This window comes from Phaeoacremonium minimum (assembly GCF_000392275.1).
Source record: "Phaeoacremonium minimum UCRPA7 unplaced genomic scaffold PA7_03_scaffold_538, whole genome shotgun sequence".
Classification (NCBI taxonomy): Eukaryota; Fungi; Ascomycota; class Sordariomycetes; order Togniniales; family Togniniaceae; genus Phaeoacremonium; species Phaeoacremonium minimum.
In genome coordinates, this window is record NW_006921440.1 from 10,082 (window position 1) to 148,677 (window position 138,596).

The window sequence follows — 138,596 nt, forward strand, 5'->3', positions numbered from 1 at the left end:
GGCCGTCTGTCAATCAATCTTGATTAGTATCAAGATACTATAAAAAGCCTATTAGAGGATGGCCAAACAATTACTAAAGTATATGAATATATTCAGACTTTTATACTAGTAAACTTCCAAAAATATACCTTGATATGCCAAATTCAGTAATAGAGGCTTAGGCGTCAGAAGTATATAGAGCTATCTTCTGAATTATAAGATAAGATAATATTAATATTCTATGAATTTGGTTTATCAAATTAACAACTACTTATATACCTTTGTAACAAAGGGTATACAATATCTCTTCATAGTATTTTCCAGATCTGAAAATAAGTAGGTATATTCTGTCGATATAATGATTTAAAAGCTTTTTAATCGATAATCACTAAAGTACGACGCTATTTTGAGACTAAATTAACTTAAGATAACTTGGTATATAATATAGGAAGAACTTATCTCTATATATATGTTCGACAATAACTATTTAATATTCTATAAGATTCCTTATAGACGATTTATTGCAAATTCTATCTAAGTGAGATTGAATAATGTTGATAGAGGGCTTATCAACGTTGTATAGGTTGGATTTATGATGGATTAAACTATATTTGGTTAATTGATAGGTATTGTAAATTATAATAATAGGGAATTAAGATTTATGCTAGAATTAATGTATATTCTTAATATATTGTATGGTTTTATATAGAAGTATCTGCTTTGACTGTACGATCTGTTTTAGCTTAGTATATTAATGTTATTGGTTGGTATAGCTTTATACTTGCTTAAATTTAAGCAGATTAAGGAAAAGAAACATTACTTATAGTAGGAGCTTATTACTAGCTTATATCTGCTGAACTAAGGCTAATCTGATTTTAATAGCCTTAACCATCTTCTTTCAATAATATATAATTGTCTATAGAAGAGTACTTAACTGAATCTTCTTTAATTAAGTCTCTAGATGATGACTCAGACTCTTTATCTTTATCTACAGTCTCTTTTAAAGATTGTTAAATATATAGAAAGAGTATACAAAATATTAAGATTGAAAGCTGGTAGGGCTGATTATATGAAGGGTATACACTCTTTTGGCATATAAGTACTGTCTTTTATAAAGTTGTAAGATAGTATACTAATAAGTAAAAAGAAATACTTTCTTTAACTATCAGAAAATAATCTCTTCTTTACTAATAACTTAGCTGATTAAGTTATCTTACTATATATTTATATACTATAGCTTCGTTCAGACTTTGCTAGGTTTATATAGCTTTAGAATGCTTATCTTATCTACAAACAAACTTATAAAGAGTATATTGTTTCTAAGATTTTTTATATACTTTATCATATGCTTAATCTTGTTAAAGTAAAAGACTATAGAGTCTTATTAAACCTTAAGTGATGGAAATCTCTTAAGAATATTGTTGACTAAGATAATATTGACCTTGATTAGTATCTTTTATCTAGTATAAAGTAAATCTACGACTATATCTTTAAGACTTTTGATAGAATTCTACTGCAGATTCCTGAAAATTAATAGGATAATCTATACTTTCCTTAGTATAATATTCTATAGTATAAATTACGATAGTATATTGACTAAAAAGCTTAGCTAAAGCTTATACTTCTCCTATCAACGTCAGAAGGCAAACAATATATTCGGCAATTTTTTAAATAAAATGAAATAAAGTTAACTAGCCTTAATGTTGAATCAGAGGCTGAAGAAGAGACTATCTTAAACTATATCTAAAGAAATAGCTAGTAACTTGGTTGTTTTTATCTAATCATACTTAATCTATATTGGTTATATTTAATACGTTAAAATTCTCTTTTATTTAATTATCTTTAAACCCTAATATATCCTAATGACTTTGCTTCCTCTTAAGACTATAATTAGTCTAGCATATACTTATCTTAAATATAATCGATTCCTTTTTAATAGTACTTTACTATATTATTGGTTCGTCTTCTTTGAATATTAGGATAATTCCAATTTTAGCCTTGATCTTTTTAGCTATAATCTTCTTTTTACTATCATCTCTTTAGATAGTTTCCTTCTTTATATAAGGGTTTGACTTTGATCCTACTTTCTCAGCCTTAACTTTTGCTTTATTGATATTTATAGATATTATATTTGCTGTTAACCTACTTTACCTTTTATATTTAGCTTTATTCATACTTTTTTATAAGCTATTATCATTGATCTCTAATATAGAATCCTATATATTATCGTCTAGTTTCTCTAAGCTTTTAGCCTTAGGTCTTCTATATTGTAGGATCAGAATTTCCTTCTTTATAATAAATTGTAGAAAATAAGGAGGCTATTTACGATTTTTATAAGCTAAATCAAGTATCTTTCGAAGCGATTTAAGCTTAGTTACTTCTATACCAAAGTATATGACACTTAGACTGTCTCCAACAGTCACTTTTGCTACTAAAGTCTATTATTCTTTTAAAACCTTCTCTTCAATATTGAATGATCAGAACAGTATAAAGTAGAATTGCTTAAAGCTGTTATATATATAGTCGAGTACAATTGTATAAGCTTTGAATTTCTTATATATTTATATAAGATGGTATTTCTTATATGAAAATCCTTAACCTAACTAATAGAAATCTACTAAGTATAAATAAAGTCTGACTTATGCTATAAACGACTATATAGTCTTCTTTATCTCTTATATACTCTATAGACAGTCCTTATTAGCTATTCTAAGCGATTCTTCAATGGTCAAAGGTATAGAAGATACAAAAGTTGTCAACCCAGGATAGTTTGTTCGTATATAACGTATTTCACAGATAGGTTGAAGAGGTATAGTTTGTTCAGGCGACAAAGTAAGGTCATATACGATAGATAACGGAAGTACACACCAAGGGCAGGTAGAAAAACTTAGATTTTCGCTTACAATAGTAGAATAAGACTTATTTACTCCTATATGAGGATATTTATCCCTATAAGCTAGGATATCTTTATTATCATTCATTATATAGATGCTTAAGAATCTGTACGATTCTATACAACTTTGAAAAATCATGTATATTCGTATATAATTCAAAATCCAACCTATATAATATAGTTCTAAGGCTAATCACTATAGTAATATCATCCTCTAAATCAATTGTGTCTATTTTTTATTGAACAACTGAATACTATTGGCTTAAAGTACGTACACCCTGGTACTGTGGGGTGAATGCATTGACAAAAAATGATTTTGGCACAGTTCGCCTTATCGCCTTCCGTAAATCGTCATAATGCGGCGAGGAGAGTAGATGAGCGGCCTTTAGTAGATATTTGGTAAGCTGTCAGCCCTTTTTAGAAATGTCCAATCTGACGAGAGGCGGTGCAAATCCATTTGTTGGTGATCCATATACGGGTCTTATTGTGGATCAATGGATCATACCCGGCTCGCCGTTGTCAGTCAGCCACGCCTTAGCTGACACGACGTAGGCCTGTGGCACATGAATGGCAAACAAAACATACCCATTTTGTTTGCTTCGTCTCAATTTTTCTCCTTCTAGATTTCTTTGCCAGGATTGGTAAAAGACTTCAACGAGACCACAGCACCCTTGGGCAGTTCAAAGCCATGATCTGAACTTTCGTCAGAGTTGTAATAACAAGATGCCGGAAACAGACGAAGTCAGCCCAATAACTCCGGCTGATCGCCGTGGCGCGCCGGCTGTATGGACTGCATCCAGCCAGGAAAAGCCAGATTTGGAAAACGGAACTTTGATTCACCAAGATCAAGATAATGTTTCGCATGAGGAATCCGCCATAAAAAGAAAGCCGATACCAATGCTGCAGTCAGAGAGCAAAGATATACCAGAAGAAAAGCTAGTAGAGGCTCTCCTAAAACGCAAGGAAATGCCACCGTCGAGATGGAGGGGTATGATTGTTGTGATATTAATCCTGGCTATGATTAATGGTGAGAGACTAGAGCAAGCTCAACAACACCCCCTGGCTGACAATATAATAGGTTATGATCTAAGCAATACTGCCAACATCCAAGCGACCATCTATGAGGCAATGGGTCACATAGAAATATTCAGCTGGATCACCCTTGGATATTGCGTTGGCATTGCCGCCGTGGTTCCGCTCGCTAGGCGACTTTCTGAGATTTTCGACATCCGGGCCATGATGATCGCCTCTATTGTCGTCTTTATGGTTGGCGTAGCTGTGACTGGCTCAGCTTCTAACATCGGTGCAGTCATTGCTGGCCGAGCTCTTAATGGAGTAGGCGCCGCTGGGGTAACTCATATGTGAGACATTACGTTTTTCAATACCTTGCGTAATCTCTTCCTAATGATTATCAGAGTATTTTGTTATATCACGCTCTTCAGCAAGCCAACTCATGTCCCGTTAGCCCAGGGAATGACGGGCATCGCTTTGGCTTTAGGACTCTTCATCGGCCCTCTCGTGGGATCTGGCTTCGCTGATAATAAACACACCACTTGGCGATGGGTGAGTCTGCTAAGTGTCTGCTTTTTAGAGAAATATGCTCATCATTGTAGGCGTACTACATCATGCTTCCCTTTTTGGGCGTGCTATTACCCCTTTCTGTATTCGTTTTCCCCTCGTTCAGAGCGAGAAGACTTACCGACTCGTCCATCCTGAAGAGCCTGGCCGAGATTGATTGGGTGGGTGCTGTACTTCACGCTGGAACATTTACCCTCCTGCCAGTGGCACTCACCCTATCTGGTTCCGTCTTCGCTTGGAAATCAGCGGGAGCGATAACGCTGTGGGTGTTTGCAGGACTGTTCCTCATCGCCTATGTCTTGCAGCAGGCTTTCTGCCTCTTCACAACACGGGCCAGGCGTATATTTCCCGGTCATGTCGTCCTTAATCGTACAGTCGGGCTTGCAAATTTGGGAACATGTTGCGCCGCCCTTGCATACTCTGTCGGCCTGTACTATTTCCCTGTCTTCTTCGCATTCACTCGTGGACACGGCCCGATTGGCACTGCCGTTCGGTTTCTACCATTCATTGGAGTCTTCATTGCTTCAATACTACTGTCTAGCGTCTTGTTGACGGTCATTCGAAGATACAAGATCCTCTACATGATTGCTGGCCCTCTCATTCTTACGAGTGGTGCACTCATCACAACACAAATGAAGCCGACGGCCTCGGAAAGGGAAATCATGGGGTTCGAGGCACTGCTTGGTTTTGGAGTTGGACTAATCTACAGCCACGCTATGAGCATCTCGAGCGTCAGCCTACCTACAGAAGAAGTCTTTGCCGCATCATGCCTGGCGAACCTGTCGATGTTGGGTACGATTGCCATTGCAGTCGGTCTAGAAGGATCGGTGTTTCAAAACGAGGGCATGAGATCGCTCAAGCAGGCCGTTGGAGACTTGGGGTTTAGCGACAAGGATCTCAGGGAAGCACTGGGTGGAGTGGCATCGCCGCTATTCGCCGAGCTTGACCCTGCAGTTCGCGAGCTCGTCTATGCCTCGGTCACCAGCACAATTAAGACGCCGTTCCATCTGGTTGTGGCGGCTGGTACGACGTGTACGCTGCTATCTTGGGCGATGAAATGGGAGAAATTGAATTTCCGGAAGAACAAGGAGGAGGAAAAGCCTAATCGAAATATCGAGAGAGACAGTCTCGATATGGGACAAGAGACTTGAGCACCAAAGAAATTGGTTGGTCACGCAAGTGAGGCCGAAGAGACACGAGGAGAGGTGTGACTTGATAGCGAGGTAGACTTGGGTAGATGACAAATGTATGGGCCCGAGAGGGCTAGAGTTATTCCAAGGAGGCCCGTCTACTTGTAGGAGTTCTCAAGTGCACATTGATGAGTAAGGTAAGTTTGCGGAGGTTGCGCTCCTATTCGAGTTAGTGAAAACCAGAATCTTGAGTGAGCATTATTTTTTTCCCGGGTTGCTTGACCGCCTGAATGGCAATGCCAATGATTGAGCAAAACTCCGGAGCTGTATTTGGTATGACAAGCTTTGGTTTGCTGTGTTTATCTGTCTGCCTAACTGCTTGATGTGAGAGACCTTTGAACGCCAGGAACATGTCTGCCTAGTGATGAACATTATGGAAATCTATTGATGTTGATGTTGTTTATCAGCCCGAACCAGCACTCGGCGATAAGACCTGTCTTACTCGAGTAGTAGGGGTGGTGCCTTCCCTCGCTTCCCCACACGAACGGTATGGCGCAGCCATTGTTGACGAGGGAGAGCTGCTTACCTAACGCTAACTGCAGTAACAGGCTAATAGTGGTCTCTCTTCCTCTGTGGAGGGAGTGATAGGTAAGTGGCATAACGCGCTACAAGGGGGAGGGAAAGAGCGACGCGGTTTAGTCCAAAGGGGGCAACCGTCATATCAACAAAAGCGACGCCCGTGCAGCGCAGCGCAGGGACGCTTCGCCTGATACGGACGTGTGTGCCCCTTCTGCCCCTTCTGCCCCTGTCCAGCACAAATTTCCCCCCACCTCACCACAAAGTGCACCCTGCAGTCCCAGGCTGCAGTAATTTCTCCTTCAACCCTCATCATCACCAAATCCCCCAATAAACACTCGGGCTGTCTTGTATCGACCTGCTTCGACTGTATCTCTAATTCCTTTCCCCGAAGCTACTTGCAGGATTCTCCCCGACAGCTGCAAACATGCGTGAGATTATCAGCATCAACGGTGAGCACTATCGCCCTCTTCCCGACCGTGGCGCGTCCCTCACCGCATAATGGCCACACCACCAACATCGAGCTGCCGAGGGACCCGTATACTGACTTTTCTGCCTCACAGTCGGCCAGGCTGGTTGCCAGATCGCCAACTCTTGCTGGGAGGTAAGGTTCACACTGTTTGGCCGTTGTTGCTGGGCACTTTTGGCCAGTTCAACAATGCACACCCGCCGCCCCACTAGGATTGGCCAATTTGATAGACCCTCGAATCACTGACCTCGATCTCATTGTAGCTTTACTGCCTCGAGCACGGTATCCAGGTATGTCTTGATGCGCTCCGTTATCAATATGTGTGATATGTACTGACGCGTTCACGCTGTGTAGCCCGATGGTTACCTGACCGAGGAGCGCAAGGCCGCTGACCCTGATCATGGTTTCAGCACCTTCTTCTCCGAGACTGGTAGGCATCAACTCGACATCAATCATTGTAATTCCTGTCAACCGCTAACAAACTGTTTCATCTTACAGGCCAGGGCAAATTCGTCCCCCGAACCATCTACTGTGATCTTGAGCCCAATGTCGTCGACGAGGTCCGCACCGGCCCCTACCGCAGCCTGTTCCACCCCGAGTACATGGTCACCGGCAAGGAGGATGCTTCCAACAACTACGCCCGAGGTCACTACACCGTCGGCAAGGAGCTTATCGACCAGGTTTTGGACAAGATCCGCCGTGTTGCCGACAGCTGTGCCGGTCTCCAGGGCTTCCTGGTCTTCCACTCCTTCGGTGGTGGTACCGGTTCTGGTTTCGGTGCTCTGCTGATGGAGCGTCTCTCCGTTGATTACGGCAAGAAGAGCAAGCTGGAGTTCTGTGTCTACCCTGCTCCTCAAACCGCGACATCCGTTGTTGAGCCCTACAACTCCATCCTGACCACCCACACCACTCTCGAGCACGCCGACTGCTCTTTCATGGTTGACAACGAGGCTATCTACGACATCTGCCGCCGAAATCTCGGTCTCGAGCGTCCTAACTACGTTAACCTGAACCGTTTGATTGCTCAGGGTATGGTATCATGATCCGCTGTTTGCCTGAAAAAATATTTAACTCTTTTCATAGTGGTCTCTTCCATCACTGCCTCTCTCCGTTTCGATGGCTCCCTCAACGTCGATCTGAACGAATTCCAGACCAACCTTGTCCCGTACCCCCGCATCCACTTCCCTCTGGTTGCTTACGCACCAGTCATCTCTGCTGCCAAGGCTGCCCACGAGGCCAACTCCGTCCAGGAGATGACCATGTCTTGCTTCGAGCCCAACAACCAGATGGTCAAGTGCGACCCCCGGCACGGAAAGTACATGGCAACTTGCTTGCTGTACCGCGGTGACGTTGTCCCCAAGGATGCTCACGCCGCTGTTGCTACTCTTAAGACCAAGCGCACCATCCAGTTTGTCGACTGGTGCCCGACTGGCTTCAAGCTCGGTATCTGCTTCGAGCCCCCACGCATGGTCCCCAACGGCGACCTGGCCAAGGTCAACCGTGCTGTGTAAGTTTATCTCAATCCTCTCTGCTAGATGAATGACGAAGACTAATTTGGCATTAGCTGCATGCTTTCCAACACCACTGCCATTGCTGAGGCTTGGTCTGCTCTGTCCTCCAAGTTCGATCTCATGTACTCCAAGCGTGCCTTCGTCCACTGGTACGTTGGTGAGGGTATGGAGGAAGGCGAGTTCTCCGAGGCTCGTGAGGATCTGGCTGCTCTGGAGCGTGATTACGAGGAGGTTGCGACCGACTCGCTGGGTGACGAGGGTGATATCGAGGCTGAGTACTAAAGTTGGAGCCGTGTTGCGAATGCGTAGTTCTCTCTTGAAGGACATACCCCGCCCTGTGACGCTCGCCGAGTCTCTCAAGGCCACTATCTTTCTCTTGACAAGTTACTTGTTGTCCGTCATCTGGGCATGGTGGACATTGAAACGTGGGAGAGTAGATGATGGTCTTCTTTTCTTTGTTGGAGTCAGAATGGAGATAGCCAGATTTTAATCATGACATAAAATGATATTGATGGATCAAAGAGGTTCCCTCCTGCTGTAGTCTTTCTGGGAGTAAAACATGCCATAGCTGAAACTGGCCTCCGTACGACAATGTCTTGATTGACTGGGTAATACAATGTGGCTTCACTGTCAACTTCATACGTAGTCATGTGGTGGAAGGTAGATGATGTACAAGCTTGATCTATACAGATACAGCATCTTCGGGTTGAGTTCAATCAAGCTGGGATAGGGGCGTATGGAGCGACTACATCTTAGGTGTCTTTTGAGAACCCCTACCAGTTAGGGAGCTGGGTAGCAACACCTGGACGCACTCCGCATATGTGGATATGCAGCTCTGGCATGCCGTACATGTGCCTGCGCCAATCGTTATATTGCAACGGGCAGACGAGTACCGGTAGGTTTGCAGTATGCTGCATGCTGCGGCCTGACTGGTGCCAGTGTTCATCAGGAGGCGCCGCCGTCCCGCGTGACTGAGACAGGACGCACTGTCCACTCCAGGTAGGGAAGGTTTAACTAACTAACAAGACCTACAGTTAACGTTAGCTGAGTTGCAGTAAATCTGGTAGCAGCTTGCTTCCCGCTCGTCGGCTTGTTCCGCCCATGGCGTCTGTGCAGAAGCCAGCATTGCCAGCATCGAACCCGGAGCTTACTAGACCGGGGAGGTGGATAATATTGGTTAACTAACAGCGAGAGAGCTGGACGACCACCAATCTGCACCACGACCTTACCTCAACTCAGTTAGCGACTTGGTTCCCCAGCCTTCGAACTTCAACGCCGAGAAACACAACACATCGTCATCAACGTCCACCAGCTCGACTGCCTGCATCCTCCGAGTTGTATTGCGTCGACTGCTGCCCTTTTAGAACCTGCTGGTTAGACAATCCCGGCCTCATCTGAGGGATCGCACAGGCACCCAATTGACTGCTGCATTACGCAAGCTAGTGTAGGCTCCGACCGAAGCTTCCATTGCCGCTGCTACCAGCACATTGACAGCTTGCGACATCCAGCTTGGCTGCTAGGCCTCCATCATAACGATGGCGGAAGCCAGCACTGTCGACGCAGGTGTGTATATTCAATAACAGCTGCTCTGGGCTTTCTCTGCGCCCGCGAGTAGTCCAAGCCAGCAGGCCTCGAGGCGCTAACAACATGCTCGTATTTCTAGGGGCGCCGAACCTCAATCTCACGCCTGAAGAGAAGCGAGTCTACGGCCAGCTCTTTCGGCAAGCAGACACGGATAATGTCGGTGTCGTGACGGGAGAGATTGCCGTCAAGTTCTTTGAGAAGACAAGGTTGGACTCGAGGGTACTGGGCGAGGTCAGTTTACAGCGGCATACGCGCTCAACTTGGGAAATGCTCTCGGGAGGCACGGGCTGACACAAATCGACACGACAGATATGGCAGATTGCAGACAAAGAGAACCGCGGTTTCCTTACCCCCGCTGGCTTTGGCATCGTCCTGCGCCTGATCGGCCACGCCCAGGCTGGCCGCGAGCCCACTCCCGAGATAGCTCTTCAACAGGGTCCGATCCCGCGGTTCGATGGCTTCACGCCCGCTCCCCCACCACTCGCCCCAGTCCCTACCGGTCCTATTGCGCAGCCGATCTCTGCACAGGGCACAGGAAACGGTCCTATTCGGATTCCGCCCCTGACCCCGGAGAAAGTCGCGCAATACGCCGGCCTGTTTGAGCGGCAGCCGCTCCAGGCTGGCAGCCTGCTCCCAGGGGACCAAGCGAAGCAGATCTTTGAGAAGTCCGGACTGCCGAACGAGGTCTTGGGACGCATCTGGCAGCTGGCCGATACGGAGCAGAGGGGTGCACTAGTGCTCACGGAGTTTGTGATTGCTATGCACTTGCTGACAAGCATGAAGACTGGGACACTAAGGGGCCTGCCTACTATACTGCCTGCAGCTCTCTACGAAGCGGCGACCCGACGAGGCCCGGTTGCTGGTGCGAGGCCACAAAGCCCTCAAACTACGGGTACGGCACCGTTGTCAGCTATTCCCCGGCAACTCAGTGGACAGGCTGGTCATCAGGTGCAGATGCGGACCGGTTCCCCTCTCGGTGCACATGTTCGATCACCTCTAGCTTCGCAGTCAACTGGCGATGCGTGGTTGATTACTCCTGCTGACAAGACTCGATTTGATGCCCTGTACGACGATCTAGACAAGACAAGAAAGGGATTTATCACTGGCGAGGAGGCCGTCCCATTTCTTAGCCAAAGCAATCTTCCCGAGGACACATTAGCTCAGATTTGGGATCTTGCGGATATCCGCTGCGAGGGCCGCCTGAACAAGGATGAGTTTGCCGTTGCTATGTATCTGATCCGGCAACAGCGGAGCAGGAGGGACGGCCAGAACACACTCCCGGCGACCCTGCCGGCAAATCTCATGCCCCCTAGCCTTCGGGGCCTGGCACGGCCTCCACCAGCAACAGCACCAGGGCCCTTCGATGCCCCGGCTCCTCAGCCAGCACCGGTGCAACCACCGCCGCCGCCGAAGCCTGTATCTGCTCTGGATGATCTGTTTGGACTGGATTCCTCTCCTACACCGCCAGCTCCAGTACAGAGTGCTATGGCGACGGGAAGCTCAAATCCTCCGAACGACCACTTTGCAGGTGCTGCCAGCCCAGTCGCCCCTGGATCGCCTGTTCGGCCGTCGCCAACAGCCAATAACACCTTCAAGCCATTCATTCCATCGTCATCTTTTGGCCGTAGTATCATTCCCCAAGCCACCGGAGACTCGCAAGGTTCCGCAGGTGCATTCCCGAGACCGTCACCTGCCCAACCATCTGCTTCTGATGATCTGCTAGGAGACGCTGATCCGGAGATTAGTAAGAAGTTGACCAACGACACTGCCGAGCTGGCCAATCTGTCAAACCAGATTGGATCTTTGTCTAAACAAATGCAAGATGTGCAGGGTCAACGGTCTGCAAGCCAGAACGAACTCAACCAGGCTAGCGCTCAAAAGAAGAATTTTGAGCAACGTCTAGCGCAGCTACGTGCCCTCTATGAGAAAGAAGCCAAAGATGTGCGGTCTCTGCAGGAACAACTAACCAATGCACGAAATGACACCAAGAAGATATCAAGCGAAATGATGGTGCTCGATGGAACATACCAGGACCTGCAGAACCAACACCGCACCGTCCTTGCTGCTTTGCAAGCTGATCAGCAAGAGAACGCAAACCTCAAGGAGCGCATTCGTGCTGTCAATGCAGAGGTTGCTGCATTGAAACCTCAAATCGAGAAATTGAGGTCAGAAGCCCGGCAGCAAAAGGGCCTAGTTGCGATCAACAAGAAGCAACTTGCTACAAATGAGGCAGAGAGGGAGAAACTGAAGACTGAGGCTGAAGAGCTAACAAAGGAGAACGAAGAGCTTGCTCGTCAACTTAGTCAAAGCCCTCCACCGCCCGCCGCCGTTCCTCCGCCGCAAGTCGCGAGTCCTGCGCCTAGCAGCGCAAGCGCCAACAACCCCTTCTTCCGGAGGACGGGAAGCACGGATATCATGGGGGCATTTGCCAGCCCTGGCGCGAAGACGTTCAATGACAAGTCTTTTGACGATGTCTTTGGGCCATCCTTCCCGTCCAGCACTCCGCCTCCTGCTACAAGCTTCAAGCCGCAGAACACAGGGACTTCGGTTACGAGTACTGGTTCGTTTGCCACTCCGGCTACGTCTACCACGCCTAATGTGAGTCGGCAGCCCACCTTGACGGTTGAGCAACCCCCAGCTCCGCCAGAGTCGAGACAGATGAGCCCGAGCTTCTTGCCCTTTGGCGATCCCACCGAGTCCCTGACCAGCTCGACACAGGTGTCACCACCTATGAGTAGGCTAGGTCCTGAGACCCCTGCTCTCGAGACCCCCTCGGCCGCGCCCCTCGAGGCGACAGCTACAGGTCAAAGCTTCGCGTCAGCATCGTCTCCGAGCGAAGTGAAGGCCTCTGAAGCTACGTCCGCCAGCAACGGTGTCGCACCGGAGCCTGCATTTGGCGCGCCAACCATCACAAATGATATCAAGGCCGAAGATGCTGCTCCAACGGCAACATCTGATGCCTTCTCTGCTGTAGACCAGGCAAAGGCCAAGGAGGACTTTGAGTCGGCATTTGCTAGCTTCAAAGCCTCAAACCCGGCAAAGAATGCAGAAAAGTCTAGTGCAGAACCTGTGAAAGGCTTTTCTGCTTTCAACACCGAGTTTCCGCCCATCTCGGAGCTGGAGAGGGATGACGAGGAGTCTGATTCTGACGACGACAAGGGTGGATTCGAGGACGACTTTGCCCCAGCAAGCCCGCCTACTGGAAAGGGATCTGCGCAAGCTAGCTCTCCTACTTTAACCAAGGCTGCTATTGACCAGGGGACACCCGTGCCTGCGACCAGCTCTCCTGAAATAACTAGGTATGTTTTGTCTGGTGGAATTAATGCTTCTTTGTGTCGGACGGAAGGTCCAGGAATTTTATCTAACGGTTTCTAGTGCCAAACCTCTCTCTCCTCCGCCGAATACCGATGCAGATGATATCTTTGGGGCAGCGGCACCACCAGGTGCATTCCCTGAGCCGTCACCTGTTCCCTTGAGCACCACTACCAACACTGCACCCACTGCAGCCAGCCAGCCTGCGCCACCTCCGGCGTCCAAGCAGCCCTCTGCCTTTGACGATCTTGACGATGAATTCGCAGACCTAGAGGATGCTAAGGAAGGTTCTGAGGCCGATGACTTCCAGACTATCTCTCGATCTGGACTCGATGACTTCAATCCGGTGTTTGATAGCTCTCCTCCCGCTAGTCAGTCTACCATCAAGAGTGAATCTACAACAGGTCCGTCTGGGGCTACGGGGCCAAATGCACCATTTGGAACAGACAGCAGTTATGATTTCGCTAGTCTGGGTAGCAATTCTGCGGCTACTTCGAATCTGGGCGCCTCTACCGCTAGCACAGCCCAACCTGCCGGCGTAGCAGGCAAGGGGCCGAACCCTCCAGAGAGCCATGACTGGGACGCCATCTTCGCTAGCCTTGACGATGCGCCGGCTGCTTCTCCCACCACAGCAAACGCTCCCCCCGCGCAAGAAAGCGCCCAGCGGCCAGAAATTGGTAGGGCGCTGACTCAGGAGGGCGAACATGACGATCCAATTCTCAAGAACCTCACAAGTATGGGCTACAGCCGGACAGATGCGCTGAGTGCGCTCGAGAAGTACGATTATAATTTGGAAAGAGTGAGTTAACCCCTGAATTGACGATCTGTCCTTCACTTAGCTAAACCCTCGTAGGCGGCGAACTACTTGGCAAGCCAGTCCTAATCTGCATATGCATGTGTGGCAAGCAAGCTAGATAGGATGGGATAGAAGGAGGGCCGTCCGTTGGAAGGATGTTTTTCTATACCACTACACCGTGTCTTCTTACTCACACCCCGTCCCCTTTTCTCTGCATTGGTTGGCAAATTGAATTTTTCTTATTCATTCCTCTTGAGGGGAGATGGGGCTCATTTTCTAGCGTGCATACAGTACCTAATGTATAGTATGTTTGTGTCTCTTCATATATGTCTATGAAGCTGCCGTTGAAACCCAAGTTGCATGTGATTACGTGCTTCCTTGAACTCCGCTGTGAGGAGTGTATAGCCGATGCATCATGCCGTAGATTCAGACGTGAAAGAAAGCTTCTCGTCCAAGTTATTTTGCCAACAGGCTGTATCAGCGATATCTTCAAGAAACTCCCGCGACCATAGTAGACCTTGCCATTAGAATACAATCCACGGACCGGCTTCCGTGGTGCAATAAAACGCCAATCCCTCGTCTTGAAAAATCGGAGTGTGCACTTCCGAATTGAAAATTTTCCGAGAAACTTGTCCACTCTCCGTCATTCACTCGCCGTAGTTGGGCTGGGGCATGCTAAGGTCCACCGCCAGCTCCTCGAGGAAGAGGTCGTTGAGCGTGCTGCCGTCGCGCAGGTAGATCCAGTCGCCGGCGGCGGTGCCGCCCTTCTGGTCCTGGCCCTCGCCGACGACGGCCCAGTCGTAGCGCTTGGGGCCGGACTTGGGCGAGGACAGCCAGATCTGCTTGTTGGGTGGCTGCTTGTTGATCACGTAGGTGCCGATGGAGGAGAAGGAGACGGTGAGGACGCCGGCCTTGGTAGGCATGGATGTTAGTGGTTGGCTTTGTTCCAAGGGAAATTTGGGGGCTTTGGGGAGGGACGGAGAAGGAGAGGGATGGAAGGGAAGGGAAGGGAAGGGAAGAACATACGGCGAACTCGACGTCGACGTCTTCCCGCTCGTCGGCGAGCTCTTCGAACTTGGAGAGGATCGTCTCGAGGTATTCGTCCGCTAGCTCGTGGTACTGGCCTTCGCTGATCTCGGCAGCGTGTGCCTCGGCCTTGCTTTCGGGAACGGACTGTGGTGGCGGTGGGTCGTCGGACTCGGGCATTAGACCCTTATGGAGTGACGAGGCGGTTGATAGGAAGCGGGCGTGGTTTTGTGAGGCCATTGACCGGGATAGGAGGACGATCGAGGGCCGGAGTGAGGCTGTCCGGCGGGAGGTCAGGCCGGAGAGGCTCTGCTGTCGCACATTCACATTGCGAGTGATGAGACGTGAAACGCGGGGGACAGACGCTCGTGACATTCTGAGGAGGTAGAATGGCCTGAATTGAACGATCGGGAGGTTGATTTCGTCTTTGTCGAACGAGAGAGTTTGGAATTGGAGAGGTTCAGGGAATGATGTGATGCAGGATACTACCGTATACGACAGTCCAGTCAGAGCTGTTAAGGTATAATTACAGGGAGCTGCAGGTCTAGAGCCCCACATCAGAGCTTCCAGAGCTCTTTCAAGGTTCTCAAGGTTCCAACGGCCCTCCAATGGTCTGTGCACAAACGTAATCCGGGCTGTCCGACCCCACTACAGCCCGCCCGGCCTGGTGTGTGTGACTACAACAGCGGGCAGTTCAATTGCTCGTTGCCTTCCTCTACAACAAGTCGGGGTGCTCCTCTACGACTTGCTCGGTGCTCTTCAGGGCGCTCTTTTCTCGCTCTTCAGTTCTCCGTCTAGACTATGTACGGTTGAAGAAGGTCCCTCATAATGATCAATGCTTTCCTGGTCTTCAACGGCCAGGGCCAGCCGCGGCTGACCAAGTTTTACACTCAACTGGTTCGTCTCCATACCCATCTCTCTTGACTTCGCCGGCGCAATGCTTATACTGAAACCATCTTGCTACAGGACACCAGCATCCAGCAGCGCCTCATCTCCGAGATCTTCACCCTCGTCTCCAACCGGCCCTCCGGGTCTTGCAACTTCCTGCCGCTGCCACCGCTGCTCGCCGCCTCGGGGACGTCCCACTCCTCCTCGGAGCCGCACAACGATGTGCCCTCGCTCGTGACGTACCGCCACTACGCGACGCTCTTCTTCATCATCATCTCCACCTCGACCGAGTCGCCGCTCGCGCTGATCGACCTGATCCAGGTCTATGTCGAGGCGCTCGACAAGCTGTTTGAGAACGTGTGCGAGCTGGACCTGATCTTCAACTTTGAGACGCTGCATGCCACGCTGGGGGAGATGATTGTGGGGGGCGTGGTGATTGAGACGAATCTGGATAGGATAGTCTCTGGGGTGAGGGCGCAGGGCGCGGTTGCGAAGAGGCCTGTCAATGAGAGTCGAGGGTCTGGGCTTGGTGCGGGCTTGGGTAACATGGGCGCCAACTTCGTCTGGACCACCAGATGACAGGGTTTCGAGTTGTGAGATGTTAGAAAAACCTAAATCATGTTGGGGACACGTCATCATCGAAATTTGGCCGGCAAGTCAACACACAGGCGACTCTTCAACCCGATGCAAGATGGATAGGAAGACGCGTCAAACGAGGAGGGAGAGTGTAACTCGATTCAAAGAGAACTACGCTATAATATGCCCTGGGTATGCCTCCCAACCGAGACGCCGCTTTGATGCGCAATGTAGATATACAAGACAGGATAGATATACAGAGGTCCATTGAGAGCATCAATGGACCTATGGAGTGCGCGTGATGGGATCGAACCTCTTCGCGCGGCCCTCAGGGGGCTTCTGCGAGACGTATTTGAATCCCAATGACTCCCAAAACCACTTCCGGAACTAGGCATTGTCAGTGAACCATCTCTGTTGTCATTGGAGACTGCGCTTACACCGTCAAATGGCTGACCCTCGGTGCTCAAGTCCATAAACAGAACAGTATAGACGATAACAACTGTGACGGTGGATTAGAAGATTAGTAACATATCTTTCATGCACATCCTCATGCATGAGCAACACGAAGCTCTCCTGACTCACATGTGATCGCGAACAACTGAGCCAGCTTGGTGTACTTGATGAATCTGGGCCGAGCCGTGGCCAGCAGAACCCTACGCTTGTACTTCTTTTCGTACCGGAGCTGTTCCTGGTGTGTGAGCTTGGAGAAGTCGGGCGGCCAGACTTTCTTGGGCGGGTGAAGAGCCGCCAGGATTTTCCACTGCGGCGTCTTGGAGCTGGCGGCTGCCGTGCGCCGGATGAGAGTGGGAAGCATGACGATTGAGATGCTGTCCGGGACCGGGATAACTGCTAACTCTGGCTCAATGGCCGTTGTGGGTGCATGGACGGTGGTGAGAAGGGAGCCTGAGATGAAGATTTGATATGAGAGGCCCGAGGCGTGAGAATTGTTAGTCTCGCTAGATGGACGCCTCTGAACTTTGAGATGCGTGCGCCACAGTGACAAGGTCAGACCAGCTTGGGGGTGTGTGGTGTGTCTGTGCTCTCACCGCCCTGCTGCATTTTGCCGTGTGTCCCTGCCCCTCTGTCCCGTAATTGAGGAAGAACCCCGCGTGCCCCGCCACGCATTGCCCAAACCTCCCCGTCACAGAAATTTTGACGGCTTGGTTCGGGTGACTCAAAATAACACCTTCAAACACCACCTGCTATTTCGAGGACCACACACCCCAACCCTCCGCTCCCTCGAGGTTGCGAAAGTAAGACGGGCCAAACATCGAGCCACGATAACTGACAACGGCCTTGTGACTCAATTGTCCAGGAGACAGTCGAGCATAAAGATTCAGCCTTCCCAGCCTTCCATCTAGAGACTCGCGAGAAACCACATACAAGAAGCACTCACTTAGAGACGAACATGGCGACAAGCGCTGCTGCCAAGGCCATCGAGGCCCTGGCAATTTCCAAGACAAAGGAGCTGAAAGGCGTACGTTCACCCAATGCTGCTTCTTCTTATTCTAATAACTTATTGACTCACCCTTTTCCTCTCCAGACCGAAAAGCGCGACACCCTTATTGCGATCGAGAAGAAGTACCAACTCAAATGGGAGGAGGACCGCGTCTTTCAGTCTGACGCCCCCACGATCGAGGAGGTTGCCCTCAATGAGCTCAGTGCCGCCCAGCTGAGGGAGAAATACCCCAAATTCTTCGGAACTATTGCGTATCCCTACATGTTAGTTCACTTTCCGACCTGCTTGGAGTCACAGGGGATACTAGGGGGGTTTCACGGGCACGAACAGGAATTGACAAGAGCTATAGGAACGGCACCCTCCACGTCGGCCACGCCTTCAGCGTTAGTAAGATCGAGTTCACCACCGGGTTCTCGCGAATGCAGGGCAAGCGGGCCCTGTGGCCCCTGGGCTACCACTGCACCGGCATGCCCATCAAGGCCAGCGCCGACAAGATCACAGACGAGGTGGCCAAGTTCGGCCGCGACTTTGAGAACTACACGGAAGAGGAGGAGGTCGTCGTTGAGGAGCCTGCCGCTGCCGCCCCGAAGCAGACCAAGGAGGACCCGACAAAGTTCTCAGCCAAGAAGGGTAAGGCGGCCGCAAAGACCGTCAAGCTCAAGTATCAGTGGCAAATCATGGAGGCGATTGGCATTCCGAAGCAGGAGATCCACCTCTTTGCGGACCCCCAGGTATGATGAGTATCAAGCTGGAGACGTTGCGAAAGAAGCTGACGAGTGGTGGTAGTACTGGCTGGAATTTTTCCCTCCCTTGTGCAAGCGAGACCTGACCAACTTTGGTGCGAGAGTCGACTGGCGAAGGCAATTCGTCACCACCGATGCGAATCCATACTACGATGCCTTTGTTAGGTGGCAGATGATCCGCCTGAAGGAGCTGAACAAGGTTAAGTTCGGCAAGAGATATACTATTTACAGCATCAAGGATGGCCAGCCGTAAGAGTAGTTGAGTACGGAATCGCAACACAGCAGGCTGACTTTTTCGTTAGATGCATGGACCACGACAGATCAGAAGGCGAGGGAGTTGGTCCTCAAGGTACGAGTCTTTGTTCAAGATCTTAGCACTATTATGCTCACTGATGGAATAGAATACACTGCCTTGAAGCTCAAGGTCCTTGAATGGTCGCCAAAGGCCGCGGAGTCAATCCAAGGCAAACTGCCTGCTGACTCTTCAGTCTTCCTGGTTGCTGCTACTCTGCGACCTGAAACGTAAGCATTGAATGGCAGTAAGGTTGAATGCAAGTATAGCTCACATTGTATAGCATGTACGGTCAAACGTGCGCCTTCGTCGGTCCTAAACTGTCATATGGTGTGTACAAGGCATCTGGAAATCAGTACTATGTTATCACAGAGCGCGCGGCAAGGAATATGGCTTTCCAAGGCATTTTGGACAAGGACTTTGTCGTGCCACAGAAGGTCGCTGATCTGGTAAGTGGAAATTTCTTGCATCTGTACTCAGGGCTACATTGGACACTAGGAGTTCGTGGTGCTGACGTGCTCTTAATAGCACGGGTCAGATATAATAGGAACTCAAGTGAACGCGCCTCTCGCTATCCACCAGAAGGTCCATATCCTGCCCATGGAGACCGTCTTGGAAACCAAGGGTACCGGTGTCGTTACTTCAGTTCCATCAGACAGCCCTGATGACTACGCTACCGTTACGGATCTGGCAAAGAAGGCAGACTACTATGGTATCAAGAAGGAGTGGGCCGAGCTTTCGATTCCAGAAATCATTGCTACTCCAAGTTACGGCAACCTGTGCGCCCCGTTCCTGGTGAAGAAGCTGAAGATTGCATCTCCCAAGGATACCAAGCCCCTGGCCGAGGCCAAGGAGTTGGCATACAAGGAGGGCTACTACAGTGGCAAGCTCCTGGTGGGCGACTTCAAGGGCGAGTCCGTTGAGTCTGCGAAGCCGAAGGTCCGACAGCAGCTGATCGATGCCAATGAGGCATTCGCATATGCCGAGCCAGAGAACAAAGTGTACGTGGTCCTAATACATAGGCGGTATCCATACTAATGCGTCTGCAGAGTGAGTCGATCAGCAGATGTATGCATCGTCGCTTTGATGGACCAGTGGTATCTGGATTACGGCGAGCCTTCTTGGAGAGACACCGCTCTGGAGTGGGTTGAGAACAAAGATGGCAAGGGCCTGAACACCTTCACTTCGGAGACCAAGCATGCTGTAAGTGGCTGCACTGATCGCACAGCCCAACGATGGCAAATGACTAATATTGATATGATAGTTTACCGGCGTGCTTAACTGGCTGAACAAGTGGGCATGCGCCAGGACATACGGACTGGGATCCAAGCTGCCATGGGATCCGCAGTTCCTTGTCGAGTCCCTGTCAGACAGCACCAGTAGGATTTCAAAGTCCCGAAATGTGTCATCTGTAATATGCTAACCCATGAAAGTCTATATGTCATACTATACCATCGCCCACTTCCTCCACAAGGATCTGTTCGGTCGCGAGAAGGGCCTTGCAGACGTTGGGCCGGAGCAGATGATCGATGAGGTCTGGGATTACATCTTCTGCCGAAGAGAGCTCAGCGACGATATTCTGTCTAAGTCTAAAATTCCGAAGGCGCAGCTGGAGCAGATGAGGAGAAGCTTTGAGTACTGGTACCCCCTGGATCTCAGAGTGTCCGGAAAGGATTTGATTCCCAACCATTTGACGTGAGTATCATAAAACTATGCTGCAGGTGCGAATTTTGCTGACTTATTCCAGATTTTTCATCTACAACCACATCGCTCTCTTCCCTCAGGAGTACTGGCCTCGTGGTGTGCGAGCAAACGGACATTTGCTGCTGAATGGAAGCAAGATGTCAAAGTCAACTGGCAATTTCATGACGCTGGCCGATGCTGTTAAGAAATATGGTGCTGATGCTGCTCGTATTGCCCTTGCGTGAGTGAACATTCAGATCCTAGTACTAGACTATATGCTAATATGGATGGTTGTAGTGATGCTGGTGACGGTATCAGCGATGCCAATTTTGAGGAAGATGTTGCGGATAACTCGGTCCTGAGACTGTACGTGATTCGAGCTTTGCTGTCAAGATACATGCTAATTGTGTTTCATAGGTACAACAATAAGGAATGGATCGAAGATATCGTCAAAGATCCTGAACTGCGAACTGGAGAGCTGAACTCATTCCAAGATAAGCTGTTCAACAACGAGCTTAACACCCTGGTTCATGAGTCAAGAAAAAATTACGAAGATGTGAGTTACGAAAACACCGTTCAAGTTCCAAGTCTGTTAAATCGGCGCTAATCAACTTCTCAGACCAACTACAAGCTGGCCCTGAAGGCATCATACTACGATTTTACCAGTGCGAGAGACTTCTACCGTGAGGCGTGCACCGCAGCCGGTATCAAGCCCCACAAGGATCTCATCTATAGATATATTGAGCTCCAGGCTCTGGTCATGGCCGTCATTGCACCACATTGGTGCGAGTACATTTGGCTGGAGATCCTGAACAAGCCACGATCGATCCAGTACGAGCTGTTCCCCACTGTGCCGGCTCCGGAAGCTGCCCTGACTGCCGAGCGTGAGTACGTTCGCGCAACGGCAAGCAGCATCAACTCAGCCGAGGCTGCGCAGCTGAAGAGGAAGGCCAAGGGCAAGGCCACCGCCTACGACCCGCGCCAGCCCAAGAAGCTGACCATCTTCACGACCGAGAAGTTCCCCGCGTGGCAGGAGAAGTACATCGAGCTGGTGGGCGAGGTGTGGAAGGGCGCGGGCTCCATCGACGACAAGGAGCTCAACGGCCGCATCGCCAAGATGGGCGAGATGAAGAAGGCCATGCCTTTCGTGCAGGCCCTGAAGAAGCGCCTGCAGGCGGGCGAGGACCCTGCGGTCGTCCTGGCGCGCAAGCTGGCATTTAACGAGCAGAGCACCCTCTTGGATATGGCGCCTGGTCTGAAGCGCTCGGCGGGCTTCTTGACGGTCGAGGTCATCTTAGTGGAGGAGGGCAGCAAGAAGGGCAAGGACCTGACGAATGGCGGCAAGGAGGTCGACGTGGATTCCCCGGCCGAAGGAGCGACTCCCGGCTCGCCAACTTTCTCGTTCAGCAATGTCGCGGCATGATTGGGTGGCTGTTTGGTTATTTATTTGTTGATGTACTGCTGTAGAAGGGGTAAATGCTCCGAAAAGCTTGATTCTATGGATTCTGTCAAATGCCGGGCCATTTCCTCTCGTATGATAGATAGATTTGGGACAGCTTCATTCTTCCTAAATGAGACTTTTGTGCAGTAAAGTAGAGCTCCGGCTCTGTCTCTGTGCCTGCTTCACATATGCTATCAGAAAATTGAGATCATCATGGAACACACTGCTGTATCATTTTGAAGTGGATGGATTAACGATGATTGTGTCAGATGGAGATTGTCTACTAGGTGCAAACAATCGCCGTATAAGGAGGACCAAGGATGATCGGATCTCTCTGCGTAGTTAACTAAGCACTGTCCTGGCTTGGCGAGTTTCGGCGCGGAAGACGCTAACATCTAAGCCACTACGCGTCTATGTTCAGCTTCAATCATCGATCCGCTAAAGACATCCAAAATTCTCACATTAACATGTCAGTCGAGGATTGGGGATAAGAGAGACAGTGAAGAGCTTTGTCAATTGTGCAGACCGTTGTTGGAAATGTTCCGTGGCCTGCAGTTCATGAGACGCGTCTCAAGACTGAGACCATGGACGTCGTCGCCATGCCCTCGCCTTAGGCCATCCATCCGCCCAGACTTTCCTCCAAACCGGGCCAATCTCTTGACTGCAGGCTACTTTCCAAGTCATTGGCCTGACACGGACAAAATAAAGGTTCTTCGTTTCCCTTGCCCCGTTTATAGCCACTTGGACTTACAAATTTCTCGTAGAACTCGCTCACCGGCGACCTCATGCGAGCCGCGACCGATGAGACGGGTGAATCTGGCCGGGTACGGCTCCCGGGCTTCGGTCTGTGCATGAGCTACATGCCCGAGATCAGATTTCCTACAGCTCTTATCGACTGGCAGGACCAGTTCCAGACCATTCGGGAGAGGTGCATGCTTGCTTTCATTAATAGTATTACAGATAAGCCTGACTGGCATGAGAAAGTCTTCGACGATGCCATTGTTGCAAAGTGGCGGCAGGAAGCGTCGACGGCGAAATGGGAGGCGCTTGGTATAGAGAACGGTGATTTCACGGATAGCATGTTTGACTATGTAAGCCTCCTCACCCTTGACTTCTTGGGAAACGCTCGAGTTGCTTACTCAGTTGATACAGTGTCTGGATGAGCTACGTGATAAGGCAAAGTTCTTTGCAGATACGGGTATCACTGTTGTCTTGGAAAACAGAGCTTGTGTTGCCAAATCTGACGAGATCGTGTCGCCTGCTCTCAGGGACAGGCTCAGAGAAGCAGTTTCGATGCTTGAAGACATTCCAGACAGTGAAAAGGACTGGCATCCCGGAAGTGATGGCAAGGTTCTTGACCTCGTCCATCCATCATTATGGCCATTGCTTTACGGCAGGTCTCGAGTGCTGCCTGACAGGACTATTGACCTGAAGAATTGCCTTGATAGTTGTGGTGAGGGGGAAGTTACTGCTGTGCCTTCTGAAGAGGATGCATTACAGCCAGACCCCGAGGACTACACATGGCGGTCTGGCCATGATGCTGAGGTGTGGTCTCGTCGTTTCCAATGGCTTCCCTGTAATGTCGAGTTCCGCGACGGTGCAAACGCCCAAATCGTCAGCTACATCAACAACCTGCACCCGACTCAACATTCTAGCCTGTATACGGTCATCGAGGAGATGATCTCGAAAGCGGTACCTTTGTGGCATATCATCTGGAAATGGACTAATGGCCCATGTGAAGTGAAACGAATACACTGCGACGAAGTTAAGAGGAATTGCACCGTCCCCGAAATATGTACAGAGTACTGCGACCCGTACAATCGCCCAAAGCAAGACGCTGAGAACTTCACCGATGAGGACCTTGATGATGATTATGGGTGGTATTACAAGACACATCCCATTGCTCGGCCGGAACCTGGAGCATACGGTGCTCAGCCCCTGGCGTTCACTCCGGAAGACATCAAACGTGAAGGTGGGCTTCTCTACGAAGCCAAAGACAAGCTGCAGGTTATTGTAAAGCTTGCAAACATTCACCTCACTCCTGACAAGCCAACATATGACGGAGGCTCATGGCATATCGAAGGCCAATTAAACGAGCATATCTGTGCAACGGCCCTGTACTACTATGACAACGAAAATATTACAGACAGCCACCTTGCATTTCGTACTCGCGTCGAAGCTGACAACACCTTTGATCTCACTTACGAGCAGTCCGATTATGAGGGCATTGAAGAGATATTTGGCGCCAAAAACGACGAGGCGACTATTCAGGAGCGCGGGAAGGTTCTTACCAAAGAAGGGAGGCTGCTTGCTTTCCCAAACGTATTCCAGCACGCCGTCATGCCTTTCAAGCTAGTCGACAAGACAAAGCCGGGCCACCGGAAGATCCTCGCCCTGTTTCTCGTGGATCCGGCGGCTCGCGTGCTTTCAACGGCAAATGTGCCGCCACAGCAGAAGCATTGGTGGACTGAGAGGTCAAACAAAGAGAGTAAAGCCCCAGATGGCCACAATGGTCTCCAAGATGCGGTTCTCAACGAGACAGGTGGACTTCCGATTAGCCTCGAGGAGGCGAAGAAGTTACGCGAAGAGCTTATGGCCGAGCGGACTAATCTATCGACAAGAGTGGACAGTCGGATAGCTCGCGAGTCGTGGAATTTCTGCGAGCACTAATATGACTCTTAAGGCAACGAGGATCTTCATCCCCACTAGTCGAAGGCCATCAGAAGACCAAGCGACGTCTAAGCCAATTTTACCTATATCGGATTATTCGGACTTAGTATGGTCATATCAACGGTGTATTCACAAGGTGCAGCGAATACGTGAACGTTCAGTCATGAGAAGCCATGATTGAAAGGCAATCTCAAATGTCATTGTAAAATAGTGTCAAGTACTCAACTAGCAATGTATCTTGCTAGTATTTTGTGTTTCTAATAGGATGTAAAAGTCTTCGCGTGAAACCGTGCAGAGGGGATCGAGGAGGAAAGCATAACCTTATATCATCCTGCAGCTCAAACCAGCATCTCAACGATAGCTATGACCGAACAGAGCAGAGTTGAATCTAGGCAACGCAGTGCTCGGACTATTGGGAGTATCAGTCAACCAGTCGTCCTAATGAGCCGAACAAGACTTACCCCAATACAGATAGCATATCGTAAGAGGGCGTCAGAAAAGTCACCCTCTGCGTTTGGCCATTGAAGATGAAAACAGGCATATTCTCTTTCCGGATCGCCGGGCTTGGCATGATGTCCAAAATTAGCTACAAAGACTGGGAGCGCGCATATATTTCATCAAATTGGCTATGGAGATCCTCTTTGGGTGCCTCAGGACATGGAGTGAAGCAACACTCACATAGCTGCATGCTTCCTTCAAACATTCACACGCGCATGGCGGGCGGTTGAAGGGGTCGATGATGTACGGCTCATGGGTCTCATCGTCAAGTACCAGCACGCATACACCGGAGTTGGATGTCCCAGTGCGCGGGACAGAGAAGGATGCTACACTGATTGTGAGGACTTGAATGGTGAAGAACGACAAGGAATGCATCCTAAAGTGGGTTATGTGGGCACTTAAGTGGGCGATTCTTGTTTGATAAATAACGGTACCTTAAATTTCAACAGAGACATCTCAGTCACGACAACTACAGATCGAAACGAGAACTCGTCTATCCATTTTATATTCCTATCACTGGAAATATGTCAAGGCAGAAGCACAACATCGCAGCATAGAAAATCGGTGCCTGTTGACTCTATATTGAATTTGAAATGTTGGTGTTTTGTGCCGTGGAGATGTTTTAGGCACAATTAAGATCATCGATATGTGTCGCTGTTAGTCGGGTCGGAGTGGCCCTAGCCAATGGCGGCTCTCGCCGTATTCACTCTCTGGAGACAATCTCTTGTGTCACTCAGACGCTGGGATCATCAAGGGATCTTGACCTGTACTGTACATGTACCGTGATTTCGGGAGGCTGTTGGGCTGCTGTCGCGGATGCCTCGGCCTTCGCAAGTAGTTTCCTTGCTTTGTCACAGTCGTCTCGACGTTGCTGTGATGCATGTGCGAATCAAGTCAATCCAAGCGAATACGGCACAATCCCACACAGTAGACACGGGTAGGGCACCGAGGGTACGACCGCCCTCGGCGAGCGACCCAGGGATGATGGAGCCGCAGCGCGCGCTATCCCTGAATGACCTGCAGCCCTCCAAGGATATGGAAGGATTACAGGCCCACCAAGTGACCGATCATTACCTTGCTGGTCTCTTCAACCCAAACACAGACCAGGAACCCGGGATTAAAACTTTCTTGGCTGTCAGTATCACGAATTGACTCCATATTCTTAGGGGCTGCTGTAGTCTGATTAGTACGGGCTGAGGGCAGGCATGGGGCTGTTATCACGTTGCCCTTTGGGCAATATAATGCGCGCGCCCGCTCTGGCTGCGGTCGCGAAGAATTCCAACTTTGAAAGAACATCACGGTGTCTCGTCCATTCTTTATTTTCAGTCATTCATTTGGTGGTTTCCCTACATTTTCTCGTCACTCATTTTAGATATCGCACTTTGGGGATTGCGCATTTTTACTTTAAGAACTTGTGGGGAAATTCGAGACTTGTACGACCGCGGTAGCATGACTTTCTCCGCGAAATTATTGGCTGCGGCCCTGTCATATACTGCCAGTGTTGCTTCTGTGAACTCGTACCACCTCGCAGAATCTTATGACTATACAAACTTTTTCGAGAAGTTTAACTTTTGGGAGGTACATAGCAGGGAAAAGTCGCAACTTGTCCATCGAAGCTAATACTTGCTTCAGAGCAAATTCGATACGGGCAATTACAACGACGTTGATCCAACCAGCGGCTTTGTCAACTACAGAAATGAGTTAGACGCGGCGGCACTGGGGCTGATTGCAACCCAGGGCACCGAGATGTTTCTGGGGGTTAATCATCGGGACATATTCAACGCCAGCGATAAGGGACGAGACAGCGTCCGATTGGAAAGCAAAAACTCGTACAACCATGGCCTCTTCATTGCAGACTTCACACATTTCCCTAAACCAACTTGTGGAGTCTGGCCTGCCTTGTAAGTTCACCATGGCTCATCTTTAGATTGCATATGTCTCACTCGCTGCAGTTGGGCGTATGGAGATGTTTGGCCAAATGTTGGAGAAATTGATATCTACGAAGAGTGGAACACAGCTGAGTCGAATGCGATCACGCTCCATACCGGCAACTCGACCTTGAACGGAACCTGTACCATCAACCAAGCCGACATGCTTGACAATGTCACCACCTTCAACTGCGACGTTTACTACTCTGACGAGAACCAAGGCGAAAACCAAGGCTGTAGCACAGTCGAGGATTTAGGTCAATGGGGCGCTGCTGCGGGTGGTATTTGTATGCAACTGTCATCTCTTATCGATTTCAGGCTAATTACTAACTGTCGTCCTCATCATAGATGCCATGGAATGGACCAGCAAGGCCGTCAAAATCTGGAGCTGGAGCCATGTCGAGGCACCAATGGACATCTTTGCTGGAGAGCCGAACCCAGACACATGGGGACTGCCGCACTTCTCTGCCGGTGGTTCCTCCTGCAAGCTTGATGACCACCTTGCCAACCAGAGACTTGTGCTGAACATTGACTTCTGCGGCGTTACAGCTGGCAACCCCGATATCTGGGGCCCACAATGTGCAGCTGCTACCGGATATGAGACTTGCATCGACTATGTAGCACACAACCCAGACGTCTTCGCCGATGCATTCTGGAGGATTAAGGATATCAAGGTTTACGAACGCCCAGACCTTCCGTCGAACTCGACCAACACCACCGCCATTTACAATAGACGAGCCGGTTATGCTCGCCTGTAGAGGTTAGATGAAGTTAGGGTATGTTCTCTTCTTGGTGGGTACCTAGGGTATTAGACATTGGATCATTCCTTTCTACAAGTCTTGGATAGATTTTAGACATACGTAATGAGAGACCAACTATGACCATATAAGCCTGTAAAACTTCTGGGCTTTCATGTCAATAAACAGGAGCATCTGGTCCTGAAAAGCAAATAGGATCTGGTTATTGAATCGTCTTTTATTTTCTCTACTTTGTGTAACTATTTGGTTGTGTAGGCAGATGATTCTCTGTCCCTTTATCATTTCTCGATTTCTTCAGAATTTTCACAGTTCAAGAAGTTTAAGCTTCTCCGCTGTCCATTCGCTGCCTTTTCCGTGGTTGATGCTCTGTCTCACCATCTCATGGAATGCCCCCTTTAGTTGGTATAGCTGCGCGGGGGATCCCGTCTCTCGTACTTGACCAGCTTCCATCACGATGACCCGATCGTAATCCATTATTGTAGATAGTCTGTGCACGATGGCGAGGATCGTCCTGCCTTTGAAAGCTGATCGTAGTACTTCTTGGATGGCAGCATCTGACCGATAATCGATCGAGGCCGTGGCCTCATCCAGAATCACCACCTGCGAACGCCGCACTGTTGCTCGAGCGAGACTCAACACTTGCCTTTGGCCTACAGAGAAGTTTGAACCCCGAGGTGCGACAATTGTATCGAGATCGAGAGCCGAAATAGGGGTCTGAGTTAGATCCCGTGTCGGAAGGTCTTCACCAAGGATATCGCTAACATCGTTATTCCTAGAACCAGAAAGCGACTCCATAACACTGCAGGCACCAATCGCCTCCGTGAGCTGACTTCCAGTTGAAGTCTGTGCTGGGTCAAGGTTAAATCTCACGTCACCGCCAAACAACACAGGCTCCTGTGGAATGATGGTCAATCTATGACGCAGAACCCGAAGCGGTATTCTTGCTATGTCAATCCCATCTATGAGGATTGATCCTTTTGTGACGTTAGTGAAGCCAAGGAGTGATAGGGCCAACGTCGATTTGCCACTGCCTGTCCGGCCCACCACTGCAATGCGTTCACCCGGCGACACTGTGAGGGAAATATCGTGTAGAATATCCGGTCCATCAAGGGCATACTTCGCTGTGACGTTCTGAAACTCGACTTTTCCTTCTGATGGCCATGAATCTGGTAATAGCATAAGTGTGTCCTTGTCATCAACACGCTCCTCATGAGGTAGAGACGCGTATTCGCGTACACGATAAAAGCAGTTCAGCTCTGCTTCTAGCTCATTCATATTACGAACCATGGTTAAAATGGTTTGCCCTAGACCAATTGCGCTTGTCAGGGAGAAGCCCAGGCGGCCCGCGGGAACCTCCGAACCATATGACACGGCAATGATGCCGGTAGCTAAAGCAATGATGGCGGCGCAGCCGTCAGCTCGAACACAGATCCAACGATTCAGATTGTATTGCGTTTCCGCTGCTCTGGCATAGAGGCGAAGTCGTTTTGCGAGATTATCAGCAAAGGCGTCTTGCAGTCCCCGCCGAGATCGAATAACTGCCCTACCCGCGAGACTCTCGACGAAAAAGGAGAATATCGGAGACTGAGACGCTGATGTCAACGCCTTTGTTGAGAGTTGAGTTCTAGTGTACATCTCTGCACAGATTAGACCAACAATACAGATGAGTGTAGCTGGAACACCGAAAATAGGCATGATGGATCCGATTGCAGTTAGTCGGAGTAGGAATCGAAAGGCGTTGTCGACAGCGATTCGCAGATAGTCGACCAAAATGCAGTCCAGTGAGAAAATGTCGCTTGAAAAGCGGTTGATGAATCTTCCTGGAGGGTTCTTATCGTACCAATGGACTGACACCCACATCGCCGCTGACACAAGCTTCTCATGCATCGTGTGTGCGGCTTTCCACGCACCCCATTGCAGACACGCCTGGCTAAGGGCTTGCATCAATGAGAAAGAGCCTAGCCATGCGCCGTAGATAGCAACGTAAAACCCTACAGCCTTTGCGTCTTCCTGTGAGGACGCACCAACCCAGACAGACAACCAGAGAGGGATTGCAAAGAATGCTAGTTGGGAAAGAAGGCAAAGAATGATTGCCAAGAGGGCACGGCTGTGGCCGCCGAAAAGAAGCATGTACTGATAGAAGAGAGTTCTTGGATTTCGTCCTTGGCCAGCGATCTCCTGGTTAACTTTTTCTTCAATGTCCTCAGGGTAAAGAGAATTCACGCCATCTACTTCCACGACTGGCGTGCGGGTGGGAACCTTTCTCCTGGATGGGACCTGGGAAGGTAATTGTAGGATCGCAGGGCCGTGCCCCTGGTTAGATCTATTCCGCCTCTGGGAGGACACTATTTGGCCTTGAGAAAGCTCCCAAAGCAAATCTGCCTCATCCTTGGCTGCTTGCATTTGAGTGACTAAAACGACTGTTCGACCTCGCAGAATGTCTTGATGGAAGCAACGATCCCATATGTGCTTCTGCGTCGCCGAGTCAAGGGCTGAGAAAACATCATCAAGTAGTAATAGACTTGATTTGCCATAGACCGCACGTGCAAGACATACTCGTTGCCGCTGACCGCCTGAGAGATTTGACCCATTGACGCCGACTTCAGTTAGATCATTGAGTTCAAACTTTTCTAAATCTGGTAACAGTCCGCATGCTTCAGTGATTTGCTCATACCGTTCCTGGTCGAACTCTTCGTGAAGGAGAATATTGGCTCTCACGGTGCTATTCAAAAGCCAAGGAATTTGAGAGGCGTATGAAACATCTCGAGGGCACGTTGCGCTTCCTCCTTCCAGAATAGTCTCTCCTAATAATGACAATAAGAGGCTCGACTTGCCGCCGCCAGAGGCACCAGTGACTACGTTGAGACCCCCGGCAACAAAATCACCGTGCAAGTACAGCCGGAAGCTTTCTTTTGGAAGAGCTCGACGAAACGTGGCGTGATGGAAGCCCGGATGGCCTTCTGCATGGTGGCTTGTCTCTTCCTCTCCATTCATGAATTCATCGATACGACCAAATGCAACTAGAGCTTGCGAGACGAATCGAGTAACGTTTGCGATCCACACAAATTGCAACCGTAGGGTTTCAATGATTGACAACGACGTGAATGCCTTGGCAGCAGTAAGAGGCTGGCCCAGAACGAGAGTGTACGTGGCAAACATGCTGAACAAGGCGAATAATGGAACAAAATCGCCCATCACAGCCACCGCAACAGACGAGAGGTTACGTCTCCAAGTCATCCGCTCTTCACCTCTGCGATCTTGATTGATTCTGTCGGCCATTATGGGCTCCCAGCCCAGGTACTTGATTGTTCGGATAGACGATAGGTATTCTGAGATGGCGGAGACCCGGCTGTCAGTTCTTCTCATGACTTGTCGTTGGAAGTGAGACATCATTCGAGAAAGAAGCGCGGCGATAGGAAAGGAGAACAGCATGATGACCAGAGCCACGAGCGAACATTTTCCAAAGAGGTTGTAAAGAAAGACCAACCCAATGGTGATTTCAATTGGGCTGGCCGTACACACTAGGATGAAATCCCTTGAGTTGCAGATTGCATCTACATCATAGGCCATAAGGGTCGTAACGTTCTGAGACTTACTACCCTGGACACTTTTTTTCATCTCCTCGTCAATGACATCGGGTTTGAGTGTCTCGCCACCCTTTTTTTGTATACTCGCAGCAGTATCGGCATCAAAACACCGTCCAGCTTTGGCATACAGTTCCTGGATCAGACAAAGCTTTGTCCTCACCACAAGCCGTGTGCTAGAGAAGATGTATTGCTGATATACCACTGAACGGAGGACTGGCCCAGCAAATAGTAATGCAACCCACAGCCAAGGTCTGATAGTAGCTATAGTAGGGTTTTGGAGATAGTTTAGAAGTTGATAAAGCGCCAATGGGGCAATGAACTCAACCACTGCCGTGAGGGCGGCAAACAAGACCATTGTTCCGACATTATGACGGAGAGTGTAGCCAAGGGTCTTCAATGTTGTTTTAAATTTTCGCCGAGCTTTGAGTATACAATCCCTCCATATGAGTGGCTCATCATAATCAGGCAATGGGAGAAGGTCTCCGAGAACAAGACGCCTTTTGGAACCCAACAAGATGATATTGGTCATCCATCCGTAGGACATGTAGTAAGAGAAGTAAGAACATGTCTGTTCAGGACTTGGCAGTACATTGTCTCGTTGTGCTAGTTCGAATGATAGGGTCGGAGGTATCCATTGTCGTGGGGTGGTAAATGCAACGACTAGACCGAGAAGTGCCACTGAGAACTTCAAGGAGAGCCAAAGGCTAGCTTTTACGTAGCCTCCAAAAAATAGAAGTTCTGGTGAAAGTTGAATGAAGGCAACTGTTGCCTCAATACACATGAGAGAGTTGATATGATGAAGCAATGTCGATCTGGCTCTAATGCTTCTCACATATACTCGAAAAATGTCCAGGCATAGAATGTATGCAAGTGTGATAATCTCCACATTGCTGGAAGACCTATCTCGAACATATCCTAGGATTACTAACGACAACAATACTGCTCTGATGAACTGTTGCAGCAAGTTGTAGGAAACAGGTGTCCGAATTTGGCTTTTGCTAGAGGCTCCATCTTCAATTGCATCCGGATTGGAGACCCTTGAACCCCTTGAGCCGTACGCATAGCAGAGTACAAGGTAAGTCACCGAAAATGCCACAGAAACTGAGGAAATAATCGCGACAGCCTTGACCAAAGTTCTCGGATCCACGACTCTTTCAATTTGGGTGCCCGAAGCAGTCATTTGTGATACTGGCCTCCAAGCATGTCAGCACTTTTCAAAATCGATGATTAAATTGTATGAAAAGACTATTCACCATTGAGAAGCTTCGTTTCTCGTTGTCTCAAAGACATCGATAGGTGGCACGAGTAAAGGATAGAAATCCGCCATTTTGACCTAATGACTGTGTGGTTTGTTCCATATACCTCAGCGAGCACTATTTTGAGCTAACGTGAGATTGATGTAGATAACATGGTGTATATTCTAGAGCATTGAATAGATAATTACCAGTGTGTGGCAATCTAAGGGCGTACCTAATCTGTGATTGAAATTGACCACTGTGATAAGATTCGCTGGGGTGACACCTTCGGCGAAGCACATCCTCACATGGCTTGATCGGTTCGACGAAGCCAAAATTTATGCCAAGACAGAGATCAGAACATGATCTATCAGGGCTTATCCTGTATGTCGGTCCGATGTTGCTTTCGAACGCCCAACCCAGCAACTTCACGAAACCGGCTCGGCAACAATGACTTACCGCATTGGGCAACTAGACAGACCCGATATCATCATGCTTGCATCATGCGCATTCCCAAGTCTTTGAAACTAACGGCGTGGCAATACGCACATGTCGCACATGGTCAACCAAGTGAGGTTCGCCTAAATTTCGAAATGACAAACGCATGCCTCTCGAGTTCTACACCTAGACTCATGCGGCGGGCTTTGAAAAAAGTTATTGCAACAAGGTCAAGGCTCTATTATGGGACATACTGTAGCGTTGACTAAGTCATGACTATAGCTATGAAAGTTGAGAAGGCTAGTCTGTATTGAGAATTGAGTCAAGTCTCTAATTCTTGTATTGAAAAGTGTGGCTACGGGTCCTCGTTGGCCATCAAGGTTTAACAGGCCAACAAGGTGGCATAAAGGGCTCGGAGTTGATCTGGCTTGACTCTCTAGAACGAATACCGCTCTAATGATTCTATAATAAGAACCTTTCCCTCATATAGAAGATATAGCATTGGGGTCTCTAAAAGCTTTATCAACATAATACGTTTCGTGTTTCTCACGAAGCACGACGCGCGAAGACTATCAGGCTTTACGGACGAGTCGTCCACTTCCAATGTTCAATAGTAAGCGAATCCGGCGCAATGGCAGAAGATCCAGCGAGTCATGCCAGAAGCTGCCGTGCCTGGCTACGCCCAAGCCTCGGCACCGGCGTAATCAAGTGTCTGAACCACATTTCATGGCCTGAAATGCGGCGATCGAGGATTGCACTGTCCCACACTGTATGGAGTGTTTACCCAGCGGATTCAGAGCCCTGTAATCTAGCGCGGTCCATCCCCGCACGCTGTGATCAACATTTCAAACACACTCTTGACCACCTGATGACGAGCCTACAGTCTAGGAGGACGACTGTTGGTCTCATGGAGAACGCCAAGGTCCGAAGATCCAGAACAGGTAAGATTTGACAGCTTCATTCAAACGCAGCATCGAGACATGTATCATCTTAGAGCCTCTCGCTGACAATGAAAGAAAGGATGCGCAACTTGTCGTGGTCGCAAGGTTCGCTGTGACGAACAGCATCCAGTCTGTGGCGCCTGCACCAGATTGCATCTCTCCTGTGCCTACGCTGAGCCTGATAAGCCAGCGAGGACAAGCCGCAAGACAGATCGGACACGCCACCCAAGATTTCGGGTACGCTTCGTAGACGCAGATAGGTTCAAGCCCCAGGGAGCTCAGAGTGCCGTGAGAAGCCGCGAAGGAGATTCTGCGCTTCGACAAGAAGCCGAGACGGCATCGCCAGCTTCCCCTGATCAAAACGAGGCTCAGCTCACCGAATCACCTGTTGAGCGGTCATTTCAGCCGTTCACTAACTCTCCACCTTTGTCAGTACTCTGGTCAACAGGGAGCGGCTCTGACTCACCGCCTAACGACGCATTCATGTCGATTTGCGCTCAATCGATGCAACTTGCCGGCCATGGCGGAGGACCAGAAGGAAGTATGACTGTTACAAGAAGCACGTCAGATCTAGTAGATACCTTCAGCATGCAGACAGACATGGCAATGCTGTGGGACAGCATGCCGGCATTCGATGACTTTGGTGCTGGATTTGGCAGTGGTCTTGGAAATACAGATCTGAATACAGCTGATGAGTCCATCGTTGACGTCACTCCTCCTGCGGCCACTCCTCCGCCAGAGCCAGAGATATCTCATCGGTCTGCCTTACCGAAGCCCATGGTATCCATACGGCCCGAGGACACGGAACCTCTCCAACACTTCCTAAGTACTATGGTTCAATTCGTGAAACTGCGAAGTTCTCCTTCCGACAATATCTACTGTCACATCTTCACAAACATGGGTCTCACACATGCGCCGTTGTACGAGGCAATACTAGCTTGGGCAGCTTTACACCTAAGTCACGTCAAGTCAACATCCACAAGAGACGCAGAGTCGAGATATCAGCGAGCGTCGGCCCTCCTCTTCGAGGATTCTGAGGCTGCTGAACATGTGGATCTGACATTGGTGACAGTCTGGTTTTTGTTACAATATGAGCTGTTCAGTGCTCGAGGTGTTGAGAGATTTATGCGCCTGTTGAGCTACGTCGCCGATATCGTCGAAGTTGTCTTTGAAAACTATCATGTTTCCGCGATCAAGGACAGGCTCGGTCCCGTTGTTGTGCGCGTACTCATTTGGCTAAGTGCTTACGATGGAAGAGCTGCTATGTTTGGAAACACATGTCGACTCCTTCGTTGTCTGAAGATGCACCCCTCAATCTATGAAATCATTGATACCCACGAAAGAGGGCCATCAGTAGATCACTTTGGAGCGCCGAACGAGCTTGGCAGCAGGGAACTGAAGGCTTGTCTAAGACTGGCTTTACGCCTGAATATTGTTCGAGGCTCATGTGGGCTTCTTGGCCGTTGGCAGGAGGACAGCATCGAACGAGAGGCGACCTGGACGGCACTCTTTTCAAGCCTTGAAGCCGTACAGAGAGAGGTTGAGCAAGATTCTTTGCCAGCTGCGAAACTGGCCCTGAGAGTTGCGAATGGAGATATGGATGTCTCCATTGCGATCAGCACTCTCGAATACAACTGGATGCAATTGCTGGCAACATATTACGCCGGGGTAATCACGTATCTCCGCCACCAACCAACATCAACTCCGAATTCCATAGACGCTAGCGCAAATTCAACGCTCTTCCCTGACTCTAAGGATTGCGCCGCTAAGATCATTCGATTATCCAGGCATGTCACTCTGTCTCGATCAAACTCACCACAAGCTATATGGCCTCATATATTGTTTCAAGCTGGGATAGAGACGAGTGATCCGATTTATCAATCATGGGTTCTGGGTGCTTTTGCGCAGGCAGAGGCTTGGGGCCCCAATATGCGCAAGACAAGACTGCTCTTGGAGCGGGTGATCAAGTTTCGCAAAGACGTAAAGGGCTCATACGACATCACAGCGCTCATGGATAGTATGGGCGGGCCCTTCATCGTGTGATAGCATTCAAAAACTTGATTGGCATACTGATATCTCCATCTTCCATGAGGAATTGCATTAAAGGGCTATACACTATTTGTTCATGGACTATCTAGCCTGAACTTCTCAAATATGCCTTGGCAAGGCGGGCCTTTACAAACCGTGACGACCTTGTGGGTCACGTCATAGACTACACACACGACTGTCATGCTCTTTTTGAATGGATATCCCGGAATACCGGAACCCCCGGAGTTGTCGACGTGCTGGCAGAGACTCTGCGGGTAACCCAAATGGTCCGCAAATGCCTTGGTGAGGACATTATCATCAACACTACCGTCCAAAAACGGCTGAATGCCTTTCGCAAGGCGCACATGACGGAACCAGCTACTGCCGCCAGCATATGAATCCCGAATGTCTGTACGGGCGTGAATAGCGGGACTGAGGAAGTGATTCGAGTGAATCAGGTGGTTGTCGGTTTCTGATGGTGTGAGAACAAAGGCTTCATTTGGCGTCAATTCCATGCATAGTGCGTACCCTTCTGCAGTCGAAAGCGTCAAGTTGTTGGAGACATGTCGAGGTGCGTTATATACTGCCTGGAGGCCTTTCGGGAACGACTTTTCCTGTAGAAACATACGCCTGAGGACAGAAACAGGCAAGCAAGGTGTTTCATCTTCAGGAAAGTAGTCCGCCGTGGAGTTGAGTGAGTTCGACGTCAAACCAAGACCTGCCGAGTTCATGCCTGAGCGACCCAACTGGCCGGCTTCGGTGACCAAAAACATGCTGGGAATACCTTCTGAGGGATCTGGATGGATCTCTAGCAGTATGACGAGATCATCAAAGTATAAGTGAGAAGAGATGTCCCAGTTTTGGGCGGTATATACTGCACCATCCTTGGTGGCTCCTTGCCAGAAAGCACAGCTCGTGCACTCGTTATCAAAGTCATCCCAATCGCAGAAATTGTTGGTGTTACTAGAGAGTACAGACGGTAGTGTTACTGAATTCCGGACAGGAATTGACATGAAGCCCTGTTTCTCGGGTGGCGGGCGATATCGCGAACCACCTGGGGCCCGGGAAAGATCATACCTCGCGTTGAGCATTATGATCTCCTCCACTGAGACGCCCGCCCCCTCGGCAATCCCTTGCATTTCTGCCAAAGCCGAAGGGAAATGCTTCTTGAGCCCGGGGACATAGATATTGTTGATATACCCGACTGTCCGCTCCCATGGTGGCAACTGGCCTGGTCGGAGATAATGTTTGATGTTCCGTCGAATCTTGTCCGCCGCCTGTTTCCCATATTGCCTTCCGCGCTCTCGCGGCAAGCCGCTCACGCGGATGTGCTCGTAGTACACATTCGTTCTGGAAGTCGGGGTTGGGCTGTCACTCGACCCACTACGCTCGGGGACAATTCGCATAGTTTGGTTATGCATGTCGATATGGCTTGGCGGCACAGGAGATAGTTGCGTTAGTTCTTTCTCCAAGCATACGTACACTTAGAGAGAAGATAAATCCTTGGCTTTTCTATCTTAATGGTTTGCATCCACTCAGATCCAAAACCAGTAACTGGCTCTGCTACCTTACCGAACCCATAGCTAAGTGCATCTCTTAAATATGGGTCACTGGTCGTTTTCCATCGCTCGGGGTTGCCCATAAGATCAACCAACCAGGTCTCACTGTCGTTTATGACAACGCAGTCCGACGAAAGACATTTAATATCGAACCCGTTGTCGGCACGACTAGTCACATCTCTTTTCGTCCTTGTAGTGCGGGGCTAGCGAGTGATCGCGTCGGAAGCAAGGTTTACTTGCCGAATTCGGTAAGAATTAATAGCCGACAAGCGTCTAAGTTGGTGTAAGATAACTTGATAACCTAGTTGTGAACTGACTCCACCCTTAGCCGCAACATCACCTCAGAACGGTGTATCACCGCACCAACTATCGACAGATCATATCAGCCCCAGGTGAAGATAACCAAACCCTGGGCATGGTTGTGGGGTGTCGCGTGATAAGAGACCGGAAATCCGGACATCGTCTGCCACCAGCCTTCACTTGGCGGCGGGGGTAGCACTCCTCATCAACTGGATAAGTTCAATGCGATCTCTCTAAGGATGCCATCAAGTCTTTTGTTTGTCTTCACGCATTCATTTTGAGTTTTGCTGTTTTCACCTGGTCAACTTAGAAGGATGGGTGTTTCCCCAGTCACGTCTCAGGACGCTGCAGTGGCGAGTGAGAACAAGATTGCCGTAGCTCAAGATGTTCTGGTTGATGAGCAGCAAGTTGAAAAGACATATCACCACAAACTCGATGCCGATGATGCTTTGGCTTTTGTCCAAGCGCACGGTATCACTGCCATCACACCGGAGGAAGATAAGCGCATTCTTCGAAAGATAGACCGTTTCTTGATGCCTTTGGTATGCTCCTTGTGCTTGACTATCAGACATGTTGATCGCTAATACCTTCCTAAGATGCTAATCACATACACCTTGAATTTCATGGATAAAAATGCATTGTCTAACTCGGCCAATTATGACTTGCGCGAGGATAATGTAAGCCACAAGCCCAAGAGGACGAGCCTCACATCTTGCCGGAAGCTAATGTCTCTCATAGCGTCTGGTCGGCAATCAGTACAGTTGGGCGAGTGGATCTGTGTTCTATCTAAGTACGTCCTACATGCAGATTAATTGATATCAACGGAAGGACTAATCTCAGCCCGCAGCATACTTGGTATCGCAACCTCTTGTGTCCCGTTGCCTGCAATGGTTTCCCATTGGCCGCTTCATCTCTGTCAGCGTGATTCTCTGGGGAGCGGTTCTGATGACAACTGCAGCTTGTCGCTCATTCGCCTCAATCATGACTGTGCGAGCCATTCTTGGTGTCTTTGAATCGGTCATAAACCCATCTTTCATGCTCATGACCTCACAATGGTACAAGAGATCCGAACAACCAGCACGAGTAGGCTATTGGTTTATGGGAAACGCCGTCGGCCAAGTTCTTGGCGGCATCATTGGATATGGTGTTGGACATATTAATTCAAGTCTGGAAGTGGGTAACTGGATCTGGGTAAGTAATTTATGACTTTCATTTTCCCGACACACACGTCTTTATTCCCTTTCACAATGAGAGGTTTGCATTTCCATGATCCAAGCTGCTTCTTTGTTCTTTTACGAAGAAATTTACTGATTATAATTCCCAGTACTTCATCATATTCGGTTCCGTTACGATTGTTTACGGCATTGTGCTCTTCTTCGTAATTCCTGATAACCCCATGTCAGCCCGCTGGCTCTCGGAACGTGACCGTGCCTTGGCCCTAGAGCGCGTCCGTGAGAACAGGACTGGTATCATGAATCACCACTGGAAGTGGTATCAGTTCCGAGAGTGTCTGCTGGATCCCCAAGTCTGGTTTCTTGTGATTATCCAATTCTTGACAAATGTGCCATCCGGTGGTGTTGCAAGCTTTGGTAACATTGTTATAAAAGGGTTTGGGTACTCTGCAATCAACACGACCCTTCTTCAGATGCCGCTGGGAGTCATCCAAGGAATCACAATTCTTGTTGGTGGTGCTGTATGTTCTCGTTTCAACAACTCTCGTTGGATCGTCATGGCCGTTACGCAGATCCCTTCCCTCATTGGTGCAGTACTTCTATACACCCTCCCATCAAGCAATAAGGGGGGGCGGCTTGGATCCTACTACATCATTCAGACGCACAGTATTATCAGCATCATGTCCTGGTCTATGGCGACTGCGAACTTGTCTGGAACAACGAAGAAGGCCACAGCTTCCGCCATGCTGTTCATTGCCTTCTGTACTGGTCAGGTCGCTGCTCCGCAGCTGTTTGTTAGTAGTGAGGCTCCGCGATACGCTACCGCATTCAAGGCTGCATTCTCTTGCTTTGCGCTTCTGATCGTCCTTCCACCCCTTCTGGTTTTGTATCTGAGATGGGAGAACCAAAAGCGGGACAGAACCTATGGTCATGTTGACCCGAATGCTGCCCAACCAGTTGAAACTATCGTGGCGACTGGGGATCCGGCTGCTCAGCCAGATGAGTTCTTTGACTTAACTGACCGTGAACAGAAGGCCAAGTTCCGATATGTTTGGTAAGAAAAGGATCTAGTGTAACGTGCCAGTCTCTATAAGATGTTGGATATCTTGGCTAGTTCTGGGCTGGTTTGGATTGATCGTGGTCTCTTCATAACCCATTTTGTTTCGAGGCTGGACTAGGGGAGTTTGCAGTTTAGTTTCATAGAGTTTGGAGGAAGTGATCGAACCAGCTCTTTGTGCGCAAAGGCGCAAAGAGTTTTTCCATTCAACACGACAAACTTATGGTGTGATCTATATGTCTTGCCCAGATATGAAGTTCCAGTGCCATAAGTGTCCGACATTTGACGTTCCCATCTCACTCCCAGTTATCTGAGACGCCTGACACTTTAGAGATATACTTTTCAGTTTTCGTATATGTGCAGTTCACAGATAGTTCTAACAGCTTATCGAATCTCAGAAATCTGTCCGTTGACTGACTATTCTCGATACGCCTTATCCATTATACTGCTCAATGATATCATTCTACATCTGGCCAGCATCTCTGCACTTCGCCTTCCTCTACAATGAGCGCAACGCTAGCACCATACTCTAGTGGGTCGCCCTCATATACCACAAATTCTGCTTCATCGCGTATGGGCAGTTGAAACATTTCTCTCATGTTTTTGGTGACAATTTCCACTGCCACCTCTCTTGCCTTCTCCTGAGACAATTCTGTTCGTCCGTGCACAAGCCAACCAGCTTCCCACAAGGTGTTCGGAACCCAGCGATCACGGTGATCCCAGCTCCCGATACCAAGCTTCACACCTGCATCGAGAAGAATGTCTGGACCTGCAGCGTCAGTGATTGGTGATCCTGGAAGGCAGTTGCGAATTTCCCATGTGAGTTGACTACACCGGAATGGAGCAAGAATGACAGATATGTCAGCGGCAGCAAGCTCAGGAGCAACTAAATGCGCCTCGCCACCTCCAAAGATGATGATATTGAGCGCAGGAAGCTCACGCTTGAGAGCGATCATCTTCGCAATGACATCCTTGTTATCCGTTCGAATGGTAATTGGAATTGAGCCATTGGCGGCAAGTACGTATGCTTCATGTGGTGGACTAGACAAGGTGAGAAGTGACCGGAGCTGGCTGATTTGAGATGAGATCGTCGGGAATGATGGGGCTATTCAAGTTAATACAGTCTTCTTACGGAAGATAAGTGATGACAGGGGATGCCATACTTTTAGCTTCATCGCCGATGGAAAATTGGAGTGCAGCTGCTTTCTTGATAATGGCTCCTGAATCCAGGGCTGAATGGGAATCGGTTGTTAGCTGTAGTCTCACATACTATCTACACACTTGGTTGTACCTACCATGCGCTGCTCCGGGGCGGAATGCTGTGCTGAGTCCGTGCAAGAAGCCCTTGCTCCCAGGTGCAGTGATGATGCAGGTGAGCCCCCGTCTATGGTCGAAAGCTACGTGGTGATCACCAAACTGCAGCCCGTCTGCAGCAGTGATCACATGGGCAAGATCACTACCCGAAACAGCGCCATCTTGGGTGTCGGGTTCCTCGACCATCTCGGTGAGGCCGTGACTTTTCGTCATGGAAACAACGCCCTTATCACGTCAGCAAAGGTTCACCAGATACTGCTACCAAATCTTACAGGAAGAATATAACCATCCTTGAGATCCATCACAGGAAAACCCTGTCCAATGGCCCTCTCGGCCATGATTTCGCACTCGTTTCCTCCAACGCATTGAATGACTCCATCATGGACGATTGCTGTGGCATTGGAGAGTACTGATGTTCGCAAACCACTGAGAAAACTCTTTGTAATTCCTCTAAGAACCAGATTCTTTTTACCCTTCGAGCATGTCCTCTCGTCATTGCTGACTTGAGTGCGACTCTCTGGCGCGGAGGCTAATGCATTCTTCTGCTTCAAGTTGCTTTCCCAGAGTTTGTCTGATGCACGCACAATAGTCTCGCCTTCAATCAGGACCTGGAGAGGGGTTGCACCCAAACGTAAGGGATGAGAATCCCAAAATACAAGATCGGCATCATAGCCTGGACGCACCCAGCCGATTCTATATCCTTCTATCAGCCTCAAAGACCTTAGCTGTGTAGGCATGATTGCAAGAGCTCACCTGTTGTCAAGACCCAAGGCCTTGGCGGGTACTGACATGAGAGAAGCTAATGCTAGCTTCTCATCAAGCTGAAAGTGATGAGCTACTTGGGCTTCATACGCAAGGAATTGTCCATGCTTGGCGGGATGGTCCGTCGTGAGAGCAATGGGGATTCCAGCTGCTGCCGCCTGTTTCAGCATATACCAGCTATAGTGATAGTTTTCATTTTTGAAACCTCCCTCATCGGAAAATGTAGCCAGCATCGAGCCGCGTTTTTTAATCTCGTCGAGCATTTCGTGGGCCTGAGTGATATGGTGGAGGGCTGTGATATTGTAACCAAACTCGTCACCGTGATCCCATTCGGAAAAGACATCCTGCGGCTGATAGCAGTGTAGATGCACACTAACATCTCCGCGCAAGACGTCGATCAATGTTTGCACTCTGATCGATGTCGGGTACGGGGTGGTCAAGCTTGCCGCGTTGGAGGCAGCACGTCCACACCACGAGTCTTGGCTACGCAGAAGCTCCCGCGCCTCCTCGAAAGCAAACCGCACAAAGCCGGACTCACCCTGTCTACTAATAGGTCCCGTGAGAGTACCTTGGAACTGGCCTTTAATGTTCTCTCCACATGCCATCTTCAGATATCGCTGAGGTTTCGGACTTCTGCCATTACTAGTCGAATCGATTTGAATTTCCCATACGGACTTTGTTTCCTTATGCTTGATTACCATTCCTTCTCCAGAAATCAAATTCTTAGCTCCAGTCAGGACCAGAGAAGTGGTTGTGCCTCCGCTAGCGAGGATCTTGATACCCTGATCGGTCGGTTTGAAACCATCGATTGCCCTGGCCCATGAAGTCACGGGGAATGTACTTTCTGTCACGTCTTCATTTCCCCATATTTGAGGCTCTTGTCTTAGTCCGACATGAGAATGCATGTCTATCAAGCCAGGTGACACATATCGGCCAGCAACGTCAACGATTGTCGCCGTTGATGGCGACGTTTCACGAGCTTCATCGACATACGTGATGATTCCGTCTTGAATCTCTAATTGGACATCATGTTGAATACTCCCATCTCCGTTAATGAGAGTGATGTTCTTAAAGATTTGGAGAGGTGCTTGTGGGTCTCGTGTAGTGAGGCGATGAGCGGCAAACGAGTAGTCAACGAATGGGTGTTGGTTATGTTTAGCGCAAAGCTGGAGTCCAGCAGAGAGTTCGGCCTGAGTAATGGCCCCTTTCGCATGAAAAGGCTCTCTTGCTGGCAGTGTGAAGAAAACCAGGCCAGCCAAGGCAAGTCCAGAAAGTAAGGCCTTCCAAGATGCTCCGTTCGCTGGGCGGGACAAGATTTGCCTCCCTTGAGCCTGTAAATTTCCAAGCTTCTCCATGATCTTAGTCGCTGTATGAGATGCAGATTTTGGGTCTGCCCGATGGTCTCAAAGGCAGGATACACTGAACCCAGTAGCACATAATGCGTAAACACTGTTAACTTATTTCTTGGCCGGTAATAGCACACATCGATCACATTACCGCCGGCACCTTCGTTATCGGTCAGTAGCAAGCGCTGGGCTGTGAGTTCTCGGCCCCACCTCCATCCATCATCGGCTCCATTGGCCTACTGGATTAGGAAATCCGGAGCAGCCGACATAATTGAGGAAACGGGAACAAAGCATCTTCTCTCCGCTTTTCTAAGAGGTCATCAATCAGTTCTCATGGGCTATTTGGGGCTTTGGGCAAGCAACATTATTTCACCATCTGTACCATTACATCACCTGCAAATACCCTCCTCCACTAGCTTCGTCGTCTTGACAGAACAGCCAGATGCAGGGGCTTTCAAGATTGAGGAAATCACCCATGTTCCACGTCGTGAAACATTGCGTATGGCTTGATACGAGAATTCTTGGCTTAGATGCATTTGGAGAGACACTTTTGGTGGAGAGCTGCTGCAATGTCTTTGTGTCCAGCTGAAATGCTTTGATACATTGGCCCATTGACGAGCGGTGCTCAGTCCTATTTCATAAAGGCAGCACAACATGTAAATAGCAGGAAGCGGATATATAGATCGCAAGCATTCAAGCAGCCACCAAAATGGTGGATGTGAATACAATTGGAGTGCTCTCGAAGCATATAATCAGATCGGCCGCTACCAAGCGAAAGTTCGACGAGTTATTACGCAAGGGTATATAGACCCCGAGGACACTATAGATGAGTTGGAGTGGAAAGTTCTTGGGGATTATGTTGGTATCGCGAATACTTCGAAGAGCAACCCGAAAACAGCAAACAACAAAATAGACAAGGAGATACCGAAGCTTAAAACGAAACCATCACAACCTGGAACTCCATATGGAAAGCGTTTAAGTGAACAGCAAGAGCATATGGAAGATAGACACTTGCATTATAGGAAGGCTAGAGTGGATACAATTGTTATGTTGATCTGGTAGATACATTATCGTGTCGACTGAAATAGTGGTGAATTTATTTCTCTGCAGCCATTGAGCTGTCTTCGATGCGATGTAAGACCGTTGACTTATTATGACCCGCACGAGGAGGACCACTGGCCTTCACGGTCCTTCTTATATTCGTTTCCAGTTCTTTATTTAGAAAATAGCAGGATATCTATTGCGTGTTTCCTTACAAACAGAAGATTGAACTGGGGACGTGGTGAAATTCAAAGCTGACTGGTTCCATGTACCTTAGTGCCGGAGTTCCGGAGTTGACCCAAAAGAGAAACTCCGGCAACGAGAGTCCCTACCAATAGATTCATCTGATCTCTCATCCGAACTCCAGGTAGGCAACTCCGCCCAACATTCGCAATGTTATGAAGCCACAATCGAGGCAGTAATGGGTGTGCGCTCCACTCGACTCACCGGATCATTACTTCGACTTAAACTTATGTATTATCACGTTAGTACAGAGAGCCATCTCCACCCATATGCACCTGCAGAGTATACCCGAAGTACCTGTATGTCTAACTATCGGAGGTCATGTTGGGCCGCCTTTGATCTGGTCTTCAGTCAACTCTTATTCCAGGCCCAAAGCGAGACATTAAGTTCTGGGTCAATCACGGACACGTTAAGTATGAGAATGAACTTGGGACGTGACAATGTTGACCAGGCTTCAACCCTTGTGAAACGGCGGAGAAGCAAGAGATCTCCCCGCCGAATGGAAGGTAGGATTACATCTAAGCATTGGGCAGTGAATAGAAGATCTGTTGAAAGAACTTGTTTGAAGTTTCTTTAGGTTCGGAGAAAGTATGCATCTGGCTTATAGAGCGCGCTTAATTTCTCTACACATATGAAAATGACGGAGATTATCTAAGGATTTTGGCCTGTCTATCCACTGTCCGAAAAAAACAAAAGGCTCAACATTAAACGCTAGTAAATCATGATACCTCTCTAGTCGGAGTCCATACCGACGACAGTCGAACCGCCTAGTCTTTCAATGAATTCCAAATGTCGTTACGACCTAAAAGCCACAAAGCACAAATTGGCTGCCGTTGATCGCTGAGAAGAAAATACCACTAAGTCGCAATTCCACGGCTTCAGTCCTTCCATTTACGCTTGTGCCAGTCCGGTGCTAACTGCTGGCTTCTTTCTAATATCGCGCCATCCTAGAAACCACCCAAACACAATGGCAGGGGCGGCAACCCCGGTACTGAAGTAGAAGATGCGGTCGAGGCTCGTAGCGTAAGCCCTCAAAACTCCATGAATCATATCAGCCGGTACAACGCTTCTGACCGCCGTAGAACCTGCGGATATGACCGTGACCGGGTCAACAGATGGCGCGTATTTCGGAACGAGGTCGACAAGACTGTTGGTGAAGATGGTCTGCGAGATGACGATCATCACTGCGGCAGCAAAATTCGACGTAAATACGAGCACAGTCATAGCTGATGGCATCTGCTCTTTGGGCAGATCATTCTGAACAGCAAGAAATGGCTAGAAATAGATTATGTTACTAGAATATTCTCAGTATTTAGGGTGAATACACAGAACTTACAACGGACATCGCTAGGCCTCGTCCAGCACCAAATAGGATCTGATAGCCCACCCATTGGCCTGTAGGAGTGGATGTAGAGAGCATACCAGTGAGTCCACAGCCAATTGTGTTTAATACTGCTCCGATAATCATGAATGGTGTGTAATATCCTATTTTTTGGACTGCGAGAAGTTAGATCGCTTGTCAAAAGTCACTAGCGAGGAGTAACTGACTTATGCCTCCAGCAATGATCCCAAATATCATCTGAGCAAGGATATTCGGAAGAACATCGACGCCGCTCATAAATGGTGAATATGCAAGGACCGCTTGGAAATACATCGGAAGATAGTAGGCGGTTACAAACATCGTTCCGGTCATTAGCAAGGCTGTTACACAACTTGCCCAGACTGTCCTTTTGCGCATCATTGAGAACGGAATCATTGCATTGTCTCCTTGATAGCCGTCCCACACCAGCCACAAGATGAATGTAACGCCTGCGCCGCAAAAAAGACCAATGACTTGGCTGCTATTCCAAGCGAACTGGTTCCCGCCATACTGTAAAGCCAAAAAGAATTGAATTGCTGCAGGAGCGAACAATGCAAAACCCGGAAGGTCAAATTCGGTAACCGCATTTCTGAGTACTGACCTCCATTCTGGCTTAGGTATATCATCTGGAATATGTATAAAGGCTGTAGCTGCAACTACGACACCACCTATCGGGAGATTGATGTAAAAGCCTAGAGATATGTGAGACGAATTGCCAAAAAGTAACTGTGAGAGCACAGTGATAGCTTACACCATCTCCAGGTGACATATTCTGTGAATGCACCACCAAGGAGTGGTCCAAATGCAATTCCCAGTTGGCCGACTGCGAGAAAACTTAGTTACTGAGGAACCTCTTATGTATAGATTTACTTACTTCCCATTAAAATCCCCAAAAGCGCTGAAGTATTGGCTCGTCAGTATTTTGCTGTGTATCTTGGTATAATCTCCTCGACATACCTGGTTGGCGATGCGGAGCAACGCTGGCATTGAGTATAATCAGTGCTCCATTCAGCAAACCAGAGCCACCAATACCGGCAACAGCTCTTCCGACAATAAGCATGACGGAAGACTTGGCTGCTCCACAAAGAACAGAACCAACTTCAAAAATCGCCAGACATATGATAAAAGGCCACTGTGCGTTCAGTGTGAGCGTTGCAAGAAGAAAAATTCTCATGTTAGTTAAGGTATACCTTTGATCCCAATCGTGCGTAAATCTTCCCACTCAATGGTTGTAATGCCGCCCTGCAATATCGTATCAGTATTCCACGGATTTCGTGCTTCTATGGAGGCAACCAGAACGTACGCGGAGAGCTGGTAAGCGCTGCCGTACCAACCAACATCGAGGAGGGAGTGGAAGTCATCGGTAATATAGGGAACAGCCTAACATTTTCCCGCCGGTTAGATCGAGGAGTTCAACGGAGGATAGGGCACGCTCACCGTCGCTAAAATAGTATTGTCAAGCATCACGAGGAAGTAAACTATCGTCAGTGCGCTGAGCACGAGAACTAGTTTTACACCAGTAATATATTCATGTTGGATCTCGTGAGGTTGACTCTCCGGAGTTCCTATGCCTTTCTCTTGACCTCCAGGGAGTGTCGACGATGTTGCATCGGTCGATGTTCGGCTCTCTTCTGATTCCATACCGCCTATTATCTGTAACCGATAAAACAGCTGATTTGAGGTAGCGTATGGTTTGTGAAGCGATTACTGCTTTTGAAGTCCAAATTGTGGTCTTCGCAAAATATTATGGACAATAATCGAGTTGAGCAAGAAAGGCGACTTGATCGAAGAAGTAAAAATATCGACGAACGAGGCTCTTAAGTATTCTAACCAAAGTCCATCCAGAGGGAAATTCATATAGGCAAGTTCTTCTCGTCGTTAAGTTGACCCATGTGAGAAATCTTGCTAAAAACAGATTATAGCGTTCAATGTACTTACTTAGGTACATGTCGTTGAAACTCCGAGGCGTGAAACTCCGAGACGGGTCCACTAATACGCCAGGCTAGTTCTAGAACCGACAAATGTACTGCATACATACAGTACAAAGGCCCCCACTGCTCCCGTCTCGCATCCTTCTGACTCCAGCAAACTTCAAGAGCATCTCATTTATTCAGCACGGCGCAATCAATTGAAATCTTAAACTTGCATCTCTAGTCCTTCACTATTAAGGACTGTAGCGGCAAATCGATAGAGAGCAACGCCGCGAAAATGTCCGGCCGACCTGAGACTCGTCAACAACCAGGCTATGCGTGTGAAGGTATGTGGCTCCTTTCAAACAGGCATCCTGGTTACGAACCTATTCCACAAAGAGTAGAGTCCTGGACTTCGGAGTCTAATGCCCTTCCCCTTCGAGTTTGAAAAACTGCTATTGACCAACTCCAAGAATGCCGTAGAAAGAAACTCCGCTGCGACAGGCAACGACCCCAGTGTGGATATTGCATTAATAATTGTATCCCATGCAAAGTTCATGACCATCGAGTTTCACGAAATACTAAAAAAGGAGCCACTCAAACTCCCCGGAGAAGCGTTGGTAGGTCTGGATACATTGCAAATGAGACATAAATGTTAACAGCTCTGTCAGTCGTGTTTGAGCAGAACCTCTCTCCTGCGTACTCAGTATCCCAGACCAGCAAGGCTGGCTTTGCCAGTAACTCATCAGAGGGACCAGCAACAAGTAAGGCAGTCAATCCTGCTGCCTCTTTGACCCTATTTCACTGTGGCGATCCCTCCCATTCCTAGATTTTTCAGAGATCATATCACGAGAATGCGGCAGCTTCCAGCAAAACCTCTCCTTGCTAATACGCTGTGAGATCCAGATTCAGAATGGGATCCCTTGGGTTTCGACGACGAGAGAACCTCCCCATCCTCTATCTCTACCAATTATCCAGTTCTAGAGGATAATCGCCCGCCACCTGTCCTACATGATACACCTAATCTACCTTTGTCACCAGAGTCGCTACAGGCTTCCCAGCACCATCAATTCACTGCAGAGCCAGATGGAGAGCTTTCAGAGTTCGTCAAGGCTGAGCTGTAAGTTTAGAAGCTCAGTGAGTTTTGGCTTCTTTCTGATCTTGGATATAGGACACAGGTATACTTTGATCGGGTTCAACCCAATATTCCGATACTTTGCCAGTCAAGCACATACGCGTGGATGTGTGAGAAATCCGCGATGGACGATTACCGCCAATGCTTGCAATTTGCGATCTGGACTTCAGCTTCGGCATTCTCAGGGCAATTTGACAGTGTTCGGGAGAAGCTCTACACCACTACACGGTCGATTCTTGATGGGCTTGATTTGAAGGATGGCGACATGGCTGCATGCCGTATCGAACATATCCAGTCCTGGATTTTGATCACCTTCTTCGAATTCGCCAAGACACATTATCGCCGCGGTTGGCTCAGTGCAGGCCGTGTCTTTCGCCTCGTACAACTACTGAGACTCTACGATGTGGACAATCCCAAATTCAACAAGCCTTCTGAATTGAGTGACCTCGAAAAAGAAGAGCGGAGGCGAGCATTCTGGGTCGCATACTGCCTTGATCGACTGATCAGTGTCAGTAATGCCACGCCAGTCACGCTCAGCGAAGAAGTGGTCAGTTTTCCAGCCCCTCGCTCATGAATTTATATAGTCGACAACAGCATCAACCGGAATGTCTAACATATTACAAACAGGTTGGCACCCGTCTTCCTTGTCTCGATGCTGATTTCCAGGCCGGACACATTAATAGAGAACATTTCTTATCAGAAGCTATCTCATCTGTTGACCTTCGGCTCTATTCACCACTCGCGGAATGCGTGATACTAGTCACCATTTCCAGTCGGGCACTAACTCACAAGCAAGTATCAGACGTAGAAATCATGTACGGCAGCGCAGCACCCCGCGACTTTTGTGCCAGGCACGAGTGGCTTTCAAGCATGCTCATGCGGCGGCTTGACAGTTTCAGGAAGAATTATCCTTCGCTTTCCCTGGCATCCGATCCCATGATCATGTTTGCATACATGGTTGCGCACACCACCGTCATGTACCTTTACTGCATCATGGAGCCCTTCTCTAAAGACGAAAATTACGACTGCTTGCCGTGGGACTTTTCGGAAAGGGGCCTATCGGCAGCTCAGGAGGTTGCGTGCCTAGCCAAAAAGCAGCAGCCTGTTGGGTATTTCAGGATGCACACTTTTATGCCGCTCCCGATTTATCTTAGTGTCGTAAAGTTAAGAGTATATCTGGAGCAACGAAGAACAGCAGGGTATAGACTGGAGGAGATAGGGCAGATCGAGACGTCTCTTCAGGCTTCATTGGATGCATTGCAGAGGCTTCAGCCAGTGAATCAACTAGCTACTTATTACCTAGGGCTACTGGATGGTAACAAAGATTTGGTGGGGCTTACGATTAATGAAGGTTGGGTTTGGGGTTAGTTACATACTGTCTATGGATCAATCAGATACAAAACAAGAATCTCATCCTTGAGACTGTCTTTGTTCATGCCCTAGACGCATATTGCTACAACTTGCAAATATTTGTTTCCAGTATTTATGTACGGTATATTATGGCACCTTCCTATGTACAGAAACAGCCCGCGAGAAATGAAAGCTCATCATTTGTCCTCCAATGCCTTCATGACCTAAATGCTGATAAACGTGAAGCTGACGGGATAGACTGTGGATGGGTAGCGGAGGTAAAATTGGCTCGGGCTGGACCCAGCATACAAAACCTGACCCTGAATCCAGGCCTGGAAGGTCGGGGCTGGACTTCCGCTTGGGTTCACCCATGCAGGGGTAAGAGCACCCGTGGTGAAGTCGATATCCCAGATGGAGGACTCGCTAGTGCGGCTTGTGCCAGTGTAAGTGGTGTAGGAATTGCCAGGAACCTGCGGTACGCTGCCAGCCTCGGTATGGCCAGTGCCTGTGATGTAGACATATCTGTTCACGGCCGTTAGAAGACATGATTGGGTGCTAGGAGAGCATCATTACACATACTGAAACGAGCCTGTTTCTAGATCCGAGGTAGTGTCGTCGCGACCTTGCACGAGGCCTAGGAAAGGGTAGGAACCGGCATTTGCCGCGTTGGTCATGATGATCTCGGCCTGGGACACAGACGTGGAGCCTGGGGCCACAACCACCTGGACAGTCAGGGCATTTGACTGGACATCATACTTGGCGTAAGCCGTGTTAACGAACGTCTTGCCAATGTAACCGAGCACGGAGTTGTCAGAGATCTTGTTGACTCGGATGATGCCTAGCGGGTTAGCAAGAGTCAGTATGACTCAGTCTTAAAGAGAGGTTTCTCGGAGGGATGGAAACCCAGCTTACCAGTCAGAGTCTGTGAGGCAGTAGCGTGGACCGTTGAAGTGACGGTAGTGGTCACAGTCACCTGAGTTGGGACGGTCTGGGTAATCTCAGCCGTATTATAATCAGTGGCCGTGAGCGAGGCGGTGTTAGTCAAAGTCACGGTTGTCGTGGTGGTCGACTGGGGAATGGTGTATGTGGATTGGGTGAAGCCCCAGCAGGAACAGGCGCTTGAGTACTTGACGGCACCGGAGCAAGCACTAGCATAAGTAGGGACGCTGGAAGGTGAGTAGGTAGTAGCAGCCGTCACTACCTGCACGTCTCGTCTCTCAGGAATGATGACATCAGTCGCAGTAGTTGTCGCTGTCGCCGTATCAACCTGCGTGGAGGTGGAGGTGGCTAGAACTGTCACCGTTACGGTGTTTGTGATCGTCCCAGTGACAGACACGCTGGCCGTTGCAGTAGCAGTAATAATGCTGACCAATCGAGTGTGTCAGCTACTTCTACGTGAAAATTCGACGAACGTGGAGCACTTGATTACCTGGTCGGGAGAGAAACCGTCGCGATCAAGAAGCTGGCACAATCTGACTGTCTTTGGGTCAGGGCAGGCTTGGCAGCTGTACCGGTAACGGCACGAGCACAGTTCTGTCCAGTAGTTAGTCAACAACGCCCGTGTGCATGCTTCATCATTCGGCTAATTCGAGCCGCCATCTGTTATGTCTCACATTGGCATTACAGCTGTCAGCACGGAGGCCGAGAACGCTGCCCATGACAGCGCCTGGTAATAGTCCCAGGGCGCCGATATAACTGGTGAACCGCATCGTGGTGTTTCTGGTAGAGTAGACGACGATACCCAAGGTTGGCTTAAGGGCTCCGCAGAAAGATTACCCATTCGTGTCTTTTGGAAAATTATGGCGGCGCTGTCTCGCCTCTTTATATTGACATATGTGCGCCTAACTAGGCCAGATCACGATGGAACACGACCTTCGAGAAGCATGAATTAGCCATTATTACCCCATCTAACTGTCGCGACCCCAGTGTCTGGCCTTGCATCTAGACTAGGCTTTGGGGCTACTGTACCTGACTACTGGATTTGCCAATGGTCTCAGCTCGCTCAGGTCTGGCAGAAGGATAGAAAGCGGTTCTAGCGTGCCGAGCTAACGGAGCTGGATGCCAATAGACGCTTTTGCTAACCCAAAAGTGTTGTGGGTCAATGGAATACTGCCATCACGCGAGAGCAGCAGGGGTTTTTCTTTTTTTTCCATATTTTTTTTCCTTAGGAGATAATAAGTTGGCCCGTATATTAAAATCTGGTACAACAGATTGCAGTCTGTTGATGCACCGCAATTTTTGCTGGATCCCAAATAAGCAACGAAAAAGATGCTCTATAAGGTGTGTTTATGAATTCCGCCTACAACATCGGCAATGCTACTACTATAGGCTTCCTCGCAAGGGCAGGCGTGAGTTTGGCCGAGTGGAAAGTGAGCTGCAAGGGCACAGTAAGACTTTACCCCCTAGGGCTGAAGAACAATACAAGCAGCTAGATGACTAGCTGGACTGGGCTAGTTTTAGTAGGGAGGGAGGTGCTATGTCTTGTTGACTTCTGATGCTTCGATGGACTATTCTCCTACTACTAACTATCACTAGCATGCTGGCTCTCGTGGGATGATGTCATACATGTGCGATTGTTCTGGCTTTTTGGGTTCTGTAATTGGCGTCTTGACATTATGTGCGTCTCTCTAGGAAGCTGAAGCCACAAACGGTCACAAGTATTCAGTCCGAACTCTGCCACCATAGGGTAAAGAGGTTTGTCCCCTTACAGAGGGATGACAGAGGTGTTACCAGCTAGAAATATCGGGTCAGCGTGATAGCTTCACCTTCATAAGTTTGATTTAGATTCTCTCCAGGACTCAGTTGCGTGTCTCCTGAAGAATGGGGTCGCAATATATGCTCCCTCGGTTGCACCTGAAGCAATTCACATCTCATTTAGGCATAACTAGTCAGTACCAGTACGTATGCTCAAGGCCACGAGTTGTCGTCTGGTGTACGTTGTTGCGGCTACCACACCGCTTACCTTCCGCAATTCCAGGGGTCATGACTCCACGACGTTCATGGGTAATTAGCGCAGTCAAATGTAGGGCCCTTGCGCTTGTCAAGATGAGATTGTGAGCGTTCGAGTTATACTGGACGATAGCCACTGGTCCAATGGATGAGGACAAGTCCGTCTTAGTCGTGTACGAGCTGTGAAGCGTCGCCAAAGCTCTTCATCTAACCACCACAATGAAGTATGGCCATCTTCGCTTGAACGACGGACAATTGAGGTCATTTGTCTACATAGATCCATCTATAACTCTTTGTCTCCATATCCCTCTGGCTTTCGCATAGGACTTATGATCCGACTATTGCCGTCATAGAATTTACAAACATGTCCTAGAAGTGTGAGATCAGCCTTGGGCTCTGCGCAAAACTACTAAGATGTTAAGGATTAGGTGTTGCTCTGCGCTGAACACTAACGTCGCGGTACGCTTGTCCCCAAACTCCGGCACTGGGATTTAGCGGCGCGGGAGTACGCGGGACGAAAGTGTTGCGTGCTGGGTTAGGTGAGAACTAATAATAAAGTAGTAAGGCACAATGCACCTACCTTCGCGTTCTGTGATGGGAATATGGACTACTTAAAGAGAAACCTCACTGCATGGTACTTCGTGAGCGCGTGTCTTGATAGCTAGCTGAGTAGCTGAAAGATCAAAGCGAAGAGAGTAAAATCCGGGGAGTGGACACATTGACGACACTGCAATTGCGGTCTTAATAGAACATCCTGCCTCCTCCTCAGGAAGGGATCGCATGTCATTGGCTGGGGCTATCCAAGAGGAGGCTCTCCTTGTGGGCAGTCGTACATTAGAGAGGCTAGCGAATACGCCAAAGGCAGGAGAGACGGGAATTATGCACTCGGATTTGCAGAGTGTCGGAATTGTAGCTCGCGAGTTGGATAATCCCGTGTGGGCCCCTATTACGTTGTTGGAGTACCCATCAGCGGCACAGCACAGACAGCTCGCCTCAAGGCTAACCTCTAACGCCGGAAAAGGCGAGTCAGAACGCGCCAAGAGAGAGCACAGGAAGAGATGCAGGCGGAATTTAAGTTAGGAACGCCGTGCGTCATGATCCAGGTACTCCTGCACGCAATTCTGCCCTGTAGATACTTCGGGCTTGCCTCAGTGCGAGCAACGCATTAGTTTCTGGTCTTGCTGATTAAGGTACCCTCCACATACTTCTGCAGTGAAACCATGATGAATGCTTGCCAATCCGCATGGATGAGCTAATGCTATGTCCGAACGTTTCGTTGGTGGGGAGAAAGGGGAGGCAGCGCGATCAAGCTCTGCGAAGCGAAGAAAGCAGCTTAACTCCACACCCCTGCCCTTCTCTGCATCTCGGCATCACAGCATCGTCTGTAAGTCCATTTACGGCCAAACCTCTTGCTCTGCGCTTTGCGTGAAGTAGTTATAAATAAGTCGTCCTCAAACTTCTCATCGCTGGACGAAAAGAAGGGAGAAATCATCAGCATCTACCAGAACACCTCAGTCCTCCATTTACATACACCAATCGAGGACAAGCAGTCAAATACATCATAGCAACCCCGCATCCCTTTCTTCACTTGAGCACATTCACCTCATAACCACCACAAAACACAAACCTCAGACACAATGCCTCAAATCAACGGTTTGGAAGTTGGACCCACAGGCTATGGCCTTATGGGTGAGTCAATAGCTAGCTAGCCGGCCTTTCTGGCTTCAAATCCCAAGAGCACTCAGAACTGACAAGTCGGACTCAGGCTTCACATGGCGCCCCAACCCTGCCCCCCAGGAGCAGGCTTTTGAGGCTATGCGCGCGGCTCTGAAGAACGGCTGCAACTTCTGGAACGGCGGCGAATTCTACGGCACGCCAGAGTACAACAGCATGACGTTGCTAGAGCGCTACTTCACCAAGTATCCCGAGGACGCTGAGAAGGTTGTCCTCAGCATCAAGGGAGCCTCTGGGCCCAACGGCGCCCAGCCCGATGGCAGCCCCGAGGAGATTCGCTGCTGCCTTGACAATGTCCTCAAGCAGCTGAACGGCCGCAAGAAGCTAGACATCTTCGAGTGTGCCCGCCGCGACCCGAATACTCCCATGGAAGTGACATTCGGCGTCCTGCAGAAAGAGTACATCGACACTGGCAAGCTCGGCGGTATCTCCCTCAGCGAAGTCAGGGCCGACACAATTCACGAAGCTGTCAAGGTTGCCAAGATCGTTGCCGTAGAAGTCGAGCTTAGCCTTTTCTCGACTGATAATCTGACCAATGGCGTTGCTGCCGCGTGCGCCCAGTACGGCATTCCTTTGATCGCCTACTCACCAATGAGCAGAGGTGTAAGTCTCACCGATGGCAAGGATTATTGCTTCCTATACTGACAAGACCTCTAGTTCCTGACAGGTCAAATTCGCAAGATCGACGACCTGGACCAGGGTGATTTTCGCCGCTTTTTCCCTCGCTTCCAGCCCGGCAACTTCGAGCTCAACGTGCAATTAGCAGACCATGTCATTGAGCTGGCGAAGAAGAAGGGCTGCACCGCCGCTCAGCTCGCAATCAACTGGGTCAAGGCCCAGTCCAAGCGCCCGGGAATGCCCGTCATCATCCCCATCCCCGGCGCCACGACGGCTGAGAAGGTCACTGAGAACTCGGTCGAGATAGAGCTATCCGACGCGGAACTGAAGGAGATCGATGAGATGCTGTCCAAGTTCGACGTCCAGGGTGGCCGTTACCCCGCCCAGATCCCCCACAACACCTAAATCAGGGGATCTCCGGCTTGAGTCTTGAGCTTTTTGTGGAATTAAGGAGTTTAGTAGCCAATATAGTGTATTAATTGAACGAATGAAGATTTTACGATATTTTACTGTCCCCTGGATTCAACATCGCGTATTAGTGATGTGCACAGCTCTCTTAGTTTTCGATTGTCTAATTAGAATATACTGTCTCCTATCCACGGTCGCCTAGACTTTCTATCCAGTCACTGATATATTGTGAATGGGCCCGACAGGAAAGAATGCACTATACTACAATGAAGGAGCTTTTGTGGCTATTGCTCTCGCCCTCATTTGCAGGGGTTTGCGGTAAACCCTCCTTGGAAACCTCATGAACGCACGACCCTTCCAGAGCCGTTAGATGCTGCGGATCTTCGTCCGGCCGGGTGTAATTGCCTGGCTCGTGCCACTCACTCAGCGGCATATGGTGTGCCGGCGGCCAGATGAGATTACAGATCCAGAAGATGCCGAAAGACATGGTGATGCCCACGGGGTACGCGAAGTAGTAAAACCGCTTGATACCTATCGGTACGTGAACGCCCATGTTCCCCAGAAAGCCGGCAAAGTTCACCGCTACCGTGATCAGGTATGCAACATAGGCACGAATATTCCACCCCTTCGTGAAGTAGTAGACCCCGGACTTGTCGCCTGTATACAAGTCGGGTACTTGCAAGTATCCTCTTGAGATGACATAATAATTGCAGATCAAGATGCCCGTGATAGCTGCAAGGAAAATCTGGTAGGAGCCCAGGAAGGTGATGAAGATGGAAGCTGAGCCTAGCAGAAACCAGGGGTTTATGGCGAATGAGATAAATTGGCATATAAGCATACCTCTTCGAATAGAGATGTACCTCGGCAGCAGAGCAGCGATATCATTTCCGGCTATGAAGAAGTGTTAGATCCAGATTAGCTTGGGGGTCGCAGAACGGCTCACCAGGAATACTATTCTCGAACACCGACGAGAACAAAGCCGAGTAAGAGAACATCAGAGCAATGAAAAAGCATCCTGCTCGATTTGCTGGTGTATAGTTTTCGGTTTGGATACGGTCCAAAAGAGTCACCGGGTTCCACACCAGCTCGCCAAAGATCACGGTCGAGGTTGATGCGACCACATTTCCGACAATAGCCACAGACATGTCGGCCAACGGAAAACCAATGAGGTTTCCCAAGATGACATCGTTTGGTCTGCTAGCATATCTCTGGAAATCTGCAGCATTGCTCGCAAAGGTGGCACAGTTCGCGGCAAAGAGCCAGATGAATTTGACCAACAACCACGACTTTTCCGATCCATGGACTTTGGACCCTTGCCTCAGAACCGGTCCTGCTCCGCCTGCTAATGTCAAAGTCCATGCTAACATGGCCACGGCCGAAATAAGGTAGACGACGAGCTTTATATCTGTTGAGTGTCAGGAGTTGCCCAATGTGATCAGGTCAAGCCAACTCACAGACGAGGATTCGCATCTTCGGAATTCTGATCATTACAACAGCGCATACTACGAGCCTGTCAAATGTTAACAAAGATGATGAGTTGATGTATAATTGCGTACGAACCAGAAGATGAGGTAACCGATCATCCCCCCGGATGTCAACGCAGAGCCCTTGCCCATTGTGTTGGGTATCTTTGCAATACCGGGTGTCAGTGCGTGGAGCATTGTGCTGAATGTCTGTTAGCTCAAGTTGATCATCCCAAGCCTCAGATTTTGACCTACTAAACACATTGACCTCCTTGAACCCCCTGCGAAGAGAAGATGTCAGCATTTATCAGTAGCTGAAGAGGGAGATTAGCGAACATTGACTCCATTCCAAACTATAGCCATGACAGCACGATTGAAGGTGGGCCACCAAGCACCGTAAACCCCAAACGCTGCACGATTGAGGATCGGGTACCCGAAGTGATAGACAGCACCTGGGCGACCATTGATAACGAAGACTATGGCAATCAGGAAGTATCCTGCAGCCTGGCAGCCCACAACTTCCCAGATGCTAAGGCCAGTGGACTGTGCCGCGCTCCCAGAGTACCATCCCGCAACTGTCTTACATCAGTATCTGCTTATTAGTTTGACAGAAGTTTGTCTCACCTGTAGCTGCAGCAGAGAACCAGAAGGTCAAGTACGTCCTTTGAGTCCAGGTGCGATCTTTAAGCGCGAGGGGTCGGATATCGTCGTTGTCCAGAAAGGCGTTTCCGCTCTCGCCACCTTTCACGACAAGGCGTCTCGTCAACGTCGCTCTTGTGGGCGACATGACTATTAGATAGGAGCAACGTGATTGTTGATTTCCAACAGCGATGAATTGTGTTCTCTGAATGGAAGTCCACCGGATGCGATGGCCTTTATAGCCCTATACATAAGGAGGACTTCTTATCATTTGCCCCAGCTTTGACACCGAGTATGCGTACTTCGTTTGGAGAAGCATTGTGACTGACATGGGGACCACTGCAATCACCCAGGAATCAGTGCCGGGTCAAAGTTGATGTGAGGAAGAAATCGACCCCCAATGGCACATCGCTATTACCTTATCTCTACTGAGTCAATTAGGGCGGTTCCACAACACTAAAACAACGCCGGGCTGACAATCAGTGGCGCACTTGTCGTTGTAACCCCCAAATCATCTTTATCACCGTTCCTGGTGGGGAATTTGGGGGTTACAAGCGCTTGGCATCGACATTAGCACAAACTGTTTGTATGCCCACATCTCGGTATGTCACTACTCAAAAGCGGAGATGCAACCCCCAAAGTCCGGCCGGAGCCGCCTAGTTCACTGTCTCAAATGGTTCTTGACCAGTGCTGGAGTCGATATCCTACAAGAGCTTCTTTAATGGCTTCAGCGGACGAGTTGCCTTAGGTCAACAGCACCGTATCTGACACATTAGCCAACATGTCTATGACTGAGACCGAGACGCTCCCCTCGTTTACCACCATCGAGCTCCAGACGCCATATGGCCTGGAGCACCGTCGAGTCTCGACTAAGTTACCTCGAGACTGTCGGTCTGATGAAATACCTGTTATCGACATCAGCGGCATCTACGACAATTCAGCAGAACGCATTAAGTTGGCCACTCAGGTCAAGTACGCAGCGGAGAACTCGGGTTTCTTCTACATCAAAAACCACGGAATTGACGAAGACATCATCAGTAATGCTCTCCAAGCTTCTAAGAGGTAAGAGGGTGCCTATGCTGCGCCACTTGGCAACGCTGACATAGACACTGTAGATTCTTCGCGCAATCCGTCGAGGAAAAGTTGAAAGTTGCAAAGACTAGGTCCCGTCACTACAACGGATATAATGGCCGAGGCACAACCCAGATCTCCCCTTCAGAATCAATCGATAAAAGAGAAGCATTCATGTGGTCTTATGACCCCAAGCTTGATGCAGACGTGCAAGATCTTAATGATATTCCCGAAATCGTAAAGTCGTGGCTCCGATGTGAGGATTTTATCTGGGATGGTACGTCCCAGGTCCCGAATTTCAAAGACGACATCATCAAGTATTGGAGAGCATGTTTGAAGCTGGCAAGGAGTCTTGTCAAGGTCTTTGCCCTGTGTCAAGGCTTGCCAGAAACTTACTTTGACAAACTCACTACGTATCCCGGTGCCGACGGCGTGTTGAACTACTATCCTGGACTCACAGCTGATGAGGCCAGCAAACCCGTAACGGATGAAGTAGGCATCGGCTCCCATACCGACCTTCAGTGCTTCACCCTGTTGTGGCAGGACGATATAGGTGGATTGCAGGTTCTCAACAACGAAGACCAGTGGATCAAGGCGAAGCCTATACCTGGAACACTTGTTGTCAATATCGGCGACTTCCTTATGCGGATGTCAAACGACAAGTTCAAGTCAACCGTCCATCGAGTATTCAATCGCACGACTCTCGACAGATACAGTATGCCCTTTTTCTTTGGGTTTAACTTCAACGAGATTTGCTCGGTACTTCCAACGTGCATCGATGAGAAACATCCTGCGAAGTATGAGCCAATCTCTTGCGGCGAGGTGAGCCAAAATCCTTCTCATAGTACTGTATCATGGTTCTCGTCTAATTTTTGCAGTGGTGTCATCTTCGCTTCCAAAAGGTGCAACTGGCCAACAAAGCACCACCAACCTCAGAGAGAGACGCGCGGGTATATATCACGGCTTGAAGCCAAGGAGGGTTACTGTGATATCAAAAGGTATCCATAGGTATATAGAGATATACAAGCTTTGTTAGCATTTTCTGTTGGTGTAAGGAGTGGCTCCCATGTATGAATCGTCGTAGGCGTCCGTTGTTAAGCACTGTTGCCTCTGAAAGTTCTCTGATTTATATAAATTGCACAATCCACGGAGTTCAAATAATTGAACCTAAGCGGGAAATATGAGTTCAGTCTTGAGGCAATATAGTAAGTGAAGAGAGTCTCGAGATTTTTGATCATGAACTATCAAGGCACGGAATCGATAGTGAAGTGATGGTCCTATCGGGTGGCTTCCACGCTATCATAATGCCATTCCTGTGTAGTAATCATCATTTTATAGCGCCTTCGACCACCCCCGCAGTGGGGTTTTCAGAACCGCCGTTCTTACGACGTCGCTCTGCTCACTGTTTCGCTTTAATTTTCCCTCGACAAGCAATTTATCTTAAGACTGACATCGCCTATGATTAAATCCTATGACTCAATGAGATGCTTCATCAATGGCCAATATCTCTTCTGTACGTTCTCAGAGAAACGGATCAAATCATGGCCGACGGCGACGAGCACCATCAACACGAAGCAAGAGAGTCAGGGCAAATGACACAGACCAGCCAGTGTTTGAACGCCCATACAAGTGCGTGTTCGAAGGGTGTAATAAGGCATTCACTCGGTCTGAACATCTGAGAAGACATCGGCTTAATCGTCAGTGCTTGACTCTTGACACTTTGGGAGACAAAATTCCTGCTGACCTGCTGGATAGATGAAGCAACTGAAATCTGGACTTGCTATGTCTGCTCTGCCAGCTTCGTGAGACGAGATCTCTGGCAGCGACATCAGAGGACTTCTCACAATGAGTTTGATCCAAGCACCGACATTCTCCCAACAACGGTCCTGGACGTGTCCGGTAGTGAGGATGATACTTCGGGATCCTGGCCTCACAAACGCGCCAATTCATGCACGGCGACTTCTTCGTCAGTGCAACGCCAAAATCTAGACTCCCATGAGCCAGACAGTCCGTCTACGATCCGAAGTGGACAGGGCTCTGCAAATAAGGCATCCCAAAATATCAATCTCAACTTCGGGGGGCAACCTGACCTGGTCCAGGAGCCCTCGGCTGACCCTAATTGGGTCCATGAATTACAGAATTGGATGATTGATTATTCTTGGACCGAGACTTCGGGCTTCAACGAACCCGACATTGATTGGTTTCTAAATAATCAGTATCACATATCCGATGACTTTTACACAAATTCTCACGAGGACAACGAACGCAACGTACCCTCCAATGACCAGACTGCCAAAAGCCTCATTCAAATCGTTGAACATTCCAATCGCTTTGAACATATGCCTCCGATGTTCCTTCAAGAAGCACCTACAAAGCTGTTCGTTCCAAAGACAGGCGAGTTCAGCGCCCCAAATTGCGGGTTTCGGACATGTAGTGCCTTGTCAGAAAACCACAGGACTACACTTCTAGTTGAGCTCCAAAAGATGATCGACATCGATGTTCATGACCGCCTCTTCTCGTTGAACAGCTTAAAACAAGGCATTCATCTTTATTTCCGACATATCAATATTGAGCACAACTTCCTACATCACGAGTTTTTCATACCGTCTTGCGAAGAGACACGACGCGCAAGACTAGATGTATGTGGCCTAGATTCAGAACCGGGAGCAGTGTTCTATTGGTCGATTATTAGCATTGGTTGGACCTTGATGAGAAGCGAGGAAGGTCACGAGCACAGAATGGCAGTTCAGATACAGCGCGCTCTCAGGAAAACAGTGATTAACGTAGGTGATCAATCCCTAACGTTCCAGTATCTACTAACAGTGATCCTTGCATGATAGCATCCGGGACTTACTGGGAGTCCACCCTTGTGGCTTGTCCAAACGCTTTTCATTGTACTCATGTTTGCGAGATACCAAGGCGACAGGGAAGAATATGGCTTTGCATCCATGTTTCATGGTGTACTACTTGAGGTGTGTCTCTCTTCATTACTTCTCTCCAATTATCTTGTAGTAATCAGAGTTTCCAGGCAACCAGGCGATTAGATTACAGATCATTCCCTTCTATGGATGTCAAGGCTCGGTCAGACCCTGATGTCGCAGTCTGGATAAAGTGGATCGAGACAGAGTCAATACAGAGGTATGGGCGATGTCACATTATGATGAAGCACTCGGGCAAGGCTAATCAAAAGTACACCAAGACTCATACGTCAAACCTTCATCCTCGATATGAAACATTATCTACTGCATGGCGGAGAGCCGAATCTAACCCCATTCGATCTGAACCTGCGGCTCTGTTGGTCTGAAGATGCCTGGTACGCCACATCATCCAGCGAGTGGGCGCATTTCCTGTCGCTTAACGCGAAGGACGCTATACCGTTCGTCGATATTTTGAAGATGCTTTGGAATCCTCGGGCGAATTCTCTTCCCGCTGAAAAGATTCCCCGCGGATCTAATATCGTCCTCTATGGGTTGGTCTCTATAGCCAGGGAACTCTGTCGACGTAAATACGACCACATCCCAGATCAATCAGGCGACTCTCTCACCTCACTTGGGACAACATTTGGGCATTCGCTCAACAACTGGGAGCACATCTGGAACAAAATCGCTGTTCCAAAGGGCCTGACTTCCAACTTTCTCTGGAGAAGTTGCTCCTGCATCATACATCTGGCCAGAACACTCTATGAAATAAGTCCGGTCGATCTACAAACTGTTGCCGGTAAAGACATCATTGAAGGGAAGCGAAGAGGTGCCGCTGATTACGCCAAATCTCGCAGAAAGATCAGCAGGTGGGCAAAGCAAGATCGTGCGCTTGTTGGAGTATCTGGTCAGTATTTCCCGAGTAACATATGTGACTTGCAGCTTGGTGGCTAACCAATAATCTAGCTGCTGCTAAGGTTATACAGAGTCGACTACAAAACAGTTTTTCAGCGGTACACTGCAACCATTGTCTCTGGTGCTGCTACCTCGCAGCTTTGATCTGCTGGAACTTCGGCTTCGCAATGACAAAAGTGAACTCTCCTCAAGACCATGTCAGGCACGGGCACCTAGTGTCATTTACGGAATCTGAAGAAGAGTGTACGCGGTACTTAGAAGCTGCCATTACCTTAGGTTCATCTCCCCTTGATGATGAGATCGGGTCAATCTTGAATAGAACATCCGGCATGCTTATAACGGTCATCAACTTCCTCAAGGATCGGTCTCAGACTGGAATGATCATGGATAGCATCGAGCTTCTCACCCGCTTGGTTGGCTTATCAACGGATGTTCTCAACTAAACAAGTACTAGCCCTAATAAATAACTGGCAAGATCAAATTTCGGCGTCAGAAACATGAGGCGGATGTCTCCAACTCGATGATACACCATGTACTGTATTCTGCTCAGCACAACAACTCCTAGCGACGATCTGCAAACAATCGCAATCGTTCTGAGTTCAGGTTAGACTATTCACGAAGATCTGACACGCTAAATTGGTCAACCCGTCAGGGAAGGATCTTACAGGAAAACATGTTTACATGTGTAATACACTTGTCACATTACTCGATCGTAAAAGCGTTTTGGGGGTCACAAGTCACCTTATCTGTATAGTTGTAAGCGGCTTCTATCAATCCTTTTTCTAGCTTTGATAGACCGTATGTGGCGGGAAAACTAGGAGGCTGATAAGATGGATTTGGGGGTTAACCTCTCGACCCCCAACAGCCCGGCCGGTAGCGAACGATGGCTACCTGTTGTCGCAGATCACCTGCGGCCTCAACGACGTCTCCACCAAGGTCGAAGATTCTCCAATCTCAACTTCCTAGCCTAGAAAGAAATGAATTGCAGCCAATCAGACATCAACAGATCTGTGGCACGAAAGATGGCAATCAGCAATGTCGAATTTCCCATAAAGCTACAACTGCCACCGGGTATTGCTCTAGCATGATTAGCGACCGTCTCAATTGTCATTCAGCCATCATGAGTAACATGCTGTCAGCTATAGGGATATTCAGCCGGAGATTGTTCGCTGTATTCGCATTGGTTGCCGTTTTCGCTAATGTTAGCAAAGCCGGAGAAGTGCCAGACGTTGATGACGCTGTGATCCAACAACACTTTGCTACAAGGGCAGAATGCATAGCCACGGAAAGGAGTGGACGACAAGGTGAGAAGACCGGTAGAGTATTCAGAAGACAATCTAACACGGAACAAACTTAAAGATGAACACTTTTACCAATCGCTTCTTCGGTTGCTCGAAATGCTGTTAATATTGTGGAAGCATACGCACAGACGAAATTAACAATTACTGGCGGCATGCCGGGCTGGTTGGACAGGAAGATGACGAAAGGTTTGCTGGAGAGATGTTCTCGAAAGCAAAACCATTCATACTGGGCAGCGAGCTGTGGAAAGTCATTCAAAGAATGCCAAAGGGTGCACTCTTACACACCCACTGGAATTCTATGTTGTCCTATGACACAATCTTGAGAATACTCCAGAAGACAGAGGGCATTGTTGTCTCGTCATCTCAGAGTCTCTATTTGGATCTCTACCGGAAGAATGCTACACTCAGCATCAGTCATGCCAATTACACATTAAATGAATCAGTACCGTCTCTTCACTCCGAGAAGTATATCGCTGGTACAAAAGTCAGCTTGCTCAGAGCCGCCAAGGAGTGTGGCCGGGCGGCAATGACGCATTTTTTTATTATCTCAAGACAAAGGTTGAATTCACTAAAGATATATCCCACCGTCATGATTTAGGTGTCGATGATATGTGGCGTCAGTTCAGCAAATACTTTGCCACAGGTGGAATCATGCTACTGTATGACTGTGTTTCGCGAATTTGTTCAAATTTTGCTTGGGGATTTGGCCAACGATGGCATAGACTGGGTCGAAATATGTAGTGATACAGCAATTGCAAATCTCGTTCCAGAAGGGTTGTCATCCCCCAGTTCTGACCCAGACTTCCGGTGGAAGCTTCCGAGTGAAGAAATCGACAAATTCAAGGCTAGTAGCTCGGCAAGAACTTCTGGGGAATTAGAGTCATTTGGACTGATAAGCGCGCCAAAACACATCTCAAATCATTGAAGGTGACACAGGTTTGACTCGAAGGAGGCGATACTAACGACCGCATGTGCAGGAATGGAATCATGCCTTTCACGGAAACAGAGCGCTCCAGAGCTTTTTTCAGGCTATGATCTTGTTCTTGGCCGCCCACTGTCATCTCTTGCAATAAAGAAGCATCCTGCTCGATTTGCTGGTGTATAGTTCTCAGTTTGAATGCGGTCCAGAGAGTCACTGCGTTCCACACCAGCTCGCCAAAGATCACAGACTAAAGTACTGCCCGAATCTTGCCCTCGCACATTTCCTTCTTTGTGCGTGGGTCAGTGCTGCTGCTGCTTTAATCTATGCAGTAGGTGTGTAGAAGGTGTGTGGTAGTATGCTAACTACTAGAAGCCTCATTTTATTGCATGGCCTGTGGTCAGAGGCCACCCTTGCTCAATGTTATCTGATTCAGTGATTGGTAGCTCAAAACTTTTGATAGAGGGGTAGGCAGGGTCCCCCAAAGGTAAAATACATTTCAGTATTTTACCAACAAAACCCACCGCATTCGGCACTAAACTCACTGGGTATTTAACACTGTAACAAGGAGCGCGTCTCCATGAATGGATCACGACGATTCATTAGTGAGCCTCTGTCACAGGCTCGCCAGCACTCACAGCGAAACTACAGTGATCCAAGTGATCCAGCTATTTCAGAATTCTATGTAAGACTATATTTATTACCAGGAACCTAGAGCTGAGGGGACTAGCTCCTCAGCTATTAATACAAGTTTTACTGCATGTGAGTTTATTGCACTAAGATCCCTCCCCGGATCACGATCGATCTTTGTGTATCGCTCTTAACGCCCTTGACCTCTCTGAGGACATAAACCTAAGGACCATTACTGTCACACCGCCTATCAGATATAGGAGATAGTAGGATCGTCACATAAAGATAGTAATAGATTAAATTCCAGCCTTGTTTTACATAGTATCTATTGATTTGATTATGAGATTCAGAGCCGGAAGTGCTTTGTGTCGATGAGGATTGTGAAGAAAGGCCTTCGCCTCCAAGCCAGTCTTGAAAGTGTGGGCACTTCTGTAGGTGATGGCGCTGTCTCGTGGTGTTGGCAGCTATTTCTCAAGGGTAGTGGTTATAGCGAAAGTGGTGGCTACGCTGGCCATGTCGGTTAGGAACCTTTGTAAAGTACCTCTAGATCGAGTCGTTAGTTAGGCAGCCGCCAGAGTTCTCTTTGAAGCTATTCAGAGATCGATATAAAAGGCGTTGTATGGCGTGAGTGTTGATGGGTGGAAGTCTTAGGTTTGGTGAAAAGGATGGTTAAATGAAACTCTGCTACGCAATTTTCACTGATCGCCTACCCAATCAAATAGGGCTTGCCTCTTTGGGTTAGAGCTAATTTACTCAGGGGTTTTGGGGTTGGGAGGTGGGGTGTAATTAACGGTCTGAGGTCATCAGGGGTCCACAAGGGTATTTTACACTTTTTCCTGGGAATGACAGTCGCACCCAGACCACCTGTTTACACATGATTGGATGTTCTCGAAATGCTGCCTATTGTGGCACTAGGTATTGGGTGACAAGTGATGTTGACCGCAATCTTACACGTTCCCTAAGAACCAGCCTTTGGAACAGTTGTGAAATACAGGAGACCTACCAACGACGCTTACAGTTCATGTGGCTTTCTGGTCTTCTAATTCTACAGTTCTCAACTCACGATTGATACATTTCGACATGTCTGTAAAGGTCCTCACCGTGGAGGCTGCCGTTGAAGCCGTCGAGAACTTGAAAGGCACATCACCTAACGTTGACAAGAGCTTCTTTGACGTATTTGGCACATCAGGCTGCTCCTTGAACTGTCACCTAGAAAAACGCCGCAAGGGACACCAAGGAAACAACCTGAGAAAAGTGTGGTTTTCCGATGCCGACCTTGAGAAATCAATCTCAAGTGGCTGTGAATCATGCAACGTGCTCAACTCGATCATCCAAGAATCATTCTCAAGGAGCCCGCATCCTAAAGCATCGACCAATAGATACCAAATCACTCGGGATTTCCAGCTACAACGTCGTGTTATCATCAAGGGTAAAACAAAAAAGCATAAAAATAAGGATGACAGGAAAGGGAATAAAACGGAGATAATTCAATTATTTCAACCTCCAGGTATGTACCCTTGTTTACTTTGGAGAATATAGTCTAATAATGCGAAGGAGCTGGCGTTGTTTTTCACAGATTCTGCAGCTCTACTTTCCTCGGAAGCGTTGAATTATCATTCACACGATTGAAGGAATGGATCAAAGAGTGTTCAAGCACCCATGAAAAATGCAAAATGCACAATAGCTTACCAATCGATGACCGTGGTCCTGCTCGGCTGCTAGATCTCATCGATATTCGAAGAAACGGTGTTCAAGGTATCAAAATTATCGATTCCAACCCTAATGAAACGTACCAGTACGCCTGCCTTAGCCACCGCTGGGATTCCCAACTCAAGGCTATCTCGACAACGACCAGTAATCTTCCAGAGCGGAAAGCCTTCATCGAACTAAGCATCCTACCTAAAAACCTCCGTGACGGCGTGGAGATTACACGGACTCTTGGTATTCGATATCTATGGATCGATTCTTTATGCATTATCCAAAAAGGAGACAACGATATAGATAAGCAGAATCAAATGGCAAATATGGGATACATTTACCGACGCGCCTATATTGTTATTGCTGCAGTCTCTTCAGACAGATCCGACGGCGGTTGCTTTATTGAAAAGAACCGCAAGCAGCCTGATATCTGCTTTGAAGTTACTGATGTGACCAACAAATCTCACCTGATTGGAGCTCGTGTCCTTGATATGAGAGGGCCATCGCGCTCAATTATCGATCTTGAATACCATTTTCCGCTACTGAGTCGCGGCTGGTGTTTTCAGGAACGTGTTCTATCGAAACGGCTTTTAGAGTGCACCTACGCCGAGTTTACTTTTGAATGCCTTGAAAGCTCGCACTGCGAGTGCGAGTCCAGCATAGCGCCGCATCCGCCTCCGACTCTGCCAGTTGGTAGATTAGATCCCGATGACCGTATGCGGTTGACTGACAGGACAACAACGATAGACAAACAGAGAGCCCGTGATATCTGGAGGACGATTGTCCATAAATACATGACCCTCGATCTAAGTCGTTCTTTCGACTCGCTGCCTGCGATTGCTGGTTTTGCGAGTGCACTGGAACCACATATCAAAAGTCCATATGCAGCAGGCCTGTGGACCGAAATGCTGCACGTTGATATGCTCTGGTACATGGAACCGGAGTCTAAAAGGAGTTTTAAAGGACGAACTGTTTTTAAGTGGAAATATAGACGGGGCCTAAAAGCACGACTGATTTCGAAATCGGATTCGGAAGGTATAATGCCGCCGTCGTGGTCCTGGGCATCAATACAAAACGGACAGAGCCTGAAATTTACTGATTATCTCTCAACAGATGGTGGCACGAAAGAATTCCTCTTGAGAGGCAGAATCAAAGAGGTGAAATGCGAGCTAAAGTCATCAGCCAACCCTTTTGGAGAATTGAAAGGAGGCTATATGAAACTTGAAGCAACACTATATCCATGGTATATTCGCAGGTTCTGCCGAAGGATTCGGGATCACGAGTATCTTCAACGTAAAAGGCACGCGCCTTTTACCATCCATCTAGAGCAGGAGCATATTGACCCAGAGCGATCGTCCATGGAATGTAGTCCCAACATACCAGAGCTTAAAGTTGACAACGCATTTCTTCAATTTTACCCCGACACGAACTTGATGGAATTAACCTTCGATGACTTCTGTGATGATGAAAAGCGAGCTTGTGGGCTCTCAAAAATCTATCTATTGCAGTCACTTCATGTGAAGAAGCTTGGGAGTATCAAGGATATCTTTCTCGTATTGCAACCGATATCGCCTGTACAGAGCAAGGCAAAGTGCTACCGGCGGATAGGAATGATGAACCTGGAATGGAATGAAAGTAGCGAAAAAGGAAATGAGAAAACCTGGCACGAGAGGGTTGAGAGTCAGTTAATTGAGAGACATCTGGCACCTCAGACGGAAGAATTTTGGATATTTTGATGTCGACAAGCTAAAGAGATCTAGGAGTTATTTGTACACATTCTATGACATATATCCAAACTGGCTTTTAGTGAGCTTGGACGATACAGTACACGAACTACTATTTGGTCCATTTTCTACAATACATATCTGTTCTTCACTCCGCAGCTCTTTTTGGAGCCTTTTTTTTTTATCTAAACTAGACTTTCAAGTCATAAGGACAGTCACACTTGCCAGAATACGCTTTTCAAGATTGATTATAACAGGTCAGCAACGCTATCAAGGGATAGTAAAAACCACTAAGTTACTATAGACTGCCGAAAGGAGGGTTACATTCTACGCAGTACTACCATTATCATATCGCGAACCCGTGCTGGCCCAAGAGCACAGCGAATCTCCTTACCATTAGTAATGCTGAGCTGCGACCACCTTTATCCGAGCCAATCGCTAGTTGTCTGACCATGAGTGGACTTACGTACTGTGAAGTGCAAATGCTATAACTAGACTTATGAGGATGCGCTGTAACAATGATGGCCAATAGGCAGCCGCAGCAGCTTACTTGCGAGGAGAAAGAAGATCTTGGCCGCCCACTGACATCTCTTGTCCTAGAGCTGCTCTGGTTTCGACAACGAACGCAATCACTCAATTTGACCATCCCATTCTTCTTTCACGCAGGCGAAACACTTGGTAGCGGGAACGACACAGACTTGAACCTGTTCGACGCGATGGTTCTACCGGATAACCGCAGAATTGGGCACGGCTTTTCCTTCTTACATCATCCACTGCCCGCCATGATTGCCCACGGTGTTCCGACATCTATCAGTAATGATGATCCAGCTATTGTGGGTCAGGATTCTCTAGGTCTCAGCTTTGACTTCTACTAAACGATTCAGGGGTTTGAAAACTTGGGCTGAGGTGGTCTGGTGAGTGTCCAATGCTCCACTACACAAACTTGAGTTTTCTTTATCGCTAGAGTTATTCCCTGTTTCACGTCATCGAAAGTAATCATAATAATTAGACTACATCGATGTTATGGAATCTTATATTGACAATTACTAATCGTTTCTTCATATTCAGGGTGCACTTGCACAGAATTCTGTTCGCTGGTCCAACTTCGAGGACCAATCACAGGAAGATTGGTTGATCGATATCGAACTGGGAGCTAACGGCACATGTATCAAAGCGGAGCGCATTCGAGAATGGAATGCGAAATGGGAAGCATATTGCCAGTGGATTATAGATGAGTATGGTGAAAGGTATGGTAATTCGACAGCAAATTCAAGTGACGCATAGATAATTTCAGATGATGGTGGCCTTTGCGGGTAACCCCCCTTTGTGACCGACTCAACTTCGGCTTGGCAATTTGAAGAGATAGTATCTAGACGGGTCGCTCAGCATTTTCTGGTATTATCATTCCATATTATGGTTGAAGAAGACTGATATCTGGACCACAAACAAAAAACGAGATGAGTAGATGTTGGGATTCACGCAGTATTGTGGTGTTTTTTAACAAACCAGCCCCCTAAACAATCAGTGATTAGAGTACAGTAAAATGTTCTCTATAACCTAGGGCCAGATTAACCACGGCCAACACATTATTAGAGAGATCCTAGTATCACCAGAGGCGTGATAATTTATCAGGGACTTTATCCGCTGCAGATTGGAGGCACATATCATAAATCATCCCAGGGCAATCACCCACGTTTGTAGCAGGCTCGCCAATAGCTCAAGGTCTGAAATGGAAGTTATCGAAGTCTACACAGCCTCTTCTCACAACAACGTTCATTACCAACAGACCCGACGGATATATTGGATAAGGTTGCACTTCCCTGATAGTGTAGGCATCCATATGATCGCCTTTTAAAGGACAGACAACCGCCATTGCCGAATCCTCAAATTATCATTTGGATCATTGAATAAACAGATATTTGTGTTGTGCTTGTCCGATTCGAGTTTTTTTTTCCATGGGATACTGAAAAGTGCGAGGTCTTCGGATCACTCACAATCTAGCAACTAGGAACTGAAGACGGCCTTACCTCGTGAAGAAAGCGAAATGGCGCTGTCTCATCTACGTTCACCAGAAGAGTTAGCAAGATGCCTTCTCGAGAATGACCGCCGACCAGACCCTGATCACACTCTTGCCGCGATCAAACACCGTCAGCGCCTCCTCAGATCCTGGGGCATTTCCCACGGCGCCACCATCCTCGAAATTGGCTGTGGGCAAGGCGACTGCACAGTCGTACTCGCCGATGCTGTAGGCGACGAAGGTCTCGTCGTGGGAATCGACCCTGCGCCGGACGATTACGGTATACCCTCTTTAGGCCGCGCCCACAAGCACGTTAAGGCATCCGTGGTCGGGAAGCAGATTCAGTTTATCCGGTCCGATGCTGTGAGCTATCTTACCTCACCGACCGGTGTCACTCGTTTCGACTTCATTGTCCTCTGTCACTGCATCTGGTACCTATCCGAACCCAGCAAGCTTGCCGAGATTTTCGATCTCGCACGTAGCCATGCTCGCACCCAGACCATTCTTCTCGCTGAATTTGGAATGGCTGCCTCGGTACCAGCTGCCGTGCCCCATGTGCTAGTGGCGTGTGCGGTCAACGCCCTGGAGAGCGTACTCACTACAGAGACACTTCGCAATATGCATTGCGTAACTACGCCCAGACAGATCGCTGATGCCGCCGAGAGGGGTGGCTGGATAGTGAAGGAGGAAGACTTGCTGGTGCCTGAGGCAGAGCAGCGTGACGGCTGGCGCGAAGTTGTCATGGTTCTTGAGAAGCCACATAGACAGGTGTACGAAAATGATGTGGAGAGCCTAGGCGTTAGCGAGAAGATCAAGAGCATGCTGCTTGCTGCGAGGGATGCGGTGGAAGAAAGTGTTCGCAGACTTGATGGTGGCCTCGCAAAAGTAAGAAACATGGACGTCTGGGTCGTACGGTTCAACCTCGCTCAGTAGTTTCTTGAGATTCTTTCCCATTTCAGGTTTCATTTGTGCCTACGGCTATATTAATCCCAATAAAAGAGCCGTCCGTTTGGGATATTCCTGATCACGAGCTACATAACTCCTAGATACCAAGGATCTATTTATGAATGGTGACGTAGAAGTATCCCGTACTCCGTCAAAGCGACTTGATTGCTACATTATGACACAACTACAACAAGAAGAGCTGTTAGAACTATAAGATGTTCCACCACTCCCTCCTCCTCCACCTTCACCTTGTTGGCCGCTATCCGCACAGTCCGTCGACGTACTAGCTACATATTCCATAGTCGTAGCGACTACATATGGATCCATCGCAGTTGTGCTTGTCACCGGAAGGCCCTTGCCATAGCACACCAGCTCTACGCTTCCTATATCTGCACCCGTCGAGTAGGCAAGACACTGATCCGTCCTGCCGGTCACGTCGAGCCTCTGTATTGACCTCTTTCTCGTGCTTGAGTCCGTGCAGTCAGAGCTATCAGACACGAGAAGTATCGGGTTACCGCCGTCGTCGCAGGTTGGGAGGTCTTCGAGAGACACTGCTTTGATACCTGGGAATGGAACCGATAGGCATTCGCCTACTACTAGCGGCGTGGGGTTGTCGGTGAATTCATAGTTGCACGCAGCATCTTGGTAGAGGTAGATGTAACCTTGCGAAGGGGTGTTCGTCTGGGTTGGGGCACCCCCGAAGAGAGTTGTCGATGGTAGCTGCCGCGGTAGCTGAGGCATGTCCGAAGAAGACAAGGTGCTCTCGACGGATGCGGAGGTACAGGCACCCTCTGCCTAGGACATCGAGTTAAACAACAGAGCGAAGAATTACTTGGGAGCATCACAAATAGAGGCCACCCCTCTTGTTCTTCTTTATCCAACTTTCCTCCTCATACGGCTATTGGTAGCCTTATCTTCTAAGATATGACAGTTGTTGTTGCCGATCATTCGGTGTGGTAACGGGCCACACCGACGGCCGCCAATCACGATACCTGCACCCTCATGCACGATCCTTGGGCAAGGCTCTCCCCATATGTGACAACAAATCGCCTCCCTCTGTTATCAATTCATATTGCTTTTAATCGACACCCTGCAAGGCAGACTCCAGGCAGCTCAGGCCTTGGGCACCAACCCGCACCAATACGACTCATTGAGTTGCACAGCTTTTGCGCCAAGTTTAACAACTCTTCAACTCACGCGGTTGGGGATGGCATCAATGTTAGCAGTTGTGATACTACTGCTTGCCCGGCCCAGTGCAGCGGGAACTGATCCATCTGGTGCAGTCAAATTATTCAGCGACAATGGCTGCGCTCAAGCCGTCAAGAGCCTATCAGCACTATCGGTGAACTCTTGCTTCAATACTGGCCAGACTTTGGCAATATCTGTCGAGAAATTCCCCCATTGTACCGACGGCCAAGCAAGTCTATATATCTCGGATCAGAAGCAATGCGGGCGCCCCAGTATCTGGCCCATGAGCAGTACTAGCATGATTGGGGAATGCCTATCATTTCCGACCGGAGCTGAGATTGGATCTGCTGCTTTTCAATGTTCAAGTAACGATGACGATACCGCGTCCACGGCGAAAAGTAGTTCTTCCGTTGCAGTCCCAAAAGCATCGCAAGTGTTTGGCTCCGAGTCTCCTACGCCAACGCCCTCAGGAGGCATCACTTCAACAGAAGTCCCACTGGCGACTGCGACAACAGCGCCAACCAAGGACGGCGGTCTCGACGAGGGCGACAAGATCGGAATGGCTGTCGGTCTTTCTCTCGGTATCGCGGGCTTGATAATCGCTATGATCACGCTCAAGTACACGCGACAGGCAGCTGTCAGTATGGGAGAGCCGCCGCCGGCGTATTCGAGATATCCACCGCAAAGATACTGATGTCTTTCCCGGTTCTGTTGACCACTTTTTGGCTTTCCCATTGCATCTGCATGATGTTTCCCTAGAAGCGTGGAGGTCTCGCTGATTTCGTTTGACAACACCTGAAACAAATTGGCGGCGGGTCAGTATCTTACCACACATGAATATAGAGACAGAACAAGATCATAATTCAACGACTCACATGTATCCATGCCTGCATCAGACATCTCGGCCCCAAGTGTTACTCGTCTCCGCGCCACTGGTAGCCTTACAAACTTCGAGTTATGATCCTGTCAGAGCCTGCATCGATAGTGCCTTCGTGTGCACGTGAGACCAGCTGGCCTAAACCAGTCATTGAGGCGACGATGGACGGGATCTGAGCAAACTTAGATCTCAGTATCATCCTCACAGATCTCAAGTGTTTCTAGCTTGGTACCAGCCCGTGACAAGCGATCCGCGTTGTACGTCTGCCAATAATCCTTCCGGGCTTGTTCGGCATCTTTGCCCTTCCACGTTCGCCCTTGCAGATGCCTTAGACACAGCCTCTTGCCATCGTCGGGATAATACAGCCAGCAGGCCCACTTGTGCCAGTTGCCGTCCTTCATCTGGTGCCTTGCCCTCTGGCCGATTGTGTCTTCGATGAAGGCGCCGCGGGGCATGGCGAGGCGGGACGGGAAGGCTCTGGCTAGGTAATGAGCCGCGCATGCAATATGAGGCTTGTCGTGCCAGAAGAATATGGGAGTCAGCGGGATGCGCACTTCAGGTCGCGATTTCACGGCGAACTCCCGCCTGAGGGAGATCGTCAGGGCCTTCAGGGCCGGGAAGTCCATGGCGTTGACTGTCTCGGCGTAGGACAGCATGCGAACGGAAGGAAAGCACACGTAGTTGACGGGCAGAGTCTTGTCGCTCTTCGAGTCCTGCATCACCTCGAGCAAACCATCCACTGGGATGTCTGCCAGGAGTGCCCAGTCATGCTGATGGATCCAAACGTACGGCGTTTCCAGCATTCTGAGCGCAGACCGAACAGCCAAGCCAAAGCCGAGACGCGCTGATGGCTCGATGAACGTGACATGCTTGTCAGCGGTCCATGATGTCTTGAAAGCCACGACATTTGAGGCGATCATGGGCGAGCCGTACTCAGCCTCGCCTTGCCCCTGTTGTAGAGCGCCAGGTTCCTCGCGAGGCGCAAACTGTGACAAGATGAAGTCTTTGACATTTTCCTTGTAGATGTCATAGTTCTTCGCGACCTCTTGGGTCACCTGACCTTTCTTCAAACGCGCCTTGGGCACGACGTGATCGTAGGAGTCGAAGATGACAATGACACGGCAGGCGAGCAGGACGGGACAGTGCTTACGGAACGAGGCCACAACCAGCGACACAAGGTCGATTGAAGGCGCCGACGGCGTCGGAGACGTCGTGATGACCACAGTCAGACTCTCGGGCACTACAGTCGTCGCCGTCATTGCCCTGCTCGGCAAGTCTACAGTGCCGTAACTGGGCAGTGGTACACGGGACACACAGCCTGAACGCGTCGCGGGAAGAAATTTCGCTGTGCAAAACAAACAATTTTAGTGGGGTGGGTGGCAGCTTGAGGACCTCGCCAGCCCACTAACCAGGAACGCTGTCTCTCGTTCTATTTTCAAAGAAAACAACACCATCGATGGAATATGAAGTGTCGTGTCCATCCAGTCTTGATGCCAAAATCACCTTACGCACCAGAAACGGTTATAAGGGCATCTAGCACAACCAGACATCCCAGTTGCCTATGTTGAATCAGCCTCTGGTATACAATACACGAATTGCAGCAACAGATCAAGCTTATCCGATCCTCCTTTTCGTCGCACTCTCGGGCACAACCAAGCAGTTTGACCACAGAGAGACGCCAAATGTTTACACAGACTTCCATCGTTGCCTTTCATCATGCTCTTCTCTGCTGTCGCAAAAGGATTAAAGCTATGCTCTTTGCAAAGGCGTCGCTTGTAGTGCAAGCCGGACTGATAGACCTTTCGCCACGTGTGAACATCCAGATCTTATCTTATTGACGCGGCTCACATACCGGTTAATATGCGAGGATGCACGCGGGCTTCGCTGCATGGTAGTGTACCTTAATAACTAAAGTTGGGGAAGAGGACCATCAAGTGACACCATTCACTGCCGTTTTGTTCCCTCACTCGCACGGGTATGCGAGCTGAAGTGCAGGCTTGGTAGAGCGAGTTACCGAGGAGGCGAAGAACATCCCCACCGTTCAGGGATTCCCCAACGCCTTCGCAGCGTGAGACAGCATTCGATGAGGGGTGCGTGCCTTAGTGGAGGCAAACCCGTCGAGCCGGGCAGGATAAATTGCCCTGAAGCTTGGCCACGCCGACAATTACAGCCGTACTTTAACCGCTCGATGGTGATTAGGCAATCGCTCGTCCCACGATGCATCTAAACCATCTCGAGGCCGGGGTAGACGTCTGTCCGCTGCGGGGACAATGGCTACGCCTCAGGTTCGTTAGGATGTTCTCTTGTTTTTCCGTAATCATGGACTCTCTACCACGCGTCGCCTAACGTGCTGTATGAGCGTGATGTTCGGCTCCGCACCTTGACCTCGACACCCTGAGCTTAGCCCCGTCTATTCAGAGATCGCGGTTCGCCCATATCCGGGGCAATGGGACCTCCAAGACCGGGTAATCAGCCCCTGGCAGAGTTCATCTTGGGTACAATGCAATGCAATGCGACTCTCGCCGTCATGACCCAAGAGCCAACAATAGGCTCTCTCTCCTGATCCCCAGGTTGGGGTAACGGCATGAGGTTGGGTTGCATCCTGCTTCGTCGACCCCCAGACAGATTAATAGCCATTGGTTCCCCCTCCTCCCCAGCAGATATTCTTTGCCTTCGCTCGCCAGCTGGACTTCCTTCACTCGGCGTGATCCAAGCAAGTTGCCAGTATGCATGTGAAGTCTCTCACCGTCCCGCTCCTGGCGGCTTCCCTGCCATTGGTGTCTGGCCAGCTCGACACCTGGGCAAAGAAAGCCGGTCTGAAATACTTTGGCTCAGCAACCGACTCGCCAGGGCAGCGCGAGCGTGCCGGCCTTGAGGCATCTTACCCTCAATACGATGCCATCATGAGAGACACGGCAGAGTTCGGCCAAACCACGCCGACCAATGGCATGAAGGTCTGCTTTTCCTCTTCGCGGCCTCCCTCTAGATAATGATTTGTACAAGTACTGAGCTGTGTATAGTGGCTCTTCACTGAGCCTGAGCAAGGCGTGTTCAACTACACCGAAGGCGAGATCGTCGCTTCCATTGCCCGGGAGACCGGCGACTACCTCCGTTGTCATGCTCTGGTGTGGCATAGCCAGCTGGCGCCGTGGGTCGAGAACCAGACGTGGACACCAGACGCCATGCGATCCTTCATCACCGAGCACATCACCCATGTTGCCGGCCACTGGAAGGGGCAGTGCTACGCATGGGACGTGGTCAATGAGGCGCTCAACGAAGACGGCACATACCGCGAGTCAATCTTCTACACCACCCTCGGTGAGGAGTACATCAAGCTGGCGTTCAAGGTCGCGCACGAGACCGACCCCCATGCCAAGCTGTACTACAACGATTACAACTTGGAATCGGTCGGCCCAAAGAGCGAGGCTGCAAGGAACATTGTCAAGATGCTGAAGGCCGAGGGCATCCAGATCGATGGTGTGGGAATGCAGGCGCATTTCGTAGCGCACAGTGCCCCGAGCCTCGACCAGCAGATTGCAGTCATCAAATCGTATGCCGAGCTTGGTGTCGAAGTCGCTTATACGGAGCTTGACGTGAGAATCGAGCTGCCCTTAAACGAGACGAACCTAGAGTGGCAGAAGGAAGTGTATAGAGATGTAAGTCGAACATCGATCAATATCATGTTGAGCTTATACTGATTTACAATCACAGTCCTGCGGTGCATGTGCGCAGACCGACGGTTGTATTGGGCTGACACTTTGGGACTTTTATGACCCCTTTAGCTGGGTCCCTGCCGTGTTCCCGGGACAAGGGAATGCTACACTGTGGTTCACTGACTTCACCAAACATCCCGCCTACTATGGGTGCATTGCTGCTTTAAAGAACGCAACAGGTGCTTGCAAACCGAAGAAGAATCGATCGATTCAAGGTCGCTTTAGCCACAAGTTGTACTAATTTCCTATATGAAATTGATAGGCATTCATGTGGCAAGAGACCAAAATTGAACAACATAGCAATAATAGATGAACTTTAATCTACCATTCCATGATGCAACGACCTTTGGGCTCTTTGTTTCTAAGAACATCAAAGGTCGGATCTTCAAGAAAGTCCGTAACGAATACAGCGACTGATGCTTGGGGGTAGCGATATGCATTGGCCATCCCGCGGCTTCTCTACTGTACCTTTGCGGCTTCTTCCACTATCAGCTCTGTTCACACCAGTAGGCTGCCGCTTCGTTTTTCACTGACTCCTCGACACCATCATACATGGTCTCCAACAGGACGTCTCTCTTTGGGATCATCCGTGTCTCCTAATCGTTCATCAGTTCCATCATTCCCGCCCTTTACCAGATCCTGTGCGTTCTATCTTACCGTCACATCATGGTACCAGTCCGTAACCCATACGCCGTTCGATGAATCAAGCATAGAGATGCCCTTGACTAATACCGGTGTTGGCGCGATGAATATCACTGATGCGACGCCTCCCTTGAGGCCTTTGCTAGCTCGCTCAGCGACCGAGTGTCCTTGAAAGGCTTCACTCAGGGGCAGGGCACCCATGCTGTGGCCTACTCCAATCACGGTCCCGCCTTGGTCATGACCGGGAGGATGCTCTCGTGGATGCGCTTCATGTCATCAATGTGAGTCTTTCCGTCTACAGAGTCATCGGACGCTGTGGTCGCAAGCGTAGGCGCCAGCACAGAAAAGCCTCTTGCCTGCAGGTCTTTGATGAGGGAGCGAAAGTGCAAGGGCTGATGCCACGCTCCATGGACAAGCAGAATTACAGGCTTCTCTGGCATTTTGCTTGTGGATGTTAGGTAACTAGTCTATGCGCGGATTTAGACTAAAGACATAAACCTAGGCAGAACCGTTTGTAGGGCTTGAAAATATCCAACTATATATTGCATTCACTGAAAAAATGACTTAGTAAGTGATCGTAAATGCAGTACGACTGGTGTGCCGCGGGCTACCCTTCACTTACCTTACAAAACCAGATCCTTCGGGGCTTGGGTATCTATCAAGATGTCAGTGTTTTACATGACATAATTCCTAATTAGAAACAGAGACATATGGGACCTCTTCAATTGATACAGAATATCAAAGGATGCACAAACTGGGTTTTTCTGGCATGCAAGGTTGAGCATTGTGCATTGTGCGTAGAAGAATTCTTGAGTCTACAGAATCTGGAAATATCGGATGGTGATCCTTGATATGGCACTGCTCGAAGTAAGCGCTAAGTGTACCAGATTTGTAAATCAACTCATCCACTGCATCCACTCTTGATACGACACTACGGCTCCTGTTTCAGTAGACGCGGAACTGCTAAAGTCAGCCTCGGTCACTGGCAAATATTCGTCAATGCAGGAGCTGATCGACTGATACAAATCTTTCAATCGCTTGACTTGAAAAAGCTTCATAAAAATCACATAGCATCGATTGACTGCACTATTCATCTTCAGTTAGCATCATGGGAGGCGTTGAGTCGGTGCCAACCGATCTTTCTCGGAAGGTCCAAGTCATCTCAGCGGGTTACTCGCGCACGGGAACGGTATCGATGTCGTTGGCTTTGGCAAAGCTGGTTGATGGTCCCGTCCTTCATGGAGGCACGCAGATTCTAACGCGCGATGATGGTAAGCATGTTCGAGGCTCAAGATCCACCATATTCAGACAAAGAGACAGACGAGGACTGATGATATCCTAGACTATTGCAGCACTTGGATAAAAGCGTACAAGGCGCGAAACGCAGGGGACAAAGAAGAGACGCTCAAGTGTGTCCGCAAAGCCACCGCTGGTTTTGCGGCCACAGCAGATCTACCACCATCTGACTTCATACCAGAGATGATGGAATTGTATCCGGACGCAAAAGTCGTGCTGGTCCGCCGCGATCCGCAGAAGTGGTGGGACAGCATAGCGGCAGTGACTGGACGTACAACTCCCTGGTGGCTTGGCGTTATCATGGCGCCGATTCCGGGCTGGAGATACCTCACAACATTTGCAAATGAATATAGCCGCTCGACGTTAAAGCTGGCTGGTCTGACCGACGAAACTGCAAGTCCGGTTGAGCTTATCAAGAGAGGAGGTCCACGTAAGGAACCGCGAGTATCTCTGTTCAATGATGACGTCCGCTGACAATGGACCGAGACATCTTGGAGGCACACCATGCTAAAGTGCGCGAGGTTGTTCCACAACATCAGCTATTGGAGATGGAGTTGAACGAAGGCTGGGAACCCTTATGCAAGTTCTTGGGACTTCCTATTCCTCAAGAACCGTTTCCCAAGGCAAATGACGCCAAGGCCGCAGACGATTATGCCACAAAAGTCATTCTTCAAGCCTTTGGGGTCTGGATAGTTCTCTTATCTGGCATAGGAGCTGGAATCTACCTAGTAGCAAGGATATTGGTAGGATTGCTATGATGCTGCACTCAAGCTGTTGGAAGAGGAGCACGAGTACTTCGTTGCAATAGTCCGCTTGGTGTGTTAACCTCATCAAAGACCTGTCGAGCACACTACGTAGATTATATGAAATACCTGGCCTCCGGTAGGATTCGATAGCTGCGCCGAGCGTGTCTTCTTCTATTGTTTCCCATCCACATCAAGATGCTATGCAGGTTGCCAACAGGTGCAAAGTGCAAGCGCCTACCGCCTAACCGAGTGTGTGCTTGCGGCCTGAGTCAGACACCTTCACTCTTGAGGCTTTGGTCCACTAGTTTCGGTAGCATCGCCGAGGTCCTGCCCGCCGTTGTCTGTAGCATCCGGAAAAATTTGAAGAGCCATTTCCAATCTAAAGAGTCCATCTGAAAGAGTCGATGCAATGCGCATACAACATCCATGAGACACAATTCGGTGCGAGACGTGCATGAGCACTTAGCTGCGTCAGTAGTACGTTGGAATGTACGTACCAATCAGCATCATTCGTTGGGCTCTTTCGGCTCCAGCTGACCGTGCACAGCAGTACCACACCTATGTATCCAGTCACTACGAATGTCTGCGTAATTGATGAGACGGTAGTCGCCGAACGCCCTCAATCCAACAAAGCATGACGGTATAGGAAACTCCGCCTAGTATAGACTTCGACTTTGCACTTGTAGCTCGGCGTTTTTGATATACGTGAAATCATACACAAAGAAGGCGAAATAGCACCTGCGACCATCTGATAATAACATCCCAACTCGCCAGTCCAAGCCAAAACCAAACTGCAGACTGAGCATGAAAAAGGTCATGAGTGTTATTTTTGGTGCAATCCTCAACAAGCAGACGGGATGGCCGAGTGGTTAAGGTAAGATACCCCACACACTTTCCAAAAGAAGAAGCACTAACCAGCAACAGGCGATGCCCTGCTAAGGCATTGGGTTCTGCCCGCGTGTGTTCGAATCGCACTCTCGTCGCAAATAACTTTTTTTGCTGGATTTTCTTGCACTTGAGACCTGGCTATTGGAAGATTATTGGAAAAAAATTGATATTTTTTGCACATAATGGAATTTCAGTAAGGACGTGAAGACTGTGCTAACAGATCAGTATGTAAATCACGCAGAAAAATTGTTAGTGTCGGACTCGTTTTTTTTGGGCTTGAAGCACCTCACCATATACCACACTTCCACACAATAGTAGCTGCGGTATGCCTGTGAAAGAATAGCTGCAGCTAAATATCAGCGTATCGAGATGAAGATATGGCTTTCCTTTATCTATGATGCTCAATCACTGATCATCGCATCACCCTCAAAGCAGCTGAGGATAGACTAACATTCTACCGATACATGCCTAACCTATCAAAAGAAAAAAAAGAGCCACGGATTGCACTCAAATACAGAACTATCCTCGGGAATGCGACAAACCCCTAGGCTCCTAACATGTTCTTCCAGTATGTTGAATGGCGGCTATTTCACAGGCAACAAGCAATACCAATGGGTGTGCCTTGACGGTACTGAGACCAGGTCATTAGGTGGCATCTGTGGAAGCCTGCTTCCTCGCGCCTGGGTAATGGTCTAATCCAGACACTACATTGACTATCTTGGCTGCTAGGAGCCATGGATACATGGACGAAAAAGTACATCTAGTTTGATGGTGACTGTCTACATGATAGCGTAGGTGAACTTGCGATTCCTGCCCTGAGTGGTGATCTCAGAAAAGAAGTGAAGGCTTGACTTGTTGATTCTTGTAATTTTTTGACTTTATATAACAGAATTGTAGAACGCTTCTTCCTCTGATCAACGAGGCTACTGTAGCTGATGAAATTGGGTACTGCAGACCTAGTCAGAAGCAGAGACGCCTCTATATTGTGGTACTGGTTGAGAAGATCTCTGCCCGAGATAAGTCATATTCCACAAAACAGATGATTTGCTGATTATAACTGCTCTCCTGTCTCAGCGTGGATGGGGGTAGGCTACTCTCAGGAGGACACCACCCAGTGGTATGATCACAAAGCATTGCGGTTCTAAATCAACGTTCATGCTATTCGACAAATACAGACTCCGAGATGCACGCATCATTCTAGACTCCTACGTGCCCTTGAATCCCACGTTACAGGTATGCGATTTGCTTGTGTAGAGCAAAGGTGACTTTCGTTTGACATTTATTTGATGGAAAGGACTCTGTTACTAGAGGCAGACTCTTGCGTGAGAGTACTAGCGGTAACCTGGTCACATCTTAGTATCAGTCGCTTAAAGAAGCCAACTTTCCGGACAACATAATGGTCATTTAAGAGACCAATCCACATCATCGCAACGATCTGGCAAAGATGAGACCTTGGCAGAAGATTGTTTGGAAATAGGCAGACTTACACAGAATTATAGGCTGTGGGGTTTATATGCTTACAATTATAATCTTCCAAGCAACAACAAATCAAGACGTGTATCATGTTATAGCATCGCCAGTATATGTGATAATTTATCTGTCGAGTTTCATGCAAAACATTTGTTTGTCAGATAGTCGCATTACCTTATCGATATTGCCAGTTCCGCCATATCATTCAGCCTGCTACCTCCATCTCTGCCAACCGCAGCCAGGTCACCCCAAACAGGCAAGGCAAACACCATACTTCGTTCATCTCTTGGTCCAGAGCTTCAATCAACAATTGATTTATTTGTATCAGTCTTCCCGGAGGAGTTAGAGGCCAAATCGATACGCAGAGACAGTGCCGGCGCCCGATGCAACACCAGTTCTTGATAAATATCCGGACTCGGTTCACACCGAATACAGCATTCCCGGTCTGAAGCAAGATGATGCTCATGGAATCATATCAGTGTCTGCAATGTTCACAATAAACCTACGTAGGAGAGACATAGTCTGAAGAGAAAGTAGCCATAGTAGTATTTGAGTAACCCAAGTTGAAATTACCTCATTGTGTCAAAATTAGACGATGAAAACTAATGCCGCCACGTCAGAGCCCCCTCCCTGCGTATTTGCCACAGGGAAACAGGGGAAACAACTTGGCAGGGGAGATTTAAGTGGTGGATAGCATCGCCATGCGACAGGATTGGCTTGGTGATATACTCTTCAACCTCAATACAAGGCCCGAACAGACTAAACTTATCTGCCACACGCTGCCACACATCCTGGACGCGATCGTTAAGCTCTAAACTCCACGACCCCCGCCATTGTAGAGAAGCACACCTTCCCGCTGCAACGCGGTAGATGAAGGCGCCCGCAGCCCCCTTCGTGCCATTCCAGATGACAAACGTTTGCAGCATGGGCATTTGCAACGCGACTTGGCCGGCTCGGCAAAGTAGATCCTCGATAGCTTTACAGCTTCCCTGGCGGTGTAGGCTTTGGGATGTCAGGGCCAGGGTTTGCAGGTGCCTCCACGTATGACTCCTCTGATTTGTGCAGCCTGTCAAAAAGTCCTCGGCCTCTATCATGTACGAAACAGTAAGATGTTCGAGAGCAAGGCTCATCGGAGCAAAGGATTGGCCCAGCTCATGGACAACAGGACGAAGAAGGGGCACCCCTTTTCCAAGCGGGTCCAAGTCAACGCTATATTCGTGCAGTATGGGGACCAAGTTCTCATTAAAATCTTCAAAGATGCAGATATTCTTGAGAGTCTGGATCCTGGGCAGCACGTCGGAAATCAACGAGTGAAGGCCTGCATCAATTGAATAGTCAGCACTTCCCGTATAGATGTAGCTACTATAAATAGTACTCGGAGAGGTATATGAAAGGGAACAAAGACTTGACTCAAGAACGTACCTGTGTCGTGTACAGACCGGTAGTCCACCTCCCATGGGCGCCAGGGCTCTAAGACGAGATGCTCCAGGCAGCACAGCGCACGCAATAGGACTCCGATCGAGTATCCGTCTAGTGTCCGGCGCATCTGTCGGCGCAAAACTAGCTTGGTGACAACGTGAACTTGTGGAAGGACTTCTTTGAGCAGAGGGAAGTATGGGTTGACATGTGAGAAAATACGTCTGATTGCAGATTCAGGTGGTTCTTGGGCTAGCTGGCCGTGATCCCAGCCGTGGTAGGGATCATGCCAGTTTGCTTTTAGGCGACCCGGCTCGGGCCCAGGGTCATCCTCGTCGGCGTCATTATGGAAGTGAAAGTGCTTGAACCAATGCTCCCAGTCGCTGGGACAGAAGACGCTGAGTTCAAGAGTCAGGCCACCTTCGTCATCTGTCGATGGTTTTCTACGCTGGAGGGCAGAAAACAGGCTTGTCGCTGTTCTGCGGAATATAGTACCACCGGCTGAATTGTAGTTGTACTTGTCGCAGGTTTTGCAGCCATAGCGAGGGAGCTCAATACTGAGCCAAATATATCGAAGCCCCTTACTGTGTTGGAGAATTATATCTTCGAATTTATCGACACGAGAACTATGAAGTCGTAGCTTGCGTTGGTCTACTTTCGCCAGAACATAGTTCCACTCGCGGCAGACAATCGCAAGCGAGCACCAGCTAGCCATCCCAATGTAAGATTCTGCTTGTCCTAAAATTGCACTCTAGTAAGTATATAGACCACTATTCGAGTATAGAGGACACGATAAATGAATGATGTAGCTGGGAAAGGGAAACGTACGTACCCCTCTCAGCCTGCGCGACGAGCTCCAAAATCACCACACGGATATGCCCCGGTAAAGATAGCCAGGAGCCTGGCATGCATGCCAAGCTCGACGGCGGAGAGTGTCCGCTTCTCAGTCTCATGGCTTTTAAGACTATAGCTGGCAACTACCTGGCTGCAATCATGTTAGCGTTGCAAGGAGACTAGTCGTAGCGAGATGGCTATGAACTGACTTTGACGACTGTTTGACCTTATTCGAAATGTGGACGTCTGGGTGTAGCATTTCTTGCCTGTCTCTATTCTGGCTGGTCTCCCAAAATTAGCTTTTAAAGTAATGGATTTTTCTTTTGCCGAGCGTTGTTGAAGTTTGGCCGTACCGTGGGACCTGGCGCTACTCTAGGGCTCGGAAGGGGCTCTGAAGGCTAAATAACAGAGAAATCGAAGAGGAATTCTTAGCCGCAAGCACTGATTAATTGGCTACTTGCTAAGGCGAACGGGGGTTTCTGACGAAACGGGACGGGCATCGTTGGTACCTGTTGGTAGTGTTGGGGGCTGAGGGCTTATATCTCCCTCCTTATTGAATTTTGGAGCCCAATCCTGCAAGTGCCTTAGGTGTACGGAATACAATCATCACAAGGATTTCTTCGAGGATATGGTCTACACTGTGGACCCTGGACTTCGTGGGCATGGAAATGGATTATCCTTACATATCGATCCTGTGTTACATGCCTATTGAGCAAGTGGAATGTAAGTAACTTGCTTGCGCCAACCTCTAGCTGCAAACTCCTAACCTATGAGCTGTCAAGTCTATAGTAGCGCCTCTCTATTTAAGCTGCCGGGGATCTCGGGAGCTCGGTGGCAGCATCTTGAGAAGCTCTAATTGCATAGAGCGGGATAGATGTTGATTTGCGTTGTGAAACTTTGTCAGTTTATCTCCCGGAATGGATGGTCGATCGTCAACTGGAACCAGGCGAATCTCCCCGTGCCCCTTATTGGGCCCCTTGGCGCAATTGGCACATTTCTTTTTGAATTCGACGTAGAAAGTCGATCCAATAGTCCACCTCGGATTCTTGTCTATCCATATTGGCCCACCTCCTTTTACATCCCCAAGCTTCTTGCAATAGATGCACCAACAAGCAACTGAAGGCGGAAGTTGATCCATGACCCCTCCACTCGCGTGTGTGTAGGTTTTATAGTCAAACTTCCGTTGGTACACAATCTGAGGTTGTGAGAGCTTGATGGGTCCACAGCTTGTGTAATCTAGGTTCTCGTCGACGGGCCTCGTAGGCTGAGGTTTTTTACAGGTCGCTGCTCGGCAACGCCGAGTTCGTGCGATGTAGTGGCCCGGCCGTTTTGTTGACCAACGAGTATTCGTATCGGGATTCACCGCCTCAGATTGACATATCTTGCATCTCAATGCAATGGAGCCCCCATCAAACCTGCTATGCCACAAATTCTGATGTTTCTCGCCATCGTCTTCGAGTTTCTCTAGTACCCTTTGCTGGAGGTCCAGCGTCTCTGCAAGAATCCATTCCAAAGGTCTGGTACACTGAGCGGGAACGTGTACCTGAAGGAGCCCTTCCAAAGCCCGAATGACATCCCCGAACGAGTCAATTCGGCCATGGAAGACGACATGAAACAACCCCTTGAACCAATCCAATAGCTGTAGCGGCATATCTGTGGGAAGTTCCCAACCATTGGAAGAACCGTTCGTCTCTTTCAGTGCGTCTTTGGCGGGCTGAATCAACGCTCTAAGGTCGTCATTGCTGTGAGGATAGGCATTGAAGAATGCGTACCAAAGGCCGGCCGCAGACTGATCTGCCGTGTTGCAGAAGTCATCCAGAATAGTTGGTTGAGGGACCTGTTTGGTGCGAGCAATTAACCTCCCAAACGCCCGCAGCTCCATTTGCTGCGACACACTGAGTATCTGCGCTCTCCATTTCTGCTCTCGGAAATAGTTCTCGACACACGGGACTTGACCTTGCACCATTTCTGCTGCCGCTTGGATGATCCTTTCCTGCAAGAAAGCTACTTTGCTGTCGGACTTATTGAAGAAAATATGTTGCGGATGGCATGCCATCAACACAACACGGCGAATCTTATATCTTTCGTCGCAATTGGAAAAGTCTTTCTCAGGAACAAGGAAGAGAGCCAGACCTTCATAGTCAGCCCACAATGGTAGCACAGCGCAATCTGGATGTTGGCGAAGGAAGCGGGCCTGGACTTTCTTGCCGTAGACAATCTCGACCTTAGTCCAAGACGACTCCTCGATACGGTAGGTGAAGTTTTCATGCACCTGCAAAACTTCAGGTGGGTATTCGTCGATTCCATTTGAATCTTCATCCCGTCGATGAATGTGGTCGTAGATCAACGTTTCAGGAGTCCAGCCGTTGCCCATGACCATGGCGATACAGCCATTGGTGGGATCCGCGGTTTCGCCGTCCTCAAGTAGTCCCGATGTCCAGGACGGTTGGTTTAACCGATGAGACAGCGGAGATTGCAATGAACCCGAGGGTCTAACGAGATGCTTGCTGTGTCGCTGGACATCTGGTCCCCAAGTGCTAGGTTCTTGCGCACGAAAATCCCGGAAAGCCTTGTCCAAATCTCTGATTGAAGGCTCCAAGTCTAGTCTAAGTTAGTATAGTACAAGCAGTGCGAGTATACACCTTACCCGCCATATTCCTATTGTCTAATAGACGTAGCTCGTTTTGCCATTTGTTTGCTGCGGTGCTCTTGTCCTTCGGCGGGGGTGGCATGATGAGATTCCCCAGCACTACATAACTGTCGTCGGAAGCTAAGACGCGCTGGGTTTTCTTAACAGCTGGAATGACAAGTGTGCTGTTCTGCATGTCATTGTAGTCAGGGAGAAAACCTGTCTGCGTTGCTGGCAGGCTTGTGGAATCTGCCTTCCGACGGTTGCCACGCTTGAATCCAGAAAGTAGACCTCGCGGGTGCTGGCTCGCTATTTGCATATGTTATTAGTCATGTCTTAAGCAAAGATAGTCGAACAATCAGTAGCATAAGCATAAAAGATCTTCATACCATCTCCATGGCAGCATGGTTTCTTCATGAGGATACAATTTCCACACTTATTCTCCTGCTCTCCTGGAATGCGGACACAAGCAGCGAAGATGCCAAGACCCTTTCGACAAGTTGCACACGGATCACGTACTTCGCCGTGCAACTGCACCAGAGTCGCTATTTTGCGGGTGACGTTACCCATATCGAGGAGAGTTCGTGGGTCGTTGACGCGAAAGGTGACATCTTGTGTGGGCTGGTAGTTATCAAGGATATGCTTCACCACTGTGCTCGTGGATTTCTTTGCGAATTTCCGGATGAATCCCCGCTGCTTGATAGGATCAGGAGGCAATTGCCTCCATTGCATGTCCTTCATTGTGTCGTGTCAAGATGATGCTGGTGAGCGTTGGGGAGAATCGACGCGACGATTTGGGTGATGGAAAGTGGGAAAAAATCCAGTCGCTGTTGACGTCCAGTCCGAAACGGCCTTTGGCCTTTGAGCTAGAGTCCCTCAATTTATTAAAGGATCTAACACCATGTGATCGCGAAGGGCACCAGGCAACGATGTGTGTTGATTCATCCGAAGACAAAGTCGCCTGGTCTATACGTAGGTAAACGATCCTGAATCAAGGCATACTAGGGAAGGAACGCGCACGCTGTAAACAAGGTGATCATGACTGGATAGATACGCATCAATTTCAAGAGAACGTCACCATAGAATGAAAGAGAGGCATTTATAGGTTGTGCTCATCGCCATGAGATGTGATTTCTCTACTCCATGCTACAGAATGACACCTTAGCAAACCGTATTCTCTCACAACGCTTTGCAGGCAACTCTCATGCCAGATTACCTAGGTAAGGCACGAAAATCTGGGGGAAGGCATATCTTAGGCATGAGGCAAACATCACGGTCTGTCCCTCGAGCTGCTCGAGCTGTAGCGCTTCGCAGGAGGAGCCCACTGAATGGCGTCTTAGCAGACATACCGAGGTACCCTCAAGGCAATTGGTATTGCAGGCTCCCGAGGTCGTCTGAAAAGCTTTCTAACCCAATCAGCTCTAGCAGAGATGTTGCGGTCACAGTCACAGATTGTACTGTGTTGAGTTTGTGAGCAAAACAACATCTTCGCCATGTCTCAATCAACCAGGAGGTTCGAAAGCCTAGAACGCCCGGGCCAATTTGAGGCCCAAGCTCCCTGGAAGCTCCGGAAGGCGAATGAGTGCATCACACGTCGTGGGAAAGTCGACATGTACCCGCAGCACACGAGCCACACTAATCATTAAGGTACCTACCTAGGTACCTAGGTAGGCAGGTAATAAAATATACGTGCCTAAAACGGATAATAACGACCGACTTCAGAAGGAGGCGCGGGCTGTGGCTAGTGTTTGTTTGCATAAGGTACCTACATGATTTGGCCCTGAGTGCATAAGAGGGCCGGGGACTACCTAGCTAGTAGGTGGTCACTGCCTTCAAAAAGCTTAGGTAATTTGTCTGGTCACTCCTCCGTTCCTTCACATCAACGAGTCGGTCATCCTGTTGGAATTGAACCCTTGCTCATATGTACGGTACATACAGCGCTAGACACCACTGCACGGGAATGCTCGCCCGCCCTACACCTACACACTACACACTGACAACGGCCGCCTGAAAGGACAACTCAGTGATCCATCCATCCACCAGGACAGGCCGTTACAGAACAGGGAGGGAGGCGACCCAGCACCCACGGCGATGCTGCATGCTGTATGCTTATGCTTGATCAAATATTAGCCCCCAAGCAGCGTGCCCCCTTCCAATTCCTAGGTAATCTATCAACGCCCGGATCGACTTCTCTGGACGCCTTATCTCAGTCGCAGCAGTCATGGCTTCATAAACTAGGGCCCGTCGCGCGACTCTGTATCGGACTTCGCAGCTGTGCAACGACACGGCTGAATCAACATCTGAAGTCAAAAGAAGACGGCGCATCCGAGCGAAGTCAAGGGAGATGCAGATGCTCGCAGGAGGCACAACACCAAGACCACCACCGCCGCCAAAGACCGTCGCGAGGATGCAGCCCGAGCGAGCGCCCAGCAGCGAAAACCACACGCCCAAACCACCACAACCACATTCGCAGTCACAATCACAACCACCACCAACTGCTGCGCCTGCGCCCGGCATCCAGCGCCAGCCATCTCAGTCGTCCATCCAGCTCATCTCAAAGATCCCCAAGATCCTTCCCCTGGAGCGCGTCTTCCCCATCCAGATCGGCTCCGAGCTCTTCAAGCTCTCGGGCGCCTCCATCTCTTCCGATGGTGAGTATTGGTTGGTCGCTTATCTCATCCCTCATAGCATCTTTTTTTTTTTTTTCCTTTCCTTTCCCTGTCTCTTTCAGCCCCATCTCTAACTACCTTGGAGCATTTGATGATACATTCCTTGGGATCTCACTCCGTGTTCTTTTTATATACCTCTCGATGAGATAATCGCATGGCGGGTGTTTTGTCAGCAGTCATATCGAACTCTTATTAGCATGGCTTCCTCGCCTTGAATTTCGCCTTAGTCTTTCCTTCGCCTTCTATTCATCTGCTGACTGGCCTTGCAGCCCCCTCATACTTCTCACAATACTTCCAATGCCAGATCAAGACGGCAGAGGAGAATGGCGAGGACATCTCCTCCGCCATACGCACTCTGTACATTGACAGAGATCCGGTGACGTTCAAGGACATCTCCCTCCATCTGCAGGGCTACCATGTCCAGCCTCGGGATGGCACCCACTTTGTGCGCCTCTTCGCCGACGCGCAGTTCTACAGCCGTATGAGGGTTCCTCAAACAATATCCCCATCGGCGCGCATTCATGACTGACAATACCCTAGTTCCCAAGCTGGTGTCGCAGCTGTACGAGGAGTCCATCTTCATGTCGATCGGGCACCGCGAGTTCCAGATCCCCAGAGACCTCTTTCAAGACCCAGGTAACAGCCCCAACTTCTTCTCCCTCGGCTTCGCCATCTTTTTCTCCTCGCCGGAGGACCTGTTCCCCGGCCTCGACCGCGAAGGCCTGATCCGGCCGCCCTCCATCATGCCACCGTCCGTGCCGAACCGCTCCGCCGATACCTTCGCCGAGCTGCTGCACCTGCTACGCGGCTACCCGGTACACATCCGCAACGAGGCGCACCGGCAGAGCCTGCTGCGCGACTGCCGCTACTTCAACTTCAAGGGCCTCGAGCAGCGCCTCGTCCCGCACTCCATCACCTTCAACCAGGCCCGCCACCGCGAGGAGATTGCCCTGCGCCTCGAGGACATCCTCAAGTCGGGCATCTCCGTCGCCACCGAGCCCACCGTCGCCGACCCCTCCGCCGGCTGGGTCAACTACGCGCGGCCCTTTGTCGACGACAAGCCCGCCGAGCTGGTCCTCGAGATCGGCAGCGAGGCCACCAAGCTGCACCTCTCGCCCTCGCTGCGCGCCGAGTTCTTCCGCGACGCCCGCGCCCGCGTCGCCCGCCTCTTCGAGGTCATCGCCACCAAGCTCAACCTGCCGCCCACCACGCAGCCGCTCGGCCTGCTCATGGCCTCGGGCGGCGCCTCCAGCCAGCCCGCCACGCCCGGCAACACCCCGCTGTCCGAGGACCTGGTGCGCGTCGTGCTCGAGCCCGAGACCAGCATCACGCTCGACGGCCGGCCGTACACGGGCCACTTCCTGCCGTCCGCTCAGCCGTCGTCGGCGGTGGCAACCGTGGGCGGTGGCGCCGGCGCCGGCGCGGCGGGGGCTGCTTCGTCCGGCAGCGACGGCGACGACCTCTTCGGCCCGTCGTCGTCGTCGGCGCCGTCGAGCGCGGGGCCCGTGGACGTGGTCGGCGCCTCGCCCACGTCGCTGGGCGGGCTGCCGCCGAGCAGGAAGAGGCGCCGCCTCGACTCGCACAGCATGGGCGGAGGGGCGGCGGCGGGCGGCGGCGCAGGAGCCGAGGAGTGGGTGGTGCGGACGGGCCAGTGGCGGCTGCGNNCTGCGCATCCAGGGCGCGAAGAACGGCAAGAGCGCCGTCGAGTGCGTCCTGGTGGCGGTCAAGCTCGATGCCATGAGCTCCGAGCACGCGCGGAACGCGCAGCGGGGCTTCTTGAATGCTTGAGCGAGATTCAGCGGTAGGTTGATTTGGACTAGACGTTCGTTGTGTTACTAATTCCTAGAGGTTGCCGCTATTGCGATTGGTTTTATCATAGCGATGGATTTCTGAGACTTGTAGGGTCCCTTGTATAGTATATATCCTGTAATCTTGAATATTTGCACAACGTTCCTAATGACCTTGGGCTGTGATTTGTTCTACAGTCGATACTCCGATTGAGTTACCGTGTAGGGGGTTATCTCGATACTACAACGAATATGTCACTGCATGAAAGATTGCTCAGCAAACTTGAATGGTATTATGTAGACTAAATAATCCAGTCCCTGGTTGTACAATTTAATTCCAAAAAAAAAAACATTCAAAGTGTCCTGCAAAGTCTGCCCCAACTCCGTACTGCATTTGACCCGCTGACACCCAAGCAATGCAAGACCGTTTTCGTCGTTCCCGCGTCGCCGCGTTTGGCGTATGCACATTGATCATCTACAGTATGTAACCTAGAAGAAGTAGTAGCCTCCGCATTGCAGAGACGAGGGCGAAGCCAGGATGACGTCCGCCTAGTATTTTGATCCCAGCTTCATGGTCATGACCGCACCTTGCTAGTCACCCGTGCGGTCGGGGCGCTCAGGTCTCTTCTCTCCGTACTGACCATCTGTTTTCTTGGAGTTGCCGCTCCCTGTGCGACGCTGCGAGCTCTCCCTCTGCGCTCGCGAATCTGCGCCAAGGCCTGCTCACGTGTCATTGTTGGTGTCAGTGCCGGATTGTTGATGTCGAAAGTCGGCTCATCGGCGCGTTTTGGATTGGAAGGCGTTCGTTGGAGAGCGAGTAGACGCTTGGCCATGCTAGGGTCCTCGGTCTCCTCTCGAATCGGCACTTTGGTAGTAGTGGTAGCCTCACGGTAGAAGGCGGCTGCAGTATGAGGACGAGAGTTGAAAGACTCCTTCAGCTCTCGAGCCGTACGTTCTTCATCCTCATGAGGTTGTGAGATTGGTCGGATTGTTTCTCTGTTCTCATCTTCATATATATGCACATCAGCAACGACAGTTTCCTCAATTCTCACGATAGTCGCTTTCTGCTCTTCGCGTACAGGTCCGGGGGTAGTAGGGATGTTGAAGACTGGTGTCTCTTCACGCTGATGCGGCGCCTCAAGGAGAGAAGCCAGGGATGCTCTTTCCTGAGCAAGGAGAGCAAACGCCGGTGGTTCGACAGACGGCGTGCGGGCGTAGAATGGAGGATTGTGATTGACCTCCATCGGTGTGGGTGGTTCAGACGCCGAGACATCATCCTCGACGGCCTGCGCGGCTTCTATGGCCGCGGCCTCTTCCATCGACACGGTTCGAAAGATTCCTTGCTCTGGTAAGAATATCGTTCCTCGCCGAGGCTCCTCCTTTAGCTCTCGCATAGGTTCTTCCCGTGCTGCTTCGAGCTCTGTCTTTGTAGGAGAAGGAACTGTCGGTGCATCCTCAACAGGTGCTACCGCCTCACCAAGGATCATACGGTCAGAGGGATCGGCAATCTCAATGCGCTCGGGTCGCTTCTGGCGCTTCGAGCCAAGAGTGCTCGATCGAGGCCGGTTCTGCATGCATGGGCAAGCTCGCAGATGACATTCCGCTTCAAGATACTCAAGATGGTCGGAAGCACGATCAGCCCGCTGCTTCTCCCACTGCCATAGTCGAGTGAGCTCCTCGATCTCTGCCTCGCTTGATGCGGATGACTTAACGTCCGCGACGGTGAGTGAAGACACACGAGGCCTCTTCTTCGGCGAGGCGAACTCATCGTCCTCGGCTGCATTCTCTGAAGGTGGCAGGGGGAGCTTGCCCTCGGCTGCGATCCGCGCAACGTCCTCCTCCGTCTTAGCCAACGTCTTGAAAGCGTCGCGCTCCTGCTCAACCACCTTTATCTTCTCGAGCGCCTCATCCAGCTGTTGTTGCACTCCGACCAGACCATATCTGGCAGAAAACGCCTCCTGCTCTCGCGCCTGGCTGCGCTCCTTCTCGCGCTCGAGAGTCTCCTCGGCGGACTTCTGTGCCGACCGCGCAGACTTCAGCTCCTCTTGCAGCTTGACGATGACGCTCTGCGACTTGAATGTCTCCTTGCGCGCGCGACGAATCTCCTTCTCCCACAGAGCTTGTGTGTGTGCGTGTGTCTCTTTTGCGCGGCCATAATTCTCCTAGCCACCATGTTAGTCTTCAACGTTGCCTGGCGCAAAGCTAGATTACCCGTACCATCACGGTTTCGAGCCTCTCGCCAACCTTCCGTTCCCTCTCCCTGCCCTCCTCGACCTGTTTGCGCAGCTGCCTCGCCTCGTCTCTGTACCGGCGCATCTCGCTCTCGGCCTCCTCCCGGCCCAGCATCGCGCGCTTCAGCGCGGCGTCCGCCGTCTTGCGCTCGAGCTGCTTCGACTGCACGGCGAGGGAGTTGAATTGGTGGATCTTATCGTGCACCGAGCTGTCGCGCGCGTCGCTGCCACGGACCGACGAGAAGAGGGCCGAGTCGCGCAGCTGGTTGACGCGGTCCTGCGAGGCGGGCTGCAGCGCCATCGTCGTCGGTGTTGGTGTTGGCGAGCCGTCGCGGCTCGAGGATGGCTCGACTTCCATCGCGGATTACTGTCAGGATGGTAGGTGCTCTCTCATACAAAAAAGGCTGATGATGGAGAAGCGGTGATATGTGTATGCTAGCATAGGAAACTGCAAAATATGCTGCCGATTCGGAGCTCTGCTGTAGAATGTTCGGCGGTGCGATGCATACAATGCAGTGCAATATCACGGCCGTTATCCGTACCGTATGGTAGCTTAATTTAGTCTGGCTGTTTACTGCCCCCATCTGCCCGCCAATGCGCTACTGGCTGTTAGTGGAGGCTGCTGCTGCATCGAGTTGCTAGAGCGACGCGTGGGCCTGTGATCAGGCACGTGCACCCGCCGAGACACACCTGAGGCGGGCCAATGATGCGGACCGTAGGCCTCCGCGCAGCACAGCCAATCAGTGCCCCACCATTGTCATACGGTCAGAGGTCCCTCGCAAGCCGTCGGGTGGGATATCTGGCAAAATCGAGTGTCGTATTCGTCTGGTGCTTTTCTCGTGCTCCTCTCGCCTTGCAATGTAGTACCATTGCTTTCTACTGTTCTTCTATTCTTCTCAAGTCTTGTAATAATGGCGGATTCGGAGTCGACCGTTCGGCAACGGAAGCCCAAGGAGGCTTCCGACAAGCTCCAAGACGAGCCTACAGAGAAACCCACAGCCGTGCCTTTGAAGAAGAGGGCTAAAGAAGAAGACGCCTACAGCCCGTGGCTCGATGTCTTTCGTGTCCTGACGTTCCTCTTCCTGGCTTCGTCGGGTCTGAGCTACCTGGTTTCAAGTGGAGAGTCATTCTTCTGGAGCATGAAGGTGCCTCCCAAGTATCTGCAGAAGGAATGGTGGACAGACCAATTCGTACGCCATAGCTATCAAGGTCTCGGAATATGGCCTCTACTGACAAGTTCCAGCGTGGTCCGATTCAATTGACCCCAGCCGAGCTCGCCGCCTTCGATGGCACCGACCCCAAGAAGCCCCTCTACCTGGCCATCAATGGCACAATCTACGACGTCACCCCGGGCGCCCGGATGTATGGGCCCGGCGGATCCTACCATTGGTTCGCCGGCGTTGATGCGGCGCGGGCGTATGTGACAGGATGTTTCTCTACGGACCGTACACCGGACATGCGCGGAGTGGAAGACATGTTTCTGCCTCTCGACGACCCCGAGGTGGACCGGCTGTACACTGCCGCAGAGATGAAGAAGTTACAAGAGGAAGAGTTGCAACAGGCTAGGAAGCAAGTGCATGACGCGTTGAAGCATTGGGTGGATTTCTTCGCGAATAGCAAGAAGTATCACAAGGTCGGTACGGTCAAGAGGGCGCCGAACTGGCTGGAAAAGGAGCCGAAGAAAGACCTATGTGAGGTCGCCGCTAAAGGCAGGAAACCGAGAAACCCACCGAAGAGGGACTGAAAACCCTAGGGGTGAATTATAATCCAACTGCATTAGACGAGCCCTACTTGTCATCTTGTGCATAGACTGAAATAGTGCCATAGATTACATCTCAGATCACTTGCGAGAAAGACGTATAGACACCCGGGTTTACCAGATCGAAACAATCAATTTGTAATGCATGGTATGTAAACGCACGCCGTGGCATGGATCATATACAGATATCATAGCCGTCGTCCCGCTGGCCAGAACAGAAGCAGAGAAGAAGAAAAATATAAGAATGGTTCTCTGAAAAAAACACCGGTTTTTCCTAATCATAAGCGATTTTACACGCCTTTCCCATCCCAGCTCTCATCATTAGATACTAATTCCACAGATTTCCCAGCCGCGTCCTCCCCATACTACCGTCCTGCCTCTTATAGGAGGAAGAGAGCAGCAGCAAGACCCAGCAGGCTGAGAGAGCCAGAGGTCTTGAGGACGACGCCGGCGCTGGTGCCGGTGGCGCCGGTGGTGCCGCCGGTGGAAGTGCCGGTTGTGCTGGTGCTGCCGGTGGTGCCAGCAGCTGCGGAACCAGGAACAATGATGGTATCGGTCTTGGCGAGCTCCTTGAAATTCGCGAGAGATCGGGTAGAATTAGCAGCGGTGCTGTCAAAACTGTCAGTGACTTCGATTCCAACTTTAACCATCGCGAGGACGTCTTCTACTCACTTCTCGTTGATGACCATGACCATACCAGCCTGGCAATGCTTGCCCTGGGCGCAGTACACCCACATGGGCGTGGTGTTGTTGACCATGATGGTGTAGGTAGGGATCATGCCCTCGGCGGCGCTGGCGGCGACGGGCTGGAAGCCAGAGTGGAAGCCGGTGGCGTTGCTGTGCAATGAGACGGGCTGGCACGGGCTGTCGAAGGCGGACTGCGTCACGGTATGGTTGCCGGCCTCAAACTGGAACTGCACCATCTGGCCTACGGTGGCCTTGATATTGTCGGGCTGGAAGACCAGGGCATTTGACGAGTTGGATACCCGGACGACGATGACATCGGTCGACTGGGCTGTTGGCTGTTAGTTACCGTGCTCCCCACGATTTCTTGGGTCTTATTGGAAACCACAAGTTGTTTCCTCTCTTCACATACCAGCAACCATGCTCACGAGAGCGGCGAGGGCGACAGATGCGAAATGCATTTTGAATGTTGTGTTCTGGTAAAAAAGGATGTCGAAGTGAACAGAAGAATTGACAGTTGAATCGAATGAATGACTGTATGTATATAAAACAATTGGAGCGACTCGCGCTGTCAACGGATAGGACTAGCCTATAGAAAGAATTAAGCTGAAAACAGAAAAAAGGTAAAGAGAGAAAAATAGGAAACCGAAATTCCTTCGACGATGTGAGAATGCTGGAGGAGAAGGAAGGAAACCAGACACACCAAGCAAAGGGGAACGGCATGAATATAAGGGACGGCGGGCACAGGGCACTGGCACTCTGTCTGTCTCTCTCGGAAGAGTCCAGGATCTGCGAATGGTGAACCAGACCCTTGTCTTGGTGTCTGAACCTCGAGGGCCAGGGGTGAGGCTAGGAGGCTACGAGACTAGGAGGCAAAGTGAGGTCCTTGAAACATCACGGGTGTTTGGACCGCCGAGGGCTCGACCTGGCACCCTACCACTACAGCTCCTAGGTACCCTTCCAGTGCGGACCTTGGCGACGGGTTACGGAAAACGCATCGAATCACTGCGCGTACACCATCCTCAAGAAACAAGATCAGACGAGGCCGCCTGTATCCACCGCTGGGTGGCTGAAGAAAAGGGAGGTGAGAGACTGTGCAGTTGATACATACCAGCACATATGCACTTGCATCAATCTAAGAGATTAGAGCCCCCATCACCCTCCCCGCAGTACTACCGGTACTGAGATTGTCGGGAGATGAGCACACATGGCAGTTGCACCTTGGCGGCTCCGGAGAGACTGACATGCCGAGAGAGGCTTGTCTTTTTCTAATTGTAGAAGATCCATTGATACCCTCAGCGATTGGAGTGAGAATCACAGCGCGAGGATGGCAGAAAGAGTGTCAGCGCCAGCAATAGAAGCATCGTGAACCAGTAAACATGATCCCATCGAAAGGAAGCCGCTGGCCGCGCGGTCTCCGGCCAGCATGCGCTGGGAATCGTAGGGTGACAATCATCACGATGCGCTGAGGCGTCGAAAGCCGCAGAGGCTGGGTAGTCGGATTACACTGTAGCCGGCCGGGCAGCAGCACCAGCAGCATACATGGAAAATAGAGTTGCAGGCGGCGCACAGGAGAAAAAGTGAAGTGACAGGACAGGGCTCGGCAAGGGGCTCTGCACGGTTATGGTAGTGCCGCAGCCTGCGACAACTCTAAAACTCGATTGGGTTTCATGCACCCATACGGGCAGCTAAGCGAGGGGGTCCCCGACTACCCGCCCCGGCGGCTCTGCAACTTTAACCTACTGCTTATTGTACAACTCTCTGTCTGTGTCTGTCCACACACATCAAGTCTGTGCTGGTAGGAAAGCCACGGCTACGACCTACCCTGATGATGCTGATTCTCCTCAATCTCTTGGTCTCGGCCCCCGAGATTGAAGGGAGTGAGGCTTGTGGCTGTATCTGCCCTCTCGACATGCCCAATGCTTGTTATTCATTGCAGGTCTCCTCTCACTCAACGACTGAAGCCAAGACAATTTGATGTGCAACGAGATGCAGGTTAACGGGAGATCATTGGAAACCCCATGCTCGGCTTCAAGAAACATCTGCTCTTTCCTAAGGGGCGGGGCCTGTAGGCTCAGAGATATAAATGAGGAAAGCTGAGCAAACCTGAATTGTTATGATTTAGCAAATTCATTATTTTCCACTCCACGATATGATGATGCGATAAAATTGTATCGATTGCTTCACCTCACCACTCCTCCAAGCCAAAGAGTCAAGAATCCGTATGAGACTACAGAGTACGACTCCAAGTTGAGATGACAAGATTTTCTTCAAAGTCTTGGAAGGGGTTGGCATTTGTTTGGGCATGGCCCGGGGAGCCTGGGAAGTGTAACCCTGCTCATGTGTATCGTCAAAAAACAACCCTTCCCCTTTCTGAGATGTTTCCTAATGTTTCACCAAGTTTACGGCACAATCTCGCACATATCCCCACGAATGAGGCCTGCCTATGGCCGGGCGATCTCCCATGAGTCCTCTGACTGAGCCGCATATACGCTTACTGCCCAACAGTTTGTGGAGGAAAAGCTCAGCGGCTATTGACAACAAGCCTGGTGAGTTTTCTAGATGCGAAGAACTAGCTGTTGCCACGATAAGGCACCAGTTCAGCTATCGTGAGGAGGGAAATCTGTGCATCACTATTGAGATCTCAAACATGTTTCTGGCTACTCTGAAAGACGCGTCACTCTCATGCTTTCATAGATTGTGTCCTCATAATGGTTCCAGACTTGTTTAAAGATACGGAGCTTTTGCTACCAATACAATTCCAGACCGATTCCTATCTGTCTAGTCTGTGACGATCCGGTAAATGCGGCAACGTACTCCACCGTAGCTACGGATTCCTATTCTTCTCCTTCAGAGTAGTAAATCTACCGACGGCCGGGCGTGGGTGTGTCTGTGGGCTGCACCCCCGAAACCCACAACCCCGGCTGACGTACGACATCTCAAGCAGCGCCGCTTGAGGTTCTGTAGGATGCCACCTACTCAGACGCTGGGCTGGGGTAGTGAGGAAGCCTCCCATTCGCTTTACGTCTCAAGCACCCCGCGATGTCGTGACATTGTGTGGGAACATGGACATCTCGCGCCTGCACTGTCCCAGCTCACCGTGATGCTCCAATAGTTTCCGAACTGACGAGGCTCGAGAACGGGCCTCGCCTTGAGCTGCCCTGCGCATTCATGCGTTAGCGCATGCCAGACGAGGAAGGAGGATGCAGCTCGGCTCCATTCTCCGAGATCGACTCTGGTGCTTGACATACCGTCCGGAAGCCGGAATTGATCACGCTGTCACTTGCCAGAAAAAACCACTGGGCTATCGTGGCCATCCACGTTCCGCTTTGTGAAGTCTTCTGCTCGTCAGCCATCTGGCCATCGCCAGCGACCAGCTCAGAGATCAAGCAGAAGCTGCGGCGCGACCTTCTCGAGGTCCTCAACCTGCCATCGAACACGTGAGCCACGGAAACGAAACGGGAGGCATCATGGCAGCATCAGCAAGCCACAACCAACCTCTAGAAACCCGCTGTCCCGCTCGACAGCAGCCCGCGCAATCGCCTCCCGCACGAAAATGTCCATGTACCTAGCGACGGCTCCATTCGCGTCCTTTGTTATGCGCGTGCCGTCGTTCTCGAAGAACTCATGCAGGATGCGCGTGAGCAGCTCCGGCGGGATCGTCTTCGGCTGGCCCTCGTCCTCGTCCTCTTCCTCTGCGTCGTCGGCAAAGTCGTTCGCGTCGGCGTCCTCCGCGGCGGTGAACGATTCCTCCTGTTGTCTCTGTTGGGGGCGCTGTTTGCCTGTGACTCTCGGCTTGCCTGCTGGTGCGTTTGCTTTCGAGGAGGGTCGGCCTCGAGGGGCGGACGTGGATTGTTTGGGTGGCATTGTAGGGTGTCTGCTTGTCGCTCTAATCTTGCAAGGCTCGGCTCAGACACGGCGAGTGCTAGAGATTTTGAGACTGCTAGGGACGAGCAAGATCTGATCTAAGGAGAGGTTGGTTCTATCCTGCAATGGTAAAGTAAAAGAGCTTTGTGAGAAACAATCTTCAAACATGTAAATAAGGTAACGACCTAAACGCGGGGCAGCTGCTTCACGCGCACCGCTCCCAGTACCTAGAACCACCAACAGAGCCAGCCAATCAAAACCACCAATGCCATCTTGGACTACCTACCTAGGTAGATACACAGAAGATGTCACAAGACAACAACCCAACCTGTCTGAGATGATGACCATCACGAGGTGTAGAGCAGTAAACTTCGAAGCTACGGGTATTTTAGACCCGGCTTCGACAAGCGGATCGGGCCGGTTGGTGCTACGAAAGTATAAAGCAGTAAGCTGTAGCTATCGCGAGTCGTTGTGAGACATCGACGACCAAACTTGTCCATACCGGCGAAAGCTGCAAAATAACAACCTCGTAGTAACGTATCCAGTTTACAATTGCTAGAAAAGAGGCATTGACCTGTTTTCTTGACGTGCTGGTGGTAGTTTTCCATCGTCATTGATACTAGGGCGCTGATATGGAGAGTTTGGTAGCAAAACTTGGCTGATGTCGTTCTGATATGACCAGGGACCAGGTAGTCAAAGGGCATACTACACTTGTCGAGAAAATACAAATCACATCATCACACATTGGAAAATAGAAGAATGATTTGAGGCAAGGAAATCACTTTGATTCTGTTATTGGCAACGGGGAGAACCATTGTGCAGTGGAATCTATCAAGTCGTATGCATCTAAAGGAAAAACAGACCACGGAGAAGAAAGTCGTGTCCAGTGGAGATCGTCGCAAGCAGTGGAATACACCTTGGGAAATTGCTGAGGTTTATAATTACAGCGGCTCGGAAGAGGCTACCTAGACGCGACCGATGAAACGCCAGGCTGCTCTAGACCAAGACCGCAAATCGGTTGTTCCAGGATACCTATCAGCCAGACGGTGGCGGATGATATCTGAAAAAAGCAACCTCCCGCCGCTCACTACCATCTCGCCCCTTCTATCAACCATCCCCTCATCCGGCCATCACCTCCACGTCTAACAGGCCATCACCATTAACCCCCCGACCCTCCATCATGAGATTGGATTGTTGTACAGTGGGTTGAGCGCTTAACCGGAACCGCCCTTGAAGGCCTTGCCGAACATCAGGACCTGGAGCTGGTCATAGATGGACAGCACACCAGCACCAGCGACACCACGGAGGATGTTGGCACCAGCACCCTTGAAGAGAGACTTGACACCCTCCTTGGCAACGATCTGCTTGAAGGCATCGAACGAGCTGCTATACTTGACGGCCTCACCAGAGGTCATCATCATTCGTCGACGGACAGTGTCAAGAGGGTAAGAGGCGATACCGGCACCGGTGGTGACGCACCAACCGAGAAGGAAGGAGGCAAGGAAGTTGTTGGCGAGGGGACCGACCAGGAGAACGGGCTTGATGGAGTCGTACATGCCGAAGTACAGACCACGGTAGACGACAATACCAAGGACGGAAGGACCGAAACCACGGTACAGACCAGCAATACCATCAGAAGCCAGAGTCTTGCGGTAGACATCAACGAGACCGTTGAACTGACGCTCACCACCCTTCTTGGCAGACTTGGCGTCGTTGGCAAGACGGGTACGGGCGTAGTCGAGGGAGTAGACGAAGAGCAGAGAAGTGGCACCAGCAGCCTAGTAGACAGTTAGATATAGATGCATCGCATGAGGATGGATTTGGTAAGAGGTCAAACTTACACCACCGGAGGCCAGGTTACCAGCCATCCACTTGGCGTAGCCATCACGGTCCTTCTTGTAACCGAACATGGCCTTGAACTTGTCACGGAAAGCGAAGTTCAGAGCCTGGGTCGGGAAGTATCGGATGACGTTGGCAGTGTTACCACGCCACAGGGACATGACACCCTCATCGGCGGTGGTGCGGCGGAAGCAGTCAGCGATACCAGCATATCGGCGGTCAAGACGGCCAGCCTTGATCATCTCATCCTGTCGTGGTTGTTAGTAACTGGTGTTGTATGGGGAAGCTAACCGATGCAGATCCGCGATGGCTTTTGCACGTGACACAGCGTAAGCGACCAGGTCGCTTGATCTCTGCGATGCGGCTCAATGCCTTCGGGATCACAACGGCGAGCCACAGACGAGTTTCTGTCCAAGACGTACCTGGTTCTGGATGAGAAGCTTGACACGCTCGATGGGAGCGGCAGCGGTCTTCGAGACGGCGGCGGAAACACCACCCACTGTTGATCAAATTGTCAGTTTCCGAGCTGCCAAGTACCGAGGATGGTGGCTGGGAGAAGTCGCGCATTGATCGTCATCTAGGCGATTGCAGCGACTTCACCTGGGGTCGATGGCTGGTGTTTATGAGGTTACATACTCAAGAAGTCGGCCACGAAGGGCTGTTCAATTGATACGTTAGCTTCACGGTTGCCATATCAAGCGGGAAAAAGATTTCCAGGGGCGGCGCGATAAGAGCGTGGGCACCATCGAGACAGATAATCATCGCAGTGCGCGAGCAAATCAATCGAGGCCGGGTCAATTGACTGCTGTGCTTGCGATGCTCGATGGCGCTGAAGCTCTGAGGCTGCCGATGGGATGTGCGCGAGGGGATTGGGATTGATTCATGATGGGTGGGCAGGCGAGTGATGGACGAATGGAGATTTACTTACCGGCATGCCCATGACGGTTCCCTTCTCAACAGACATCTTGATCGGGATCTGAAGATGGTCGCTCTAGAAGAGAAAACGAGACGCAGAAGAAGGTGAGTGGAGATGACAGACAAGAGCTGAGATGGTCCCGATGGAAGATGGGAGAGGAAGAGAAGTCGTGAGGAAATAAATCGTCGACGACCGAAGAAGATTTGGGGGAGAGGGAAAAAAAATTGCTTGTAGGCCCAGGAGCTGGAGCGGGAACAGCTTTTGAGCGAATCTTCCCGGCGGCGCTAGGCTCATCTGGCGGTAGGCCCGCCCACCTTTTGCCCCCTTGGCCTCTGCAGGCTCTGCTACGGCAACCGCCAAAGCCCTCCCAAGTCGCTGCCAAAACGCATTCTTCTCCCAGGTGCGGCCTCAAGTGCGGCCTCAAACCTCAGGCATCTCCCCTCTCGGCCGTGGCGCTAGCCCGCCTGCAATGCCGGTTCACCCCGAATTTTGCTCAGTGGGACGGACCCCCAGTTCGCACACTGCACAGCTACTGCGTAGTAGCTAGTAGCTCCGGCTGCTACGCTCACCTAAGGGTACCGACCAGGACCACTAACGTTCGTAGCCAATCTCGTTTCCACCGTCGAGTTTTCCAGCCTCAGATCCACCATCAATCCTCGAGATCCGGCCTGCCTTGCCTTGTCTTCGTACCTACCCAGGGTGAGCTGGCAGGCTGGCAGGCTGGCTACGGCGGTGACGGCACTGTCATGCGGACGCCTATAGATAGGTACTGTTCCTCTTCTTGAAGACAACATGGGATATAGATGGATATATGACTTAGTTGTCTTGTCCACATGACGAAGCTCTGTCAGCTGCCTCTCCTAAAAGCTGGGCAAACAGTTTGTTACAGTACATGACCTCGTAATATCTCTGTCGTCCGGCCGGAGAGACGTCCCAATTGTTACCGAGCTACCCAGAGACATTTTCTCGGCTCAAGATTGCGACTCTCCAGGTTTCTCGGGCAAAGGGTGCCAATCCTTCCATCGCCCATCGCTTCGGGGTATTTTAGCCCCCCGGCCGACCAATTGCATCCACTACAATTTCTGCTTTCCTCGGTCCATCCGCTAGACGCCTTGCTTTTAGTCCCTAGAGAGCTGGTGGTCTCTGCTGTGCACGGTCGGCCTCGTCTACAAAATATTTCTTCTCAGGTTCCACTCAGGGTCAAATCCGTCGCTGTACCTATGATTGCGAAATGTGACATATCCATGATTCCTACCTAGGTACCGTATCCAGGCCACAGCTGGGTATAGTGCTGAGCTTGTGCACGATTCTCGGCTAAAATCCAGCTTATAGAGCTCAAGCTACGATCCGCATCAACCTTGAGTAGAACCCCTGTGTTAGGGACAAAAGATGTGATTCATATACTACAAAATCAAGAATCTAAATATGCATAGACAGAACTGGGTAGTTGGGTGGCATAGCTTGGGGATGTACCGGTATATCTTCCTCCTCATGTTGGTGACGGGTGTTCCGATGCCTGCCAACTAGTTGTTCATAGAATAACGACCTCAAGACGGTAGCGATAGGTAAAGTTGTCTTGGGTTATTCTTCGCCAATCTAATTGATAGCGAACCTCAATGCGGGTGTCTCTTTGAATGCCATAAAGTCGAGTTTACAGCAGAGTTACGTCTGAGAAAACGTCACAATCTTGCCTCTTTATTCCTTGTCCCAGATGTGGTTCAGGGACACTAGACTTCTAGAATCCAGTCCGCATCAGACTTATTTTTCCTGCAATCGTACATGGGTGAAAATAGGCCTCCATTAGCGTCAGGGCTGTGGGTATCTCAACGACAGAAATGAGCCTGTATCATAGATACCTTTCACGCAAGGCCAGAATCATGACCAGAGTGGCCGGGTCAGCCGCTCAAATGTCACATTGAACAACTTTTCAAATCACACTGGGACAGAGGAAAAAAATCACAGGATCAATGTCAAGAGCTGTTTGATCGTATCGTTGATGATGGTATTTCATTTTTCAGGGGTTCAGAGCACTTCTGACCCGTATGCTAACCCCCGAATGTCCTAAAAGCCCTTTGCATATGTTTGCAGAAGCCATAGCCATGACCGAGTTTCCTGTCTACTCCGACGAATCCTCACCATCATAAATCCGCAACCGCGCCATCGAAAAATGGAGAGTCATGGGTATTGAGCTTTTTAGTCGGAAGCACCAACGGCACGAGCTGTGTCACAGCAGTTAGCAAAATCGGCCCTCGTCGAATGCGTAAGACTCCCTTCTCAGAAGCCCCGCGGTCACAGTCCAAAACATACTGTAGATCTTCATCTTGCTGTGCGTGACGATGGGCTTGATCTGGCCCTTCTCCTCCAAATCCTTCAGGCACTGGCGGGCCAGAGAACCGTTGACCTTGAGTCTGTCGACGAGGGTAGCGACGGTCACGAGGCGGTATGACTGGACATCCTTGTAGAGCTTGTCAGAAGTGCTCTTGTCGAGCAGGACGGCGTGCTGGGCCTTGTCCTTGACTGTGAGGAGATGTCAGCGCCGTCTTCATTCCGGATCCAGTTGAGTGTTCATCGTTGCTGCGAGGCAGGCGAGAAGGGACTCATGACCGTGATAGCATCACATCACATACCCTTGCCCTTGGACCACTTCTTCTTCTGCTTCTTTCCTCCGGTCGCTGCGGGGGCCATTTTGACTGATTGATTTGGTGATGATGGGGAGTGTCGTCAGTCAGTCGAGGTCAGGATTCGCAGGTTCGAAGACACACACAAAATTCTAGATGGCTAGCGGCGGGGCGGGCGCAGGCCGCACCTTCCTCAGGTTTTGTGCCCTAATCTGCCACTTTTCGAGTGGGTCCTTTTTGCGCCACACCCAATCAGATCCCAGAGCTCTAACTTTGAGGGCTGCGTTTTCGTCCTCCACCAAAATACCAAAAATTTCAGACGCCATTGGAACCGCAACTTACCTTCACTCCCCCAGCTCACCACCACACAGTCAGTCAGCCAGTGCCGCCAACAACATGTCTGACAACGGAGAGATCGAGGTCGAAACCGTCTCGGGCTACCAGGTCCTGCCCAAGGACGTCGTGTCCGAGGTTGGCAGCATCAAGCTGTTCAACAAGTGGTCCTACGAGGATGTCGAGATCCGTGATATCTCCCTGACGTAAGGACTCCCACCCGACGATGGAAGAAAAAGAACAATCGGCCTCCGCGACCCTCTGACTGCCTCACGAACGGCCTCTCCGTCAATTTATCGAGTGGTCAAAGTTATGGGAGTGCTGATGGGTCAAGGGCCGCGGGGAGAAGATTAGGAACGAAAGGCGATGAAGAATTAGTGATGCTAACATCAAAACTGCTACAGTGACTACATCCAAATCCGATCACCAGTCTACATCCCCCACTCCGCTGGCAAGTATGCCGTCAAGCGATTCCGCAAGGCCAACTGCCCGATCATCGAGCGATTGACCAACTCCCTGATGATGCACGGCCGCAACAACGGCAAGAAGCTGATGGCTGTCCGCATCGTTGCCCACTCCTTCGAGATTGTGAGCCACCTCCCGCTTAGTCCATGGAATCTACAATGAGCAACAAAATCTAACAAGCAAACTCCAGATCCACCTCATGACCGACCAGAACCCCATCCAGATTGCCGTTGACGCTATTGTCAACTGCGGACCCCGCGAAGACAGCACCCGAATTGGTTCTGCCGGTACCGTCCGACGACAGGCTGTCGATGTCTCTCCTCTCCGCCGTGTCAACCAGGCCATCGCTCTCCTCACCACCGGAGCGCGTGAGGCTTCTTTCCGCAACGTCAAGTCCATCGCCGAGTGCCTCGCTGAGGAGCTGATCAACGCTGCCAAGGGAAGCAGCAACTCGTACGCGATCAAGAAGAAGGACGAGCTGGAGCGTGTGGCCAAGAGCAACCGGTAAAGGGGTGGTGTTTCTTGTCGTCTGCGAAGAGGCATGGGGTACTGGACTCGGTTGGTTTGCGGGAAAACCTGGCATGTTTTCACTGTTGCATTTGCGCGTTCAGGACCTCGCGGATGCGGTTTTCACGGCATTGCTGTCAATTAGGGCAACCAAATAAAAATGCTCTCGGTAACGGGCAAATCATGAATACTTTGCGCTTTGGTTCTTCTACGTGTGATACATTTGACATTTGATACTTTTGTTAGTTGGAAGTGTCGTGAATCAGCACCAAGAAACCACACGGATCAGAGGCGTAAAGGTCATTAGAATTACTGAATGTCTTACTCCGAAATCTTTCCCTTGCCAGAAACCTCAACCGAATGCTGTTCATGCATGTGACAAAACTTCGCCTCGCATATCAAACACGAAAAGCCACTTTTTGGTATCTCCTAACCGCCCAAGCCAGTAAAAACACGTCATGAAAAACCTCAGCGCACCCGCTTCAGCTCCTAGATCTGAGCAGGCTGCACCGGCTTGATCTCCAGCCTCTGGAACATGCCGACATGCTTGATGCCCTCCTCCCACCACGTGCCCATGGCCTCGTCCACCTCGAAGCCGAGCTTTTGCCACGCCCCTATTACGGACTCCTGCGCGTGGCAGCACACCAGCCCGTTCCACTTGGGAATGTCCCTTGCCTCCTCGATCGCCAGCTGCTCGAATCCCAGGTGCGCCACACTCGGATCGAAGTAGCCTGGGTGTGATGCCATCCAACTCAATGCCGTGGTTACTAACAGTCGCCCGATCTTGTGGCCACGGAACTCGGGCACCACAGCCAGTCGGCCCAGCTTGACGTACGGCTCCTTGCCGTCGTGCATGTCCGTCGGCCTGTCCGGTCCGTACGGCTGCGCCGAAGACAGGCGTCGCTCCTCCGCCTCGCTGAGCGGCTGGACACCATCGCCAACGTGCTCGCCCGCCGTGTGCTCGCCGCGGGCCGCCGCGCCAGGCGAGACGTCGTCGGCGTTGAGCAGCTTGCCGTCGGCGTAGCGGCCGCCGGGGCGGGGGTGCGGCGGGTGAGGGAAGGGGACGAGGCGCACGGTGCCGATGGGCTGGGTGCGGGTGACGCTGCGCCGGGGGCGGACGACGTCGCCGGTCTGCGGGTCGCGCACCTCGGGCTCGGCGGTCTGGTTGACGGACGCGTACACGACCCAGTGGCACGAGCGCGGGTCGTCCTCGTCCAGCTCGAACTCGAGCGGCACGCCCTGCTCCTGCACGAAGACGGCCTCGCGCACCTCCATCGCGTCCAGGAAGCCCTTGGGCACGTGGCTTGGCTGCTGCGCGGGCGGCAGCGTGCGGTCGTAGCCCGTCAGGGGCGAGGGCTCGACGAGCGTCACGAATGGAGTGCCCATGGTTGCAATGGTGGGCGAATGTAGTTGGCGAATATTGATCTGGTCCCAGCCTTCTCAGTCCACAGTGACGATATACCTCTTTATTTCAAATTGGGCGATGAAGGACGGTGTGAATCGCCCGAACGCGGTGATGCCGAATATGGGAGATGAGTCAAGAAGGCGGTGAATATTAGATCCTCTAGGCACTTCTTTTGGAGGTATCGAATATCTTACAGGCTCAAAATTCGATACGAGATAGCCTTGCATTTGTTTGCTCGTCGTGATGCGGCGGCAGCATTAAGTATTTATTTTATGTAGGTGCTTAAGTAGGCATTTAGTCTTTTGGAAGAAGGGGCTCCATGACTTCCAAGGTTAGTGACAAGCCCACACACATCCTTGCCATGTCATCCGTCCAAGGCGTGCTCCATCAAACACGTTCTGTTTGACAAAGAGGTTTGCGCAAACGGGCAACCAACCTGACGATGGACTGGAGTCTGGAGAATGATTCGAATGACATGAAGCTCGGACAATGCGTCGTCGAATGAGAGGGCCGATGACAGCCACCGGGTATGACGGTGTGGCGAAGCTCTGCCGGAGGATCCCTGCCAGTCCCCTAAAATTTAGCAGGCATAGACTGGATGATCGCGCCGATTATGGGCCACCTCTGGGGCAGCACACAGCCAGTCGGAATTGATCACGGCCTGAGCAGTCAATGCAGTCACAGCAATGAAAGGGTTTGGCGACTGAGTTTTTCATATGCAGTCATAACCTCCTAGAGCTTCCATTGAATAGGAAGACTAATGCAGGTGAAGAATAACGGTAAGTGAAAGCTCATGCCGGGAAACCATTGCGCAATGCAAGATGTGTGACAGAGCATCTTTTGATCACTTATTCTGGTCCTGAACACATGCATACATCCGATTCCAATACGAGACTACATCAAGCCTCCGCTGAGCAGCAGACTTTGCCCTGTCATGTATCCCGTCTTGACCAACGTTGTTACCAGGTTTGCGACCTCCAGCGGCGTCCCTAGCCTCCCTACGGGAATGTTTTTCACATCACCCGGCGTGCCCTCGACTGTCTTCTCGTCTGGAATCATGCCGGTGTCCCCGATCATGGCCGGTGCTACGTCGTTGACGGTGATGCCGTCCTTTGCATGCTTCCTCGCCAAGTTCCTCATCATGCCCTGCAGACCAGCTTTACTAGCCGCATAGTGACATCCGTTGATACCTCCACCGTACGCTGCCAGCGAGCCGATGTAGATAATGCGGCCCCATTTCTGCTGCGTCATGTGCTCGATGCTCAGCTTGCTGAGGATGAATGCCGCCCGCAGGTTGATCGTCAGCGTGATATCCCAGTCGTCAATGCCAATGTCTGCAATGTTTGGTATCCGCTTGCCAAAGCCCGCGTTGGAGACGAGGATGTCAGGCCCGGCTTTGCCGTGCTCTTTCTTGATCTCGACAAATATGCGCTGGATGTCGTCCTGGGAGGCCATGTCCGCCTGGTGAACAGACACTTTGCACTCTGCCCATGAGGGCGTCTTCTCGAGCTCCCATACCAGTTTGTCTATAGCATCCTTGCTCTTCGAGTAAGTCAGCGCAAGAGATATCCCCTGCGCGAACAGTTCTCGAGCACAAGCTCCTCCGATACTGAGAAATGGTCAATCGTCCAGACTACTCTATGCTTAGCAAGAAGATTACTTGAACTCACCCTCCAGAGGCGCCAGTGATGAGCGCCAGTCGCCCCTTTACTTCGTTGTCGACCTGTGGCATCTTGTTCTTGAATTGCAGCTAAAATAGCGCGTATGAATCGCAGGAGATGTTGTTCTCGGAACTAAAACAAATGGGTAGGCTCGTTGGCACGACAGACGATGAATAGCTGCGTTAAGTTGTCCTACTATGGCACCCCCTCTAAATGTCAACCCCGCCTTGGCCGCTCCGCATCCGGGGCGTTTAGGCCCGAGAATTGCAATTGCAACTGCAAGAAATCGGCTCCGGCCTCCCGCAATGCCGTGCCGGTCCTCATGTCGTCCATAATCTACTGTCGCCGGAGATCAATTCGACTTCGCCCGTCGAGCTGAGAAGGATCCTGCGGTCGTCAACCAGATAGCCAATCATGCATCTTCTCATGCGTAGGAAAAGACATATTCTGAAATAAGAATCTGACGTTGGGCTCGCAAGTGTGGCCTGTAAAATCTTCAGCTCGGCAACAGCACACTGGACAGATCCCCTGCTAATGATCCCCGTCTAGGCCGTTTCCTTGGAGAAATGAGCGACGTGGCAGCCAAGATAGCAAGCGCCCAAGGTTGGCTGTAGCCTTTCATCGGCCATCCTTTAGGATTCAAAGTTGGGCCGTTTAAGATCATTAGCAGGGGGTTTACTTGGTCGCTTATGCTGACGTGAGAGCTGGGGTGGACTCCCATTCAAAGAGCGTGGAACTCCAAGCTGGTCTGCAAAATGGTATAATTTCCCTAAACGGCTCTTCGTTTCGAACTCAGCCTTAAACCATGCCCGTTGTGTAGAATGTTATGTGAGACTTTAAGACGAGGGTGTCAACTGTGTCAGATCGCGACAAGTTCTTGACTTTTAAGTGTCTTATTTCCCCAGAGTCACGATTGAAAGACCATCTCAATCTTCTTTTACTTTGCTTCGCTAGATGGACTGCCTGTGCGTCCCGTTCTCATAGTCGGGTTCTCTCAGGGTTTCGCATTTTGTGTGTTGTTCATGATGGCTTCATATACAACATGCAATTCCTCAAATTCCTTCTTACTTCTTCCCTCTCTTGTTCGCGATGAAATTTACAACCATCTGTTCCCGGAGAACCGCTCATTCTGGCTAGGCCGAGAGGCTTCAGCCCCTTACAAAAAGGACGACTTTCGGCCGATCTCATCCAACCAAGTACAGTTCCCCAACGCGTTCTGGAGAAGGAGACACCTGGAGCACCAGGCTCTATCCCACTGGCACCCACCGGAGACAGGGTATCCACCTGCAGACGCACCAGCGAATAGCACCACCTCCAACAGCCGGAACAGCGAGGATGCATACACCTTTCTCTCCCTGCGGCTCGTCTGCAAGCAGATGTGCATGGAGGCGAGCGACTACATGTTCCGACACGGCTCGCTGTGGTGGACGGTGTGGAACTCGGAGGTCTCTCTGATCCGTGACATCATCCGCCTTGACGAAGCCGAGGCCAAGAGGAACGCGCCCCTTGTCGGGGGCAAGGGTAAGCGGCTGGACGAGGACGGAGGAGCCGAGGACAAGAACGCGGTCTCGCTAATGTCGCCGCGCCTACTAGTTGCGTCCGATGACCCCACGGCTTGCATGCTGGGCCGTTACCTGGGGTCCGAGAAGATTCCGGAAGAAGAGTGGCTCGCCTTCGTGCAGCGCAGGAGAGAGGAGGGCCTGCTGCGGTGGATCGGACAGTTCAAGCAGATCAACATCATCCTGCAGGAGGATAACATATTAGATGTGCTAGAGGCACTGCAGTCCATCCTGTCACATTCGTATGCTCATAGCGGCCGGCGACCGAAGGTTCACCTGACGATATGCGGCTTCAAGCTCTATTTTGACCAGGACGAGAACTACTGGGGAGCATATCTCCCAGGCGGGAAAAATGTCGCCGAGTGCATTCTAGGTCGCAACTGGGAAGCCACATCGAAGCTGAAGGAGCCAATCAACAAAGAGAGGCCACTGAGTCTCAAGAAGATCAACCAAACGATAGAGCCGGACTTCTGGTCTATGGGCGACAGCCATTACTGGCTAGATGCCTTCAAATTCTGCAACATCCCGTTCGCGGCAGACGCGACTTATGGGGGCGAGGCGGTCGACCTGACTGGGAAACTGATATTCTATGTGTTGAAGGACAGCAAGATGTGGTACACCGAGGTATTTTAGCTGCTTCCTTGTATGGCTCGATTCCTTGAGTGCTTATTCTGGCATTCAGGATTTATTACCGTTGCATACGCTAATTCGGTGAAGTACTTGGCCGACTTTTGTACTGTGTGGTCTGGATGACGATCGGTAATTTGTTTGCCTTAGACTTCGTGGAGGGCTGAAGCGTAACGGTCCATGGATCGGATTTGCACAACGGCGTTTTCAGGATGTGATGATTTGCTAAGATGTTCTATTACTGGAACGGCGACTTCTCAGGATATAGAAAGAGAGCAATAAACAAGCATGATGAAGCCAACGTTCGGCTGACTTGCGCAAAGTACTTCACCTCTCCTCAGTGATCACTGGTCAGACCAAACGAGAGAACTGCGGGCTTCCACCTTTGATATTATGTGAGATAATAGTGTAGGGCTACCAGACTCGTGTCTTGACTGGAGGTTGCGTTCTATGAGAGGGTCTAGGAAATTGAACGTGGTATATTTAATAGAGACTAGGATACCAATCTACATTACACAACAATGGATTAATGTTAAATATCCTATCATCAACTAAATGACATACCATTAAAAGATTATACTTCTTATTCAAGCTTAAAGTACTAGAATACATAATTCAAAACTTTTATTACACATCTCTTGAAGTATTTAGTCTCCTAACATCCTTAACATCGGCCAGATTGATATAGATATATAGTTATTCGTTCTCTACATTCGTCGGAGTCAAGCACACTCTATGCCGTCTTCTTCTCCGTCAATAGAGCTCTCATCTGCCGAGGGGATGCGAGACTGTTCGACTACGATACCATCGCCGAATTCTTTAGCGAAGTGCTCGGCCATGCGGCTATCCTTGATAGCAAAAACGACTTCGAGACCGTCCCATCCCTCATCTATTAACCCCTTTCTCTTGACCACCGGATCTCTTCTAGATCTTGCGCCAAGGAGAACTCGTCTCCATGCTCTAGCAATCTCTCTGACAGGATTTCCATATGCGCCACAGCCCCAAGCACCAAGCACGACCTTGTCAACTCCTTTGGAGCGCACTATTCGCAGGACGGCCCGCATCTTGCTTATGACTAGGTCCCTGTCTTTCTGCTCCGCGTAGCCAGCCTCTCCACCTTCTCCCTCAATGTCTGGAAACCTGAGCATAGCCGCTGTGATTACGTCCACATAGAAGCGGTCCTTCTTATCGAGCTCCGAAGCAGCAGAGTCCCAGCTCCGGAAGACCAGCACGTCAGGCGTATACACCCCGCCAACTTCAGGAAGACGATAGAACTCCTCCCGAAGCGAGGGGTACAACGTCGTTCTCGTGCACAGCCACTCCTCCTGCGATGAGGCGCCAGATAGCACGCCTCCGCCGGGCCGGAGGGGCGACGCCATGTTGAGTATTGCGACTCGAGCACGGTGGCTGGCGGCGCCCACAGCAGATATGCTTAGTTCATGCGCTGCCTGTAATGTGTCTGTGACCCGCAGCGATATATCCACTGATCTCATCGTTGAGGGCCGTTCGCTGCTTTCTGGTGCATTGGCATTGTGGTTCTCCCGAGACGCAGCTGTGTGCTGTGGTTGTATACTTGATGTCAACGGTGGCGGATCTACGATGAGCTCAGCGGCTTCCACACCGCGCCTGGCCCTTGCGTTACCATTCAAGATGGCGGGAATGGTCTTATTGATAATGACCTTTGCTCTCTTGGCCCGGTCGTCACGCGGAGGATGAGTTGGCTGGAACGAAGGCTGTTCCCTACCCATACTGTAGAATATTGTATGCAAGAGAGTATGCCAGCCTGCGCAATAGACTTGCTAATGTGGTAATGCAGGATGGAGCTAAATAGTGGACGTGGCTTATCCCTCAAGGTACTCAAGCCAATCGGTGACTGGATGGCTTTCACACACTAGTCAACCCTGATAAGCTGACCAAGGCACTTCCTTCACTTGACCATGTTGCTTCAAAATGTTCCTACCAGCTCTCAATAAGATGAAGTTGCGTAAGGTGGGAGGCCGAAATTTGGAAATCCTGTCAGGTCAGGTATTCCTATCTCATAATCATTATAGCATTGACTATATGAGAGACACGACTTACTAGCATAGCTTACAATTTAAGGAGAAAGAATTCAATGCTAGATATCATGGATGTCGACACTTTCGCCTAGGAATGCAACATCTACTGTCATTCATTCAAGTCATGGGTATTGTTATTACGGAATTCATTCTCTTTGCATCAAGCTGACTGATATCTCAACAAACAACCAAATCCTGAACACCGGACAAAGAAATGAGCAAATTTACACATATTCCGCCGTGACGGAGTTATATCTCTGGTTGTTGTAGATCAATGTGTACTGCGTGCTGGCACTCAGGTAGACAGCCTCGATCTTGCAGTTCAGATCATAATACCACTGGCCGTCGTTGCCCCTACGCCGCTGTAGCGAGTTCTCCGGAATATGGCTGACATCTGCCTCAACATGGCATACGAGATTTGTGTGGTCGTCGCGAGCGACCGGGGCATCACGCATCGCACGGTCCGCGTAGATGTCCATCTTGATCTTGCGGATGCGGCCCTGACTCACAGGACCAGTCCAGACAAAGGATGTGAAGAAAGGCTCATTCTCAGAGACGGTGTCGCCTCGCTTGATGAACCACTCCATCGTGTACACCTTCCAGCACCCATCCAGTCCACACCAATGCCGTTTATCGATGAGATGGCCATGTATCTTCGCGTCGTACCTGCGAGATATTAGTTTGTGAGAACTACAGAGGTCAAGAGGGATTTCTACCTTGTGCGCCATTCTGTGCCATAATGTTTTCGTGCTTTACGATTCTGCAGCTTGACAACGGTAAGCTTCTCGGGGGCACACTGAGCGAGGCCCTTCATCACGGCACCCTGAACAACTGCAAGCCACGCGTTCGGAGGTTGCATGATCTGAATCTTGCGGTCGATTGAATTGCGAAGACGCTCTTTGAGGTAGTTTGAGGCACCAAAGCCACCCACGAGGAGAATTGCGCGGATCGGCACGTTGCTAGATGTGATCTGGTCCTGGACCAGCTTGATGACTTTCTGGATGACAGGCTCGAATATGACCTGAAGATCCGACGCCTTCAGGGCAAATCTACCTCGACTAATGCCGAGTTCCTTGTTATTCGCGAGACCAGGAACCGGGATCGAGTATGTCTCGTCAGGTGGAGCGTTCAATGTGAATTGGCGCTTGATTGTCTTTTCGAATTTCTCCATGGCTTCAGCCATGACCTCATCATCAAATCCGTCCTCCTTGCCGATCTTCTGCTTCAGAAACTTCGCAAATCGCATGTTGAGGAACGTCGAACCACATAGCTCACCGGTGCCGGGAGTTGCCTCCTGGACTTCTAGAATAGGTCTAAGGCTGGTGATAGTATACGAGATCAAGTCAACTGTTCCGCCACCAGCGTCGCAGATGACAAAGCTATCACCAACGCTGAGACCATGGGGATCTAGGCCATGGAGAGCATATATGGCAGCAGCCTCGGGCTCTGAAATTAGGTGGATCGGAACGTGGGCATGGCTAATACCCGACGCTCGGTGACACGCCTGTTTCGTCTTGTCTTTGGCAAGATCGCTCCAAATCGCCGGCACGGTAACGACAAACTCCAGCGGCGTGCTTCTCACGACGCCCTCGCCGAGCTTCTCCTTGAGTGTGTAGAGCAGATGTTCTCCCAGGGCCGAGAGATAGTCAGTGACAAGCTTATCCACATCTCTGCCGCCTCGGGCGGCCTCTCTGGTTACTGCGTCGCCGGCACTGGCGAGACTGGGGTCGAGGTCGCTAAATGACATTAGGGTTCACTTGCTTGTGACACTTTCTAAGAAGGCGGGAGCTTACAGCTTGAACCACTCGTTAATCTCGTTCTCCGGAGCCGTCATCGGGATGGAGAACCCCCATTGTGTCTCGCCGTTGGAGTACCTGAGCTTGGTTGGGACCTTCTCGGAGGTCTCACCCTCTCGGATGGTCTTACTGACTGGCCATGAGGTGATAGCGACCCGTCGATCAGGTCTTTGTGTCTCAGCCCACTTCATCCTTGAAGTTAGTGTCTGTCGCAAATAAAGGAGATCAGCTAGCATTGCTTGGATGTTTCCATACCGCTACACCAGAGTAAGTCGTGCCAAAGTCAATGCCGACGATGATCTTCCGCTCGCTGATAGCGAGCTTCTCAAATTCCATGATTATTGTTGGTGCTGTGTAGTATCATGACCAGAGGGCCTTGTTGAGGTGCTCTTGAGCAAGGAAAAGGGGCCTCAGGTTGAGATGGCGATCAAATGATAGATATCCTTCCCCTTACCCAAAAGACCGAGTATGATGTCTGGGGATGGAGTAACGTGTCTGTGTACAGCTGCGTTAATGAGATAATGTCCAGAGTGAGAGCCTCTCAGGCGCTCTTAAAGGCAGGTAGATGGCAGATCGGAGGGATGGACGATAGGAGATGTCTGCAGCTACAGACCCTAATGCGGGATAAGGGATCTTATGCAAGTGTGTGGCAAGTACATTCCAGGTAGGTGGACTGAGCGGTAGGTGAATTGATCACAGCCTCATCAAGGTGAAGGTGAACTGTATAGAAGCTCTAGAGGATGCAAGGAGGTGGAAGGAGGTACCGGGTACTTGGAGGAGGCGTAGGAAGTCACGAGAACGCGTTCAGGGGACAAGGTCGGGGTGTCGGTGTCGAGAATGGAAGGTATGATGGAGGAGCGATTTCCAAGGCAAGTGCGAACCTTGGGTAGAGAAAGTGAGTGGGCTTAGATCTGAGAGGCAGGTGCCCATTCGAGGTTGTGGTGGTCATGAATAAAGAGTCAAAGAGTCAAAGAACTGAGTGGGTGGCTTGACATCCCAACTAGTTCGTTCCTTCTCCATAAATCGACCTAGGTGGGTGACCTACAGCTCAAGCTACCTCTTCCTGGGGAACCTCGTAATGCAAGAGTACTCAGGCAGGTTGCTCCTTCCTGTACTAAGACTAAGATTTCATGGTTTGCCCAGGATATCCCATATTGCCGAGGTCTGCCCAAGCCAGGCTTAGGGGGAGGGCATACTCAAGGGGCGCCGTGACAGCAGATCAATCGATGGGTCTAGATGTGATCTGAACATCGCAAATCGACTCCGACAGGTAAGTCGGGCTTGTCCATTTGCCCGCCTCATGTTGAGTCAGGCATCTTATTGCTCTGCTCCACAGAACAGTCATGCATTCATGGCGCCATGGAGGTCTAATCGGCTGCAACTTGCCGCGGGCCACTCCGCCAATGCCAACACCAAACGGTGACCATGACCCTACCAGGCACCTTACTGAACCTTGGAATCTGCCTGGTTGATCTTGGCCAGTGATTGAGCCGCAGATGCGGTGTTTGCTCCCTGTAAAGATGCTGCTAGTGCCATGATCAGCGTAGCTCTAGTGTTAGTGGGAGTTGCGCTAAAAAGGGTTTCCGTGGGGTAATGTTGCGAGTGGTTGCTTATGTCGTGTCAACATATGTTAGGTGTCTGAGGCTTGCAATGTCGGACACAGGATCCTATTATTTACTGTCAAACTATCTGCGGCACACTCATCAATCATATGGTGAAACATGAGAGGAATATTATCGGCAATCTGAATCGAGACCCGCCCATTGCGTCACTAATGAAGTACATGAGGACGTGAGTATCTGAGTACTCAAGAAGGCCTCTGAATGAGGTGGGGTTCGACGATCAGCAATTGACTAACTCCAGCTTAATGCCTTTAAAGATGGCCCAGGCGAGGCTTAGCAGTGCTAACAGTGCCCGGGGCTCTACCAGCCACTATTAGCCTGTCCCATGGGCATTCCAGCTTCATCGCCAAGAGAGCTGCTAAAGACTAAACCCTCTGGCGTTTTCACAAGGCTCTTGCCTATGTGGGACAGCATGACGTTCATGCAGCTGTCCGTTTCCGACGATAGAATTCATTATGATGTAGACGAACCGCGGCTCCAAGCTGGTCTAAGCCCCGGGGGAAAAGGTGGAACGGGAGATACCTTGGCTTGTAGGTTCTTCTTTGTTGGATAGTTCAGCATCTGCCCATGGGTCTAGGAAGGTGCGACCCGTGTAGGTCGTAGTAGGTCGTAGTGGGCTGTGTGGGCTTTGTTGCTGCTGATGCTGCTTCTGCTGAAACACTACCCACTCCAAGCTTCCACCTCAGGGAAGGAACGACCAACACCTGCATGCTAGGAGAGTTGTGATTGAGGTAGACTCCCACAGAAGTGTAATTATCAGAGCATGGAAGCTTCCAAGATTGGCAACACCATCAGTTCACTTCTTGCCTTGTCTCGTTTCTTTCTCCCATTTGGCCTCCATGTTGGGTCATCAAGCTCCAAGCAGGTCTTTCCTTTTCTAACTCAAGGATCAAAGGCAGATCCACCCGACTTGAGCGCACCTATCTAGCAGCCTCCTAATCCGGCAGACTTGACTCCTCGGTTTATGGAGGATCTTCGAAAAGCTTTTGAGCAAGACAGCGCAGCTTCTGTCAAAATGACCCAAGTTAGAGAAGTAGCCGAGGACGACGACATGACGGCCCCTCCACGACCGGAGAAGGTGCCTACCCAGCCGAGTCGGCGAAACACACACGACAATTTGATGGACACGACAAACAGGCTACAAAAACACCACTCAGAGAACAATAATCCGTTCAAGAAGGCAGCCACATCGCAAGATGACATGGATGTGCTGCGCCGTCCCAGTGACAAGGTCAGCGAGGGGACCGAGCTCCGTTTATATCGCCAGATCGAGGAGCTACGTGAGCAGTTACGTGCCGAGCAGCAAAAGACAAAGGCAGCAGAACATCAACGCACGGGCGACGAGGAGAGCATGAAGTCCGGGTTTGAGGAGCTTGTGAACAACAACGAGCTGCTGGTCAAGACTGTTGACAAGTTGGAGAAAGAGTCAAAACGACTCAAGGAAGAGCTTGAGGATGCCCGGACACATATCTTTGCCCTCCAGCCATATCGCAAGGATCTGACCCCAGAGGAGGTCGGGCGTGACTATGACGATCTCGTCAACAGCGTTTCCGATTGGGTCGACAAGCTCATGTCGCCTGCCCTTGACGACGAAGACGCTCCAGCCGAGCTTACACGGATTGCGCGAAAGAGCCCCGGCGAGATCTCATGGCTTAAGAGAAACATGCAGAAGCACGGCGATTTGGTGCAAGGTTCTATGTTTGCGGAGACGGATATTGACATTGGCATTGCCATCATCATGAGATATCTCTACGACAACATCTTCCAGAAGATCCTGTACGATACAGTTTCGAGCCAGGTGAATGTGCTTACATTTGTCGAGGGATCGATGCAGACGAACGTCGAGCCGAAACGAGACCTTTTCGCCATCCGCACCTGGTCCGCCGAGGCTTACAATGCCATCCTCTGCTCGCCACAGTTCAGACAAGAACGGGAGAGGCGTATGAGGAACCTCACCTTGGAGCTTGCAGGAGGCTTTCGGGTCTTCCATAGGGATGATGACTGGAACAGCTTCTGCGTCAACTTTCAGGATAGCTGCATTAAGCCAGCCATGAAGCTGTATGAGAAGTTGTTGGTCTCCACACACCATTTCTATCTCGATATCAACCCATACATTATATTGAGCAACGGGCAATTGGAGCAGTCCATCCAGTTCCTCGACGAATTGCCCAATCTCGCTTGCGAGAACATCCTGCAGGCCCGCAAGAAGTTCAACCTGGCGAAGCTGGATCCAAAGCCGACGAAGAAGGATCTGTATGAGAATCTTACCAATGTGGTCACAACCGTCCCGGCTCTGTATATGAGGCAGGTCGGCAGAGGAGACACCATCAGGGAACCGACCATTGTTCGCAAACAGCAGATGCTGGTGGCATGGGGCCCGCCGGAGAAGAAGGAGAAGTTCATGCACAACGACGAGGGCTTGATGAACATCATCTTGTTCACAAGGACCAAGGACAGGGAGAAGGAGAGGGGCGTAGAAGCATCAGTTTGGCAAGCCCCGTGGAAGTTAGGATAGCGTTCTGGCCTCCACCGCCCACGCTCGTGACGATTTACGCCATCAAGGATTGGAATTTGTGGGAGAATAGGCGGCGTTAGGTTGGCTTCGCTGGTACGGGGAGGAGGTTTGTCTATGCCATGTTTTGGCTCGCGTGCCTGCTACAAAACACAAATCGCAAGCTTGGCCCTAATTGAGCACAACGGCTGCCATTTCACTTAGATACTGCAATGATGATACCACACGAAGCTGGCCTTTTTTTCGATGAATGAAGCCCAGGTTTTGATTTACAGTGCCACGGATTGAGGTTGATTTTGCCACGTTCAAGAAAAGGCAATGTGCGCCAGTTGATCAGATCAGAAGCAAAAGCAATTTCCCGCCTTCTTCTGGAAGGCTTCTAGTGTTTCCCGCAACCCGGTCAGCGGCGAAGGCAATGGCGTTCGAGAAGGATTCTCAGCCACAGCCCTCGTCGCGTGATCAAGATTAGACCTTGAAATCTACCCAAGGTAGAAGAACGTGCTCCGATGGCAGATCCACCTCCGTTCGGTCAGGCCAGCAGCTACGTCAAGCTTGGCGTCTCGGTGGAGCGCACAGGATCGGCTTGATCGATTGCTTGCTTGCTTGGTGAAGCGCGATTGCACTCTTGTCGCGAGTCTGTCCAGGTCCGCAGCTTACCTTTGGTCAGGTACTTGGCAGCGCAGTTGGTGCGCAGTTGTTCACTGAGCTGGCACGCTCTATCTAACTTAGCTACCTAGGCCTGTGACTAAGTAGAAAGAAAAGAGTCAGGCATTCTACAGCATCTTAAGCGAGTGAATGATGGCGCGCGCTAGACGGCGGGAGGCTGAGCGCCAGAGAGGGGAGAGAGTGAGGCTCTCTGAATGTACCGTGTACCGGTACTCGCTTGGGCTACCGTTGGGCATGGCTTCAAGGCAGGGTGACCGGTCTGTTTTGTTTGACCGCGGCGGAGAGGTGGATTCGGCGGGGGCACCTGCACACACCTGCACCTAGCGTTATCTCGGGCTACCTGAGCTGAGGTACATACATGCAGGTGGAGGTCCACTCGAACGGGCCTGTAGGATGCCTGGAAGCCTGCTGTAATGACGAGCATTCTGCCTGCGCGCGCCGTCTGTTTGTCCCCCCTCCCACCCACCAATGCCAACACTCATCGTTCAAGTCCAATGACTCTACTCTATCCAATCCTGGGGAACCAAGGACCTGCACGATCACTCTACCTACAGTAGGCAGCTAAGGCTATCCGGCTGCTTGCCTGTGGTAAAGTGCGGATAAGGTGAGAGTGAGAGGGAGAGGGCGAGTTGCCTCACCAGCCAGACTTTCTTCCAGTCTCCCTCGGCTTTCTACTCCGCCACAGCTCAAGGTGAAATCCAAATCCAACCCAACAGGTCTACCAGGTCTAGCCTGTCCACCGTGGTCCATTCCAGGAAGCGTTAGTTGACTCTCAGTCTTGCCTTGCACCGCACCGCGCTCTCAAGAAAGTCTCATCTGTCCTCGCTCGGTCGATCCCATCCATCGCCTTGGCAAGGTGATGCCCAGGCTCAGGCTCAGGCCCGTATGACCTTGATACGACTTCCGCGCAACTCCAAGTCGGATGGGCCCCGAGAGGCTGAAAGTCTTAGGCTAGCCAGGACTACACTGAGGTCACCGAACAGTAAGTCTGCCGTTTCCTTCTGTTTCGCTTCCCTCTTACTCTCCTGCTCTGCGTGGCTCTTTCATTCAATCATCCCGAAGAGACATGCCATTTTCACCGGATATTCTCTATATGCCTATTCATGCCCACAGAGAAAAGGCTTTCGTCGGACTGCTGCCGCCGGCTTCCGCGAGGCTCAGTTGAGGTATCATGGTGCTGCGACAACTGAAGCAGCTCTTTGGCAAGCAGAAAGACAACAAAGAACAAAGGCACACTCCTTCCTACCTTTCAACACCATCAATCACAACAAAGCCACCTGTAACTCTTGCCCCAAAGGCTCCAAGGGACGACGTGCGATCTCATTCGGGGCCTCGTCGCTACACCAATCACGTAGATCCAGAAGAGACTGCACCGCTCGAGGATCTCATCACCGCCAACCTCAGGCTTGCCGATAGACTTACAGACCAAAGGACTAATGACATTCCTCCAGACTCTCGGCTAGGCTCCTACATTCATTCGAGCTCTTGTAATGACCAGAACTCGGATCGTTTGATCCAACACAGTAACAACAACACTGCTCCGCACCCGAGCAGTGCCGATATCAGAACACAGCACGTGGATAGCCTGGTCGAAGACAACCTCTTTGCCTCGCCAACCTCGACATCTCAGACCACAGCAAGACATGAGCTGTCGACCTCGGCGGCCATGGCTTCATCATCAGTAATTCGGCCGCCGGGCTACCGGCCTGCCAGCCCGTCCTTGCTGGAAGGCTTCGATGACCTCGACACTTTGCCAACCAGGTCGACGCAGAATTTACGGCAAACAGCAGCGCCTCCAGCCATGGCCACTATGACAACACAGAATGTCCCGCGATTTCGGTACCAGCTTGATCCGTCTCTTCTTGGTGATTTCGGCGATGAGAACAGTGCCGCCAGTTCTCGATCGGCACCACAAACTTCACCAGCCACGCAGAATCAGTCTGTACATCTGACATCTACAAGACCGGCACAACAGCGCGGCTATGGCCCTATATCTGCTTCAATCCTTGGAGGCTTTGAAGATGAACAGGGCTTCACAGTAAACAGTACCAGCAGATCAAGCACAAGCAGGTCAAGCCAACCGCGCCAGCAACAGCAGCAGTCACCGGCAAGGAATGCAAACAATCCATATGTGAAGATTATTGAAGCCCGCCAGAACGCCATGACTATGGCGTATCTGCGCAATAAGAAGACCGACAGCGGCGTTGATCTACCTGCATTCCCAACTGATGATATTGGGTAGGTTCTCCCCTACTAAATCAGTTCTTCTCTCTTCTCAATCTTGTCTTGCACTTTGTCACTACCACACCCTTTATCACACAAGCATTCAGTCTCTCTTTCTCTCTCTCTCCAGAAAGCTTACACAGTCTCAGATTCGGTCAACGATACCAGAGGTCAGGGGATACGACCCAGGTTAGCAACCAGCGCATCCCCATCGACGTTCTCAGCGGCGAACGAGAGTGCATCGTCTGCACCGAAACTAAACCCGTGGCTTGGTTCCCTGCCCTCTCGGTGTCCAAGTACTGCACACACGCGCCGACGACATGCTTGGTCTGCATAGGCGCATCCATTCGATCGGATCTTGACAACAGGCTCTGGAACGAGATTCGATGCCCGGAGTGTCGAGGGACCATGGAGTACGAGGACGTGCAGCGCTATGCAGACGATGATACTAAGACCAGGTACGCTTTGGAGCCAACCGGGAACTGATCAGTCTCCTCAACAGTTTCCCGTATCTAACACCTTGACAGATATCAAGATCTCACCTTCCGCCACGCCATGTCCGAATCGCCCCATTTCATCTGGTGCACCGCAGGCTGCGGATCAGGTCAGATCCATGACAGCGGCAGTCAGCAGCCCATCGTAGCATGCGTCAAATGCGGAGCACGCTCGTGTTTCCACCACTCAGTACCATGGCATGAGAATCTCTCGTGCGACGAGTACGACGCCCTCCTGGCGGACCCGGAGAAATTCCGCAGCCGCTTTGAGATCGACAACGACGAAGTCGCTACTGCCGACGAGGCGCGTCGAGCTCAGGAGGACGCAGACCGAGCCTACGCCCAGAGCCTTCTGGCCGAGGAGCAGCGAGCTGTTGACGAGGAGCGGAGGGAACGTCTGCGGCGGGAAGAAGAGGCACGCACGGCGAGGCAGCGTGCGGAGCGCGAGGAGCAGCAGCGGACGCTTGCCGAGCAGAGGAAGATTGCTGCCAGGCGGATGTATCAGGAGGATGAGAGCCAGAAGACGATTGCTCGCACGACGAAACCTTGTCCCGGATGCGGTTGGGCGATTGAGAAGAATGCAGGATGGTAAGTCATCAACATGAACCGACTGGATGGGACCTTGCTAATTTGATGTTTCGCAGCTCACACATGACATGTAAGAACACCCCTTTCCTTTCTTTCGTCTCTTCACTACCTCATCACCCCCAATGGAATACGGATGGTCAAGTGATCAATCCCAATTGTTGAAAAGCATCAACAACAACGAAAGAAACAAACAGGACGCTAAACTCGGGCGTCAGGTCTCAAATGCCGATATGAGTTCTGCTGGAGCTGCAACGTGAAGTGGGCACGCGGCCACAACAACTACTGCAGCCGTGGGGTTTGATCCTCCATCAATCAAACCCCCAACACCCTCGCCACTCACGCGTCTCGGAGCCGTCACCGTTTCTTTTGACCCTATGCCTACCTGCCTGCGAGGGACTTGCTTGCTGAGACTTGTGTCTTTTGTTTTTCTTCTAGGCATAAAGTGCGGTCATCAGTTCTGCTACGACTGCCTGGCGGACCACCGAGAGGTGCTGGAGAAGGACAACAGCGCGCACCAGCCGACGTGTCCGTGGCATCCGGACAATCTGAAGGAGTGAATGACGGGGCTGTTGGTGATGGGGATCTCAATTATGTACCACGGTTGTTGTTCTTGGATGATGTACATCGGAGTTGGGACTTGATTTGTATTTTGGGAGCGATTGTCTTTAGGAGCATGGTAGATACCTCTAGATGTCTTTGAAAATGAGAAATGACAAGACTGAATATATGCTTTGTATAGCTGAAGCTGGGATCAGATAATCAGTTTCCCATCAGCACCACTATTCAGATGATTTCAATCCAAGCCATTTATCGTAGTCTATGTGCGATGCCGTGGCGCGCCTGGTTGCAGAAGAAAGTGGGTGGGGCTTGAGTTGTCAACCTTGGTTGTTTCTCCCAACGGCCGCACGGAGAGGCCAGGCATGAAAAGATCTCAAAAACAGCTCGCTCGTCAGCTACTGTTTCACCTCACAAACATACGTCTACATCTAAGGGCCGTCTGTATTTTTTGCGCCCCCAATATAAGTGTGGAAAAACCGGCCATGGACACCAGCAAGAACAGCCTTCGAGTTCTTTTGATTGGCGCTGGAGGCCGAGAGCATGCTCTGGTGTGGAAACTGTCCCAGGCGCCGTTCGGTCGAGCACGTCTTCGTCTTTTCCCGGAAATGGAGCCACGTCACATGGAGATGGGATTCCAAACATTGCCATCGATGGTGCGGCTCGTCAGGACGACTATCCGGCCATCGTCAAGCTCCGCTCGACAGCTTACAATCGGTTTGGTGGTTGTCGGGGCCTGACCAAGCCGTCGTAGACGGCCATCGAAGGATATTTTCGGGATTGTGAGACCACAGATCTGCAACGAGTTGTTGGAAGGACACTGACGGTCTGGTAGGCGGAATTCCGTGCTTCTCTCCCTCTAAAGAAGCTGCAGAGGTCGAAGCTCCAAGACGTTTGCGAAAGACGTCATGCAAAAGTACAGCATCCTGACGGCCGCCTATCGAAACTTTGATTTAAGTCTACCCGAGCAGCTGGAATCAGCAAAGCAGTATATTCAGGCCGCCACGCATTAAGTCGTCATCAAAGCCAGCAGGCTGGCCGCAGGTAAAGGCGTCGTCCTCCCGGACACCAAGGAGAACGCATGTCAAGAGTTGGAGGCCTTTGTCCAAGGGAGATTTGAAGAAGCTGGATTGTCTGTTGTTATCGAGGAGTTCATGGAGGGCGACGAGATCAGTGTCCTAACATTCAGCGATGGTAAAACATTCAAATCACTGGCCCCCGGGTCAAGATCATAAACGAATATTTGATGGCAACAAGGGACCTAACACTGGAGGAATGGGCTTTTATGCTCCGACGACTTTCGTCGGCCCCGAATTGATGTCCGAGATTGAGGAAAAGATTCTGAAGGCTACATTTGATGGCTTACATGCTGAAGGTTTGCTTCCCTTGTTTGTTTTGTTTGCCTGTTATATTCTCCTCTCAGTTCCCATAGTCTGTGGAGATCTATGGCAAGGCCTCTGTTACTTTCCAACAGCTAATATACTTCAGGCCGTACATTCTGAGGCCTGCTTTTCACTGGCATTATGTTAACTCGATCTGCGCCGAAAGTGCTGGAGTATAATGCACGATTCGGTGACCCAGAAACACAGAGCATAATGCTATTACTCTCGCAGGATACGGATTTGGCGGTAGTGCTCTTATCATGCACCCAGGAATCTCTGGACAAGGTTCAAATGTCATTTCGTTCTGGTTACGCTTGCAATGTGGTAGTGACCGCTTCAGGCTATCCTGGGTCGTATATCACGGGTCAAGTCATTAAAATTGGCTCATTGTCTTCTCCAGACATTCATATATTCCATGCTGGTACGATTATGAGTGGTAGCGTTTTGAAAACTATGGGAGGGCGGGTCTTCTCTGTTGCTGCGTACGACGACTCTCTTGAGACAGCTGTCAAGCTCGCATATCAAGGGGTAGAGAGCATAAACTTTGATGGGATGTTCTTTCGTAAGGACATTGCTCGTCGGTAAGGAGAGTCATGTTTACTTGATTGTGATCAATTACTAATGCTTGGATAGGTGTTTACCAAAGTCATAACTCTTACAGCAACTTGAAACCGCCCGGAACAGCCTTCTGGAACAGTTCTCCAGGATCATTTCTCTTGCTAACTTCCTACAACAACTGCTTATTCTCTCCCGGAGTGTACCGTTGAACTGTAACTCTTTCTCATGAATAATTATCCTTCAGGCGGGATCCTCTACATACCTCCATAAGAAAAAGGAACAAATAGTCTCATGAGGAACACACTGAGGATACACCGGAACCAGTTAGCCAATATGTGGGGCATTGGCCTGCGCCCGACAAGCGAAAACCGCTTCGGTTAACGAGGGGGTATTAACGCTCTTCCTGCTCGGCAGGTCTGCCATCCGCCTTCGACAACTTCCTTCCCTAGCAATCGAACCATGAGCGCAGCGAATGGAGTTTGCACTGTTATTCTAACGAATTGCGCACACGGGGCATTTTGAAGTTGCCCCGTTTGACGACGTTGAATCGTCTTCCGAGATAGCCTTTGTCTCAAAATTGCCCTCCCTCTTCGCCGAAATGACATCTCCTTCCGCTTTGGATGGGTTTGAGCGTCAATTGCCTGAAACTAAGGGCATCGAGTCTAGCGCAATACTTGATTTCCTGAAGGAAGCCGAAGATGGTGGAATCTCGTTCAATAGTTTCATGTTGTACCGTCATGGCGCCGTTGTCGCCGAACATTGGTGGTCTCCCTATCGACCAAACTTACGGCACATGATGCACTCAGCTACGAAAAGCTTCCTATCTGCCGCAGTCGGCTTTGCAGTCTCCGAGGGGTTTTTTTCTCTAAACGACAAAGTCATATCATTCTTTCCTGACCATGCGCCAGTAGATCCGGAGCCAAAGTTGGCTTCAATGACTGTGGAGGATCTTCTAACTCAAACCAGCGGACACGCCACTGGGGCATCAGGAGGGACTTGGCGCAGTATAAAAAGCAGTTGGATCGAACAGTTTTTTAAGATTCCAGTTGCTTACGAGCCAAGCACATACTTCAAGTACACCAGCGCTACAAGCTTTATGCTATCGGCTATTATACACCAGACCACCGGTCAAAGCACACACTCTTTTCTGATGCCCAGGCTCTTTCAGCCATTGGGAATCACGGACATTCAATGGGATGTTGGGCCGGAAGGTATCAACCCAGGAGGCAACGGTATCAGCTGTCGAACTAGTGATCTACTCAAACTAGCGGTCCTACACCTAAACAACGGTATATGGGAAGGGCGTCGGCTTCTTCCCGAAGCATGGGTTAGAAATGCTACAACTTCGAAGCGAGGCAATCCATACGGGTATCACTGGTGGATGGGTCCCGATAAGGCATATTATGCCTACGGTCTATTTGGGCAATTTGCATTTGTCTTCCCCAAACATGATGCCATTCTTGTCACAACGAGCTCCGTACCGCCAGGGGAGCAAGCGCTTAGGGCTCTCGTTTGGCGTCATTTCCCAGCCATGTTTAGCTCTGAGAATCCGTCGATAGACTCTACTACTGGTAGGAATTTGTCAACATTCTTAAGCGGAAGTCTATATACGCAAGGCCTGTTACCCGGTGACCCCTGTCTTGGAGCTACGGATATCTCGGACAAATTATTTGTCGCTAAAGAAAATCACGACCAACTTGACGCATTTTCATTTGACTTTTCTAACAGTAAATGTACATTTTATGCCTGGGATCACCGAGGACTACACCGCGTAGAAGTAGGTCTAGATCGATGGTTAGAGGGTGAAACTACAATGTCCGGCGGACCTTTACATCACGGCTACGAACCGCCAGTTTTGAGGGTCGTAGCGAGAGGTGCTTGGTTATTACCAACGACATTTGTAATGGTCTGGAATTTTGTTGAGACGGCGTTTCAAGACTGTGTGACTGTGCGGATGACGAACGAGAACGAGGCGGTCTTCGAGCGAGGCGTTAATGTCAACTCATTCGGGACACAGCGAGCGCCTATCACCTCGCATGTTATGGGAAAGGGGAGTGGCGCATTTGCAGGACTTCGCATAGCAGATCGAGTGTTAGAAGTCTCTGATAAGGTCGCTGCGCTCCCCGACCCACGACGTACGATACCTTTCTCCTGTGGTTCCGCGTCTTTCGGCGAATTGCTTGACAACGTAGACGCAAAAGCAATATTGGAGAAAATAGTGCCTGGCTTGAGTTCACATCCAGATTTCGCCAGGGCAAGACCATATAATCTCTACACACTGGCAGATAATGTGCCTCAGCTCACCTCTGATGTACTTCAGTACTTGGATACACAACTCTATAAGATAGTGCTTTCTTAAACTTTGTGGGTAATCTTTGGCGGCAGTAGTCAAGTGTGATAGATTAAATAACCAATAGTGATGCTTCGTCCAAATGCTGAGTAGGAGTGACTAGCTCAAATCACGAACTTTAGATTAGTAGTATTAGTTACTGTTTTATATACTTATAAAGTCGTCATTGAACAGTTCAGTGCACAGTTAGCGTATCAGTGGGAGTCTTTGGAAATGGAATGAGGTTCCGAGTTCATTAAAATTGTATCGCCACGAATTAAACAATCTTCTCTGCCGACTTTTTTGCCTCATTCTTCTAGACTTTGAATGAATGATTTCAATTTAATTCCTATCGAATCATTCTGAACACAGAATGAGACGTCGGTCACTTGGTATTCGACACTCTCAACATCACCCTGCAAGGATAGCCAACAGGCTAACATCATGCCCTGTAAAAGCCAGGTTTTCCGTCTTGCGTCATCTGGGAAAGGGTCCTGACCTGAACCCTTATCGCACTTTTGCTCTTCGAAAGCCTGTTCGTATTTTGATTTCCAGCTGTGGTAGCTCTGGAGCCATTTGGCACTGTGTCGCTTCTTGAGGTCATCCTCATCGACCTCGAACTCCCCGTCTGGATTTCCTGGCCATGATGAGTCGTACCATACAAATCCAGTCCCCCAATCTGGAAAAAATCTATATTTATAGCCTAGCTTCTTTTCCTCTCCGCCGACGCTGGATGTGGTAGGCTGAGGCGTGCCGTTCTTCAAGGTGACTATGAAAGTTCCAGCTGCGTCGGTGGAGATGAGCAGATCATATGCCGTCTCAATGGTGATCTTGAAAGCCCCATCAAGGGCAATGCATAGCCGATCAAAAATTCGCATCACGTCGGGATCTGCCATCGTGATGAAGGAATTGGACTCGTGTGTTGAGTATGTGCGAGGGTGAATAATGCTAAGAGGAGTGCGGGGTGGTATGACGAGACACGCGCGACTCTGCAGGGCAATCCGATATTGAGATCAGATGCCCTATTTCATGGAAATGGTTATTGATGTGGCAACGCATTCCTTTTTGCTAAGACTCAATGATTGCTACGGCACTCCTATTTTAAAGTTCGGAGCAACAAAGGCGAAGCGGATAGGACTGCAACGCCTTTTACCGCGCGGCTGTGCTTTCCTGTCCGCTAATTGATTGGGTAAGATGGGGTGTTTGTCCACCTGAGCCGTCGCCAAAAGTGGCCAACATTGTTGGGGCACAACTCTAAAGCGGAATTCAAATAATTCTCATAATCATATTTTGAAAGATCGACTGTCAAACCTACACTTGGGATAGTTTTGTGACCAGATACTTCTATTATTGAATAATAAGAGTTTGGCCCAAAGGACGAACGGGAAGCTTTCTAAACATCTTATCCGCTATCTTGTCTTCTCGTGTTGAGTGCGATGAACTGCCCTCTGAGGACTGTCCAGCCGCTGCATATTCGGTCAATTCGCCGTCTGAAACAATCAATTGAACGGTTCCAATCCGCTCCCACCGAGGATGATCCAGCATGGGTGTCGGTGATGACGATGTTGGAGATTGTACTTTTCGTAGAGTGAGAAACAATGCGCGCCCATGATTTCTGTTCATTGGAGATCGGGCAACAAACATGAGCACGCTCATGATCTCATTGTTATAGTGTTGATTTGTCCATTGCTCCCTTGTCATCGGAATAGATGAACTGATGCACACTAGTCTACCCGCAAGGCGATGCCATTTCTGATCCCAATCCTGCATACCAGCATGATACGATTCCCGTCCCTGTCGTCCGATATTGCGGGCCCAATCCCATGTCTTCTTATCTTCTGTAACCTCTCTCATCATAGAGTATTTGAGGATATGGGGCTGCTTAATTTCAATAAGCCGCAATGCGTTGTTTTCGAGTTGCTGTGCAGAGGTGACATCCTTCAAGCAGACAAAAGCTGAGCGGCTATCATCTCGCAGGTATATATCCGGTGCCCACACCACATCGATGGCGCGGTGTTCTATCATCTCCCACATAAATGTGGCGTGTTCATCCCTAGGCGGCGACCGTAACGCAACGGTTCCTTTCCATCCTGCCCAGGACCACGAGGGCAGATGAGTTCGACGAGGACAGGGCTCAGACACAAACATTGACAGAGTTGAACTACTCCGATGATACCAGGCGGAAACAGAGAGAGCGAACGTGATCAGCGGTCCTGATCGCCCTCCAACTATCTCGCCGATCCACAGAGGGATGCCAAGAAATAGGTGAATGTGGTCTTCTGATTTATACATTCCAGCAATTCCGAGAAAGGCTTTGAGTGAATCTCCGTCATAACTCAACTCTCTCATAGAGAATGAACGTATATGTTCGTCCAACGCGCGCAGCTTATGGCGTACGGACAACTCCTCGTTTATAGGAAATCCGTAGTCCAGTCTGCTTGTATCATCGCCGATGATCTTGTCAGTGGTATCATCTTCAACTCCAGTCCCGTATGATTCGCTTTTGAAGATGCCCGCTAGCATGAAGTCGGACATATACATGCCCAAAGACTCGTGAACAAGGGCCAAGGGGAGGTGGATGCTCTCGTGGGTAGCCATGCACCGGCATTCCCAGTAAACTTGATGATCGGTGAAGACGAGGTGCCTATGCGATAAGATTCCTTCCTGATACGTCCAGCCTCGTCTACAGTAGTCGGACTCAAGAATCTCTATGCGAGGATCTTGAAGTGTTGACACGAGTGTGCTTCCGCTATTCAAGTGGTATGATGGCTGCGGCTTGCGCAATGTCAAGCCAACCCCAGGCAATCCGTAATTAGACCCATCACCAGCAGCCGCAACAATTGTCATCTCCGCTGACTCATAGATTGTTGTCATCTTAGAGATTAAATACTGCTTCTCGTCATCGTTAGTTTGGTCAATGCAGATTCTGTCAACCCACAAATACTGCAGGCCCATCTCTCGGGTGGCAACAACGGCATCAAGGACTGTCTTAGGGTTGTCTTCTTGAGGATCTTGGCCCCAGACGTAACTCAATGCAACATATTTGATACCCCATGCGTGCGTCTCCGGTTCAAGCGAGTCCTTGAAACAGTTGATTACTCGAAACGCCCGTTCGACCGGCTCTTGAGGTCTATTCCCTTGACAAGAGGAGTCATGAAAGTTTTTGCAAAATGAATACCACTGCTTGAGGATAGAGAAGTCGGCCGTTCTACTGAGTAGTCGAGAGCGAAGTAGTGTGTCGGCATGATCGTTCTCGTCAGGTCGTAGGCGGTATATCGAACCTACAGCGGGTATTTCCGTCTCCAGCCATTTGATTTCATGTCCTTCCGGTATAATATGATCCAGGTCAGGCACTACGGCCATAAAGACAGAGTGTTCAACCTTATTCCAGGCGCTGCTTTGCTTCAGCCTTGGCAAACTGAAAAGAGCACTGTCGCTGCTATCGAAGGCGAGGAGCTTGTAGTTCGTGTGTTGACCCGATTGCACCCTCATAGACCGGAAGAATTCGCACAGAGGGCATGCAGACAATTGTGATAACCTGGCATAGAAGCTATGCACTAAATATGCGCCATCATAAAACAATGGACCGTCGCCTATCTGGGCTGGCTCTTCTCGGTTGATGACTATCCCTTGTCTGACCCAGCTATAATACTCCTCAGCTTCTTCAAAAGATTTGTCGAGATCAAGCTGTTGACAGTGACCACATAACTCCGTTTGTGGTTCGGTCTTTCGTCTTTTATTGCTTACTTCCTCCTCGCTGTCACTTGTCAGATCAACGGGCCTTGTCCGGGTCGCCCCCCTCCAGAACAGCTTTTCAGCCATTTTGATATTGAGCTATAGCACCAAGAATGAGACATGATAAGATGACAAATCTAGCGAGCTTTCTCACAGCTTCCAAAGCTCAGCAAAAAAATTGCATGAATATATGTAAATGACGAGGAATGAGTCACAAACCTACGGTTGATAAGAACCATCCAGCTATGATTATCTTCTGTCCAGAAACAGGGCAAGACGCGACACCTCAGTACTGTAGACAATCAATAGTTAGCGCCTCGCGGGCCTAGCCGCTTCTCCTTGCCGTTTCTGGGCTTGGTTCGTGCGGCCAGGCTCTCAGCACATGCTGCGCCACTGGCCGATTCTTGAACACTGGCACCGAAGGCTTAGGAAGGGTCGCGTTCTCCAGAATGCCGCTGCTAAAGTATGCCTGACAACATACAATGCCAACACTAGGCAAAGATGCCGGACTTCCGCGATGTAGGGCATGGTGGTCTTTCATGCTAGTCAATTTCAAGTTGGTGGGAATATGTTTGCGGAACATGGGAGCGGTGTTGTTTCCTTAAGGCTCGACCACCCATCAAACCACATCCACTTCTGTAACTTAGTGTCATTCGGCAATTACAGGTCAAGTATGCTGTACCGTCTGTCCAGTGTAAATGCTCCATGCTCCCCCCAAGATGGCTAAACCTTGCGCAAAGCACCACCTGGCCTCAATTGCGGTCATGGCATATCGGATGCAAAGTCTTGTCTCTTTGAAGGCTGGCACCAAAGGCCGTAATAATGGCCTAGTTGACCATTGTGATCATTCGCGAAATGGCTCAGCCAACCAACGTATTAGGCATGCTAGGCAACAGGCTGACCTGTGTCATCCATCGACAGCCAATCCATGAAGAGAAACCAATTTTTGCTCAACGATGCTCAGATTATTTCTAAGCCTATATCTTATGGACTTCCCGACATGTCTACCAAGGTCAAGACTGAGTCTGCATTGCTATTACGACGATGGCTTCGAACACAACACCTCGTCTCAACCAAACGACGACCACATTCTTCGTTGACACGAAAGAGGCGGTTCGGTCTATGGTCCGGGTTCTATCGAAGCTGCCAATCACTACCCCAGACCTCTACATTGATCTCGAAGGAACGAATCTCTGTCGAGAAGGTACGCTCTCGATTGTTACAATTCATGTACGCAGCAGGCAGGAGATATATATTGTAGATATCACCACACTGAAACACCTGGCTTTCGACACGCCTGCCCCGAACCCCGTGGCGAACGCCAGTACTTCAACTGACATCACGACTAAGCCTGAAGATATCTCGGCCAACAGCTCTTTTTCCGAACTAAAGAAGCCAACCGTCGACTCGGTAGCTGCTTTGAATGCCAGGCTCGCCACGAGTACCCTCGAGTCCAACTTGAAACCTGTCAATGACCAGTCGAGGATCGAAGACTGGTCGCAGCAACGCCCGACTCTAAGAACAATTCTCGAGTCACCCAATATTCCCAAAGTCTTCTTTGACGTGCGCAATGACTCTGACGCGCTTTTCACTCATTATAGCATTTCTCTGAATTGCGTGCTCGACGTGCAGCTAATGGAGGTCGCAACTAGGAGCTACCGGAGATTACTTCATGGTCTGGCAAGGTGCATCTCGCAAGACGCCGGGCTCTCCTGGCGACAGTCTGTAGCGTGGCAAGATGTCAAGGATAAAGGCAAGCGTCTCTTCGGCCAGGACGACGGGACCAAGTTGGGAGTCTTTGACCAACGGCCAATGCCTGAGGTATTGCAGCAGTACTGTGTCAATGACGTAGTGTATTTGCCTAGACTGAGGGAGAAGTACTGGGGTCTGTTGTCGGAGCATTGGAGAAAAATGGTCCTGAATGAGTCTGCAGCGCGTGTGAAAGAGAGCCAAGCGAGCAACTACCGCCCACAGGGACGCCAGAAGGCCGAGGCTCCTGTGGCGTGGAACTTCTGAGAAGCATTTGTACTTGGTGTCTGGCAGAAAATCTGAATAGGAATGGGAGATGCAGATACATTGGTCCTTTTGGTTGATAACGAATTTGTAATGATTATTCTGTGAGAAGTCGTCTAGCCCATCCGCTCGATAGATGGCATTATATTTGCATTGGCAGCTATCTATACGCTCAAACAATTTTGATATCACTGATAAAACTTTGAGGATATCCCCAGTCTTGTTTCCTGTACTTCCAATCCACCGTCTTGCTGACGGGCGACATGTGAGTGCCTAGGAATGTCCCAATGCGTGCGTAAGACTTGTCCGTGTTCTTCGTCAGGACCAAGCCGTATTCTCGCATGAAAGGGGTACCTCCAACCCGACCATGACCGCTTTTCCACCCTACAGGAAGGAGATGCACATTAGACCCCACGCGATCCTTTGTGTCTTGCTTGTCGAAGGTGATGGTCTGGTATCTGCTAGCTAGGCAGCCCGCTTCGAGCGTTAACTTGCCTCCCTTGCTTTCCATTCCCGTTGCTTGCACTAACGGAGCGCGCAGGAGTATGTGCCCTGAGCTGACTTGACCGAACGGGTTCTCGATGTCCACGAGCTCGGCTTTTACTTCAAGCAACGTTGCGAAGATATGTAGCTCCATGTCCTGCCCCGAACGAATCAAGTTCGGCCAGTAGCAGTCCGTGAATGAGAGTGGACACGTAGTACTTGCCCAGCTCCACGATGGTGCTACATAGGATTGTTTATATGTAGCATTCGTTTCGTTTTTGATAGGAGCATCGCAGTATTGCCAGAGCAGTACTTGTGGGAGATGTGAGTTGAAACAGCCAAGGACATACTTGTCCCCGAGGCACTCGCTCAGCTTCTGCGCCACCGCGCCGATCGCTGGTAGTTTGTCCGTGGGAACGGTGAGTTGGCGGCGGGTGAAGTCGGTCAGCGTTTCGAACCACCGTTCACTCATCGCGATGTGATCCCCAGCCTTCCACGTCACTGGCGGAGCGTTAAGGAGCGGCGCTGATGATGATTCCAGGTCACCAAGGGCCCGATCCAACGATGTTGCCGGCTGACTGGACAAGACTGATGCCTTTGTCTTAGAGTCGGCATAGACTTGCAGCAGTCCATCGGTCAAGGCCCCAACATTGCCCGACGATGCGGGCTGTTCTATTTGTCTCTCAACGGCGATTGCCCAGACGGACGAGCGCGTCTGGACAAGCGTGTGGTCGTTATCGATGCCACAGGCCAAGGATTCGCAAGCGAGCGGCGTCTCGGAGCATTCCCAGAACACTTGGTCTTTTGAGAAGTGTACTTTTCGGGGTGACAATAGCCGCTCCTGGCAGACCCATGCTCGCTGATCTAAGGGGAAGTGGCCAATACTTTGCTCTAGAATTTTTGGCGTGACGAGTACATGCGGTCGCGCTGGCGCAGTGATTGCCCACCTGAGGCTCGCGTCTCGCTTTTTTATTGCTGTAGGGAACGTCATCATCACTGGTCTTGCTTCGCTGATGTTTCGATCCCTAAAAATGCCGGCGCTTGAGTTTCCCGAGTCCGAGGCTGCGAGGTTCAAGATAGAGTTGCTGTAGACTGAGGCCATGAGACGAACCTCACGGCTCCAGTCTGCGATTTTGCGCGGCCCTGCTTGGATTATACATAGCGAGTCTATCCAAATATAGCTAAAGCCTAGCCGTTCTGTGACATCGACTGCTTCCCTGAATGTCAAGGGCAGATCTGTACGCGGGATTCCTTCTCGAAGCGCTTGCTCATTGTCCGATGTCAGAAGCAAATTACTCAGATTCTTCCCCCAGCAATGACTGAGAGAAACAAACGGACCGGAGACGGCTCCGTTCTCCGTCTCGACCAGGCGTACTTCCGAACCCGCAATTTCGAGCAACCTCGTCGGATACGTGTCAGGTGTCACATTCTTTGTGCACGCGGTATGCTCACAAAGGCACCGGTCGATCCACTTCTTGACCAGCGCAATACTCGCAGCACCGCCGGTGTTCTCATCGGGATGGTAATCGACACAGGCATTGCACTCATCCTCGGTGATGGGAAATAGCGAAAGATGGCTCTTCTTCTCTCTAGTGGATACACAAATAGTCCAGTAACCCTCAACTCTAAGCTCATTTTCCGTGGCCTGGCTGAGCCGGGGCATGCCGGGCTCAATCGAGTCGATCGATATTGAACTGCCGCCGCGAGTCACAGACTGCAGCTTAGGACAGAAAATGCACCCTTTTGAGCTGCCATTTTCTAGATCGCGCTTGCTCCATTTCCACGATTTCGGTGGGACGATACTGATTTCTTGTGAGGTTGCATCTGTCGTTGCTCGGAAGGAGATCTTGGAGAAAACCTCCGCGCACTTCTTGCAGAGTGAGCTGTCTCTCGGTGGCGTGGCATTTGCTGCCGACTCTGGCGTTGTCTGTGCGGCTTGCGCTGAGCCATCAGGTTCCGCCGATTCCTCGCGTCTACGAGTCGGTAAAAGCTTCTGAAGGAGGCCCATTACGGGCAGTTCTCTTCTGACAGCCGCAGTTAGGAGTATGCCGGTGGAAGGACGAAAAATGATCAGGAAGAGGCTCCCGCGTCCTCCGTCGCCGCAGCATAATCTCCAACTTTTAGAATTCGGCGAAGGTCTCAATTAGGGGCCGCCATATCGGCAGCTAACGAGGTCATCGTTGGCGCCAACAAGTGTAATTAGTCGTTTGAGGCTAGCATCTTCAGCTCGCAGGACATTAGACTGGTGCAAAACGGCGGGACTATTGAAATATGGAGCCTGAGAAGCCCCGAAACTGGTCTCTTTCAGGTTAGGAAGGGTTCAGACTTAAGACCCCTATATTGATAAAGCAAGTCGGAGTCAATGCTGAGAGGCCACTTGCAATTCGGAGCGGGCGCATGGCCACAAATCAAGGTACCTCGATTGAGGCTCTTTTCTGTG

General features: G+C 50.3%; 31 protein-coding genes across 31 annotated transcripts; 17 read left to right on the forward strand and 14 right to left on the reverse strand.

Moving 5' to 3' along the window:
* Positions 1–3,862: 3,862 nt before the first annotated feature.
* UCRPA7_7501 (putative efflux pump antibiotic resistance protein) lies at positions 3,863–5,601 on the forward strand (the record flags this gene model as incomplete). The annotated part of the gene is made up of 3 exons (XM_007920031.1): positions 3,863–3,899; positions 3,951–4,233; positions 4,557–5,601. 3 exons carry the CDS (start codon positions 3,863–3,865, stop codon positions 5,599–5,601), a joined length of 1,365 nt encoding a protein of 454 aa, XP_007918222.1.
* Positions 5,602–6,583: 982 nt separating this feature from the next.
* On the forward strand, positions 6,584–8,418 carry UCRPA7_7502 (putative tubulin alpha-b chain protein; the record flags this gene model as incomplete). Its single annotated transcript, XM_007920032.1, has 7 exons — positions 6,584–6,608; positions 6,720–6,760; positions 6,889–6,915; positions 6,980–7,055; positions 7,124–7,654; positions 7,709–8,132; positions 8,190–8,418. The coding sequence occupies 7 exons, from the start codon at positions 6,584–6,586 to the stop codon at positions 8,416–8,418; spliced, it is 1,353 nt and encodes a 450-aa protein (XP_007918223.1).
* Positions 8,419–9,671: 1,253 nt separating this feature from the next.
* UCRPA7_7503 (putative ef hand domain-containing protein) lies at positions 9,672–13,915 on the forward strand (the record flags this gene model as incomplete). Its single annotated transcript, XM_007920033.1, has 5 exons — positions 9,672–9,699; positions 9,800–9,951; positions 10,030–13,019; positions 13,096–13,831; positions 13,886–13,915. 5 exons carry the CDS (start codon positions 9,672–9,674, stop codon positions 13,913–13,915), a joined length of 3,936 nt encoding a protein of 1,311 aa, XP_007918224.1.
* A 560-nt stretch (positions 13,916–14,475) lies between these two features.
* On the reverse strand, positions 14,476–15,034 carry UCRPA7_7504 (putative mitochondrial iron uptake protein; the record flags this gene model as incomplete). The annotated part of the gene is made up of 2 exons (XM_007920034.1): positions 14,476–14,739; positions 14,855–15,034. The coding sequence occupies 2 exons, from the start codon at positions 15,032–15,034 to the stop codon at positions 14,476–14,478; spliced, it is 444 nt and encodes a 147-aa protein (XP_007918225.1).
* A 648-nt stretch (positions 15,035–15,682) lies between these two features.
* Positions 15,683–16,321, forward strand: UCRPA7_7505 (putative ap-3 complex subunit sigma protein; the record flags this gene model as incomplete). Its single annotated transcript, XM_007920035.1, has 2 exons — positions 15,683–15,751; positions 15,821–16,321. 2 exons carry the CDS (start codon positions 15,683–15,685, stop codon positions 16,319–16,321), a joined length of 570 nt encoding a protein of 189 aa, XP_007918226.1.
* A 282-nt stretch (positions 16,322–16,603) lies between these two features.
* On the reverse strand, positions 16,604–17,132 carry UCRPA7_7506 (hypothetical protein; the record flags this gene model as incomplete). Its single annotated transcript, XM_007920036.1, has 3 exons — positions 16,604–16,705; positions 16,756–16,817; positions 16,901–17,132. 3 exons carry the CDS (start codon positions 17,130–17,132, stop codon positions 16,604–16,606), a joined length of 396 nt encoding a protein of 131 aa, XP_007918227.1.
* A 594-nt stretch (positions 17,133–17,726) lies between these two features.
* UCRPA7_7507 (putative leucyl-trna synthetase protein) lies at positions 17,727–21,918 on the forward strand (the record flags this gene model as incomplete). Its single annotated transcript, XM_007920037.1, has 15 exons — positions 17,727–17,795; positions 17,862–18,040; positions 18,127–18,508; positions 18,564–18,769; positions 18,823–18,869; positions 18,922–19,042; positions 19,096–19,261; positions 19,341–19,813; positions 19,862–20,015; positions 20,077–20,191; positions 20,246–20,507; positions 20,560–20,736; positions 20,793–20,861; positions 20,913–21,051; positions 21,115–21,918. The coding sequence occupies 15 exons, from the start codon at positions 17,727–17,729 to the stop codon at positions 21,916–21,918; spliced, it is 3,363 nt and encodes a 1,120-aa protein (XP_007918228.1).
* Positions 21,919–22,721: 803 nt separating this feature from the next.
* On the forward strand, positions 22,722–24,606 carry UCRPA7_7508 (hypothetical protein; the record flags this gene model as incomplete). Its single annotated transcript, XM_007920038.1, has 2 exons — positions 22,722–23,027; positions 23,089–24,606. The coding sequence occupies 2 exons, from the start codon at positions 22,722–22,724 to the stop codon at positions 24,604–24,606; spliced, it is 1,824 nt and encodes a 607-aa protein (XP_007918229.1).
* Positions 24,607–26,553: 1,947 nt separating this feature from the next.
* On the forward strand, positions 26,554–27,790 carry UCRPA7_7509 (putative mixed-linked glucanase protein; the record flags this gene model as incomplete). Its single annotated transcript, XM_007920039.1, has 4 exons — positions 26,554–26,682; positions 26,737–27,005; positions 27,057–27,319; positions 27,381–27,790. 4 exons carry the CDS (start codon positions 26,554–26,556, stop codon positions 27,788–27,790), a joined length of 1,071 nt encoding a protein of 356 aa, XP_007918230.1.
* Positions 27,791–38,192: 10,402 nt separating this feature from the next.
* On the forward strand, positions 38,193–40,108 carry UCRPA7_7510 (putative allantoate permease protein; the record flags this gene model as incomplete). Its single annotated transcript, XM_007920040.1, has 5 exons — positions 38,193–38,420; positions 38,475–38,555; positions 38,617–38,668; positions 38,966–39,069; positions 39,203–40,108. 5 exons carry the CDS (start codon positions 38,193–38,195, stop codon positions 40,106–40,108), a joined length of 1,371 nt encoding a protein of 456 aa, XP_007918231.1.
* A 10,684-nt stretch (positions 40,109–50,792) lies between these two features.
* On the reverse strand, positions 50,793–51,801 carry UCRPA7_7511 (hypothetical protein; the record flags this gene model as incomplete). Its single annotated transcript, XM_007920041.1, has 4 exons — positions 50,793–51,090; positions 51,148–51,406; positions 51,481–51,716; positions 51,770–51,801. 4 exons carry the CDS (start codon positions 51,799–51,801, stop codon positions 50,793–50,795), a joined length of 825 nt encoding a protein of 274 aa, XP_007918232.1.
* Positions 51,802–55,154: 3,353 nt separating this feature from the next.
* Positions 55,155–56,274, forward strand: UCRPA7_7512 (hypothetical protein; the record flags this gene model as incomplete). The annotated part of the gene is made up of 3 exons (XM_007920042.1): positions 55,155–55,206; positions 55,283–55,854; positions 55,909–56,274. The coding sequence occupies 3 exons, from the start codon at positions 55,155–55,157 to the stop codon at positions 56,272–56,274; spliced, it is 990 nt and encodes a 329-aa protein (XP_007918233.1).
* A 259-nt stretch (positions 56,275–56,533) lies between these two features.
* On the reverse strand, positions 56,534–57,272 carry UCRPA7_7513 (putative uridine permease protein; the record flags this gene model as incomplete). Its single annotated transcript, XM_007920043.1, has 3 exons — positions 56,534–57,063; positions 57,118–57,168; positions 57,221–57,272. The coding sequence occupies 3 exons, from the start codon at positions 57,270–57,272 to the stop codon at positions 56,534–56,536; spliced, it is 633 nt and encodes a 210-aa protein (XP_007918234.1).
* Positions 57,273–59,160: 1,888 nt separating this feature from the next.
* On the forward strand, positions 59,161–60,788 carry UCRPA7_7514 (putative 2og-fe oxygenase superfamily protein; the record flags this gene model as incomplete). Its single annotated transcript, XM_007920044.1, has 3 exons — positions 59,161–59,441; positions 59,495–60,165; positions 60,772–60,788. The coding sequence occupies 3 exons, from the start codon at positions 59,161–59,163 to the stop codon at positions 60,786–60,788; spliced, it is 969 nt and encodes a 322-aa protein (XP_007918235.1).
* Positions 60,789–71,599: 10,811 nt separating this feature from the next.
* Positions 71,600–72,505, forward strand: UCRPA7_7515 (putative sam-dependent methyltransferase protein; the record flags this gene model as incomplete). The annotated part of the gene is made up of 1 exon (XM_007920045.1): positions 71,600–72,505. The coding sequence occupies one exon, from the start codon at positions 71,600–71,602 to the stop codon at positions 72,503–72,505; it is 906 nt and encodes a 301-aa protein (XP_007918236.1).
* Positions 72,506–74,764: 2,259 nt separating this feature from the next.
* UCRPA7_7516 (putative feruloyl esterase-like protein) lies at positions 74,765–75,841 on the reverse strand (the record flags this gene model as incomplete). The annotated part of the gene is made up of 1 exon (XM_007920046.1): positions 74,765–75,841. The coding sequence occupies one exon, from the start codon at positions 75,839–75,841 to the stop codon at positions 74,765–74,767; it is 1,077 nt and encodes a 358-aa protein (XP_007918237.1).
* A 1,467-nt stretch (positions 75,842–77,308) lies between these two features.
* Positions 77,309–78,536, forward strand: UCRPA7_7517 (putative glycoside hydrolase family 10 protein; the record flags this gene model as incomplete). The annotated part of the gene is made up of 3 exons (XM_007920047.1): positions 77,309–77,536; positions 77,603–78,238; positions 78,294–78,536. The coding sequence occupies 3 exons, from the start codon at positions 77,309–77,311 to the stop codon at positions 78,534–78,536; spliced, it is 1,107 nt and encodes a 368-aa protein (XP_007918238.1).
* Positions 78,537–93,263: 14,727 nt separating this feature from the next.
* On the reverse strand, positions 93,264–95,204 carry UCRPA7_7519 (hypothetical protein; the record flags this gene model as incomplete). Its single annotated transcript, XM_007920048.1, has 3 exons — positions 93,264–93,340; positions 93,400–94,834; positions 94,890–95,204. The coding sequence occupies 3 exons, from the start codon at positions 95,202–95,204 to the stop codon at positions 93,264–93,266; spliced, it is 1,827 nt and encodes a 608-aa protein (XP_007918239.1).
* A 610-nt stretch (positions 95,205–95,814) lies between these two features.
* On the forward strand, positions 95,815–96,647 carry UCRPA7_7520 (putative cytochrome b5-like heme steroid binding domain-containing protein; the record flags this gene model as incomplete). The annotated part of the gene is made up of 2 exons (XM_007920049.1): positions 95,815–96,093; positions 96,147–96,647. 2 exons carry the CDS (start codon positions 95,815–95,817, stop codon positions 96,645–96,647), a joined length of 780 nt encoding a protein of 259 aa, XP_007918240.1.
* A 395-nt stretch (positions 96,648–97,042) lies between these two features.
* On the reverse strand, positions 97,043–97,807 carry UCRPA7_7521 (putative extracellular serine-rich protein; the record flags this gene model as incomplete). Its single annotated transcript, XM_007920050.1, has 3 exons — positions 97,043–97,271; positions 97,335–97,677; positions 97,759–97,807. 3 exons carry the CDS (start codon positions 97,805–97,807, stop codon positions 97,043–97,045), a joined length of 621 nt encoding a protein of 206 aa, XP_007918241.1.
* A 2,917-nt stretch (positions 97,808–100,724) lies between these two features.
* UCRPA7_7522 (hypothetical protein) lies at positions 100,725–101,213 on the reverse strand (the record flags this gene model as incomplete). Its single annotated transcript, XM_007920051.1, has 2 exons — positions 100,725–100,772; positions 100,845–101,213. The coding sequence occupies 2 exons, from the start codon at positions 101,211–101,213 to the stop codon at positions 100,725–100,727; spliced, it is 417 nt and encodes a 138-aa protein (XP_007918242.1).
* Positions 101,214–102,427: 1,214 nt separating this feature from the next.
* On the reverse strand, positions 102,428–104,016 carry UCRPA7_7523 (putative carrier protein; the record flags this gene model as incomplete). Its single annotated transcript, XM_007920052.1, has 5 exons — positions 102,428–102,991; positions 103,055–103,300; positions 103,475–103,551; positions 103,689–103,710; positions 103,981–104,016. The coding sequence occupies 5 exons, from the start codon at positions 104,014–104,016 to the stop codon at positions 102,428–102,430; spliced, it is 945 nt and encodes a 314-aa protein (XP_007918243.1).
* A 2,145-nt stretch (positions 104,017–106,161) lies between these two features.
* UCRPA7_7524 (putative 40s ribosomal protein s25 protein) lies at positions 106,162–106,653 on the reverse strand (the record flags this gene model as incomplete). The annotated part of the gene is made up of 3 exons (XM_007920053.1): positions 106,162–106,187; positions 106,276–106,485; positions 106,596–106,653. The coding sequence occupies 3 exons, from the start codon at positions 106,651–106,653 to the stop codon at positions 106,162–106,164; spliced, it is 294 nt and encodes a 97-aa protein (XP_007918244.1).
* Positions 106,654–106,982: 329 nt separating this feature from the next.
* UCRPA7_7525 (putative 40s ribosomal protein s5 protein) lies at positions 106,983–107,892 on the forward strand (the record flags this gene model as incomplete). The annotated part of the gene is made up of 3 exons (XM_007920054.1): positions 106,983–107,125; positions 107,324–107,507; positions 107,575–107,892. 3 exons carry the CDS (start codon positions 106,983–106,985, stop codon positions 107,890–107,892), a joined length of 645 nt encoding a protein of 214 aa, XP_007918245.1.
* Positions 107,893–108,380: 488 nt separating this feature from the next.
* On the reverse strand, positions 108,381–109,277 carry UCRPA7_7526 (putative acyl- n-acyltransferase protein; the record flags this gene model as incomplete). Its single annotated transcript, XM_007920055.1, has 1 exon — positions 108,381–109,277. The coding sequence occupies one exon, from the start codon at positions 109,275–109,277 to the stop codon at positions 108,381–108,383; it is 897 nt and encodes a 298-aa protein (XP_007918246.1).
* Positions 109,278–110,190: 913 nt separating this feature from the next.
* On the reverse strand, positions 110,191–111,028 carry UCRPA7_7527 (putative 3-ketoacyl-acyl carrier protein reductase protein; the record flags this gene model as incomplete). Its single annotated transcript, XM_007920056.1, has 2 exons — positions 110,191–110,905; positions 110,967–111,028. The coding sequence occupies 2 exons, from the start codon at positions 111,026–111,028 to the stop codon at positions 110,191–110,193; spliced, it is 777 nt and encodes a 258-aa protein (XP_007918247.1).
* A 1,305-nt stretch (positions 111,029–112,333) lies between these two features.
* On the forward strand, positions 112,334–113,149 carry UCRPA7_7528 (hypothetical protein; the record flags this gene model as incomplete). The annotated part of the gene is made up of 1 exon (XM_007920057.1): positions 112,334–113,149. One exon carries the CDS (start codon positions 112,334–112,336, stop codon positions 113,147–113,149), a length of 816 nt encoding a protein of 271 aa, XP_007918248.1.
* A 716-nt stretch (positions 113,150–113,865) lies between these two features.
* UCRPA7_7529 (putative tigr02452 family protein) lies at positions 113,866–114,636 on the reverse strand (the record flags this gene model as incomplete). Its single annotated transcript, XM_007920058.1, has 1 exon — positions 113,866–114,636. One exon carries the CDS (start codon positions 114,634–114,636, stop codon positions 113,866–113,868), a length of 771 nt encoding a protein of 256 aa, XP_007918249.1.
* Positions 114,637–115,424: 788 nt separating this feature from the next.
* Positions 115,425–117,332, reverse strand: UCRPA7_7530 (putative hsp70-like protein; the record flags this gene model as incomplete). The annotated part of the gene is made up of 4 exons (XM_007920059.1): positions 115,425–115,866; positions 115,917–116,936; positions 116,994–117,181; positions 117,252–117,332. 4 exons carry the CDS (start codon positions 117,330–117,332, stop codon positions 115,425–115,427), a joined length of 1,731 nt encoding a protein of 576 aa, XP_007918250.1.
* Positions 117,333–119,633: 2,301 nt separating this feature from the next.
* UCRPA7_7531 (hypothetical protein) lies at positions 119,634–121,133 on the forward strand (the record flags this gene model as incomplete). Its single annotated transcript, XM_007920060.1, has 1 exon — positions 119,634–121,133. The coding sequence occupies one exon, from the start codon at positions 119,634–119,636 to the stop codon at positions 121,131–121,133; it is 1,500 nt and encodes a 499-aa protein (XP_007918251.1).
* A 3,294-nt stretch (positions 121,134–124,427) lies between these two features.
* On the forward strand, positions 124,428–125,105 carry UCRPA7_7532 (putative ibr domain-containing protein; the record flags this gene model as incomplete). Its single annotated transcript, XM_007920061.1, has 2 exons — positions 124,428–124,477; positions 124,547–125,105. The coding sequence occupies 2 exons, from the start codon at positions 124,428–124,430 to the stop codon at positions 125,103–125,105; spliced, it is 609 nt and encodes a 202-aa protein (XP_007918252.1).
* Between the last annotated feature and the right edge of the window lie 13,491 nt (positions 125,106–138,596).